General features: G+C 44.1%; 3 protein-coding genes and 1 long non-coding RNA gene across 4 annotated transcripts; 1 reads left to right on the top strand and 3 right to left on the bottom strand.

The window, feature by feature from the left end:
- Nucleotides 1-32,689: 32,689 nt before the first annotated feature.
- On the bottom strand, nt 32,690-56,118 carry LOC139533910 (guanine nucleotide-binding protein G(i) subunit alpha-1). The gene is made up of 9 exons (XM_071332392.1): nt 55,497-56,118; nt 45,920-45,962; nt 45,357-45,498; nt 44,976-45,133; nt 43,700-43,828; nt 39,086-39,215; nt 37,030-37,183; nt 34,492-34,712; nt 32,690-33,578 (listed from the first exon to the last, which is right to left on the bottom strand). Exons 1-8 carry the CDS (start codon nt 55,612-55,614, stop codon nt 34,522-34,524), a joined length of 1,065 nt encoding a protein of 354 aa, XP_071188493.1. The 5' UTR covers nt 55,615-56,118; the 3' UTR covers nt 32,690-33,578; nt 34,492-34,521.
- Nucleotides 56,119-57,801: 1,683 nt separating this feature from the next.
- Nucleotides 57,802-63,220, bottom strand: LOC139533909 (uncharacterized). The gene is made up of 2 exons (XR_011666881.1): nt 63,113-63,220; nt 57,802-62,660 (listed from the first exon to the last, which is right to left on the bottom strand). It is a non-coding gene; the product is annotated as an uncharacterized lncRNA (long non-coding RNA).
- On the top strand, nt 62,648-75,449 carry LOC139533908 (platelet glycoprotein 4-like). The gene is made up of 12 exons (XM_071332391.1): nt 62,648-62,817; nt 63,159-63,319; nt 63,673-63,820; nt 70,792-70,938; nt 71,144-71,235; nt 72,045-72,094; nt 72,336-72,405; nt 72,900-73,084; nt 73,415-73,533; nt 73,817-73,890; nt 73,985-74,039; nt 74,192-75,449. Exons 1-12 carry the CDS (start codon nt 62,695-62,697, stop codon nt 74,360-74,362), a joined length of 1,395 nt encoding a protein of 464 aa, XP_071188492.1. The 5' UTR covers nt 62,648-62,694; the 3' UTR covers nt 74,363-75,449.
- Nucleotides 75,450-76,120: 671 nt separating this feature from the next.
- Nucleotides 76,121-125,741, bottom strand: LOC139533907 (semaphorin-3C-like). Its single transcript, XM_071332389.1, has 18 exons — nt 125,510-125,741; nt 117,986-118,160; nt 97,195-97,355; nt 94,872-94,934; nt 92,208-92,327; nt 90,861-90,951; nt 89,404-89,523; nt 89,025-89,167; nt 88,811-88,925; nt 88,165-88,234; nt 86,033-86,177; nt 85,537-85,759; nt 83,870-83,958; nt 83,188-83,229; nt 82,800-82,957; nt 80,763-80,830; nt 79,809-79,939; nt 76,121-78,666 (listed from the first exon to the last, which is right to left on the bottom strand). The coding sequence occupies exons 2-18, from the start codon at nt 118,119-118,121 to the stop codon at nt 78,232-78,234; spliced, it is 2,310 nt and encodes a 769-aa protein (XP_071188490.1). The 5' UTR covers nt 118,122-118,160; nt 125,510-125,741; the 3' UTR covers nt 76,121-78,231.
- Nucleotides 125,742-144,179: the final 18,438 nt, after the last annotated feature.

Below are 144,179 nucleotides of genomic sequence, written 5' to 3'. Positions count from 1 at the left end.
CAAGGATGCCTACAAACCTGACTCAGTTACACCAGCTCTGTCAGGAGGAATGGGACAAAATTCACCCAACTCATTGTGGGAAGCTTGTGGAAGGTTACCCAAAACGTTTTACCAAAGTTAAACAATTTAAAGGCAATACTACCAAATACTAATTGAGTGTATGTAAACTTTTGACCCACTGGGAATGTGATGAAAGAAATAAAAGCTTAAATAAATCACTCTACTATTATTCTGACATTTCACATTCTTAAAATAAAGTGGTGATCCTAACTGACCTAAGACAGGGAATGTTTACTAGGATTAAATGTCAGGATTGTGAAAAACTGAGTTTAAATGTATTTGGCTAAGGTGTATGTAAACCTCCGACTTCAAATGCAAAGGTTTCAGACTTTCTGTTATGAAACTTGAAATTGAGCTCAGCTGCATCCTGTTTCCATTAATCATCCTTGAGATGTTTCTACAACTTGTTTTGGAGTCCACCTGTGGTAAATCCAATTGATTGGATATTAGTCCCACAGTTGACAGAGTAAAAACGAAGCCATGAGACAAGAGGATGATGAATGGAAACAGGATGCAGCTGAGCTCAATTTCGAGTCTCATAACAAGAGGTCTGAATACATATAATGTATTTCAGTTCATTTAAAAAAATTAATTAGCAAAAATGTCTAAAAACCTGTTATTGCTTTGTCATTATGCTGAATTGTGTGTAGATTGATGAGGGGGAAAATGATTTAATAAATTTTAGAATAAGGCTGTAACATAACAAAAGTCAAGGGGTCTGAATGCTTTCCGAATGCACTGTATACCACTCATAAGGAATTGTCCGTAGAGCTCCGAGACAGGATTGGGTTGAGGCACAGATCTGGGGAAGGGTACCAAAAGATGTCTGCAGCATTGAAGGTCCACAAGAACACAGTGGCCTCCATCATTCTTAAATGGAAGAAGTCTGGAACCACCAAGACTCTTCCTAGAGCTGATCAATTGGGGGAAAAGGGCCTTGGTCAGAGAGGTGACCAAGATCCCGATGTTCACTCTGACAGAGCTCCAGAGGTCCTCTGTGGAGATGGGAGAAACTTCCAGAAGGACAACAATCTCTTCAGCACTCCACCTATCAGGCCTTTATGGTAGTGGCCAGACAGAAGCCACTCCTCAGTAAATGGCACATGATAGCCTGCTTGGAGTTTGCCAAAGGCACCCAAAACTCTCAGATCATGAGAAACAAGATTCTCTGGTCTGATGAAACCAAAATTGAACTCTTTGGCCTGAATGCCAAGCGTCACGTCTGGAGGAAACCTGGCACCATACATACGGTGAAGCATGGTGGTGACAGCATCATGCTATGGTGATGTTTTTCAGCGGCAGGGACTGGGAGACTAGTCAGGATCGAGGGAAAGATGAATGGAGCAAAGTACAGAGAGATCTTTGATGAAAATCTGCTCCAGAGTGCTCAGGACCTCAGACTGAGTTGCCCAGCCAGAGCCCAGATTTGAACCCAATCGAACATCTCTGGAGAGACCTGAAAATAGCTGTGCAGCAACGCTCCTCATCCCACCTGACCGAGCTTGAGAGGATCTGCAGAGAAGAATGGGAGAAATTCCCCAAATACCGGTGTGCCAAGCTTGCAGCGTCATACCCAATAAGACTCAAGGCTGTAATTGCTGCCAAAGGTGCTTCATCAAAGTACTGAGTAAAGGGTCTGAATATTTATGTAAATGTGATATTTCCGGGGGGTTTTTATTTAAAAAAATTAATAACATTTCTAAAACCTGTTTTTTCTTTGTCATTATAGGTTATTGTGTGTAGATTGATGATGTTTTTTTTAAATCCATTTTAGAATAAGGCTGCAACATAACAATATGTGGAGAAAGTCAAGGGATCTGAATACTTTCCTAATGCACTGTATATATGCCAATAGTGGCATCACCTTTTGCCCTCAGAACAGCCTCAATTCGTCGGGTTATGGACTCAACAAGGTGTCGAAAACGTTCCACAGGGATGCTGGCGCATTTTGACTCCAATGCTTCCCACAGTTGTGTCTAATTGGCTGGACGTCCTTTGGGTGGTGGACCATTCGTGACACACGACACGTGAAAAAATACCTAAAGTTGTATTACAAAAGTAGTTTGACATTTTTTGGCAAAGTTTACAGGTAACCTTTGAGATATTTTGTCGTCACATTTGAGCAAGTTGGAACCAGTGTTTTTCTGGATCAAACGCGCCAAATAAATGGAGATGTTGGATATATATCGACGGAATTAATCGAACAAAAGGACTATTTGTGATGTTTATGGGACATATTGGAGTGCCAACAACAGCAGCTCGTCAAAGTTAAGGCATGAATTATATTTTTATTTCTGCGTTTTGTGTCGCGCCTGCTGGGTTGAAATGTTCTCTCTTTTGTTTACTATGGTGCTATGCTCAGATAATAGCATCGTATGCTTTCGCTGAAAAGCCTATTTGAATTCTGACATGTTGGCTGGATTCACAATCAGTGTAGCTTTAATTTAGTGTCTTTCATGTGTGATTTAATGAAAGTTTGATTTTATAGTTCTCATAGTAATTCATTTTAATTTGGCGCTCTGCATTTTCTCAGGCTTTTTGCCAAGTGATACAGTAGCGTCTTGCCTAAACTCTGATTTTTGGATATAAATATGAACTTTACCGAACAAAAAATACATGTATTGTGTAACATGAAGTCCTATGAGTGTCATCTGATGAAGATTATCAAAGGTTAGTGATGAATTTTATCTCTATTCCTTCTTTTTGTTACTGCTCTCTTTAGCTGGAAAAATGGCTCTCTTTAGCTGGAAAAATGGCTCTCTTTTTCTGTGACTTGGCTCATACCTTACATAATCGTTTGGTGTGCTTTCGTCGTAAAACCTTTTTGAAATCGGACATTTTGGCTGGATTTACAACAAGTGTAGCTTTAAAATGTTGTAAAATACTTGTATGCTTGAGGAATTTTAATTATGGGATTTCTGTTGTTTTGAATTTGGCACCCTGCAGTTTCACTGGCTGTTGACGAGGTGGGACGCTACCGTCCCACATACCCTAGAGAGGTTAACTTTGACTTTGTTGTCCTTAAGCCATTTTGGAAGAACCATTTGCGACCAAGCTTTAACTTCCTGACGGATGTCTTGAGATGTTGCTTCACTTATCCACATCATTTTCCTACCTGATGATGCCATCTATTATGTGAAGTGCACCAGTCCCTCTTGCAGCAAAGCACCCCCACAACATCATGCTGCCACACCCGTGCTTCACGGTTGGGATGGTGTTCTTCGGCTTGAAAGCCCACCCCTTTTTCCTCCAAACATAACGATGGTCATTATGGCCAAACAGTTCTGTTTTTGTTTCATCAAACCAGAAAAGTACAATCTTTGTCCCCATGTGCAGTTGCAAACCGTAGTCTGGCTTTTTTATGGCAGTTTTGGAGCAGTGGCTTCTTCCTTGCTGAGCGGCCTTTCAGTTTATGTCAATATAGGACTCGTTTTACTGTGGATATAGATACTTTGTACCTTTATCCTCAAGCATCTTCACAATGTCCTTTGCTGTTGTTCTGGGATTGTTTTGCACTTTTCCCACCAAAGTATGTTCATCTCTAGGAGACAGAACGCGTCTCCTTCCTGAGCGGTATGACGGCTGCGTGGTCCCATGGTGCGTACTATTTGGTCCCACTTGCGTACTATTGTTTGTACAGATGAACGTGGTACCTTCAGGCGTTTGGAAATTGCTCCCAAGGATGAACCAGACTTGTGGAGGTCTACAATTTTTTCTTTGAGGTCTTGGCTGATTTCTTTAGATTTTCCCATGATGTCAAGCAAAGAGGCACGGAGTTTGAAGGGTAGGCCTTGAAATACACCCACAGGTACACCTCCAATTGACTCAAATGATGTCAATTAGCCTATCAGAATCTTCTAAAGCTATGACATAATTTTCTGGAATTTTCCAAGCCGTTTAAAGGCTCAATCAACTTAGTGTATGTACATTTCTGTCCCACTGGAATTGTGATTAAGTGAAATAATCTGTCTGTAAACAATTTTGAAAAACTACTTGTGTCATGCACAAAGTAGATGTCCTAACCAACTTGCCAAAACTATAGTTTGTTAACAAGAAATTTGTGGAGTGGTTGAAAAATGAGTTTTAATGACTCCAATTTGATTTGATTAGTCTGGTCAGTCTATCATGGCATGAGCATGTTTTGTACACTCGGTGTACATATATATTGCTCATTCTGATATTTCTTAATTTCTTTCTTTATATTTTGGGGATTTTGTTTGTATTGCTAGTTATTACTGCACTTTTGGAGCTAGAAACACAAAACATTTCACTGCACATGTGATAACGTGCAAATCTGTGTACGCGACCAATATTTTTGATTTGATTTGTAATATTTCATCATGTGGTCTAGTAGGCAAACAGATCTGTAGACAGTTCCACCCCATCAGATCTGTAGACAGGTCCCGTGTGGCTCAGTTGGTAGAGCATGGCACTTGCAACGCCAGGGTTGTGGGTTCATTCCCCACGGGGGGACCAGGATGAATATGTATGAACTTTCCAATTTGTAAGTCGCTCTGGATAAGAGCGTCTGCTAAATGACTTAAATGTTATCATCCATTTTGCATCTTAAATAATAAACTAACTATTCAATTGCTGGAGACATGTTGAAAAGCAAACACACTGGATAATTGAAATAGCTTCCGACAAACCCTAAAATCTTTAATTAATTACACACTGTGATAACGTTAACAAAGAGGTAAACACTAATCAACACACACAGACTAATGAGGAGATGGACATGTAATTGGAGGCAAAAAGCAGCAGACCTGGGTTCAAATACTGTTTGAAATGCTCCAAATACTTTGAGCATTTGCTGAAGCCTGCGTGGAGCGCCAGATGGGCGTGGTTTACACTTATGAGACCATGTTTTCGTGGTTCCATTTCGCCAGGCAAGTTCAATCAACGAGAGCTTATGTTTTTGAAATTATTTCAAATACTATTTGAACCCAGCTCTGAACAGCAGAGGCTTCCAAGAGACCTCCCTCATTTGAGCTACGAAGAGAATTTAAGTATATGTAACAAAGCAGTGGCTTGAGGTAATAGGGAGAGCCCCCCACTGTTTGTTTGCCAGAATACAGGAGAGGCAGGCACTCTGTGGGGAAATGGTTTTCTCTTCAGTCAACAACAACAACTGCAGAGAAGGAATACCAATGAGAAATTCATAACTAGGAATGCTGCCAAAAAAAAGAGCTCTCAAATTGTTGTCTAAATGGGTTCTGAAGTCCTCTCTCTATGTGTTGTATAAAAGCAGCCAGGATTAAGTGTCGAGCTATGTGGTATTCATTTTCAATGAAGCATCCTCTGTTTTTTTTTTACCATATACGTCTGGATGTGAGGGTTGAGTACACATTAGTCTGGGATCAAAAGTGAAGATGAGGCTGCGAAGTTACTCTAAATGCTAGCTAGCTGTAGATGTGAACGACACTTCCTGTAAATCCAGATGATAGAGTCTGGCTTCTGCAGCAGGGTAGTACAAAACACAGGACATCCAATATCAAGATCAGTGTTCCAATGCATTAAACTGGCCATGCAAGTTCCCTGTCATCTTGTAATCCACAGATGAGTCATACTGCCAAGGGGCCTAGTTGAAAAGATGATGGTGTGTATGATGCAGGTGACCCCAGCTGCAGTGAGTCTTCCCACCCTGTGGAGGGCAGTGTCTACGCGACAGGCTGTTTTCACCACCATCAGTGTAACCTTACAATCATGAATCTGTCACAGCCCCTGAGTTCTGTTATTTTTCCTTATTTGTCACATAAGCATTATGTTGTGGTGTGTTGTCTGTCACAAAGCCAGACATGTTAGGAGAGTTTTTTAACGTGGAGAACAGCAACACTTTGCAGGTGTGTCCAGTCGAGCCAGCACTCAGACAGGCCGTAACTGGTATTTCAGAAGGATAAAGAGAGCGTGAGGGAGAGAGAGGGGGGGAGGAGAGGGAAAGCAGGGTATGGGGTCCTGAGCACTCAACTGGCTGCTTCTTAATTGAGTGGAGTTTCATGGCCCCCTCTCTAAGTACCATCTCTCTCTCACCTGAGTTCATGCCACACTTCTCACATTTTCTCTCCCTCTCTCACCTTTCTCTAGCTTGCTGTGTTCATCCCCACCATTTATCACATCTCTCTTCTTCTGTTTCTTCCTCCTATTCATTGTGTAGGGGTATTTATCAGAGAGAGGATAAGATAAGAACTGACCAGCATGAATGTTTTGGGTTGTTGTTGGTCCTGAGGTATGCTCTCAAAATACGGTTGATGTTTCAGTCCCTGATGAACTCGCTCACCATCATCTGAGTTTATCCCCCTGAACTATTGACAGGAAGAGAGAGGGAGAGAGAGAGACAGGGAGATTAAGAGCATGTCAAGGGGTTCAGAGCAGTGCACTCACCTCACCTGCCTCTCACTTGAGTGGCCTTTCATGGGCTCCTCTCCGAGTGCAACCTCTCGCCCACCTGCTTCCGTGCCGCAATCTCTCTCTCTATTTCACTCTCCTCAGAGCTTGTTGTGTTTATCCCTACCATTGATCACGTCTCTCCGCCTCCTCTGTTCCTCCATGAAGAGGGGTAGGAGCGGAGCAGAATGAGTGTTGTGGGTTGTTGTCCGCGCTTTCAGAATAGTACTGATGTTTCTATCTGTGATTAACTTTGTCTCTCTCACCTCAGCTGCTATGGATGTAGTTTATATCAATATCCCTAACCTCAGTGAAAGTGACAGCTCCAAATTGCTCAAAAAGAGCTACAGCTATCAGACTCTTTCTATCGGAAGTGGTTCTTTCAAACGGGCCCCTCGCGAGGCTGCTGCTGCTGCTGCTGCTGATGATCTAGCCCCGGCAGAAGGTCAGACTAACAATTTCAGCTCGATGGGTGGAAATGTCATGATATTACCCACACAGCCTGCAAAGGTCACATGGATCTGTGCCTCTAAAACACAGACGGGAAACACAGAGAGAGGAGAGGAGAGGTTGGTCTGTAGGCCGTCTGCCTGAGTGCCTGTTTCCACTTCAATCCACTTCTAAAGAGCTCTCTTAGAGCAAAGTGTGCCATCGCCATAACTTCTCCCTCCTCCGCCCTCATTCAGAGCCATTTCACTCTCATAAACAACAAGGGGCGAGAGTGATGGGCGAGACTAGCCTAGCGCCATGCATAAAAGATGAGCTATGAAACAATGTGTGTGGCTGTAACACAGAGAATGATAGAGGCCTCTAGTGGCCAGAAGGCTGTATCAATATGAGCAGTGCCATTGAGGGCTTCCACCATTTCAATGTAGTCAACTGGGTGGGACTTTCAACTTCATTAACTGATCCCTCCTGCTGACCCTGTTGGAGTCATGTCCAACCGGGTCATCAGGAGGGATCAGCCAATCGTGAAGAAGAACATTTACTACTTCTGTTGTGGAAAATATTGAGTCAAATATTTGCACAGATACCGGAACTTGTAGATTCAGTTTAGACTTTACTACACAGTAACAGAGCCGAGCCATTCCATGGAAAAAGCTAAATTCTCTAATCACAGAGTCCTGCCTTTATGGTATTCTGTCTTTGCATAACGTATAGAATCCCCTCTCTCTATACGAAAATAACTCCTCTTGACCTTTCTCCACCATTATCTTTCCGTCTCAGTTCTTGCTTGTTAACGTCCACATCTGACAGCTGTCTAGGTTATAATGGTAGCGGGCCCTGGTCATATATGTTCCATTCCCCATATAGCCACTCTGTCTCAGCACCTCAAAGTGAACAGTCCAAATACTGCCTGCTTCTATTGGAAATGTAGTCAAAGTCATGCGTTTTGTCCCACACTTCAAAATAGAGATTGCCTCAACTTTGTGTCTGAGAGAGAAGAGAGGACAGCATGGACTGGTGACTGGTGTCTCAGGAGTTTCTGAAGGAAATGGAAGGTAAAGTACAGACAAGGTGAGGAGAAACGAGGGAAAGTAAACTGCAGAATGTGGGACCAAAGGCACTCTCACACACAAGGATGACTGTGTGTGTGTGTGTGTGTGTGTGTGTGTGTGTGTGTGTGTGTGTGTGTGTGTGTGTGTGTGTGTGTGTGTGTGTGTGTGTGTGTGTGTGTGTGTGTGTGTGTGTGTGTGTGTGTGCGTGAATGATTATGCATTCCCCGCCCAGCCACAATCCCCATCTCTCAGGCCCACACAGGAGGAGGGAGAGAGAGAGGGAGGGAGGGATGACAGATCTCTCTCCCCTTGAGTGTCAGGGCCCTGGTCCCTGTGTGTGCAGATAACACACGCCGGGCTAATTAATTACCCACCGCCGCATACATCGTCCAGCACAAACATTCATAACAGTCACAGAGGCCTTCAGTACTGGGAGAGCCCCACACACACTGCAGTTGCCTCTCACAACAAAGTCACCCCACTCCTCCCCTCTGCAACTGGCGGCCTATGTCCCCAAAATGGAGAGGTGCTGAGGGTGACATTTCTCTGTTCAATCCTGTAATTTATCAATAGAACGAGCCAATATGAGCCATATTAATTTACTATCTATTTTTCACAAGGCTAGTGCTTCACCTGGGCGGAATTCTCTCTCCATCCAGACAAGAAAGCCCAGGAATGTACAGCTTCAACGTGTGAATACATTTTTGCGGCTACACTTGTTATTTACCAAGGCTGCTTGGTTGCTATGCTGTATCAGTTGAATCCTTCTGTGTGATTGTGTTGGCTCACCCTCTCCTCCTCTTCCCACTCGTCTAGCAGTGAATCTTCACCATTATATACCTACTGATGACTGAATTGAGATGAATCCTTACAGACCTGCTGTCGGAGGCTCTAGACTCAATTTTCCCTTTTCATTATCCAGAAAAATAAATAATCAGTTGCTTCCCATTTGTTATTTTTGGAATACTTCGTCCTGTAGATCTTCACAGAATGAGAGAGGCAGATAAGAGGGTGTGTGTGTGTTATCTTCTTGATGCAAAAACAGACATAATGACCTGAAATTGATGGTTTATCAAGTTCTACAGTATAGGGAGATCAAACAGTGTGGAAAACACACATGTAAATGGTTACAGAATGAAAAACACGCTACATTGCTGCCCTGTCCTTGGATATTCAACCTGTCCTCATCAGCTCCACTATATCCTAAAGAACACAGGGTCTCTTGCTAAGCATGGACTCTGACAGCCAGGGCCCTGTTTGGACTGTTCCAGGCCCTTAGCTGTGACATGGCTTTATTCAAGTGCAGGAGTGGGGATCTCTGGGCCAAAAAGCCCTGAGGCTCAGTAGTGGGGAAAAGACAGTGCCTTCAGTCAATGTCTGATTTAAGAGAGAGCCCTGTCAAGGTTGCTCCCTCTCAGGGATGTCTGTCTGCTTCTCTCCCCTGTGTAGCCTCACTCACAGAGGTAGATAGACAGGGTCCATGACATGCATCCATAACAACATGAGGTGCAGAGAGGCAGAGTTGTCTCAAAGGTGTGTGTGTATGTGTGTGTGTGTGTGTGTGTGTGTGCCCACTTGCTACTGGCTTTGCATAGTGATGTGTTATTCAAGTCCTTATTCCCCTCCTGATGCCTGTCTGCTTCGATCCTTGACTTTCCTCCAGTGAGAGAGAGAGAGAGAGAGAGAGAGAGAGAGAGAGAGAGAGAGAGAGAGAGAGAGAGAGAGAGAGAGAGAGAGAGAGAGAGAGAGAGAGAGAGAGAGAGAGAGAGAGAGAGAGAGAGAGAGAGAGAGAGAGAGAGAGAGAGAGAGAGAGAGAGAGAGAGAGAGAGAGAGAGAGAGAGAGAGAGAGAGAGAGAGAGAGAGAGAGAGAGAGAGAGAGAGAGAGAGAGAGAGAGAGAGAGAGAGAGAGAGAGAGAGAGAGAGAGAGAGAGAGAGAGAGAGAGGGCTGCCAGTCTGAGTCTCAGTGCACTAATCCATTGAGATTAGAAGTGACATAGGGGATCATTAACAGTACAGCCGTACACTGATCCCAGGACAGCAGTCACACGGCAGCTCCATTTTAATCCACACCAACAGGACGAAACGGTGCCAGAGTTTTCACTGGCATCCATTTTCTTTTCACCTTCCTTCCCTCTTAAATCTCTGCCTTTCCTCCAGAACTCTCATTACAGATCTGCATCTGCCTTGTCTGTGCCGCTGCCAACTAACGGATTCTCACTCCACTGAGTTCTGCACTGGCAGGCTCTAAGGACTCTCTCTCCCAGACCCACACACACTGCTGTCTCTGTCAGGGAGCTGTGAGGGGTACAGCTGAGGTGTATGTGGGGGTATGCTGGATAGGTCAATCTAGACCTGATTGGTTGAGAGATGGATCGTGCACTGGGATGATTCGATCTAAAGGGACCAATCTATCTAGGGAGAGATGAAGGAGAAAAGAGGGAGGTGGGACAGAGAGAAGAATTGAGTGTGTGGAAGAGAGTGAGCGAAAGAGGCAAAAAGAGAAGAGCAGAGAGAGAGGCTAGAGAGTAGAGAGAGAGGCGAGAGAGTAGAGGCGAGAGAGAAGCGAGAGAGGCGAGAGAGAAAGGAGGAGAGTAGAGTAGAGGCGAGAGAGAGAGAGACACCATTAGATCTTATTGCATACTTGGAGGTACAAAGGCTGTTTCACTGCTGCATACTATGCAAATTGCTTTCAGGGAGTAATCCATACTGTTAACACAAGCTGCTCATATTTAACACCATGTCATTACACCCCGAGGGAGATGATTAGAAAATGAAGCACTACACAGAAGTAACAGTCAACCACATACAGACACATAAAGTCCATACACACAACCACATCGATATCAACAAGCCTGCCCTTGTCCCTGCAAGTGTGTCAGGCATGGTGTGGGCTCTACTGCTCTTATCCTGTCTCTCTGTGTGTGTGTGCTCACTACTGAACACAACGCATGTTCCCCTCGCGCGCCACTGATCCATGAAACACATTGGCCACTAGCAGCCTGACTCCTGGCTAAATCAACAGATGCATCTCTCTCTCGCGCTCTCTTTGCAGGCAGAGCGTTTAACCTTTTCCTTCTCAGAGACGACCTATGAGAACAGAAAACTCAAACGAAAATCCATTCTCTCCTCCTCTGAAGGACCTCGGGTCTGTGGTGAAATCTCTCTGAATGGGTGGGTGGAGCACCGATTCATAAAGGAAGGCTGTACTGTAACATTCAAAATATAAAGCAAAGGTAGGCTATCAGTTGGGACATCTGGATCATATTCAACCAATGCCTGCTGTTTGTTTGTTTACCTGTATTTGAGCCATGAACACTTACCTATTGCTCAACAAGTAATCTCATCATGTATATTTGATGATGTGACGGAAGGTATCTATTACAAGCCCTCTCAGTAAGAGGCCAACCACACACTTGGTGTTGACTGATGCCCAAGCATCACCTTCCACATTCAGTCTCTCTCGGGCTGTCACACAGGAACTGTTAGAAGCAAAGCAAATCAGTGCAATTTTCCAGGGATTATGTTTTCAACTTCTGAAACGTCAATGGAAATTCAAATAGACTTGGCTGAGGGAGTGAAGGTGGCTGAAATAAGCAGGTAGGCTATGAAATGCATGCGCTATGCTGTGTGTGTAATCCTGAGAACAGAATATAATAGGGGAATATATGTTACACACATCTATGTAAACACTTTGACACACCCACGTGCACACGCAAAAAAAACACACACTTGTAAACACGGTATGACACTGAGCGTTCCCCGTACTCCCCGAGGCAGTGGATGAGTGTATCATCGATTCAGCAGCATCTCCACACCGACATTACCAAAACAGACTAGAACGTCTCCTATTGATCTGTGTCCCCTGTACAGCCCCAGCCATGTGATTGGCTTATCACCTTGTGATTAAAGATACATTTCATAGCCATAATAAGATATTATCACCGCCTAGAGCCAGCCACTGCTTAATCCATTTAATATGCTTTTCTAATTACTAAAATGCAGGCAGAGAACAGATTGCATCAGAATGCAATTTATTTTCAAAATGTGGCCAGCGCATTGAAACAGCTCACAGGCTGTCCCAAATAGCACCTTACAGTATATCCCTATGGGTCTTGGTCCAAAATAGTGCAGTATACAGGGAATAGGGTACCATTTGTCCTGCACCCTAAAACAATACATCATCCATCTCATTCTCAGCCCTGTGTTGCACCTGTGACAGGGTTTTCAATGAGTGTCTGACAGACCAAGGACAATTTCTCAGAAATGGGATGCTGTTGTGGACTGATTGATAAACAGTAAGACATGATCGCCTTTGTGGGAAACAAGTGGGTATTGTGGAGCTGTAATCAGATCGATAAGGAGGGCTGTGGGAGACATATACAACACTCCACATACGGATCAATGGCTGTTTACACCGACTGACCGCACGCACACACACACGCACACACGCACGCACACACACACACACACACGCACACACACACACACACACACACACACACACACACACACACACACACACACACACACACACACACACACACACACACACACACACACACACACACACACACACACACACACACACACACACTCGATGGGATCAACAGTACACAATAGTCACTTGTTGAAACTACAGGTAAGATGAGAACCAGTGATAAATAATTTATTTGAAAATATTGAGCGTTTTTTTCTCTCAATTTGCTTAACTGGTGCTGCTGATGCAAACTGGAGCAAAGCTTCTGTTGGTTGGGATTGGAGGCTACCACACAATCCATCAAATCAGAGTCTATAGTTGGCGCCCCCCCTTGGTGGCGCCCCCCCTTGGTTTGTGCTGTGGTGGAGACCTTTGTGGGCTATACTCGGCCTTGTCTCAGGATTGTAAGTTGGTGGTTGAGGATTTCCCTCTAGTGGTGCGGGGGCTGTGCTTTGGCAAAGTGGGTGGGGTTATATCCTTCCTATTTGGCCCTGTCCGGGGGTTTCTTCGGATGGGGCCACAGTGTCTCCTGACCGCTCCTGTCTCAGCCTCCAGTATTTATGCTGCAGTAGTTTGTGTCGGGGGGCTAGGGTCAGTTGGTTACCTGGAGTACTTCTCCTGTCTTATCCAGTGTCCTGTGTGAATTTAAGTATGCTCTCTCTAATTCTCTCGTTCTCTCTTTCTCTCTGAGAACCTGAGCCCTAGGACCATACGTCAGGACTACCGGGCATGATGACACCTTGCTGTCCCCAGTCCGCCTGGCCTTGCTGCTATTCCAGTTTCAACTGTTCTGCCTGTGGTTACGGAACCCCTACCTGTCCCAGACCTGCTGTTTTCAACTCTTAATGATCGGCTATGAAAAGCCAACTGAGATTTATTCCTGATTCTTATTTGACCATGCTTGTCATTTATGAACATTTTGAAAATCTTGGCTCTCTCTAATTTTCTCCTTCTCTCTTTCTTTCTCTCGGAGGACCTGAGCCCTAGGACCATACGTCGGGACTACCGGCCGTGGTGACTCCTTGCTGTCCCCAGTCCGCCTGGCCTTGCTGCTATTCCAGTTTCAACTGTTCTGCCTGCGGTTATGGAACCCCTACCTGTCCCAGACCTGCTGTTTTCAACTCTTAATGATCGGCTATGAAAAGCCAACTGAGATTTATTCCTGATTATTATTTGACCATGCTTGTCATTTATGGAAATTTTGAAAATCTTGGCTCTCTCTAATTTTCTCCTTCTCTCTTTCTTTCTCTCGGAGGACCTGGGCCCTAGGACCATGCGTCGGGACTGCCGCCCGTGGTGACTCCTTGCTGTCCCCAGTCCGCCTGGCCTTGCTGCTATTCCAGTTTCAGCTGTTCTGCCTGCGGTTATGGAACCGCCACCTGTCCCAGACCTGTTGTTTTTCAACTCTTGATGATCGGCTATGAAAAGCCAACTGAAAATTATTCATGATTATTATTTGACCATGCTTGTCACTTATGAACATTTTTGAACATCTTGGCATAGTTCTGTTATAATCTCCACCCGGCACAGCCAGAAGAGGACTGGCCAGCCCTCATAGCCTGGTTCCTCTCTAGGTTTCTTCCTAGGTTTTGGCCTTTCTAGGGAGTTTTTCCTAGCCACCGTGCTTCTACACCTGCATTACTAGCTGTTTGGGGTTTTAGGCTGGGTGTCTGTACAGCACTTCGAGATATTAGCTGATGTACGAAGGGCTATATAAAATAAAATTGATTGATTGATTGATTGATATAGTTGGCATAACAGTTTTGCCTTGCAGACATAAACAGATTTTTCTAAGGGTCTGACATAACCTGTCAAGTGTTCTTGTAAGCTTGATGTGTAAACTGGTTTACATGACAACCACTGAAATGTTGTTCCTTATTTAATGGACATCTGTTCAGTTTCTCAACCACTTTCCACCAGAATAAACAACCTTGTGAAGAATTCCACTTCAGACCTTTAGCTGGAACACATCTACGGTGATGAAATGAAATGACACTGCAGCAAATGGGTACATGCATTAGTGCACACTGTAGCGAACCATAGCAAACTGTTTCGAAACTAAAACGAGTTTCTATTGGCGAATTCAGGTAGGTCCCTCCCCGTTTGTTTCCATTTGGTTCCAAGCGAATACACTCCTGTTCCCACAGAGAGGCTGTGGTGTCCAGTGGAGCAGAGTTTCCCTCTCCCCGTGCACATTTTGGTTTTTGCCCTATCGCTACACAGCTGATTAAAGTAATCAAAGCTTGATAGTTGGTTATTTGAATCAGCTGTGTCAAATCAAAAACATGCTCCCAAGTGGGGGCACATCCTTGGTTGATGTGCCGTTTCCACGGGCAACCAGTGTCCTTATCACATGGAGAGAGGGTTGCTATGCCAGAAAGCCAGAGCGGGCTCAGATAGCCTTCCTCTGCATTATATTTTGAATGTAACTATAAATTGGGTACTCTGGATCATATTCAACCAAATGCTTCCTGTTTGTTGACATGTATGAGCCATGAACATTTGTCTATTGCTCAACAGGTACAGTAATCTCATCATGTGTGTGTGTATATATATATATATTTATTTTATTTATTTAACTAGGCAAGTCAGAACAAATACTTATTTACAATGATGGCCTAGAAACAATGGTCAGTAGCAGAACGACAGATTTTTACCTTGTCAGCTCGGGGATTTGATCTAGCAACCTTTCGGTTACTAGTCCAACGCTCGAACCACTATGTTACCTGCCGCCCCAAATGTATATTTGATGATGTGAAGGAGGGCATCTATTACATGCCCAAGCATCACCTTCCACATTCAGTCTCTCTCAGACTGGCACACAGGAAATGTTAGAAGCAAGGCAAATCAGAGCACATTTCAAGGGATATGTCTTCGATTTTTAAAATGGAAATTCAAATAGACTTGGCTGAGGGAGTGAAGAGCCCATACTGCCATCTAGTGGCTAAGATATAAGCAGATAGTCCATGAAATATAGAGTACAAACATTAAGAACACCTTACTAATGTTGAGTTGCACTCCCCTTATGCCCTCAGAACAACCTCAACTTGCCAGGGCCTGGACTCTACAAAAGGTGTTGAAAGCGTTGCACAGGGATGCTGGCCCATGGTGACTCCAATGCTTCCCACAGTTGTGTCAAGTTGGGTGGTGGACAATTGTTATTTTTATTTGTTTAAAATGTAACCCCTTTTTCTCCCCAATTTTATGATTTTGATCTTGTTTCATCGCTGCAACTCCCCAACGGGCTCGGGAGAGGCGAAGGTCGAGTCATGCATCCTCCAAAACATGACCCGCCAAACCGCGCTTCTTAACACTATCTATCTATTCTATCTAAAGGGACCAATCTATCTAGGGAGAGATGAAGGAGAAAAGAGGGAGGTGGGACAGAGAGAAGAATTGAGTGTGTAGAAGAGAGTGAGCGAAAGAGGCAATGTGTCGGAGGAAACAGTTCACCTGACGAACGGAAGTCAGCCTGCAAGCGCCCGCCACGCCACAAGGAGTCACTAGAGCACGATGAGCCAAGTAAAGCCCCCCCTCCGGCCAAACCCTTCCCTAACCCGGACAGCGCTGGGCTACTTGTGCGCCGCCCTATGGGATCGAACCCCAGGCTGTAGTGATGCCGCAATACTGTGATGCAGTGTCTTAGACCACTGCACTACTGGGGAGGCTTGGTGCACCATTCTTGATACACACGGGAAACAGTTGAGCGCAAAAATCCCAGGAGCTTAGCAGTTCTTTACACAAACCGGTGCGCCTGGCACCTACTACCATACCCTGTTCAAATGCACTTAAATATTTTATCTTGCCCATTCACCCTCTGAATGGCACACATACACCATCTATGTGTCAATGCTTAAACATCCTTCTTTAACCTGTCTCCTCCCCTTCATCTACTCTCATTGAAGTAGATTTAACAGGTGTCATCAATAAGGGATCATAGCTTTCACCTGGTCAGGCTATGTCATGGAAAGAGCAGGTGTTCCTAATGTTTGTACACTGTAGATATATTATGCTGTGGTTGTAATCCTGTGAACAGAATATAATAGGGGAATATATGTTGATTGATAAACAGTAAGACATGATTCCCTTTGTGGGAAACAAGTGGGTATTGTGGAGCTGTAATCAATAAGGAGGGTTGTGTGAGACAAATAGAACAGTCCACATGCTTCCCATCTGGAGCAAGCAAAGCTTCTGTTGGTTGGGATTGTAGGCTACCACACAATCAACCAAATCCAAGTCGATAGTTGGCGTACCATTTTGCTGTGCAGAGATACACAGATCTTTTTATTTTTTCTAAGGGTCTGACATGAAGCGTGACATGTAAACATGAAGTGTTAACTGGTGTACATGACAACCACTGAAACTGTTCCTTATCAAGTGAAAGGACATCTGTTCATTTTCTCAACCACTTTTCACCACAAACAATCCTGTGAAGAATTCCACTTCAGACCTTCAGCTGGAACACATATGAGGAATTTAAATGATACTGTGGCAAACGGGTGTATGCATTCATGCACACTGTAGCAAACCGTAGTAAAGCGTTGAAAAACAAGTTTCTATTGGTGAATGAAGGTAGGTTCCACCCTGTTTCGTCCCATTTACTTCCATTTGGTTCCCAGTAAATACACCCCTGTTCTCACAGAGAGGCTGTGGTGTCCAGTGTTTGTTGGCTCCCATGCACGTCCTTGGTTGATGTGCCGTTTCCACTGGCAACAGGGTCCTTATGACATGGAGAGGGCTGCTATGCCATAGAGCCAGAGCGGGCTCAGATAGGGGGCTTTAAATAGCCATCTGTAGATTACTACTCCGATCTGGCTGGCCAAGACAAGTGTTAACTGCCTGGGGCGATGTGAGCACCCTCCAAACAAATAGCCTTGCCCTGTCTGGCCTAAATAACTCCCTGAAATAACCCTGACTTACACACCTCTAGCCCTCTCATTCATGCACAGTTAGGGCCAGAATGGTACACACATTTCAGTAGCCTGATGGTCTGTTTAGCAGAACGCGCTGAATGTGTTTATTGCCTGTTGACATGGTTTGATTCTGATGATATCTTTTTTATTTTTTTTACACTTGCTTCAATAAGATAGTGACAAGATATTGTTGTGAAGGCGTAGATCATAGTTCTTCTGACTAACTGCAGTTCTATTTGCAACAGGCCACCATAGCTTGGGGGCTGGGGGCTTGTCTGACTGACTTTGGCTTGGTTTCAATTGACTTCTTAAAGCTATGTTTAAAACAAGCGTTTTAGTCGTTTCCATTAATTGCATGGAGTCCTTTCCACTCACCACACTGCAGCCCTAGAGACCAATTAATGGTTAGAAGACCCACAGGGTGGACCATTAGTAGATGCTTACCAAGCATTAGCATCTCCTTCTCAATTCCCCCTAAAAGGCTGTTATGTTGTTTGAAGGTTATTTTTGTGTTCAGGATGACAAAAGTTTATAATGAAATCCTATTTGGACGGTGAATTTAAACTTGGATCTGAACCATCATCTTCCTTTGATGTCGTTATCAATCTAATCTCACACAAGCCCTTTTCTTCAACCCTCACACTGAAAAACAGCCGACTCGTCAAGAAATTATGAAGACAGAAAGATGGCTTACTGTTAACACATGAACGGGTGCTCTGAATAGCAGGAAGCGTCTCTGCAAACAGAAAACAATTATTCCAAGGTGGTTACAGAAGGGTGAGAGGGATTTAATAAGAGTTTACAGTTCTGATGCGAGTTGGGATAGGAGGAGACGGCCGTGCAGTCTCAATCACCACGCTCATTAGTCAGAGCACATTATAGAACTATTGAAAAGACACGGGAGATATTAATAACCATTCAACACTACTTCACAGACCAGTTCGGTCTGAGATCCCATTGTTTACAAAATATATTCTGTTTTTCTTGAAATATACATCTGGTCCACTGAATGAATAGATTATAAAAATGCACTATAAAAATAACGACAAAAAATGTAAAAATACATATTTTGAAGGGAATGACAATTATTGGCACTTCCTTCTTGGGATTGGTTGACTGCTCCAGTGATATGATGCAGCTTTGTTATGGTTACATCAGCATTTATTGGCCAATCCTTTAGTGAGAGAAATCAATGCTGTCATGCTGATGACGATAGCATAGCCGTGCCTTTAATTACATACAGTGAGAGGTTACATCTCTCTACGCCAGGGGGTGCTATAGTAGTCTGACTCCAGGGGGTGCTATAGCCTATGAGTCAGGTGGTCTGCTGTCGAGTCCACAGCCATTGTTCAAGCCTGTCTAAAACTGTAAAACTATACTGTAGAACAAGTGTGAAAGTGCCAATCTATTTCAATCCATCTCAAACCCTGATTACAGGCTAAATACTTAGCAATCATTGCACCTCATTATCAGACTCAGAACAGTATGATTACTGTAGCTTTACCTTGGAAAGGACCCAAACCCACCATTAGCAGCAGCCTAAGTGCTAGACACCCTGAGCACTCAGTGAATGGTTTACAGTAACACTCCAATCCTCTCTCTCTTTCACTTTCTACAGACACAGCCTGGTCTCATAGCCTAGACGTACCATAGTAAATGTAAATCCGGGTCACGCAAATTAGTATGATATGTAACCATGCCTAACGTAACATAAGACAGAAGTTTACAACCCCCTAGAGTCGACTAACACACTGCTGCATCAATCTAAGTTACATAACAAAAACAATCCCCATCAAATCAGTCAGTTGAAGCTAGAGGTATCAGTTGTTTTGCATGTGTCTCAATCCACCTCATCTTCCAGTGTCGCATTTCTGTATCTGTGGGGAAAGGTGGCAGAGCTAGAGCTGTGTTTTTCAGACAATGAGACATCCTGAAAATTGGTCTTCAAATCAAATGTTATGTCTTACACGCCCTTAACCAACAATGCAGTTCAAAAAAGAGTTAATACAAATATTTACTAAATAAACTAAAGTAAAAATCAACATTGATTACATAACAATTACGAGGCAATATACACAATGGGTACCGAGTCAATGTGCGGGGTTACAGGTTAATCGAGGTCCTTTGTAAAGTGACTATGTAAATAGTCTGGGTGGCCATTTGATTAGTTTAGTTGTTCAGCAGTCTTATGGCTTGGGGGTAGAAGCTGTTAAGAAGCCTATTGGTCCTAGACTTGGCTCTCCGGTACTGCTTGCCGTGCGGAAGCAGAGAGAACAGTCTATGACTTGGGTGACTGGAGTCTTTGACAATTTGTTGGGCCTTTCTCTGACACCGCCTAGTATATAGGTCCTGGATGTCAGGAAGCTTGGCTCCAGTGATGTACTGGGCCGTAAACACTACCCTCTGTAGCGCCTTCCGGTCAGATGCCGAGCAGTTGCCATACCAGGCGGTAATGCAACCAGTCAGTCTTCTCAAGTACATGTCTGTAGCGTCTAAACGGTTTGACCTACAAAACTATTATGACCACTCTATGGAGGTTCTCGTGAGGTGCTCAACGACCTCCACAAGTGTCACAGAACTCGTCTGAATGTAACCGGTACCGGTTTAAAAAAATTAATGGAAGTATGAAGGTAGTTTTGTGCCTAACCAAAAAAAGGGGTTAAATACCGGTCAAAAGTTTTAGAACAGTAGTACATCTCACATTTGGACTCTAGACCAAAGGACAGACTTCCACTGGTCTAATGTCCATTGTTCGTGTCTCTTGGCCCAAGCAAGTGTGTTCTTATTGGTGTCCTTTAGTAGTGATTTCTTTGCAGCAATTCGACCATGAAGGCCTGATTCACACAGTCACCTCTGAACAGTTGATGCTGAGATGTGTCTGTTACTTGAACTCTGTGAAGCATTTATTTGGGCTGCAATTTCTGAGGCGGGTAACTCTAATGAACTTATCCTCTGCAGCAGAGGTCACTCTGGGTCTTCCATTCCTGTGGCGGTTCTCATGAGAGCCAGTTTCATCATAGCGCTTGATGGTTTTTGCGACTGCACTTGAATAAGCTTTCAAAGTTCACTGACCTTCATGTCTAAATAGTAATGATGGACTGTCGTTTCTCTTTGCTTATTTGAGCTGTTCTTGCTATAATATGGACTTGGTCTTTTATCAAATAGGGCTATCTTCTGTACACCCCCCCTACCCATGTCACAACACAACTGATTGGCTCCAACGCATTAAGGAGGAAAGAAATTCCACAAATGAACTTAAGGCACACCTGTTAATTGAAATGCATTCCAGGTGACTACCTCATGAAGCTGGTTGAGAGAATGCCAAGTGTGCAAAGCTGTCATCAAGGCAAAGGGTGGCTACTTTGAAGGAAACAAAATATATTTTGATTTGTTTAACACTTTTTTGGTTACTACGATTCCATATGTTATTTAATAGTTTTGATGTCTTCATTATTATTCTACAATGTATAAAATAGTAAAAATAAAGAAAAACCCTTGAATGAGTAGGTAATTTAGTATGAATGAGTAGGTAAAAAACTTTTGACCGGTAGTGTATATGTGAATATACACTGCTCAAAAAAATAAAGGGAACACTTAAACAACACAATGTAACTCCAAGTCAATCACACTTCTGTGAAATCAAACTGTCCACTTAGGAAGCAACACTGATTGACAATACATTTCACATGCTGTTGTGCAAATGGAATAGACAAAAGGTGGAAATTATAGGCAATTAGCAAGACACCCCCAATAAAGGAGTGATTCTGCAGGTGGTGACCACAGACCACTTCTCAGTTCCTATGCTTCCTGGCTGATGTTTTGGTCACTTTTGAATGCTGGCGGTGCTCTCACTCTAGTGGTAGCATGAGACGGAGTCTACAACCCACACAAGTGGCTCTGGTAGTGCTCCTCCTTGCACAAAGGCGGAGGTAGCGGTCCTGCTGCTGGGTTGTTGCCCTCCTACGGCCTCCTCCACGTCTCCTGATGTACTGGCCTGTCTCCTGGTAGCGCCTCCATGCTCTGGACACTACGCTGACAGACACAGCAAACCTTTTTGCCACAGCTCGCATTGATGTGCCATCCTGGATGAACTGCACTACCTGAGCCACTTGTGTGGGTTGTAGACTCCGTCTCATGCTACCACTAGAGTGAGAGCACCGCCAGCATTCAAAAGTGACCAAAACATCAGCCAGGAAGCATAGGAACTGAGAAGTGGTCTGTGGTCAACACCTGCAGAACCATTCCTTTATTGGGGGTGTCTTGCTAATTGCCTATAATTTCCACCTTTTATCTATTCCATTTGCACAACAGCATGTGAAATTTATTGTCAATCAGTGTTGCTTCCTAAGTGGACAGTTTGATTTCACAGAAGTGCGATTGACTTGGAGTTACATTGTGTTGTTTAAGTGTTCCCTTTATTTTTTTGAGCAGTGTATATATATATATATATATATATTTCCTGAGATTTAGGGACAGACACTTAACCTTGTTTCCTATGATACATTTTTGAAAACTCTCCTTTTTACAATTTATGAATGTTATTCAATGCATTTCTATGGGCTTTAGTAGTAAAGGCCAAAATCAATATTTTATCGAATAATAGTTAAATTAGCAAAATTATCCAGTATGACCATCTTAAAACAATTCCATATTTCAGCTTAGCACCCCCCCTCAACATCTTACACTAAAAATTGAAGGCAAAAACAAAAGGAGGGTAGTTGGTCGGGCGCATAATGTGAATGTCTAGCAAACCAAATGTTGTGTGTTCAAATCTCATCACGGACAACTTCAGTATTTTAGCTAATTAGTAACCCTTCCCTTAACCCTTTAGCCTAACTCCTATCCTTAACCCTAATCCCTAGACTAGCTAACGTTAGCCAGCTAGCTAACATTATCCACCTAGTTAACACTAACCACCTAGTTAACGTTAACCACCTAGTTAACGTTAACCACCTAGTTAACGTTAGCCACAACCAATTTTTTACAAATTAATGCATACTATACGAAATATCTTACTAAAAGCGGTGTCTCGGATTTACGTACAGAATAATATGAAATGCTCTGACACCAGGTTGACAGACAACTCTTCCAGTAAAAACACCAAAGAGGCCCGTAAACAATCATGCAATGCCATGAATAATGAAAGTAAATTGCTCCAGACATTAAAATAGACGTGGGAGCTGGACAGAGAGGTTGATAATTACTGGCTCTGTGTTATGTAATGGTAGCCTATTGATTTCTGCTTTGCCTTGGGAAGATTTTTCCTTTTTTTTTTATTATGCATCAGGTTCCAGTGGCTCTAAATGGCCAATTATCTTCTGAAATATAGATTGGCTTCTCTCTGGCTCCATGCATCCATTAGGCCCCATCTATTCATGATGCATAGAGGATGAATATTAATTAAGGATCTACGTGTTGGAACATATCTGGATGCATTAGCAATGCCATTATCCTCCTTTACTGTATTGGATGTTTTGAATAATTTACATTTGTACAGCACTTTTCATTATAGAGCAAAGTGCATTGTAAAAGAAACAGAAACAAAATGGAAACAACGAGACAGGGTAAACAACACAAAGACAGCTGACGCTACACGGGACAAGGACACCAAGGAGCACAGCTATCAACAGAAGGCCGTCCTAAAGAGAAAGGTCTTTAGGCCCGTTTTAAAAGGAGCCTTCAGGCAGTATTATTTATTAGGATCCCCAACTAGCAGCTGCCGAGGCAGTGGCTACTCTTCCTGGGATCCAAACAGGAATCAAAACAACAAATAAAATAAATAGCACTACATTTGTTACAACTGACCATTTAGCAGACGCTCCCATCCAGAGCGACACACAGCTAGTGCATTCATCTCAAGACAACCAGGCGAGACAGCAGCATATCACAGTCGTATCGCATTATCACTACACAATACAACATACACAGTGCCCCTTCATGTTTTTGAATCGGGTTTTATTGCAAGCTTGAGTTACCTGGGGTGGCAGAGAGTTCCATGTAGTCATGGCACTATTTAATACTGTGCGTTTCCCAGCTTCTGTTCTTGACCTGGGGACTGTAAAAAGACCTCTGGTTGCATCTCGTGTGGTACCGATGAGTGTCTGAACGGTGTGCAAACAGCTTGAACAGACAGTTCGGTACCTTCAACAACTTGCAAAGGCCAATAGTGATGCAGTCAGTGTCTCCTTAACTTTGAGCCAGGAGAGATTGACATGCATGTTGACATTTGCCCTCCGTGTACATCTAAGTGCAATACGTGCTGCTCTGTTCTGGACCAACACAAATCGCATATGTCCTTTGCTACACATCTGGACAGTAGTCTAGGTGCGACAAAACTAGGGCCTGTGGGACCTGTCTGGTTGATTGAGATGTCAAGAAAGCAGAGCAACGCCTTATCATGGACAGATCTCTTCCTATTTTAGCAACCATTGAGTCCATACATTTTGACCATGACAGCTTGCTATCTAGGGTTATGCCCAGCAGTTTAGTCTCCTCAACGGCCACATTATTCAATAATAGATGTAGATGAGGTTTAGGTTTGATTTGTCCGAAATAAGATGTTTTTAGTTTGAGCTATTTAGCACCAGCCTATTGTCATGACTGTCCTGTGAGGATCTGAATGGGTCAGATCAGCTCGACAATGGATGACAATAACCAGACCCTCTCTCACCCACAGAAGAGGGGAGGAGGGAACTACTGCCGGTTCCACAGCTCACACCCTGTCGTAAATTAAAGGCGAGGGGATCTAGGGTTTTCCCCGCCAACATTAACCAAAGGAATGTTTTTGTTAACAGAGTCTTCCCGCCGAAACTCTAACACATTCTAAAGCGAATATTGGAACAATATTTCTAACATAATTATCTATAGAAAACGGTCATATTGGTTTTTATTTTGTGATGTCATTAAAAAAGGTTATAAAGGAAACAACTAACATGGAAAATATGTCCCCTTTATCTGTCAAGTTTCCATCCTTAACGTTGTCTATGAAATATGAAAAATGAATGTATTTTTGTTAAGATGGGAATGTGATTTTAGGAGGTATAAGAGAATCTCTCTCCTATAAATTGTGCATAGTAAGAAGCCACGCTCCGAGTGAGGTCAGATTGATGGAACCGTCCCTTCGGCCAGAGTGCAAAAAAGGATTGGTAACAGAAATTAACATTAGACCAGAAAAGCATGGAGCTGAACTTTGAACCTCAACACGAGGTGAAGGAAATAAACTTACCTCCCAGAGTAGACCAAAACATCACCAGGCTGCAGCTGCACGTGTAAAGGGGTCCAAACGGACTATCAACACGAGGTGGAGAGAGGAGAAAACTCCCCTCTCGGACAATCACTGGTATACTGATTGACTGGTAGACTGATTAGCTGTCTTGAGTCGAATATCTATAAAAGAGAATCTAAGGTGGGACCATCCTACTACTCTTCAAATCCTACTTTACTACTCTTCTCAAGTCACCTTAGTACGCTACTCTCATCACCCTGAGGGAACCATCGACACGGCTAGCTAGCTATCTTCCCAGGAGCATCTTCCAGGGTGAACAACAGTAGAAGAGACGGGTCCGGACCCTTTCGGACAATCCGTGCCGCTGAAAGGCCAACCAATCACCCTTCCTAAGGAGGGCTAGTTCCGACAGAGATAAGGCATTCACATGTAAATACATTCATGATTTTTTACTCAAATGGGCGGGAGTTCATGTGCAAAGTATATGATTACTGTGAGAATAGTTCTAAAATGTATCAACGATAAGTGTCCCTTTTTCTCTCTCTCTCCTCTTCATTCTCTGTGTAACAAGCCGCCATATGTTGTCGGTCTGTTAACACATGAGAAACAGGTCCCTAAGTTAATAAATAAATAAACCAATGTGTAGTACTGAATCATGATTAAGGCTGGGCTTTTGCAGATGCATGAGGTTACGACTGTTCAGACTGATGATAAGAGGTAATGATTGTTTTATGGGTGTGATAGGAACAGACCTTTAGAGTTTAATTCGGGAGATGGTAACTCTTTAAACAACCGCTCTCGTGGTGCCCCAAATCCTAATGAGTTAATCGTTACATGATTCTTTTAAAATGGGGTAACAATTAAGCATAGTTGATTAAATAAATAACAGTCATCAGATTATTGAATGTAAAGTCACGACACTATTGCTAGTGACACATTTTAAATCTGACTGTAGCTCTCTGTTAAAGGTGTCAGTTATTTATTTTACTGTTGTAGCTGACGTGTATAATTTTGAGTCCTCATCGTACATAGACACACAGGCTTTATTCAAGGTCAGTGGAAGGTCATTAGTAAAAACAGAAAACAATAATGCACCCACCCCACAACTTTGTTTTTACACTGCTGCTATTCACTGATTATTATCTATGCATAGCCACTTTACAAATTACCTTGACTAACCTGTAGCCTCACACATTGACTCAGTCCCAGTATCCCCTGTATATAGCCTCGTCATTGTTATGTACATTTCTTGTGTTATTTTTGAATGATTTGATTTCTTTATTTAGTAAATATTTGAGTAACTCTTTTTTGAACTGCATATTTGGTTAAGGGCTTGTAAGTAAGCATTTCACGGTAACTTCTGTACACCTGTTGTATTTGTCGCATGTGACAAATACAAATTTGATTTGAGGTTTCCATAAAAGAAAACACTGTGTTCTATTAGATAGGCAACTCTCCATCCATGATAAGACAGAGGATGGAAATCCATAACACCTACGTTAATCCGGCAGTAGGATATGATCAATGATAGTTTTTTCAAATGTTTGCTAAACACCGGGAACAGGCTGATTGGTCCGCTGTTTGAACCATTAAAAAAAGGTTGCTTTGCTATTCTTGAGCAGCGGAATGACCTTCGGAATGACCTGTGCCCTCAGGCCCGAGTGCACACTCCGTCTTCTAGGCTTAAATTGAAGATGTGGCAAATAAACTCAGCAAAGAAAGAAACGTTCCTTTTTTCAGGACCCTGTCTTTCAAAGACAATTTGTAAAAATCCAAATAACTTCACAGATCTTCATTATAAAGGGTTTAAACACTGTTTCCCATGCTTGTTCAATGAACCATAAACAATTAATGAACATGCACCTGTGGAACAGTCGTTAAGACACTAACAACGTACAGACGGTAGGCAATTAAGGTCACAGTTATGAAAACTTAGGACACTAAAGAGGCTTTTCTACTGACTCTGAAAAACACCAATAGAAAGATGCCCAGGGTCCCTGCTCAGCTGCGTGAACATGCCTTAGGTATGCTGCAAGGAGGCATGAGGACTGCATGAGACGCCTAAGACAGCGCTACAGGGAGACAGGACGGACAGCTGATCGTCCTCGCAGTGGCAGACCACGTGTAACACCTGCACAGGATCGGTACATCCGAACATCACACCTGCGGGACAGGTACAGGATGGCAACAACAACTGCCCGAGTTACACCAGGAACGCACAATCCTTCCATCAGTGCTCAGACTGTCCGCATTAGGCTGAGAGAGGCTGGACTGAGGGCTTGTAGGCCTGTTGTAAGGCAGGTCCTCACCAGACATCGCCGGCAACAACGCCACCTACGGGCACAAACCCACCGTCGCTGGACCAGACAGGACTGGCAAAAGTGCTTTTCGCTGACGAGTCGCGGTTTTGTCTCACCAGGGGTGATGGTCGGATTCCCGTTTATCGTCGAAGGAATGATCGTTATGAGCGTTACACCGAGGCCTGTACTCTGGAGCGGGATCGACTTGGATGTGGAGGGTCCATCATGGTCTGGGGCGGTGTGTCACAGCATCATCGGACTGAGCTTGTTGTCATTGCAGGCAAGCACAACGCTGTGCGTTACAGGGAAGACATCCTCCTCCCTTATGTGGTACCCTTCCTGCAGGCTCATCCTGACATGACCCTCCATCATGACAATGCCACACTGCTCCTTCTGCGTGTGATTTCCTGCAAGACAGGATTGTCAGTGTTCTGCCATGGCCAGCGAAGAGCCCGGATCTCAATCTCATTGAGCACGTCTGGGACCTGTTGGATCAGAGGGTGACTGCCATTCCCCCCAGAACTGTCCGGGAACTTGCAGGTGCCTTGGTGGAAGAGTGGGGTAACATCTCACAGCAAGAACTATCAAATCTGGTGCAGTACGAGGAGGAGATGCACTGCAGTACTTAATGCAGCTGGTGGCCACACCAGATACTGACTGTTACTTTTGACCCCTCCCCCTTTGTTGAGGGATACATTATTCCATTTCTGTTAGTCACATGTCTGTGGAACTTGTTCAGTTTATGTCTCAGTTGTTGAATCTTATGTTCATACAAATACTTACACATGTTAAGTTTGCTGAAAATAAAAACAGTGAGGACGTTTCTTTTTTGGCTGAGTTTAGGAGTCAATGTATTCCGCTACCAACCTCAGTAATTTACCATCCATGTTGTCGGCACCAGATGGTTTGTCCTTATTGATAATATTATTGCTATCACCTCTTCCACACTAACTTTGCGCTATTTAAAACTACAGTGCTTGTCTTTCGTTATTTGGTCCGTTATGCATGAATATTTAGGCTCAGCATTTGTTTGCATGTAAATCCCACAATTTGCTAATCTTGTCAATAAAAAAGTTATTAAAAGTGGTTGCAATATTAAAGGGTTTTGTTATGAACAAGCCATCTGCCTCAATGAAGGATGGGGCTAGATTTAGTTTGTTTTTCTTGCCTAGAATTATATTTAAGGTACTCTAGAGCTTTTTACTATCATTGTTCCGTAGTATAGTTTCTTCTTGTTTTTGTTAGTTACGTGATTTCTCAATTTACAGTATGTTTGCCAATCTGCTGTGTTGACAGATTTATTTGCTATTCCCTTTGCTTCATCCCTCTCAGCCCTGGAGTTTTTCAATTCATCATCTATTCATTGGGATTTGGCAGTTCTAACAATCCGTTTCTTGATGGGTGCATGACTATCAATAACCGGAAGAAGCAATTTTCAGAAGCAAATGGTCAGAGAAGGCATTCCATATCATATTTACAGTGGGCTATTAGGCTACTTAGCTTGGCTGAAGTAGGTGCTCTGGTCTGAGTACAACCCATCACTGTCTGGAAGGAGAAACCTGACTCCAACTCCAAAGGGCTTCCAGTAGCAATCAGCCTGAGAGGTATAGTTACACCAGCCAGGTCGCACGCGTCCTTACAAAGTGGACAGTTTGGTTTCTATGAGCATAGTACACAAACAAATACATGACATCACCATTGCCCCATTTTTCCAAAGTAGGACAAAACAAGTACATGAGCCATAATCTTTCACATAATGAATGATTCATTCACAGGAAATCAGCAGAGGACCGCCCACGGACAGACAGAGAGCGGGAGCTTGAGAGTTCCTCAGCGGTGGCCCAGTGAGCAGCCATAGTGGTAGGCCAAACTACACCGCCTGGCTCCGGACTTCATCTTCAATAAGCCTTTGCGGCAGCCTGGTGGGCACTAACTCCTGTATGGAGGTAGGTAACCCTTGACCCTCCATGACCACCACCCTACCCCAGCCAGCCATGCAGCTCATGTGACTGGGCCGTTTTTTGATTTTACCTTTATTTAACCAGGTAGGCTAGTTGAGAACAAGTTCTCATTTACAACTGCGACCTGGCCAAGATAAAGCAAAGCGACACAAACAACACAGAGTTACACATGGAATAAACAAGTGTACAGTCAATAACACAATAGGGGGAAAAAATTGGTCTATATACAGTGTGTGCAAATGGCATGAGGTGGTAAGGCAATAAATAGGCCATAGTAGCTTAGTATGGTATGGGTTGTTGGCCAGCCCAGGCAGTGGGCACACAGGAATGTTAAGAGTCTGCAAAGGCTGTTTAATCCCAGGCATTTTACATCAAAGCACAGAGAGAGCTAACTCTCCCTGGACTATTGTTCAGGCTGCAGCAAGGAGTGGATGGGGTGTGAGAGCTGGAACTGTTCCAAACACATCTGGGTCCCTGGGCTCTCTGCACCGAGGCCTGTGGAGAAGATGGGTTCTTTATCACACACGCGCTTGTGTTATGGATTTGATGTGGGTGGTGGTGGCATAGTGTAGTACACACGCATTACTAGATTTAGGCACACACTGCAGTGGAGAAGTGATCAGTGAATCTGTTGGTGTTTCTGCATCAAACTAAATTAAGCATTATCACATAGCAGTCAAGGACAGGAGAGAATGAATGAGAACTGGAAAAAAGCGGAATAAAAAAGTTAGAAATGACAACATTGCTTAATGCTGTTGTGACGATTACGTGAAGCGCTTTTCTTGGCTCAATGCATGCACTCTACTTAAGGAGACATGCTGTCATTGATAATAAAAAAATATATAATTTTTTTTTTTTACTAAATCTTGGGTCGGCGTCATTCTTCAATTTGCCCCGTAGAATCACATGACCGCTTCGTCACAAAGGCCCAATGTTCAATATGCAGAAAATAGCTCAGTGACGAACGACGGCGTCTTACGTCCCATCATTTCCAAACACATAGAAACATCAGGAGCTATTTATAACACGTCTGTTCTCCACTGAGCTGAGGGAAATGCCTGTCTAAAGGAATATCTCTGCCTGTTGCCATGGAGCCCAGCGTCGATGACATCACGGGGAGAGGACGAAGATGAAAGCAACAAAGATCAGGTGACGTGTTGTGGGGTGGCTGGGGGAAAAAAGATAAGCAAGGAGCATAACCAAAGGCTGTATAGTAACACACAGATAAAGTAGTATGTTGATATCAAACATTTGTTTAACTATCATTGAGGGGACCAAACAATTGATTCCCATTAAAAATCATTTTTGTGGGGTGGAGAAATGCTTTCAGTTTTAAAGCGAATTCCCTGCAATTCTACACATCATGCCATGACTAATGCCATGTTAATGATATCCGAGTGAGAGTGACTAACAAAATCAAAAAAATGGGGGGCCCCGTGGAGGTCAGGGCCCCTGGGCACGTGCCCTGTGTGCCTGGTTGGTATTCGGCCATGATTACTACAAAAATAGACAGCTGGCTAGACTAACTTCCCAATCAACATTTATTTTCCTGACATGGCTAATTGATTGATTGATTGCCACGCTAAAACTATGCCACATCTGTGAAAAAACTAAAATCCTTCAGGGAAACACTGTCTCACACACACACACACACACACCACAATGCTACAGAAAGAGAGAACATCCATACACAATATCAACAGGTCCTCTGATTGATAATAACAGGAGAACTGGTAAGACCAGGGTTGGTCAGCTGTGGACAGTTTCCAGGCGTTGGAAAGTGACATTGATCAATTTATCCTTCTCATGTCACAGCTTCAGTGGTGTATCATATAGTATCTTAACTGGTTTTGAATTGCTAATAGCCACACTGATACTGTGCACTGACTATAGTCTCCAATCAGCTGTGCTCTATATGGACATGCAGAAGTGTGTGTTGGTGCTCCCCAGGGTTGTAATACAAACAATGTGTGTGTGTGTGTGGGGGGGGGTTGAGTCCTTCCATGAAGGTGAATGTGTCTACACCGGTAGACTGAAAGCAAAACATTGCAGATTGTGTGTGTGTACGTGCGAGTGAATACAGCATCCCATAGTGACTTGGAGGTGGCAGCCAGACAGACAAAATGTGGCTAGTTTAACTACGTGGCCGGTCCAACACAACCACCACCGGGACCAGATCCCACAGATAAGCCTGTCTTCTCCCTCTTGCGGCCAGCTGCTTCATACAGAGATACCAGACACAGTAAACAAAGAGTCAACGCTGTACAGTTCCAGGCAGCACAGGAATAATGTGTCCATTGTTCTGTCACACACACACCACAACCTCCCTCTGTTCTTCAGCGTTACCCATTCATTAACAGTGTCACTATTGTTTTACAGTGTTTCACACCGAAGCTGCTGCGGGGGTGCTATAAATATCTCCAGCCAACCGTGGCGCCCATGGGAGCCAAATCCCTGAGCCCAGCTTCACATAAATACATCTTCCTCCCTATGTCCGTCACACATCTGTCTCTCCCTCCTCTGTCATATTGTAATGACAGCTAAACTATGCAAATGTAGCGTTCCCGTACAGACACGCTGCCACAGGGATGTGCACACATCTATAGATGCAAATCAGCGTGTCTATCATGAGCACACATTATGCAAACTATGGTGCCCAACCCAGTCCTTAGAAAGTTCGTAGAGAATGGAGATCCCCGGGTGGAAGACAATCTGGCCAGGGATGTATGGATGAAGCAGTGAATGCTCCACAGCGTTGAAGGCTTGTGTGGCTGCTAACGGGCATCTGTGGCAGCCCAATGCCTCCTTGGGATCCCCTGAGGTGGCCCAGATCTGACTTGGGATATGGGAAGGCACAAGAGCGTGTCACAGAAGTGGACAGTAGTGGTCTCTGCCTATGTATAGTGCTAACTCATTTACATTGCAAACAGTGTTTCTGGGATAACATCTATGACCAATACAAATTTGTCAGCTAACCTTAACAAGCTCACACGATATGGAAACTGAGGTGTGTCTCACACACACACAATGTTGATTCAACCAGTGTGCCCCCAGTGGGAGGTTACTGAAGAGATCCCACCATAGAGGAGGTTATAAAGAACCTGTAAACTACATGAATGCATTTTGTTTCCCCCGAAAACCCAAACCAACGATAGCCCTGCAGGGTAATCTGGCAGATTAGAGAAACGAGATTTAAAAAACATCACTATGACTAAACATGTCACCATGGCCACTGACCAGACTCTGCCTCTCCTCAAGTCACCCACAACCCAATGACAACAGGCTGTCAATCATTCAACAAACAACAGCAGTGCCACACTCCAGACAGCTGTATATTCAAACAGACAGGGAAATGCCACCGGAGGAGAATAATCTAGAGACAAAGAGAATTGTCTCCAGTTTGCCAGTTTCCTTGATCACACACACTATGATCTGATGTGTTTTATATGTGTTTGTGCCAACCACTCAAGAAACACTTGAATTTCAAAAATGTTACACTACGTTAAAGTTAAAAAGTTAAGGAATAAAGACACTGGGAATTGGCATTGTGGAAAAATCACTCCCGTTATACCACTGTTTCACAGTGAAGTGTGTCACACCATGTGAAGTAAAACAAAAGTGAAACAGAAGGATTCATTTTGGGGTTTTCCCAGCTAACTGGATATGGCAGCCAGTGTGACATCAACATGGCATAAAGAAACAGTCTTGTAAGACATAACAATGATGACATAAGGATGACTACATGACATAAGGATGAATAGATGAGGGTGACTAGAGGAAATGCTCAAACTCACCTGCAGTAAGTTGACTCCCTCCCCCTTTTCACCAACTGTAACTCAGGAGAGCACTGAAGACGCCAGGTTCACTGAATGGTTTGTAAAGGGTTTTATTAGCAAAATAAGGGAATGAGTGTACAAAGGCTCCCCGTCTGTTGGAGAACACACAAACAGCTGTGGCTGGTTAGACCATAACCATGCGTTTGTTCCCCATCCATTTTTACTTTACAATTGTGATTCTGCAGTGATCGCAGAGACCAAGTCCCCGAAGCCACCTTAAATAAAGCTTAAAATATACAGTAAAATATGACTCCGATTCTGTATGACTCCTATTCTGTAATTCCACAGCATAACGTAAGCTCCTTGACCTAGCTAGGGTTCATATTGGATATGGTGTACTGTTAAAAACCACATCCCTTTGTCAGTATGGGACAGCCTGTGGGGAGGGCTGTGTTGGTCACCATCGAGACACACATACACACCTTTGGACCACGGGGAATTTCGCCACTAAATTGGTTGGGAATGTGCACAAAAGATTGTTAATATCCCTCAGGAAATGTTTCACCTTTTATGTTGGAACGATTTCAGCTGGCAAATGTTGTTTTTTTGCAATTTGGTCAGTGACTGCAGAGAAAAAGGACATGAGCTCAAATAAAATCCTTTTCCCCTAACAATTGGGGAGGGAGAAAATGAATATTTTCACCAAAAGGCAAGCTTCCTTTTCCAGAGAGGGCTTAAAAAAGGAACAAACTAAATAAAACAAGCTTGCTCTTCCAAAAAATAAAAGTGTGAAAATGATTTTACAACGACACAAACATCCAACACAAATGTTTTAACGCTAATTCAAAATGTTCCAAGACAAAAACATAAATAAATCCGTTAAAAGTGGCATATAGTACAGCAATGGTCCATAATTGATTCTCCCCACTCAGATTCTTGTGAACTTCTCCCCGAAAACGCACATTATGCTGGCTTTTCACCGCCTAGAGAGAGAAAGAGCGAGAAATAGAGAAAGAGTGAGAGAGAAATAGACACCATTAGATATTATTGTATGCTTGGGGGTACAAAAGGCCGTTCCATTCAAATATCCTTAAAATATTGTTTGACCATGCCATGATCATCTCCCAAACATCTTAATGGAGCAGAACATTTAATTAGGCTCCCGAATGAAGAGGGCCTTGATTTGAGCTGATTAGATTTAACAAGCGTTTGATCATGAAAGGGTTAAACTGCATCTGAGGCAGCCTGGAAGAAGCGCAACTTGGAACAAATCAAATACGTCAACTGATTTTAAAACGTTTGAAGTTGGATGCCAGTCGTCAGGAGGTAGAGATACACACGACAACAAGAGCTCCTGTGGATAACTTTCACCATCTGGGAAAGCTAGCATACTAGTTTAGCATACTGACTATGTGGATAATACCGTGCAGCCTTCCTGAAACCGGCCTTGGCTATAACTGCAGCATGCTTGTGTAACGGATCTCAGTGTGCTGCTAACAGTTTGGCTTCCTCCACTCTCCCTGTCCCCATACTGGGCTCGAACCAGTGATCCTCTGCTTCGCAAACAGACGTGACCTCCCACCTTGACAACGTACCAACCGTTTGAGCTATCGAACTGTTGGCTGCGACATTTGAAGCTCGCTGTGGAGTGAGCATACGTTATGTTTGTAAGTCCTCAACACTGGCACTGTGAGCACTCATGGCAGCCACCAGTCAGACATGTGCCCTCAACCATGTAGCCCCAACATCGATCCCCCAGCACTTTACACATACGAACACAAGTTCACAGGTCTGCAGTGCGTGGGCAGGGCTATGTTGCAAAAGGAGAAGTGATGAGAAGGGAGAGAGAGGGAAAGATTGATGGAGAAAGGGAACGGAAAAAAAAGGTGCGCTCACCAGAAATCTTCCATCGATCAAATCCAGGTCTTAGAAGAGTCCACAGTCCTTCAGGTTGTTCTTGATGATGACGTCAGTGACGGCGTCGAAAACAAACTGCACGTTCTTGGTGTCGGTGGCGCAGGTGAAGTGGGTGTAGATCTCCTTGGTGTCCTTCCTCTTGTTCAGGTCCTCAAACTGACACTGGATGTAGGCCGCAGCTTCCTCGTATGTGTTGGAGCCTAGCCGCAAGACAAGAAAACCCCCACATTTCTAATGACTTTCCTCATAAGGCGTAATCCCAGCCTCTACTTCAGGCATTATCACTATGTCATGAATTGATGTCAATAGGAGACGAAGTGAGAATTAAACTGAAGTGCAAGACAGTACATCAACTCAGCAAAAAAAGAAACATCCTTACTGCATTTATTTTTAGCAAATTTAACATGTGTATAATATCTGAACAAAGGGGGAGGGGTCAAAATCAAAAGTAACAGTCAGTATCTGGTGTGGCCACCAGCTGCATTAAGTACTGCAGTTAATCTCCTCCTCATGGACTGCACCAGATTTGGCAGTTCTGGGGGGAATGGCCCTAGCCCTCACCCTCCGATCCAACAGGACCCAGACGTGCTCAATGGATTGAGATCTGGGCTCTTCGCTGGCCATGGCAGAACACTGACATTCCTGTCTTGCAGGAAATAACCCACAAAACGAGCAGTATGGCTGGTGGCATTGTCATGCTGGAGGGTCATGTCAGGATGAGCCTGCAAGAAGGGTACCACATGAGGGAGGAGGATCTCTTCCCTGTAACGCACAGCGTTGAGATTGCCTGCAATGACAACAAGCTCAGTCCGATGATGCTGTGACACACCGCCCCAGACCATGATAGACCCTCCACCTCGATCCCGCTCCAGAGTACAGGCCACGGTGTAACGCTCATTCCTTTGACGATAAACGCAAATCCGACTATCACCCCTGGTGAGACAAAACCGCGACTCGTCAGAGAAGAGCACTTTTTGCCAGTCCTGTCTGGTCCAGCGTCGGTGTGTGCCCGTAGGCGGCGCTGTTGCCGGTGATGTCTGGTGAGGACCTGCCTTACAACAGACCTACAAGCCCTCAGTACAGCCTCTCTCAGCCTAATGCGGTCAGTCTGAGCACTGATGGAGGGATTGTGTGTTCCTGGTGTAACTCGAGCAGTTGTTGCCGCCATCCTGTACCTGTCCTGCAGGTGTGACGTTCGGATGTATCGATCCTGTGCAGGTGTTGCAGTGGTCTGCCACTGCGAGGACGATCAGCTTTCCATCCTGTCTCCCTGTAGCGCTGTCTTAGGCGTCTCACAGTACGAACATTGCAATTTATTGCCCTGGCCACATCTGCAGTCCTCATGCCTCCTTGCAGCATGCCTAAGGCACGTTCACGCAGATGAGCAGGGACCCTGGGCATCTTTATTTTGGTGTTTTTCAGAGTCAGTAGAAAGGCCTCTTTAGTGTCCTAAGTTTTTATAACTGTGACCTTAATTGCCTACCGTCTGTTAGTGTCTTAATGACCGTTCCACAGGTGCATGTTCATTAATTGTTTATGGTTCATTGAACAAGCATGGGGAAGTGTTTAAACCCTTTACAATGAAGATCTGTGAAGTTCTTAGGGATAGCCCCCTTTTTTTCAATATTCGCCTAAAATGACATACCCAAATCTAACTACCTGTAGCTCAGGCCCTGAAGCAAGGATATGCATATTCTTGGTACCATTTGAAAGGAAACACTGAAGTTTATGGAAATGTGAAAGGAATGTAGAAGAATATAACACAATAGATCTAGTAAAAGATAATACAAAATCTTTGAAATGCAAGAGACAGGCCATAATGTATTATCCCAGCCCACGTGCAATTTAGATTTTGGCCACTAGATGGCATCAGTGTATGTGCAGCATTTTAGACTGATCCAATGAGCCATTGTACTTCCGGTCAAAATGTTGTATCATGACTGCCCAAATGGTATCATGACTGTGCCTAATTGGTTTATTAATAACTTTTCATGTTCAAAACTGTGCACTCTCCTCAAACAATAGCATGGTATTCTTTCACCGTAATAGCTACTGTAAATTGGACAGTGCAGTTAGATTAACAAGAATGTAAGATTTCTGCCAATATCAGATATGTCTATGTCCTGGGAAATATTCTTCTTTGTTACAACCTCATGCTAACCTCATTAGCCTATGTTAGCTCAACCGTCCCATGGAAGGGACACCGATCCCGAAGAAGTTTTTAAAAAGGTAGAAGTGACTCATGTCTGTTGAACGTCTCCTGTTACAACACTGATACGGTGGAACATACCAGCTGCATATGTTCAGTAACTACAGTATATTACCAGCGCTATATGTTTATATGAGATCCTCTTTCCACTCATGTAGAAATTCAATTATATTTGTTCAGGTGTGCAACTGACAAAGAAATCATTGAAAATGTACAGACAACTCCAGCGATAAGTCACACACAATTCACAGTTATCCGCAATCATTCTATAAACAGTCTACCATGGCTGGTTGGCTGTGTTACTGTACCTGCGTATTCTGGGTAACAGATAGTTAGAGGACTCTTCTTGATCTTCTCCTCAAACAGGTCTTTCTTGTTAAGGAAGAGGATGATTGAGGTGTCTGTGAACCACTTGTTGTTGCAGATGGAGTCAAACAGCTTCATGCTCTCATGCATCCGGTTCTGGGGCGAGAAGAAGGGCAACATTGGACAAGGGTTTTTGTGGGGCTTCGAGCTACAGGCCTTCATCTGCACTAATGTGGAAAAACGGACAGGTGAAAGCAAAACACCTGCTAGGACGTCCACCATATTGATTTATCCTATGTTTTCAGATCAGTACAGATGAAGGAAAGGAGTTGAGGAGAGAAAGCCTCTTTAGACTATCGAGATATACTCAGAAACATGTTTGGACTCGTAGAGACAGTTTCACAGACCCAGAATGAAGCTTAGTCCAGCACTAAAATGCATGTTCAATGTAAATATTATATTGAGAAGGATTTTTTGTTCAGGATTTGGCTGGTTTCATACAGATATACAGTACCAGTCAAAAGTTTGGACACACTACTCATTCCAGAGTTAGCTTTATGGAATAATAGTGAAGACATCAAAACTATGAAATAACACATATGGAATCATATAGTAACCAAAACAATCTTCAACAAATCAAAATATATTTTATATTTTTCAAAGCAGCCACTTTTTTCCTTGACAGCTTTGCACACTTGGCATTCTCTCAACCAGCTTCATGAGGTAGTCACCTTGAATGCATTTCAATTAACAGGTGTGGCTTGTTAAAAGTTAGTTTGTGGAATTTCTTTCCTTCTTAATGCGTTTGAGCCAATCAGTTGTGTTGTGACAAAGTAGGGGTGGTATACAGAAGATAGCCCTATTTGATAAAAGACCAATTCCATATTATAGCAAGAACAACTCAAATAAGCAAAGAGAAATGATAGTCCACCATTCATTTAAGACATGAAGGTAAGTCAATCCGTGAAAGTTCAAGAATTTTGAAAGTTTCTTCAAGTGCAGTCGCAAAAACCATCAAATGCTATGATGAAACTGCTACAGGAATGGAAGACCCAGAGTTACCTCTGCTGCAGAGGATAAGTTCATTAGAGTTATCAGCCTCAGAAATTGCAGGCCAAATAAATGCTTCACAGAGTTCAAGTAACAGACACATCTCAACATCAACTGTTCAGAGGAGACTGCGTGAATTCAGGCCTTCATGGTCGAATTGCTGCAAAGAAACCACTACTAAAGGACACCAAATAGAATAGACTTGCTTGGGCCAAGAGACACGAGCAATGGACATAAGACCGGTGGAAATCTGTCCTTTGGTCTGATGAGTCCAAATTTGAGATGTTTGGTTCCAACCGCCGTGTCTTTGTGAGACGCAGAGTAGGTGAACGGATGACCTCCGCATGTGTGGTTTCCACCATGAAGCATGGAGGAGGTGATGCGATGGTGTGGGGGTGCTTTGCTGGTGACACCGTCAGTGATTTACTTAGAATTCAAGGCACACTTAACCAGCATGGCTACCAGAGCATTCTGCAGGGATACGCCATCCCATCTGGTTCGCGCTTAGTGGGACTATCATTTGTTTTTCAACAGGACAATAACACCTCCAGGCTGTGTAAGGGCTATTTGACTAAGAAGGGGAGTGATGGAGTGCTGCATCAGATCACCCAACCTCAACCCAATTGAGATGGTTTGGGATGAGTTGGACTGCAGAGTGAAGGAAGAGCAGCCAACAAGTGCTCAGCGTATGTGGGAACTCCTTCAAGACTGTTGGAAATGCATTCCAGGTGAAGCTGGTTGAGAGAATGCCAAGCGTGTACAAAGCTGTTATCAAGGCAAAGGGTGGCTACTTTGAAGAATCTAAAATATATTTTGATTTGTTTAACACTTTCTTGGTTACTACATGATTCCATGTGTTATTTCATAGTTTTGATGTCTTCACTAGTATTCTACAATGTAGAAAATAGTAAAAATAAAGAAACCCTTGAATGAGTAGGTGTTTCCAAACTTTTGACTGGTACTGTCCATGTACTCTTATGTAATGTCCATCGTTGGACAGGAACTCACCATCTCCTCATCTTCAGCCAGCACCAGATCATAGTCGCTGAGCGCCACACAGAAGATGATGGCAGTGACACCCTCGAAGCAGTGGATCCACTTCTTCCTCTCTGACCTCTGACCTCCAACATCAAACATCCTGAGGAGGAAGTGGCGGATAATGCACCAGACAATGTAAACGGAGTATGTTTCCAGGCATGTCGCACACAGGACAAACAACTTTATTGGCCATTGGCCACTAGAGAAAACAGAGCTGTGGCCTGGGGCTCTGGGTTTAAGTGTTAGATGGTTAAACAGGCCACCAGGTGGAAATGACAGAGAATACATGCATTTTTCTTTTTTTGGAGGCTTTTCTGTTTTGTGGAGAGATGGTATACAGTAGAAATGTTCAACACAGAATAAAATATTTAGAAAGTAGGGTATAATTTTTTATAGGGTATAAATGGTTACACTTTGTTAAATGTAATGTTTTTGTATTTTAAATAACATATTCTTGTTTATACCCGTACCAATTTGCACTTTGAGCTGTATAACCCATTAACGCAACACAAGGGAACAAGCCCTAATAATGTCCCCCGCTTTGTGAGCCAGTTTTCACCCATTGGCACAGACGGCTGTGGGGCTCTAATGTACTTAGATATGGTTTGCGTTGGAATGGCTCCACATAGTTCTCTCTGCTGAGTTGCACTGAGTGGCTTGGCTGAACAAACTGTTGAGAAAGAGCATTTTAAAGGGCTTGCTATTCGAATAGGACGTGGAGTGGGGGACAGATGTGATAAAACAACTAAATATGCAGTGTTGGGGAAGCTACTCTGAAAATATAATTCACCAAGCTACCGATTACTTCACACTGGAAGAAGTTAAGCTACACTAATGCTACCATTAAGGAAAATATAGTTTACTTAACTTAAGTTACTTTGAATGTGTAATTTAGCCAATTTAACACAAAACGGTTTCAAGTGACAATTAGGCAGGTATGATATTTTTTGTGCAAAAGAAGTAGTGTGTAGTTCCAGTAGTCAGCTACACCACTACATGGTAAAGAAATAGTGTGTAGTTCCAGTAGTCAGCTACACCACTACATGGTAAAGAAGTAGTTTGTAGTTCCAGTAGTCAGCTACACCACTACATGGTAAAGAAGTAGTGTGTAGTTCCAGTAGTCAGCTACACCACTACATGGTAAAGAAATAGTGTGTAGTTCCAGTAGTTAGCTACACCACTACATGGTAAAGAAGTAGTGTGTAGTTCCAGTAGTCAGCTACACCACTACATGGTAAAGAAGTAGTGTGTAGTTCCAGTAGTCAGCTACACCACTACATGGTAAAGAAGTAGTGTGTAGTTCCAGTAGTCAGCTACACCACTACATGGTAAAGAAGTAGTGTGTAGTTCCAGTAGTCAGCTACACCACTACATGGTAAAGAAGTAGTGTAGTTCCAGTAGTTAGCTACACCACTACATGGTAAAGAAGTAGTGTGTAGTTCCAGTAGTCAGCTACACCACTACATGGTAAAGAAATAGTGTGTAGTTCCAGTAGTTAGCTACACCACTACATGGTAAAGAAGTAGTGTGTAGTTCCAGTAGTTAGCTACACCACTACATGGTAAAGAAGTAGTGTGTAGTTCCAGTAGTTAGCTACACCACTACATGGTAAAGAAATAGTGTGTAGTTCCAGTAGTCAGCTACACCACTACATGGTAAAGAAGTAGTGTGTAGTTCCAGTAGTCAGCTACACCACTACATGGTAAAGAAATAGTGTGTAGTTCCAGTAGTCAGCTACACCACTACATGGTAAAGAAGTAGTGTGTAGTTCCAGTAGTCAGCTACATCACTACATGGTAAAGAAGTAGTGTAGTTCCAGTAGTTAGCTACACCACTACATGGTAAAGAAGTAGTGTGTAGTTCCAGTAGTCAGCTACACCACTACATGGTAAAGAAGTAGTGTGTAGTTCCAGTAGTCAGCTACACCACTACATGGTAAAGAAGTAGTGTGTAGTTCCAGTAGTCAGCTACATCACTACATGGTAAAGAAGTAGTGTGTAGTTCCAGTATTCAGCTACACCACTACATGGTAAAGAAGTAGTGTGTAGTTCCAGTAGTCAGCTACATCACTACATGGTAAAGAAGTAGTGTGTAGTTCCAGTAGTCAGCTACACCACTACATGGTAAAGAAGTAGTGTGTAGTTCCAGTAGTCAGCTACACCACTACATGGTAAAGAAGTAGTGTGTAGTTCCAGTAGTCAGCTACACCACTACATGGTAAAGAAGTAGTGTGTAGTTCCAGTAGTCAGCTACACCACTACATGGTAAAGAAGTAGTGTAGTTCCAGTAGTTAGCTACATCACTACATGGTAAAGAAGTAGTGTAGTTCCAGTAGTTAGCTACACCACTACATGGTAAAGTAGTGTGTAGTTCCAGTAGTTAGCTACACCACTACATGGTAAAGAAGTAGTGTGTAGTTCCAGTAGTTAGCTACACCGCTACATGGTAAAGAAGTAGTGTGCAGTTCCAGTAGTCAGCTACACCGCTACATGGTAAATAAGTAGTGTGTAGTTCCAGTAGTCAGCTACACCGCTACATGGTAAAGAAGTAGTGTGTAGTTCCAGTAGTTAGCTACACCACTACATGGTAAAGAACTAGTGTGTAGTTCCAGTAGTTAGCTACACCGCCACATGGTAAAGTAGTGTGTAGTTCCAGTAGTTAGCTACACCACTACATGGTAAAGAAGTAGTGTGTAGTTCCAGTAGTCAGCTACACCACTACATGGGAAAGAAGTAGTGTGTAGTTCCAGTAGTCAGCTACACCACTACATGGTAAAGAAGTAGTGTGTAGTTCCAGTAGTTAGCTACACCGCCACATGGTAAAGTAGTGTGTAGTTCCAGTAGTTAGCTACACCACTACATGGTAAAGAAGTAGTGTGTAGTTCCAGTAGTCAGCTACACCACTACATGGGAAAGAAGTAGTGTGTAGTTCCAGTAGTCAGCTACACCACTACATGGTAAAGAAGTAGTGTGTAGTTCCAGTAGTTAGCTACACCGCCACATGGTAAAGTAGTGTGTAGTTCCAGTAGTCAGCTACACCACTACATGGTAAAGAAGTAGTGTAGTTCCAGTAGTTAGCTACATCACTACATGGTAAAGAAGTAGTGTGTAGTTCCAGTAGTCAGCTACACCACTACATGGTAAAGAAGTAGTGTGTAGTTCCAGTAGTCAGCTACACCACTACATGGTAAAGAAGTAGTGTGTAGTTCCAGTAGTCAGCTACACCACTACATGGTAAAGTAGTGTGTAGTTCCAGTAGTCAGCTACACCACTACATGGTAAAGAAGTAGTGTGTAGTTCCAGTAGTCAGCTACACCACTACATGGTAAAGAAGTAGTGTGTAGTTCCAGTAGTCAGCTACACCACTACATGGTAAAGAAGTAGTGTGTAGTTCCAGTAGTCAGCTACACCACTACATGGTAAAGAAGTAGTGTGTAGTTCCAGTAGTCAGCTACACCACTACATGGTAAAGAAGTAGTGTAGTTCCAGTAGTCAGCTACACCACTACATGGTAAAGAAGTAGTGTGTAGTTCCAGTAGTCAGCTACACCACTACATGGTAAAGAAGTAGTGTGTAGTTCCAGTAGTCAGCTACACCACTACATGGTAAAGAAGTAGTGTGTAGTTCCAGTAGTCAGCTACACCACTACATGGTAAAGAAGTAGTGTGTAGTTCCAGTAGTCAGCTACACCACTACATGGTAAAGAAGTAGTGTGTAGTTCCAGTAGTCAGCTACACCACTACATGGTAAAGAAGTAGTGTGTAGTTCCAGTAGTCAGCTACACCACTACATGGTAAAGTAGTGTGTAGTTCCAGTAGTTAGCTACACCACTACATGGTAAAGTAGTGTGTAGTTCCAGTAGTTAGCTACACCACTACATGGTAAAGTAGTGTGTAGTTCCAGTAGTCAGCTACACCACTACATGGTAAAGAAGTAGTGTGTAGTTCCAGTAGTCAGCTACACCACTACATGGTAAAGAAGTAGTGTGTAGTTCCAGTAGTCAGCTACACCACTACATGGTAAAGAAGTAGTGTGTAGTTCCAGTAGTCAGCTACACCACTACATGGTAAAGTAGTGTGTAGTTCCAGTAGTCAGCTACACCACTACATGGTAAAGAAGTAGTGTGTAGTTCCAGTAGTTAGCTACACCGCTACATGGTAAAGTAGTGTGTAGTTCCAGTAGTTAGCCACACCACTACATGGTAAAACAGTTCACTACTGAAAACACTACCTAGATTTGAATTTAGTTGAACTACCACCAAGCTACTGTAAAATGCAGTTCAATTACTAGTTGAACTACATGTAGTTCACTAATCCCCAACACTGGAAATATGGGTATTGACCAGTGAGCCAATCGTTCCCCTTTCCTCTCTGGCATCAGCCAATGGAACACTAGAACAGATATGATTCACTGCTGATGTGGTATGGTCAGCTCTGTCATCCAGTCATAATGAAACCACTGGACTAAGGACACTGCTATGGGTTTGAGCGATTCAATACGCACAGAAGGGAAGTAGATTGAGTTATCCTATTTAAAGTAGGGAATATGACTACACTTAAAAAAGGGATTTGGAGGAAGTGCTCACTTAAAGTGGAGGTCCTTGAAGGTGAAATGTGTCTCCACAATGCCTGTGGTTTTGACTCTAGTCCTCAGGACATCCTGCTGGGTCGGGATATAGGTGGCTTGGGATATCCTGTCCAAATCGTTTAAGTAACTGGAGAAGGGAGGGGGAGAGAGAGAGAGAATGTTTAGATGGGAGTCAATGCATCCAATACACATACTTCAATGGAACAATAGGACAATAAGCTATTCAAATAATAAACAGATCTTGTTTGGCCATGAACCATATCTGCTTCTATATCTTGAACTGGGAAAAACAAGTGACATTTTTTCCACTCTTTTCCACACTATCAGTGCCCCCTTCTGTTGCCTCAGAATGGTCCCTCATCCAATATTTCCACAAATACCCCCTACCCCCTAGCTCAAACAGCCTACCCTGTATTACTCTTCCAAAAGATTACGGCAGCAGTAATTACACACGACTCAGCAGCACTGGTGTTTTAACCCAAACAAACAGCAGAGATCGGTGTCAGCAGCCTCGCTGTAGAGGCCAGTCGGCAGGCTACGTGACGCTGGTCTGTGTCTCTCTCTGTGTGTTTGTGTGTGGTAGCCCTGGCCAAAAGGATTCTGGGTATTGATTTGGAAATGGCCAGCAGCTGTTCCGTTCCAAAACAAGGTGGAGGGGTTTCTCATGGCACACCGCAGGGGCTGCCCCTCTGGTGACTTCACTGGCTTATGGAAAGGCTGTGGCACAATGCGTACGAAAAAAGAACAATCACTTCAAAAAAGAACAACTGAATCGAGGGAGTTGAGCTCCAACGCTGCCCACTGACTGAAAGGGATTTGGACATGTTTTCTAGCTCTGCTGTCTGTGGTGTTTTGCTACCAGGGTTTGGTAAACACAACAGCCCTGGCCAATCTGCTGTTAGACAGCTACATGAGCTAAATGCTAAGGTCAAGGACTCAGCAGACACGCTGAGGCCTGCGTGTTACAGTCCTGCTACAGGGGTGACACCCCCACACAAAACAAATATTGACAGTCTCACTCAAGGTTGAAACACCAAGCGGAATGGACTGTAGGCAGTAGAGACGTCTGCCAGAGAGTGGGCGGGCATCTGTAATAAATGGACTGCTCAAGGCCTTTGGTTATTGCAGAGGAATGAGAATGTATTTACTTCCAGCAGAAGAGAATTAGGGAGGAAGAGGAACTGCAGGAGCTGTGTGTGTGTGTGTGTGTGTATCAGACCAAGCTGAGCAGACTGTGTGAGCAGGACAAGGTGGTGTGTGTGTGTGTGACCCACTATGCTGCAGAGTCGTTGAGCTGGTACTCTCGTGAGCGGCTGAAGCAGGCCTGTACCCCTCCGTCCTTCCACAGGCGTTTGATGACCCCGGCCAGCTCCGCCGTCATGAAGCCTTCCTCTGCCGACCCCGCCAGCACAAACAGCTGTCTCGCATCATCCTGGGGAGAGAGCAGTCCGTCAGCACAACCATCACTATTACCATCAAACCGCCACCATCAGTTCCACTGTGAAAAGCATCCCTACCATCATAACCATCAATAGCATTAATAATAGTGCCGTGGCATCAGTGTTGGGCATGTGATTAGGTGTGTTTATAGTTTTAGTCAGAAGGCTTTGATAAATGCAATCCATCATCATCATCATCATGTCTAGCCCACTCACGGCTCTGGCGGCGTCTCCAAAGTCGATCTTGAGTCGTCCCATGGCTCGGATGACGGCGATGATTGACTGGATGGTGTTGCTGTAGACCACAGCCCTGTACTGTTTACACTCCTCCTCCGAGTAGCCTGCCTCGTGGATGATCCTGACACACGGGACGGAGGACACAACTACAGTCAACCATCATGAGGAACATGGAGCAACACGACACAGTCAGTCACGATGAGGAACATTGAGCAACAACAGTCAGTCACAAGGAGAAACACTTTCTGTTTTTGAGAACATGTTCATTTTTATTAACAGCAAAAAATAAGACAGAAAAATAGCAGACCAATAACCCCCAACACAATGGCAACCTTTCCATCATAAAATGACAGGGGGAAAAAGCGAACATTGATAACAACACTATCCAGGTAACAATGTTTACAGCATCTGAATTGAATGGGGCACAAGGACAATAACAATGACTCATTTCTGAGAACTGTCCCCACAGAAGGGCAAAAACAATGCTTTGTTTTGATTGTGTGGCAGATATGGCATCTGGAAGAATGGAAGGATATACTCACTTCATCTGCTTGACTATTGTGCTCTTCCCCGACTCACCAGCACCTGAGAGAGAGAGAACACATTTACCAAACCAGTCAAAGCCTATAATTTAACTAATTGCAATTATGCAATAAGAGCGATGTGTTCCGAATCTGCAGTGGAATTTGAAGCCAACACTGACCATAATTTATATTGCCTGGTATGGGATTACACTGACATACTGAGAAAGAAAAGTCAATTGTAAAGAGCTACTCATTACAGGCTATTATCCAACCCCTTTTGAAATGGACCATAGTGGAGAACCCTGAGGTGGTCAAACACACTGATCATTTCCCTTCCTGTGTTTCTGTATTGACGTCTCTGACCCAAAGCGTCGCTCTGCAGCCGTCCGGTCGATACAGACCCTCCCCACCTCTCCCTTTATCGGCACATTTCAACAGCAGCACTAACACAGCATTATGGAACTACCTACTGCAGCAGGAACCAATGACCCATCTCAGGCAGCGTCGCAAGACTCACTGAATGAGCAGCACCATAGCAAAACACAGTAACATTCAGAGAGTGCAGAGTGATGAGTGAGTGTGTGCGTTGGGATGGGAGTACAGTGAAGGGACAGAGGTGAATACATTATGGTCCTCAGTATTATTGCAAAGGCCAAATCACAGGCAGTACATTCCTCATCATCTACATTAACAGCAGTGAAGCATGCAGCCTGCAGTAGTTCCCAGCAACCACTAACACACTATCAACACAACGCTGCTATCAACCAGTTAATATCTGGTCATTGGGTCTTTGTACATTAAATTAGTTAGTTGTCAGCTCTGATATACCACCAGAAAGACAACGATCACCAGTTGTAACCAGTGTTTGCCTTAAAGGGCCTATGAGCGCATATTGTGTTACTTCAAGATGGTACAAGCCTTCTATATTGAATTACACATTACTGACTGATAGGCTGTGTAAACCACTCACACATGAGGACAAGAGCCGGGAGGGTGGACACTAAAGCTAGCAGCCAATGAGTGTGAGGCGGAGAGGTGATTGACATGGCAATACTCCTATGAGAGAGGCAGGGAACACAGAATAAGCGTTGCTTGGGCCTGGCTGCTGCTAGGGGCTCCGTGCCGCCGTCACACTGCCATGGCAACCGGATCCGTTACCAAAGACATCTCAGCGCTCGCCACACGATCACCTGAGGAGGATTAGGGGTGGTTGTGTAGTGATGGCTCATCTCCATAGCCGGGCATGTATTATTGATAGGCAAATGTCCCCAAACTGCACGCAATGTCCCCATAACACATAAGTAGAGGATGTGTCATGGAGATTGACTAAGCCAGGCCCCTCCTCGACAATGTCCACCGGTGGGTTTTTCCACTCAGGGACAGTCAGGCTACTGGGAAATATGGGTTGTCCCTGAAAACAAACATGTTGTTTTCACTTGTTTCGTGAGCTCAGCTCGGACACAATAAACACGGTCAGAAAAAGGGGAACTGTAGCCATGTCAGTCTAAATGCAACTACCAAAGTAGTATATAACATTATAATACAATGTTGTTGTTACTAGTGTGATTAAAGTTCTTTACTGTTTATTCAAAACTGTCCAGGCAATACTAACACCCATCTGAGTTGTCAGGAGGAAGCTAGTTCTGTAACACCCAATCTTCCCATCTCGCAAGACCCAGCTAGTATTGCATTACAGCAAGACAACGAGCACATGCACGCCACACACACACACACCACGTCAGGGCTTCTCGCTGTGGCAAGTGAAACGTAGGGGCCTGGAACTTTCCCTAACGCAGAAGAGAACCTGAAACCAACATGTAGAAGTGAATTCCTGTGGACAAGCCTTTCTCCAGAGCCTTAGAGCATGCTGATACAGAGTGCGTGTGTGAGAATGTTAAAACACACAGTGTGCACCCCAGGCAGGTACCTCCTACTGTTCAGCCTAATTGGAATGGCTTTCACCAGAGGACAAATTGTTTTAATTACATGTCACTGCTGTGGCCCTGGCCCCAGAGAGGAGGACTAACATGTCTCATTGCTCCGGAGCTAAACAGTCACATGTGCCACTAAGAACCCCAGAGGGACTACGAGACAGCAGACACACGTGCACTGTAACACACACGTGCACGCACACAGACACACAGCATTGGCAGCAGGTAAAGTCACCTCCCTCCTTCTGCTAAGGGCCTCAGTGCCTAGGCAGCGACACAACACAGCATTCTACTCCCTACCACACTGGCTGGCTGCCTCTCAATCTAGAATAAACATACCCTCTTTACAGGCCGTTGTGTGTTCACTGAACCCTCCCTCCAGATATGTTTTACTGTCTGACCGACACACACTTGATATCTCAATATGGAACACAAACCCTGCATAGGGTCAACAAAATGTACACTAGCAAGTCATAGGAATAATTATTGAATGATAATCGCCAAGGTACTGTTCCCTTATGACATTTATTTAAGTAAGGCAAACAAACACTCCAGTCTGGACTGACTGACCTTGCTCTGTCCTTCAACTCTAAAGTTACTGGGGTGGGGCCACACCCCTATTACATCACTAAAGTCTAATGGCCCTGATTTGAGCCACATGGGCCATTAAAGAAAGCAAAGGCTGAAAAGTGGACCTCATGGGCTGGGACAGACAGAGTCATGTTACCCACCCACAATTTGATACACCCATCAAAGAGCCAGACCAAAACCACAGCGAGGCAGCTGCTTTCTGGCGGTTGGGAAAATACTATTTTAAGAAAAATTGTTGAGGCCTGCAAACAAAAAATGGACGTTTACAGAACAGTACTTCTAAATGCCACCAACCATCCAACCCAGCTCTCCTAGAACTTCCCCCAAGGTGGTTTTCCACAGAGAGTAAAGAGGACATGCATGTCGACAATGAAGGAACGTTTCACAAAGGGCTGTGGTAGGATTGGCTACAATCAAGTCTTCATTCCAAATGACAGCTCTATTGCATTTTAATCTTAAGTGATGATTAAGTTTGAGCTTTTATATAATACCAGGGTGGGGAGAATCGCTTTTGGAGTTCCTCCCACTCTCTCAGAGCTCAGTCTCTCTGCCTGTCCCGGAGTTGAGGGCTTTCAGATCTAATGAGCCGAGGGGTTTTCTGTCTGGGTCACCAGAAGAACCAGGGCACGTCCTGCCTGGGGTTCAGTTGGGCTGGCCAGGGCATACAGTCCTCTGGGAGAGGGGGAAAGAGGGCCAGGGCTGAGAGGGAGTGAGGGCCAGGGCTGAGAGGGAGTGAGGGACAGGGCTGAGAGGGAGTGAGGGACAGGGCTGAGAGGGAGTGAGGGACAGGGCTGAGAGGGAGTGAGGGACAGGGCTGAGAGGGAGTGAGGGACAGGGCTGAGAGGGAGTGAGGCAGCGAGGGACAGGGCTGAGAAGGAGTGAGGCAGCGAGGGACAGGGCTGAGAAGGAGTGAGGGACAGGGAACAGGGCTGAACAGGCTTACAGCTGGGCCTGGCTCACTCTCCATGAACCACATTAGTGGTGCCACATTAGCTGGCCCCATCCCTCGTTACCATCGGGAGCTGTTGAGCCTGTGAGTGACTCACAAGGGAACCCAGGAAGTTACAGTAGCATTAACCCATCAGGGAGTCATGTAGCTAAATCAGCTGGATTCATCTGTCCACATCCAGATCAATGGATAATAGATTTAGGAAACAAACTCCATGCAGGCCGATACTTTACTGGAAGTGACCAGTAACAGCAGTAGATCTAACGGGACGGTGCTGGAGAAGCTACTGAATTCCTCATAATTCATAAGCACTTCAGTTTACAGTAGACCTACATAAATCACAAGATGTGATAAATGACATGGTGAAATAGCAGATACAGTGATAGCCTAGGAATTGCTTGTTTGTTTATTTGAGAGTTATTACTACAAATTTGGTAACAGGTAATTAATTACCATGTGTTGAACTATTTGAAGTACAAGAAAGACACATGATTTCCTATCAAACATCCGGGAAATACAAGTGGAAGCATTAGTACTGTAAAATAAAGTACTACCCATAACGCTTTACATAAAATGTTACATAGACCACCTAGAGAAACCTCTCGACACCAATGTGGTTGGGTGTAGTCGGCCTAATATAGACAAGACAAGATGTTGCTTGTACAGACTTGACAACATACACCCAAACATTCAAAGCACTCCTCATACAAATGATTGTTCCTCTGACAGCAGGATGCCGGTATACTCCGCTGACAGACTGCTCATTATCCTGTGTGTGTGTGTCAAGTTTTATTAGTCATATAGGATACACATGGTATACACTGGCCAATGAAATGCTTACATGCAGGTTCCTTCTGGAGAATGCAACAATTGTTTTGTGTTTGTGCGTGCGTGCGTCCTACCGTAAGCCACCCCCCATGAAGTCCACAGCACAGACATGGACAGCCCATCAACGCCACCCGATGTAAAACATGGATGTTTGACGGTTGGTGTCCTTGAAGTGCTTTAGTAGTTAATATTCACCACCGTTTCTGAGGTGCTGCCTGTGCCGATGTATGCCCCATCAGCATCACTGATATGGTTGTGACCTCTTGACCAGGATGTAATTAAACAAAGTATGTTTAGTGGGGCAGCTAGGAGGCAGATGAGAGGAATTGAGACTTTTGTGACAGAAGTATAGTAACAGAAAAGACTAAATATGTAAGCAAACAGAAACCAAAACACCTTCCTCCTCAATTTATAATGAGTGTTAGAGTTTAGACCTGATCTAGTACATTCCTTCCTGTTGCTCCTCTATTAGCATATCTCACGGTCATCTGACGAGGCTGGGTGTGTTACCTGGTTACCAACCTGAACGGCTGACACAGGAAGCAGGTCAGGGTGCCAACACGCAAACAGGTTTCAATGTCACGCACACAAGTACAGGGAAATTTCTTGCAAGCTCTAACACGCTGACCTTGCGTTGCAAAATAAATTGACAAATACATGTTAGTCAATCATTTCATCTAAACTGCTCACGTGCGTCAACGAACATCTGCAAGGCCAGGTGAAAAATAGAACTTGGTGAAAAATAGAACTTGGTTCGATTTTTGACGTGCTGCAGGTCCCACCTCTCCCATCTCCTCGTTGGTTTTTAGGAGCATATACCCACGTGGGTGATTGAAAGATGAACCGCGGTCCACACTCCAGTCAGTGGTGGTAATGCACCTTAAAGTTGGTTGCCAAACGACAAAGTCCGACGACCACCACCATATTACTATTAGGAATAAGGTGACAAGTCATCAGGATATATTATTATAAAAAAAAAAAAGAGTAGCAGCAGCGTAAATTATGATTGTATGCGAGTGTGTGTGTGCGTGTAGTCCATATAAATGTGTGTGCATGTTATGGGTGTTGGAGTGTTAGTGTGTATAGACAGGGGTCAATTCATTTAGTCTGTGTATCCATTCTGTTAGCTATTTAGCAGTTTTATGGCTTGGGGATAGAAGCTGATCAGGAGCCTGTTGGTGTCAGACTTGATGCACTGGTACCGCTTGCCATGAGGAAGCAGAGAGAACAGTCTATGGCTTGGGTGGCTGGAGTCTAATGGTTTTCCGGACCTTCCATTCACACCGCCTGATATAGAGATTCTGGATGGCAGGGAGCTCGGCCCCTGTGATGTACTGGGCTGTCTGCAACACCCTCTGTAGCACCATGCGATCGAGGGCGGTGCTATTGCCATACCAAGCAGTGACGCAGCTAGTCAAGATGCTATCAATGGTGCAGCTGTAGAACTTTGAGGATTTGAGGGCCCTTGCCAAACCTTTTCAACTTCCTGCCGTTGAGGGAGAGGTTGTTGTCCTTGCACCAGACTGCCAGGTCACCGACTTCCTACCTGTAGGCTGTTTCCTCATCACCGGTGATCAGGCCTACCACAGTCATGTCATCGGCAAACTTGGTGTTGGAGTCACGCAGTCGTGTGTGAGAACAGGGAGTACAGGGGGGGACTAAACACACACCCCTGTGGGGCCCATGTGTTGAGGGTGAGCGTGGCAGCCTGGGGTCAGTCCGTCAGGAACTCCAGGATCCAGTTACAGAGGGAGGTGTTTAGTCTCAGGGTCTTAAGCTTGGTGATGAGCTTTGAGGGGACGATGGTGTTGAACGCTGAGCTGTAGTCAATGAACAGCATTCTTACGTAGCTATTCCTCTTATCTAGGTGGGTGAGGGCAGTATGGAGTGCAATTGAGATTGCGTCATCTACAGATCTGTTTGAGTGGTATACAAATTGGAGTGGGTCTATGGTGTCTGGAATGATGGAGTTGATGTGTGCCATAACCAGCCTTTCAAAGCACTTCATGATTACAGAATGATGGAAGTCATCTTAAAATATGGAGATTACAGACTGGGACAATGAGAAGTTGAAAACTACTGTGACTATGCCTGCCATCTGATCTACGCATTCCCTGACAACGCACCCTGGAATACTGTCCTGACCCGTGGCCTTGCGACTGTTTACCTGATTAAAGACCTTACTCACGTCGGCCTCGGAGAGCGAGAACAACAACCGAAGCAGCAACAACGTAACATAGCACCTCTTTGTATAGGTATGTATGATATTGGGGGAGACCATTTATTTCTTATTGATACATTGAACAAAAATAGAAATGCTACAATTTCTAAGATTTTACCGAGTTACAGTTCATATGAGGAAATCAGTCCATTGAAACAAATTCATTAGGCCCTAATCTATGGATTTCACATGACTGGGAATATAGATATGCATCGGTTGGTCACAGATGAATAAAAAAAAGGTAGGGCGTGGATCAGAAAACCAGTCAGTATCTGGTGTGACCACTATTTGCCTCATGCAGCGCAACATCTCCTTTGCATAGAGTTGATCAGGCTGTTGATTGTGGCCTGTGGAATTTTGTCCCACTCCTCTTCGATGGCTGTGCGAAGTTGCTGGACATTGTCGGGAACTGGAACACGCGGTCGTCCGTACACGTCAGTCCATTGCATCCCAAACATGCTCAATGGGTGATATGTCTGGTGAGTATGCAGTCCATGGTAAAACTGGGACATTTTCAGCTTCCAGGAATTGTGTACAGATCCTTGTGACATGGGTCTGTGTATTATCATGCTGAAACATGAGGTGATGGTGGCAGATGGACACGACAACGGGCCTCAGGATCTCGTCACAGGTTCTCTGTGCATTCAAATTGACCTTGATAAAAGGTAATTGTGTTCGTTGACCGTAAGCTTAGGCCTGCCCATACCATAACCCCACCATGGGGCTCTCTGTTCACAACATTGCCATCAGCAAACCGCTCGCCCACACAACGCTATACACGCTGTCTGCCATCTGCTCGGAACAGTTGAAACTGGGATTCATCCATGAAGAGCACACTTCTCCAGCGTGCCAGTGGCCATCAAAGGTGAGCATTTGCCCACTGAAGTTGGTTACGACACGAAACTGCAGTCAGGTCAAGTGGTGAGGATGACGAGCATGCAGAGGAGCTTCCCTGAGGCGGTTTCTGACAGATTGTGCAGAAATCCTTCTGTTGTACAAACCCACAGTTTCATCAGCTGTCCAGGTGGCTGGTCTCAGACTACCCCGCAGGTGAAGAAGCCAGATGTTGAGGGCCTGGGCTGCCATGGTTACACATGGCCTGCGGTTGTGAGGCCGGTTGGATGTACTGCCAAATTATTTAAAACGATGTTGGAGGCAGCTTATGGCAGAGAAATTCTCTGGCAACAGCTCTGGTGTACATTCCTGCAGTCAAGCATGCCAATTGCACACATCCTCAAAAGTTGAGACATCTGTGACATTGTGTTGTGACAAATGTACATTTTAGAGTGTCCTTTTATTGTCCCCAGCACAAGGTGTACCTGTGTAGTGATCATGCTGTTTAATACACCTTATTGATATGCCACATCAGATGGCTGGATTATCTTGGCAAATGAGAAATGCTCACTAACAGGGATGTAAACAATTTGTGCGTATGGAAAAGAGAAAATCTTTTTGTGTGTATGGAAAATGTCACTTTACATCTTGTGTTTATATTTTTGTTAAGTAAATGATTTTGGGAGAGACCATTTTCAAAAGAGTTCAAAATATTGGACATCACAGGTCTGGGATTGACTTTACACAAACTTTAGAATTTCACTCAGAAGAATATTTGGAGACCTAAGTCGCAGCCTGCAGCATGACCATAGTACTTGACCCGACTTGCTTCGAATCGGTTTCATCACTCATAGCAATGCAGATGAATGTAGCCTAGGCTCTAAACAACAAGGATGAGGCTTATACCATATAACCATACACCACAAACCTCTAAGTGCCTTATTGCTAATATAAAACTGATTACCAACGTAATTAGAAAAGTACAAATAAAACTTATCATAGCCGTGGTATACCACGGGTGTCAGCAAATCAGCATTCAGTGCTCGAACCACCCAGTTTACAAATGGTAAATATCAGCATGTACAACTAGAAGAAAATAGCAGGAAATCAAAACAAAAAACACAGGGACAACGTCCTCCAAAAGCTTTCATAGCCATCCACCGACAGGCCTATAGTTTTACAGGTATTTCAGGACAGCCATTCTTGCTCATGGCATCAGTGAAGAATACCCATATTTATAGAGAAGACACATCCTGTCATTCCCCAATGGAGTGGACGATAGAGCAGTATTTCAAAAACAAATCACTTGTTTCTGTCCAGGGAATGGGCTCCTTTGTTTGTCAATGGAATACCCACGGTTTTAATGGCTGAGTTTAGCCTACTGCTCAATATGTTTTAACATATTGAGCAATAGGCTAAACTCAGAGATAAGTCCATCCACTATTGCACCAACCAATGAGAGAAGCGGTAAGAAAGAGCCTGAAGTTTAATTTAGACATATGTTTATCTAAGCAATGGCGGAATCATAAACAGCATACATCCATTCCTGAAGTAGCAAAAAAGGCGATGAGGTCTCAAACAAAAATGTTTTGAACATAGTAGTATAGTTATTGCAATTCGTTATTCCAACAGTTTCTGGGCCAATTACCAAATTGGAAACATCATATGCACTCAGCTGGACATAGCATTCAAACACAATGCTGCAGACAGGCGACAAGGTGTCAAATGCTGGAGGATTAAGCCAATGAATATGGCCCAGAGAAACCATTTGTGTTGCTGGACAAGCGTAACAAAGGGGGCTACTTTGTTGCAACTGCCTGTAAGGGTGATAACATACCGAAGGCTGGAACTGATGAGCCAGCGTGGACAACGACCTTTGTTCTGCTTATAGGCTAAATCGGAAAATGTTCTTAAACTTTTGTTTTATTGGGTAGTCCAATTTCGCCAATGTGCTTTGATTTCAAGGTCTATGTAAAAGTTGACAATGTTTTACATTTGATGACGACAGCTTGTGTGTTATGCGGAATTGTATGAAATCGTGCAAGAATTCTCAATTCAAATTGTTGCCATTTTGTATATGCAGACCAATTGTATAACGTTATCACTGTAAATAGTGCGTTTGACATTTAGTTACAATGTCGCAATCGCAGCTAATATTACAGTTAAGTTCACGGCTAACCATTGCTTCGTCCCACAATGTTTCACGTTGCGGGACGAAGCAAGGACAAGCACTTCCCTTACCGAGAAGCAGTAGCTTGACCTCTCTTGCGGCTTTCTCCCCGTCGTCCCGCAGATTCCTGTCGATCATTTTACTGCGCTCCACCGCCGCCTTATCGTCCGTGCTCAGGGTACACCCCATCCTCAAGCAAATCCTCCGGACCCGAGTGATGCAAAAATATCAAATATATACAGTACCAACATGCACGGGTTAAAAAGCGAGCCGCTGCTCCCCGAGACCCACACACGCCCTTGTGTGAAAGCTATCGGGTCGCTTGGATTAATACTTTTTTTTAAAGATAAAAAAAAAAGGACCACTATATTCCTATGCTTTCAGTCAGTGTAAGCTATTTCTCTCCTCGTGGCATAAATAGTTCTAAATGAAAACAGTTCCACGGCGAATTGCTCTCTCTGTCTCAGCGCGTCCGTCTTTCACTGCCACAGTGAGCTCTGCTCATTCAACTACAATTACCACCAGTTGGCTACACGAATACTTCCTGCTTCAGGTTTTTCTGTCAAAATACCAGACTGAACTTTGAGTCAATATATTCTGGTCTTTGGAAATGCCTAATACTGTAAGTGACATTTGATATCACATGAGAAAACAATGTACTGTACTTTACTGTTTCTTGTCTGTGTATAACATGTTATAGGGTACACTGGGGCCATCCCACTTCTGACACCAATATAGCTAAACCAAGGCAAACATGCTATTCACCCCCCAAGAGAGACCTCAAGAGATATATTATACGGTTCATGCAGACTATTAGGCAACTAGGGTGTTATGATATATTTTCATCATCAAACCATGAGGGTTGTTAAAGGATACGTGATTTCTTATTCCACGGCTTTATTCTGTGATTCTAGTAGCCTACGCCTAAAGTTAATATACAAGTTACAGTACACATATAATGAATTAAAACATTTTTAATTCCAGAATAAAACAATATCAAAAGGGTATGCAACACCTGAGTTGTAGTTGCATTTCTGCCACCTGGTGGTTTTATAGAGAAAAGACTGATCTCCATGGACAGACCCCTTCTCCACCTTCTGATAGAGATACCATATGAATAGTCTGCATCACAGGAGGCTGCTGAGGGGAGGATGACTCATAACAATGGCCGGAATGGAGTGAATGTAATTGTATCAAACATGTGTTTGATACCCTTCCATTTATTTATTTCCAGCCAGGCATGCAGGGAACATTTCCAGCATGCCTTTTACATAACCTTTTACTTTCAAATAGGGATGTTTAGGAGTACATGCAAATAATGGTGGTGACCCCTGCTATTCTAATGGTTTCCTATAAACAGATTTCCCTTTGTGACCGCAGATACAGGCCAGGTGCTGAGGAGAGTAGAAGAGGTAGATACAGAATTATAACGTGGTATGAGACCGCTCCATACAGCGTTACAGCTTGGCTAATGGAAAGCCCATTTTCAACTAATCTGTTCTGGGTGATACTTTTTCTCGAATGTCCGTGCCCAGTTGGAGGTGGTTCTCCACCTGTGGTCTGTCTGTCTGTCTTACAGAAAAGTCAGGAAGATGTGGAGATGGTGAGCCTGGTCAGAGAGACCATCGGACCAGTGGCTGCTTTCAGGAAGGTGCTGATTGTCAGAGGTCTCCCCAAGACCGGCTCTGGGAAGATCCCTGTGCCAACCTGGTCAACAAGAAGCCATTCACCTAATCTAAATTTAGGATGAATTCAACAAGCCCATTGAATCATATTAAAAAACGTGAGACATTCAGGCCCACTTTGAGGGATAGTTGCATAGAAATTAATAATGGTTGTTTCTGGACAACAAAGGTGGAATTATTCAGTAAGATTCCTGTACAGCTATCAATTTAGTTTTCTGGTGAGCCAGTTGTTGGATAATTTTAATTCATACCACCAAATTGGATAAAAGCTTGAGGATCATATCACATATCAAATGTAATTACATTTAAACTGATTTAATATATAAAAAGGCTACTGTGGAAGCGCCTGTCTCCACAGATCACTCCTACCATTGAGGACCCAGATGTGGGCAAGGACATTGAGGATGGTGAAAAAGGAGCTGAGACCTGCTGGACAGTGACTCTCTCTAGGCTGCTCCTGTACCCTCTAACCTCTCACCTGGGCAGCAGTCTAATTAGCTATACTGTCCTTCGCCTGAGTTGTGATGCTGTGAATGAACATTATAACCTACTGTCTACCGTAGGGGGCCATCTTCACAAACCAACACTCGACCCCCAAGCAGTAAGCTATTCAACGGAATATGCTTAAGCCCTCAGCAAGATCCAAAATAAAAGATATTGTGATTGTAATGAACACAAGGGGAGACAGAACTGGTTTCAAGCACAGGGCACAGCAGGTGTTTATTGCAAAGGACCACAGGAGGAGGCAGAAGGTCATACACAGGGGTCCAAAAGGGCAACAGTACAGGCAGGGAAAAGGCTAGTAACCTAGTCCAGGAGATCAGGCAAAAGGTAGATAACAGGAAATCCAATAGGCTAATGTACAGGCAGGGAATAGGCAAAAGGAATTGTTAGTGAGGAAGGCAAAAACTATCATACATGAGCGGCATAAATCACAGGGGGGAAAACCCCAGCGCTCAGAACAACATGTGTCACAATACAAACAATACCTCACAGTGATGGGGTGCAAAGAACTGAACTAAATAGTGTGTGATAATGACATACAGGTGAGTGAACAGGTGATTATAATTCAGGTGATTGGGATCTGGAGAGTGAGCTGCGTTCAGGGGATATAGGTGTTTGAGAGTGTGAGCTGGAAAGTGAGCTACGTTCAGGGGATCTACGTGTTTGAGGGTGTGAGTTGGAAGCAGATGTTACAGTGATATCAATTTTAAAAAATTAACTTGGCCATGAACGGGATCTTTTTCACTTACTAATACACTGGAGTCTTCAGTGTCCTCTCAGTTAAACTGCACAGGATCATGCTGGTGGAGAATACAAGTGAAGAGAACATAGTGATGAATACTCATTTGAAGCTCTGAACCCCTGAGTTCTTCGATAGCTCAACAGGTTAGTGCTGGAGATCAAGCCAACTCCAACATGGGTTTGAATGCTAGCTTTGCCCAAGATGTTTGTATTTAAGTGTTCTAGACATGTCTGGTTAAATATCACGGATGAGCCCTTGTCAGGTCTCAGGAGTGGCTCATGAGGTATATGCTGGGTTTTACACACCCAGCACTTCAAGGTCACTTTTCTTGCAATGTGGGTTTGAGCCCCACTCAGTCTGTCTCTCCTTCACGGTGAAGTGGGAGGAGGTGTTGCTGGATCCAGGATCTGGTAAGTGGGCTGGGGTTGCCCAGGATGGTGCACTGGTAGGGATACCCCATAGGGGAGGGGTAGATGGGGGCACTGGCTCCCCTGCGGATAGTGGGTAGGAAAGGAGGGGCTATTAGCGAAGGTGAAGACAAACAGGGGTATTAGAGAATCAGAAAGAACAGGACAAGGGCTAACGCAGGCATCTCCTTCATGTGAGGCATGGGTTCAAATCCTGCAATTATTATCTTCAAGCCTCTGATCATTTGCATGGTTAGATATGATGTCATGTCTCAATGGGTTAATGCACACTCATTCAATTCCTAAACAATCAGCTCATTGACAGACACTATGCGCCACAGAGGTACAGCTCACAGCACTCTTTAAAAAAAAAACTTTGACAGCTCTTCCAACCTATGTGAAATGAAAGCAAACGAGACTGATCTGAGAACCTTGCGCCTGTTAATAATCATGGCAGTAGTCTGAAATGGTAATGTTAGTCATACCCCAGTCTTGCAATGTCATTAAATATAACTGCATTCACTAGATTTAATTGCATACATCTTCTCATGTCATTTCTAATATATTGTAACTATTCCAAATTGTTTCACATGAAGAGAGGCATGTTTATGTGCCTGTTTGCGAAGCAAGGACCAAACATTGAAATAGGTTTAGAACTTTTATTGTGGAAATGGAATGGAGATGAGAATGAGAATTGGAGGGGAGGAAGCCAAGTTCTGTAGATGAAGGATCCAACAGGTGGACTGTAGTGTAATAACACATAATAACAAATAGCTGTGGTAGGCTGCTGTGGTGATGGTGTCATTCTGAAGTATCTCAATGTGAGAGACAGTCACTTCAACCAATATTTAACTGACAGTATTTGTTGTTGTTGACAATTAACATTTGCTTGATCAGCCTCTTTCAGATCGCAGTTTATTATGTAGAATGCACATGCTGCTTTGGCATATTGAACAAGGGATCACACGTAAGCTTTTTTCATTGGCCCAGGTTTGTGCACCTGTTGTAGTGATTCTTCAAGTGGAGTTTGATGCCCTCCTGTGGATTAAATATATTTAAATAAAAATGTGTAATTCAGCAGATGCTCAAATCCAGAGCGATTTACAGGAACAATTAGGGTTGAGTGCCTTACTCAAGGGCAAATCAACAGATTTTTATTTAGTCAGCTCGGGGATTCAAACCAGAAACTTTTTGCTAACTGGCCCAACGCTCTTAACCACTAGGCTACCTGGTGTCCGTAAAAGCGAAGAACAGGGTGTGGCAGGTCAGGGGGGCAGAGGAGGCTGGTGGGAGGTGCCATAGGAGGATGTACTCATTGTAATGGCTGGAATGGATTATGTTGAACTGTATCAAACATATGGAAACCACACGTTTGAATCCGTTCCATTAATTCCAATCCAGCCATTACAATGAGCCCATCCTCCTAAACTCAGCAAAAAAAGAAATGTCCCTTTTTCATTATCTCTCAAAGATAATACATAAAATTCCAAATAACTTCACAGATCTTCATTGTAAAGGGTTTAAACACTGTTTCCCAATTTAATGAACATGCACCTGTGGAACGGTCGTTAAGACACTAACAGCTTACAGACGGTAGGCAATTAAGGTCACAGTTATGAAAACTTAGGACACTAAAGAGGCCTTTCTACTGACTTTGAAAAACACAGAAAGAAAGATGCCCAGGATCCCTTCTCATCTTTGTGAACATGCCTTAGGCATGCTGCAAGGAGGCATGAGGACTGCAGATGTGGCCAGGGCAATAAATTGCAATGTCCGTGCTGTGAGACGCCTAAGACAGCGCTACAGGGAGACAGGACGGACAGCTGATCGTCCTCGCAATGTCAGACCACGTGTAACAACACCTGCACAGGATCGGTACATCCAAACATCACACCTGTGGGACAGGTACAGGAGGGCAACAACTGCCCGAGTTACACCAGGAACGCACAATACCTCCATCAGTGCTCAGACTGTCCGCAATAGGCTGAGAGAGGCTGGACTGAGGGCTTGTAGGCCTGTTGTAAGGCAAGTCCTCACCAGACATCACCGGCAACAACGTTGCCTATTGTCACAAACCCACCGTCGATGGACCAGACAGGACTGGCAAAAAGTGCTCTTCACTGACGAGTCGCGGTTTTGTCTCACCAGGGTTATGGTCGGATTTGCGGTTATCGTCGAAGGAATGAGCATTACACCGATGCCTGTACTCTGGAGCGGGATCGATTTGGAGGTGTAGGGTCTGTCATGGTCTGAGGCGGTGTGTCACAGCATCGTCGGACTGAGCTTGTTGTCATTGCAGGCAATCTCAATGCTGTGCGTTACAGGGAAGACATCCTCCTCCCTCATGTGGTACCCTTCCTGCAGGCTCATCCTGACATGACCCTCCAGCATGACAATGCCACCAGCCATACTGCTCATTCTGTGCATGATTTCCTGCAAGACAGGAATGTCAGTGTTCTGCCATGGCCAGCGAAGAGCCCGGATCTCAATCTCATTGAGCACGTCTGGGACCTGTTGGATCGGATGGTGAGTGCCATTCCCCCCAGAACTGTCCGGGAACTTGCAGGTGCCTTGGTGGAAGAGTGGGGTAACATCTCACAGCAAGAACTAGCAAATCTGGTGCAGTATTAGGAGGAGATGCACTGCAGTACTTAATGCAGCTGGTGGCCACATCAGATACTGACTGTTACTTTTGATTTTGACCCCTCCCCCTTTGTTCAGGGATACATTATTCAATTTCTGTTAGTCACATGTCTGTGGAACTTGTTCAGTTTATGTCTCAGTTGTTGAATCTTATGTTCATACAAATATTTACACATATTAAGTTTGCTGAAAATAAATGCAGTTGACAGTGAGAGGACGTTTCTTTTTTTTGCTGAGTTTATATGTCCTCCCACCAGCTTCCTCTGGGACAGGGATGTTAGTAAAGTAGAGATGTGGGACTGAGGGTCACCTGGAGGGAAGAGGAGGAACCTATTAACTCTAAGATAATAACACCTGAATAACGCATGTCAGTACGGTATTGCAATAATAAATACACCTGTTCAACAAAAGATGTAGGTCTGTATTTGTAACACCAGGGGGCATATTTGTGACACAGAATCTCCCACATACTGAATGACCTGACATTTGACCAAACCGAGGGAAAAGATAACGCCAATATCACTCAAATTTATGGCTGTCATAACCGTGGTTTGCCATAATCATATAATTAAGATTACGCATCTTCTTATTCTTCGTTATCAGCATGGGATTAATAAAGCTCTGCAAATTCCATTAAAAACATACAGTTGTGGATATATTATCTGAAAAGTACCCAATTTGTCTCCTCCGACACACCTCCAACAGTGACCATCTCATCTCTTCCTCTAAGCAGGGGGAGAGCATAAAGCAACCCACATCCCATCAGGAAATAATTTTAGAATATCCAGTTAACACAACATGATATACAGAGACCTGCTCTCTATTTACATTTACATTTAAGTCATTTAGCAGACGCTCTTATCCAGAGCGACTTACAAATTGGAAAGTTCATACATATTCATCCTGGTCCCCCCGTGGGGAATGAACCCACAACCCTGGCGTTGCAAGCGCCATGCTCTACCAACTGAGCCACACGGGACCACATTTAAAGGTACAGAAATCACAGTGCCTCTCAGAGCATCTCCTTCCTTCTTGACTCCTCCTCAGTTAAGCAGAGCTCTAATCAGCTGTCATATAGTGTAGTGATATCTTTTGGCCAGGAGTCATCATCACTCAACCTTTAACACCCAGCTGTCACATTATTATATACCTCTTATCAGTAGGTGGCCTAGTTTAGGACCAGCTACGTCTGCCTGTACTTGTCCTTCCGTCTCAGTCTCTCGGTCTCTCCACTGGCACGGCTGCTGCTGGAACCTACATACACCCACAGACAGAAACACACACCACCATGGATTGCTGTAACAAGCTGTGTGGGCTAAAGGTTGGAATTGGGGCTGGAATTGCGGTGGCCATATTAGGTATAATCCTTATCCCCGTGGGGAACAATATCATCCGTGAGACCGTTACAAAGGTGAGTGTCAGCTTGCTAGAGGTGTAAACATTGTGGAGGTGGTCAATCAAATGCATGAGAGGTGGGCAAGAGAAACATAGAAATAAGAGGATTTCTAAGAGGTCCATTTAGGAAAAAGTGGTTTTCTGCTAGCAAGAAAGGGACATGAGAGTAGATTCTAAACAGTAAGTGAAAGAAATATCTTCATTTGTTAAGTCTCTTGCATTAATAGGTCATATTTTCCAAATACATCTAAAAAGTTGACAGCCACTTTGGACATAACTTAAATAAATGAGTGAAAAGATTGCTGCTTTACCTAAAACCAGGGCACTGTACAGAAAGAGTCTGTCTGGTGAATGCAGGAATCGGTCATCGAGCCTGGGACCACAGCCTGGGACAACTGGGTGTCTGCAGACGCACCTGTGTACAGACAGTTCTGGCTCTTCGACGTGCAGAACCCACTGGACGTGGTGGAGAATGGGTCAAAGCCAAAATTGGTGGAGAAAGGGCCCTACACATACAAGTAGGTACCTACTCACTCAAATGTCTCTAAAAGATCCACAACATGATGTATATACGATGTGCATCATCTCTGTTAGGTGATTTCAACGCTGTATAGAGGGAGAAAACCTATGGTGTTGTTCATCTCCACTTTGTATTCTAAATATATTTGGATGATTTTGAATTATAAATTGCACTTTAATATCTACAATTCATATAGATGAAAAGAAAACACCTATATTTTACTAAATCTAATCTAGAATCGAATCTAATATGATATAATGTACGAGAGATTAAAAGTCACTGGGTGAGAAAGCAGGAGAACGAAAGGGAGGGTGGGTGCCACTCGTCCGTGTGTCTCTCTCTACCCATCAGGACGCGGTACCTGCCCAAAGAGAACATCACGGCCAACCCAGAGAGCCACACCATCTCCTTCCTGCTCCCTGCGGGGGCCATATTTGAGCCCTCCATGTCTGTGGGGTCTGAGGAGGACAGTGTCACCTCCCTCAACCTGGCTGTGGCTGTAAGTGGGTGACACCTCATTACCTTGTGATGGCTCTCTACCTGTCTGAGTGGATATTGTGTATTCCACCTCTGTCGGGGTTACTTTGTCTGGAGTAGAGAAACGGGACAATAAGGAGAGCTGGGGTTGAAGGGAACCAAGTGTCTGGAATGTATGAGCACTGTCACGTTCCTGACCTATTTCTGTTAGTTTTTGTGTGTTAGTTGGTCAGGACGTGAGGTTGGGTGGGCATTCTATGTTTTCTGTTTCTGTGTTGGTTTTGGGTTACCTGGTATGGCTCTTAATTAGAGGCAGGTGTTTGGCGTTCCTCTAATTAAGAGTCATATTTAGGTAGGCGTTGTCACAGTGTTCGTTGTGGGTGATTGTCTCCTGTGTCTGTGTTATGTCTTACACCATACGGGATTGTTTCGGTTGTTCGTTTCGTTTCGATGTAGTATGTTTCCTGTCCGTAAGTGTTACGTATTAGTTATGTAAGTTTATGTTCAGGTTTCGTATACGTCGTTTTGTTATTTTGTAAATTTGAAAGTGTTTGTGTTTTCGTGTTGCCATCGTCGTATTTATAATAAAGATGGCTTATTTCCCTGAAGCTGCATTTTGGTCTGAAGATCCTTCTCTCCTCACCTCGTCCGAGGATGAGGAGAGCGTCACCCGTTACAGAATCACCCACCAACACCTATCCAGAGCCAAGCAGCGGTGTAAACGGAGTAAGGGACAGCGAAAGAAGGAGGAATGGACTTGGGACGATGTATTGGACGGTAAAGGTTGCTACACATGGGAGGAGATCCTGGCTGGAAGGGATCGCCTCCCATGGGAACAGGTGGAGGCACTGAGGAGAGCAGAGGCTACTGGGTTGAAGAACCGGAGTTATGAGGGGACGCGTCTTGCACGGAAGCCCGAAAAGCCCGTGAGTAACTCCCAAAAATTTCTTGGGGGGGGGCTAAGGGGTTGTGGGCCAAGGGCAGGTAGGAAACCTGCGCCCACTTCCCAGGCTTACCGTGGAGAGCGGGAGTACGGGCAGGCGCCGTGTTACGCAGTAGAGCGCACGGTGTCTCCTGTACGAGTGCATAGCCCAGTGCGGGTTATTCCACCTCCCCGCACTGGTAGGGCTAGATTGAGTATTGAGCCAGGTGTCATGAGGCCGGCTCAACGCGTCTGGTCTCCAGTGCGTCTCCTCGGGCCGGCATACATGGCACCTGCCTTACGCATGGTTTCCCCGGTTCGCCTACATAGCCCGGTGCGGGTTATTCCACCTCCCCGCACTGGTCGGGCAACCGGGAGTATTCAACCAGGTAAGGTTGGGCAAGCTCAATGCTCAAGAGTGCCAGTACGCCTCCACGGTCCGGTATTTCCGGCACCACCTCCCCGCCCCAGCCTAGTACCTACAGTGTCTACACTACGCACTAGGCTACCAGTGCGTATCCTGAGCCCTGTTCCTCCTCCACGCACTCTCCCTGTAGTGCGTGTATCTAGCCCGGTGCCTCCAGTTCCGGCCCCACGCACTAAGCTACCAGTGCGTCTCCAGAGCCCTGTACACACTGTATATTCTCCCCCTACTAATCCTGATGTGCTTGTCCTCAGCCCGGCGTCACCAGTGCCGGTACCACGCATCAGGGGTAGAGTAGGCTTTGAGAATACAGTGTGCCCTGTCCCTGCTCCCCGCACTAGTAGGAAGGTGCTTATCATTAGCACGGTGCCTCCAGTTCCGGCACCACGCACCAGGTCTACAGTGCGCCGTATCCGGCCAGAGCCATCCGTCTCACCAGCGCCATCTGAGCCATCCGTCTCCCCAGCGCCATCTGAGCCATCCGTCTCCCCAGCGCCATCTGAGCCATCCGTCTCCCCAGCGCCATCTGAGCCATCCGTCTCCCCAGCGCCATCTGAGCCATCCGTCTCCCCAGCGCCATCTGAGCCATCCGTCTCCCCAGCGCCATCTGAGCCATCCGTCTGCCAGGAGCCTGCAAAGCCGCCCGTCTGCCATGAGCCTGCAAAGCCGCCCGTCTGCCATGAGCCTATAGAGCCATCCGCCAGACAGGAGCCGCTAGAGCCGTCAGCCAGACAGGAGCCGCTAGAGCCGCCCGCCAGACAGGATCTGCCAGAGCCGCCCGCCAGACAGGATCTGCCAGAGCCGCCAACCAGACAGGATCTGCCAGAGCCGCCAACCAGACAGGATCTGCCAGAGCCGCCAACCAGACAGGATCTGCCAGAGCCGCCAACCAGACAGGATCTGCCAGAGCCGCCAACCAGACAGGATCTGCCAGAGCCGCCAACCAGACAGGATCTGCCAGAGCCGCCAACCAGACAGGATCTGCCAGAGCCGCCAACCAGACAGGATCTGCCAGAGCCGCCAACCAGACAGGATCTGCCAGAGCCGCCAACCAGACAGGATCTGCCAGAGCCGCCAGCGAGCCATGAGCAGCCAGAGCCGCCAGAGAGCCATGAGCAGCCAGAGCCGTCAGAGAGCCATGAGCAGCCAGAGCCGTCAGAGAGCCATGAGCAGCCAGAGCCGTCAGCCTGCCATGAGCGTCGAGAGCCGTCAGCCTGCCATGAGCGTCGAGAGCCGTCAGCCTGCCATGAGCGGCGAGAGCCGTCAGTCTGCCATGAGCGTCGAGAGCCGTCAGCCTGCCATGAGCGTCGAGAGCCGTCAGCCTGCCATGAGCGTCGAGAGCCGTCAGCCTGCCATGAGCGTCGAGAGCCGTCAGCCTGCCATGAGCGTCGAGAGCCGTCAGCCTGCCATGAGCGTCGAGAGCCGTCAGCCAGCCATGAGCATCGAGAGTCGTCAGTCAGCCATGAGCTGCCCTTCAGCCTGAAAAGGCTAGATACCCAGAACTGCCCATCAGTCCAGAGCTGTCTCTCTGTCCGGAGCTGCCTTTCAGTCCGGAGTTGCCCCTCTATCCTGATCTCCCTCTCTATCTTTATCTACCTCTATAGTCTTATCTATCCCTCTGTCTTGGTTTATCTCTCTGTCCCGGTATTGTCATTATTAGATTTGTTATTAGGAGGATTTTGTGGGGGAAGTAAGAGGGTGGACATTCTTGAAGGGAGGGGGCTAGGATGGATTATGGTGGGGTGGGAACCGCGCCCGGAGCCTGAGCCACCACCGTGGTTAGATGCCCACCCAGACCCTCCCCTAGACTTTGTGCTGGTGCGTCCGGAGTTCGCACCTTGTGGGGGGGGTACTGTCACGTTCCTGACCTATTTCTGTTAGTTTTTGTGTGTTAGTTGGTCAGGACGTGAGGTTGGGTGGGCATTCTATGTTTTCTGTTTCTGTGTTGGTTTTGGGTTACCTGGTATGGCTCTTAATTAGAGGCAGGTGTTTGGCGTTCCTCTAATTAAGAGTCATATTTAGGTAGGCGTTGTCACAGTGTTCGTTGTGGGTGATTGTCTCCTGTGTCTGTGTTATGTCTTACACCATACGGGATTGTTTCGGTTGTTCGTTTCGTTTCGATGTAGTATGTTTCCTGTCCGTAAGTGTTACGTATTAGTTATGTAAGTTTATGTTCAGGTTTCGTATACGTCGTTTTGTTATTTTGTAAATTTGAAAGTGTTTGTGTTTTCGTGTTGCCATCGTCGTATTTATAATAAAGATGGCTTATTTCCCTGAAGCTGCATTTTGGTCTGAAGATCCTTCTCTCCTCACCTCGTCCGAGGATGAGGAGAGCGTCACCCGTTACAAGCACAGCATAAGTTATGGGGCCCTAGCTTTTACTGTTTTTACAAACCACAACTTATTTAGTTGTGAGTCTGGCTGTGGTGGTCTCAGTGTTATAGTGAATGTTTGGTTGAAGTGCACATGTACAGTGCCTTAGGAAAGTGTTCAGATCCCTTGACCTTTTCCACATTTTGTTACATTACAGCCTTATTCTACTATGGATTAAAAACTTCTTATGGCTGCAGGGGCAGTATTGAGTAGCTTGGATGAAAGGTGCACAGAGGTGCCCATATTAATCAGCCTGCTCCTCAGTCCCAGTTGCTAATATATTTATATATAAAACATTTATCATGTATTTTCTGGTTTCTGTTGACCCCAACATGGCGGCTAATTTGGCTATTGTTCTGAGCTCCGTCTCAGATTATTGCATGATTAGCTTTTTACGTAAAGTTTTTTTGAAATCTGACACAGCGGTTGCATTAACGAGAGGTATATCTATAATTCCATGTGTATAACTTGTATTATCATCTACATTTATGATGAGTATTTCTGTTGAAACGATGTGGCTATGCAAAATCACTTGATGTTTTTGGAACTAGTGAATGTAACTAGCCAATGTAAACTCAGATTTTTTGTTATAAATATGAACTTTATCAAACAAAACATGCATGTATTGTGTAACATGAAGTCCTATGAGTGTCATCTGATGAAGATAATCAAAGGTTAGTGATTCATTTTATCTCTATTTCTGCTTTTTCTGACTGCTATCTTTCGTTGGAAAAATGGCTGTGCTTATTGTGGTTTGATGGTGACCTAACATAATCGTTTGTAGTGCTTTCGCTGAAAAACATATTTGAAATCGGACACTATGGTGGGATTAACAACAAGAATACTTTTAAAATGATATAAGACACATGTATGTTTGAGGAATTTTAATTATGAGATTTCTGTTGTTTGAATTTGGCGCCCTGCACTTTATCTGGCTGCTGTCATATCGATCCCGGTAGCGGGATGCAGCCATATTAAATAGTTTTTCCCCCTCATCAATCTACACACAACACCCCATAATGACAAAGCAAAAACAGCCTTTTAGAAATTTAAATATCACATTTACAGAAGTATTCAGACCCTTTACTCAGTACTTTGTTGACGCTACAAGCTTGGCACACATATATTTGGGGAGTTTCTCCCATTCTTCTCTGCAGCTCAAGCTCTGTCAGGTTGGATGGGGAGCATCGCTGTACAGCTATTTTCAGGTCTCTCCAGAGATGTTCGATAAGGTTCAAGTCCGGGCTCTGGTTGGGCCACTCAAGACAATTCAGAGACTTGTACTGAAGCCACTCCTGTGTTTTCTTGCCAGGTTTCCTCCAGACGTGACACTTGGCATTCAGGCCAAACAGTTCAATCTTGGTTCCATCAGACCAGAGAATCTTGTTTCTCATGGTCTGAGACACTTTAGCTGCCTTTTGGCAAACTCCAAGTGGGCTGTCATGTGCCTTTTACTGAGGAGTGGCTTCCGTCTGGCCACTCAACCATAAAGGCTTGATTGGGGGAGTGTTGCGGAGATGATTGTTTTTCTAGAAAGTTCTCCCATCTCCACAGAGGAACTCTAGAGCTCTGTCAGAGTGACCATAAAAAATCCTTCGACCTCATGGCTTGGTTTTTCTCTGACATGCACTGTCAACTGTGGGACCTTATATAGACAGGTGTGTGCCTTTCTCAATCATGAATGTACCACAGGTGGACTCCAATCAAGTTGTAGAAACATCTTGGCCTCCCAAGTGTCGCAGTGGTCTAAGGCTGTGCCACTAGAGATCCTGGTTCGAGTCCAGGCTCTGTCGCAGTGGTCTAAGGCTGTGCCACTAGAGATCCTGGTTTGAGTCCAGGCTCTGTCGCAGTGGTCTAAGGCTGTGCCACTAGAGATCCTGGTTCGAGTCCAGGCTCTGTCGCAGTGGTCTAAGGCTGTGCCACTAGAGATCCTGGTTCGAGTCCAGGCTCTGTCGCAGTGGTCTAAGGCTGTGCCACTAGAGATCCTGGTTCGAGTCCAGGCTCTGTCGCAGTGGTCTAAGGCTGTGCCACTAGAGATCCTGGTTCGAGTCCAGGCTCTGTCGCAGTGGTCTAAGGCTGTGCCACTAGAGATCCTGGTTCGAGTCCAGGCTCTGTCGCAGTGGTCTAAGGCTGTGCCACTAGAGATCCTGGTTCGAGTCCAGGCTCTGTCGCAGTGGTCTAAGGCTGTGCCACTAGAGATCCTGGTTCGAGTCCAGGCTCTGTCGCAGTGGTCTAAGGCTGTGCCACTAGAGATCCTGGTTCGAGTCCAGGCTCTGTCGCAGTGGTCTAAGGCTGTGCCACTAGAGATCCTGGTTCGAGTCCAGGCTCTGTCGCAGTGGTCTAAGGCTGTGCCACTAGAGATCCTGGTTCGAGTCCAGGCTCTGTCGCAGCCGACAGGGACGCACAATTGTCCCAGCGTCGTCCGGGTTAGGGGAGGGTTTGGCCGGCAGGGATGTTCTTGTCCAATCACTAGCAACTCCTGTGGCGGCCTGGGCGCAATGCACGCTGACCAGGTCGCCAGGTGTACGGTGTTTCCTTCGACACATTGGTGCGGCTGGCTTCCGGGTTAAGCGGACATTGTGTCAAGAAGCAGTCCGGCTTGGCTGGGTTGTGTTTCGGAGGATGCACAGCCTTCCTGACCTTTGTCTCTCCCGAGTCCGTATGGGAGTTGCAGCGGTGGGACAAGACTAACTACCAATCGGATACCACGAAATTGGGGAGAAAAAGGGGGCTTTAAAAAAACAAAAAAAGTAAATAAAATAAAAATAAATAAAAAGGATGATCAGTGGAAACAGGATGCACTTGAGCTTCATTTCGAGTCTCATAGCAAAGGGTCTGAATACTTATGTAAATAAGGTATTTCTGTTTTTATATGTTATATATTTGCAAATTAAAACCTGTTTTTGCTTTGTCATTATGGGGTAATGTGTGTAGATTGCTGAGGAGTTTTTGTATTTAATCCATTTTAGAACAAGGCTGTAACCTAACAAAATGTCAAGTGGTCTGACTACTTCCTGAAGGCACTGTAGATAACAGATCGGGACATTTGTATTCTATATGTTCAAGGATCTATGAGGTTAGAGGCAATAATACAACCATTTGTAGGACACAGCCCTCTCTCGCATGTCACCACATCAGTCATAAAACATTTATGTTGTAATCCTCTATCTGTATGAGCCGGGGAATCTGTAATATGCATGTGTGCTGACATTATGTAATGTACTCGTTTTGAATAATGGAAATGCAACTTCCTTTTTCTTCTCCTTCCTTTCAGGGTGGGTACAAGTTGTTTCCCCCATGGGCACTGGAAGCTGCAATAAAGTTAAACAATGTCTCACTCTTCCAGCGACGGACAGTGAGGGAAATACTCTGGGGTTACAAAGACCCCATTCTGAAAGGGACACTGGGACTCTTTTTTCCTGTAAGCTCACAGCATATCATTTTCATACACCTTCCCTATATAGAATAATACAAATTCTTTATTTCGTTTTATATGTACATTATTCCAAAAAATACCAATCTACATTATTTATGTGACATTCACTGAGAATGTAGGAATAACTTAATGAAATGTAATGTTGTGTAGCTACCTAACTGTACTATGGTGTGATGTGCTGTTTCCTCAGTACAACGGCACCTATGACGGGCCATACAGTGTCTTCACAGGCAAGGATGACATCTCTAAAGTGTCTATCATTGACAGCTGGCAGGGGAAAAAGTGAGTATCTTGAGCCTCAACACACTAAAGTTGGAGAGTTGTTGTTGAGGGTTGAATCGAAATAGTGCAATGAGTACACACTAACCTTCCCCCCATATCATAACAGGGACCCATGATGTAATTCTCTTACCATTATTCCGTTACCGGATGTAAATCCACTTCACCTACTGTAATATCAATAAAAAAAATAAAAAATAAACTGTAATTCTGTTAGAAAAATGTGCATCTGCACAGTTCTAGTAAATGTGTTTTTGTGACATTTTTTGTGTAAATTGTTCAAAGTAGTCCTTGTGCATAGAGTTGCATGGTTTGTTATTAAACTTTGAAATCAATGCTTTTTGTTTGGCATACATTTTAAAGTGAAACATCTGAGTCTGTTACCGTTATCGTAGGGTCCATATTGTCAATTCAGTCTAATGGCGTCATGGATTTACAGCATCATCTGTAGAATTCTCCTGGCAAACCATGTAAAACCACAGGTCTTTGGTGAGTGTAGGCAGGCGCGGACTGGCCATCTGGTATTTTGGGCAAAAGCCAGATGGGCTGGTCCATTTGTAGCCCAGTAGGCCCAGTAGGCCTGTCTAACTATTTTTTTTTGTGCCCCAAATAATTATCTGGCTAATAATGGGAGCCTCAAAGAAAAAAAATAGGCCGGTGTGGGGGCCTCAAGGAAAAAAATATGCTGGTATGTTTGAAATGCCACGGCCAAATTATTGTCCCAGTCCGCCCTTGATCGTAGGCAGTTTTTGTCTGGGTCGTATTACCCAATAACTGATGGCTTTACTGATGAGCCCATTTCTCTCTAATAGAAAGGTGTCTTTCTGGAACAACACATACTGCGACATGATCAACGGCACAGGTACAGTCACTCAAATACCCAGGCAGCAGACAACTTGCATTGCATCACTGTCTTGTTGAATTACATTTTACTCTATCATCACACAACCGAAACATTTCAAATGCGTAAGAAATCAATTAAGAACACTGGAGAATCCTTACTAAGTCATCTTATACTGCCATGGTTAATACTGTATATTCAATTCTATGTTCTTTACCATTGTTCTGACTAACTTTACCCTTGTTCTGACTATTTTCATCAGATGGCTCGTCATTCTCTCCCTTCCTGGACAAGAAGAAGCCTCTGTACTTCTTCTCCCCTGACATCAGCAGGTGGAGTGATCATTTACCTATTGGGGTGGATAGTAATGTTCAGATCTAATGAAGACTGGTGTCACGGTATACGAAGACAAGTGGAGATGATAACTGATTATGTTTTGCAGTGGCCCTAGTTTGTAAAGCAACTTCTATCAGCTTTAATCCTGTTCACTGCCGTCATACAGCCAATAGAAATGTACTACTTGTTTATCACCCCCCTTGAAGTCTGGAAGGGACTCTTCACTATGTCCTTTGGCCTAATATTCACAGACACTGTAGTCAGATCTGCAGCCATATGCAATGAGCATCTCAGAGTATTGCTGATCTAGGTACCACCCTCCATGCAATCTTATTCATTCATCTAAAAGACTAAACTGATCCCAAATCAGCACTCTTTATTCCCATCCTCACTTTTGAAGATGCCTTTCTATTCATGACCACAAGAGGTCAGGACCCGGCAAAAACAAAGAGCCTTGTCTCCTAAAAGCACTGTTCTTCAATGTCTTCAGGTCTGTGTCAGCTGAGTATGAGAGGAGCCTGGACCTGAAGGGGATCGAGGTGTACCGGTTCAAACTGCCCCCGCTCACCCTAGCCTCCCCTGCAGTCAACCCAGACAACCAGTGCTTCTGCACGGACTCCGTGGTCACTAAGAACTGCACATTGGCCGGAGTCCTAGACATCAGCTCCTCTCGTGGTGAGGGACACGGGCAACAGTCACTAACTGGTTCCTACACTGCTGGACATCAACCGGATGCAAATAATAATATGGTCTAATGATCTATTAGCACTGTATGAATGGCACAGAAGTCTAATAAATTCATATTTTAGTCATGTTAGCAGACACTCTTATCCAGAGAGACTTACAGGAGCAATAAAGGGTTAATATCAACTAGCATTTACTGCAGTTCCGTTCCACTATAAGCAGGTCCCAGAGTTCTTCCTGGTCAGGGAATACTGTGGGTTCTAAAGGTACTGTATGCAGTACCAGGTGATCAACGTGTCCACCTTTGATATTCTCAACCAGGACAACCAGTCTACATCTCCCTGCCTCACTTCCTGCATGGTAGTCCATACCTGGTTGAAGATGTGGAGGGCCTTGGTCCTAGTGAGGAGCATCACGTCACGTTCCTGGATGTGGAACCGGTGAGAGCCCTGCATCCATTCACCTTTCACCTCTGATCTCTAGGATATGTCCAATGACCTTCCCAACTATGCAGTCTTCTGTGCATATGCTAACGCTCCCCAAAAAAGTCTCAGCACGCATGGTATTCATGGTATTCTTGTGCTGTTCTCTCAATAAGCGACATCCCCTTGCTCTCGCATCTATTTAGATTTTGACAGATCCTGATTGTCTGTTGCTGACGTGTACAGTACAGTAGGCCTAACTGCTGTGGGAATAAATGTGTTTGGTGTTTGTTTCCGTCAGACCACAGGGTTCAGTCTGAGGTTCGCTAAGAGACTGCAGGTGAACATGATGTACGGCCCCTCCAAGATCATCACGTAGGTTTAATGTCTTTAATATTTTCCCGTACTTTACTATTGCATATACAGACACTCATCCAAGGATATCTCTCTCTCATTACATATTCTCCAGGGTGTTAAAGAAAGTGAAAGATTACACCATACTCCCTATAGTTTGGCTAAACGAGGTAAGTCATTTGAGCTGTACTTACTGCTGCCAGGTCTTCCTTCTAAAACGTTTTAACTTGCGTTTGTTATTGCATATTTCCAAAGTATTTTCTAAGTATATAACCTCTCGTTTCTGTAATTGCTATACCTCAACGACTGCCTGTTTCTACAGACGGCATCCCTGGATGACGAGACAGCGGACAGGTTTAAGAAGGAGCTGTTATCTCGTGTTGACATGCTGGAGACGGTGCAGTTCACGCTGATAGGCTTAGGGTCAGCAGCCTTTGTGCTCTGCATAGTGGCCCATTGTTTGGTAAGCAGAAACAACAACAAGCTTGTGTGACAGGGACAATGCTGCTGTACAACAGAGGAACAGCGGGGGTACAAGGATGTCAGTGTGCTGTAACTTGTCACTTTTAATATCATGCACGTTCATCATTTGTGTTATTTACAATTTCAAAATTCTCGCTCTGATACATAGCGAGGATATATTGTAGACATTGTGTGAGTTAGAATGTACTTCTTTTTGTACAAATCATTATAAACTGTTCTTTCATGTTATTGTAATTTGATTTGCACACACCTCCCTGCTAGATTTTGGTCAGGGATCTTGAAGCTAGAATATACGGCGTTTGAAATTGCTATAACATTCATGACTCCAATAAAAATAAATCAATGCCGATTCAAATGTATTCAACTTAAGCTCGGCTCACACTGAAGTTGAGCCATGAATATCAATTGAGGCAGGAACGGGGAGGAAGTAAAGTCATTTTTTAATGATACCCTGCTTCTCAAGGGGTCTTAAATAGGATTATGACACGGCATGAGTCTAGCAAAACTGTCCCACATCCCCATGTTCTCTCATTACTGGAACAACTCGCTCTATTGTACATTTGAAGCAACAATTATTCAGTGTCTCTTTCACCTCATGTGGCCCGTAAATCAAAATGAGAGTGAAAACACCCCCATACCAATGATTATTCTGTGGTTTCTGCATGGCACTTAGGTTTGTTTGGTGAGAAAGCACTGTTTTTGGTTTTAGGGTGTTTAAAATGACAATTTCCCTGTTCCCGGGGCTCTTTGATACCTCTGTCTACTCTAGATTGTACAGTAACAGTGGAAAGTGTTTAATTGAGATTGAAGGAGACATCTTTACTTGCCTTAGTGCTCCTCAGCTCTCTAGCCTTCTCTGTACCAGCGCACTCTAAAGCAGCCATTTTCTTTCTACGCCATATTTTCTAAGATGTGTGGCTGTTTGAAAATGAATATTAAATACTGAATATGAATCTACAAATGGAAACTAACCAATATGCAATGCTAGTTCTAACAGCAGCTACTGATATCTTCATTTAAATATTCTGAAGGAAAGTAGGCCAGGCCTAAGTATAATTTCTCAAGTATTTAAACTTGTGGGCACCTAATAAATCACATTGTAAATCTATTCAGCTTCACTTGGAGTCATTACACTGTTTCCCAGAATTCTTTCCCGTTTCCCATATCCACCCCATTTGCATGGGCAGCTTCTTCCTACCCATAATTCCTCAGAATTAGCCGCATTCACGTGCTAGTCGGAACTAGGAAACTTACATTTGACTTGCTAACTGGTTGTAGTTAATATACACATGCCGCGTTCAACCAGTTAGCAAGATGGACATTTCAGATTTCCCACTAGCACATGAACACGGCAAATATCTAATAGCCAATAGAACAGTAATGTGATTGTTTTCATTCATCATACAATTTCAGTGGAGGCTGCTGAGGGGAAGATTGCTCATAATAATGGCTGGAATGGAGTAAATGGAATGGCATCAAACACATGGAAACCATGTGTATGCTATATTTGATACCATTCCACCTATTCCACTCCAGCCATTACCATAAGCCTGTCCTCCCCAATTAAGGTGCCAACAACCTGATATGAATTTCCTACGTTCAATAAATCGATGTAATTCCTAAGCGTGACTGTGAACGGTGAAAGTGTATCACATCTGAAGAGATAAGTGAAATATGGGGACTTACTGCTCATTGGAATGATCCTGCTGTTCCTCTCCTGTCAGATTCATCTATGACTACTTACAACCAAAATGTATGAAATTCAAAGTACTTTCTAAATGCATTTATTCAGGCTGTCATGACGTTAATAAATAGAAATACACCAGTTTTATGATAACATGGAAATGACATTGAACATCACTATGACGACACTTTGTTAAAAGTTTGAATTGATCAAAACTTAAACGAGTCGTCAGTCTAGAGATTTATGTTAAGGAAAAGCCAGACCTTTAAAAAATATTTTGTCAAAATGAAAATATATCTCTACGATTTGCAGATACGGTCGAGAATATTTGATGAGATGTGTTAAATTATATACACTAGGGTCACATTCAAAAGCGCAGATCCACAAAAACTGGACACAATGACATAAGTTATGATGAAAATATAGAATGAAAAACACTCTGTACACATACCAACCATGAATATATCTACACAGACTATACTTCTGAGACAAACAGGAAAGAGCTATTCACACTTTATAAAACAGAGAGTGCCAATCTGACCATCGCACAAACTGTGAATTAAATGCATTATTCAAAATGATTAGAATGATATTCAAGTTAAATGTTCATCATGATTATTTTTGATCGTGCATGTCTGTCTTGCTGTACGTGAAATTAAAACTCAGTAAGGAGATTAAATATATCTCATCAAATCATGGATCAAGAAAATGCAAACCCCAAAATCAGGAGTGTATGTACCTGAATACAAAAGCTAGGATGTGCGTGACTGCTATACTCCATCGGTATAAAACCAATCCTGCGATGTATTGCAAATAGCCACAAAGTTTAGATGGATTTTATATACATTAACATCCTTATGTGCTGATAACACAGTATCATACACTATCGAAGAGATACTTGTACAGTATGGCACAATGTCCCGTACCATTTAAGAACATACATGTTCCAAGTAACGTGAATAAATACAGGAAAGAAGACTGAATGTAAGGATGCTGTGACCTAACATTTTACATGACCTTTGTCCTATTAAACGTGATGTTTAGAAAATGACTGAGTAAGGATTGTGAACATGTAGGGTGGTCTTGCCAGTGTTCCTGTAATAAATTGAGCAGAACCCCTCCCAACGAAGGTTCTTTGCTCACACAGCGCTACATGTTCTAGTGTAACGGTACTGTCCATATGGTTGGCAGCTGAGCTGGAGGTGTACTTTGGCCTAGCCACTATGTTTTAATTTCCAAGGCTGGAATATTTTTTATTGGGACCACTTAGTATGGACAATATGCCCTTTGTATAGGCAGGGCTGCTATTTTATCTGGTGTTAGGAGGCATAGAGTTCCTCCATAGAGACAGAGCTACAACGTGAACATAGAAACGGGTCATACAATGAGAGATTTGTTTCTGATTTTGACGATAGCCCTGTCGTTTTGTCAAATGTAAAACTGTAATAGGTGGTAGTTGTAAACAGTGTTCATATGGATGAATATGAGTCAATGTACAGTTGCAGAGCAGAGTGTAAACAGCTAGGGTGCTCCCTATGAAACACTCCTCTTGGATATACAAATTAATATGCCAATGATTTCCCTACTCAATCACAATCTTCACCATCTGTAACTCCAGGTTTGTTATCCTTGGACCAGACATCCATCCATCCATACTAAGCCATTACATGCTGCCTGATGCATTTCCCCATGCTGTAAATGTCTACACTGCAATATACTACAATACTGCTATCAGACCATTGCCTACTGTATAGCGTGACTACAGTATATATGTGTGGCAAGTATTATCATAGAACTATGGGAGCAGCATTGAATGCAGTAAGTCATCCTGTGTATGTAGCCTACGACACCTGAACCCGATGCCTAAATCCACACATCTCCAAGTGTCCTGATCCAGGGTCAGGGCTTACACCTCTGTCTAATTGGCGAGTGTGATAGGATGTGAGGTGTGCATGTATATCACAGTCATCTGGTCACTGTACCTCATGCATATAAGACTACAGACAGCCCCAGGTAGGGTGAGTCCCACTCTCTCCTTGTAAACCTACAGTAGCTGGAGCTGGGGAAGTGTTCAGTTCAGGTCCATTGCCTCTGGGCAGGGTGGGAGCTCGGGGGTTGTGTGTGTGGCCAGGTGTGTGTGTTCATGTATACCCCCCCCCCCCTCCACAGCCCTATTAACCCCTTGTCTCCCCCAGTCAAACATCATCAGGCAGTTCCAGGTGGTTCCTGCGGTTGCGGCTCTTCCGGAGGTCTAGCAGGGGCTTGAGCTTGGCCATGTCTCCCCGGAGAGGAGGCCCTCCTTTCATCCCCTTCTGCTGCCTGGCCCCCTGCAGGCTCTGGAGCTGCTTTCTCTCCTTACAGTACTGCTGTATGGCCAGGCTCTCTGCAGGGCTGAAGGCTGAGAGCAGGGCCTTGGGGTGCAGGGTGCTGGCCCAGGCCCAGGGAGACTGCTGCTTGTCCATCAGCACTGACACCATGGCCTCACTCAGGACACGCAGGCGGAGCTTGGCCACGGTGCGCTTGAAGGTGTTCTCTGTGGCCAGGCAATAGTACAGGCCCTGGTCGGACAGCTGAACGGAGCGGATGAGCAGGCCGTGGTCAGTGGCAACCACACGGTCACCCAGCTTCACCTGGCAGGGGGAAAGAGAGGTGTCAGCAGAATGGTCTTAATTGTCCTATAGAATAACACATTATCCCACAGCATGATCTATAGTCAAGTAAATCGAGCAAAGACAAATCAACTTAAAGTGGCACTCCAGTCTCCTTTTCACCTCATTTAACACTGGATTTACTTAACGTAAGGCACATCTCAATAGGTGGTCTAGATATTTCATGACATAGCACAAGGAAGGGGGGAGGCTTTCCTCTTTTGTTCTCTATTGTTCCTCAAGCAATGGGGAGGCCCATGACATCACGACTTCCCATCAGCCATGAATGTCCTGCTCCTTGAAGTTTGCAGTTGTGTCTAAAAAACACAATTTAGCTGAAAACATACATTTTTTACCCTCTAGTGTGTCCTTTACTGTATGTATACTGCGGATATCGCTTTTCAACAGTAAAAGGTCAAACATCGCTGGAGGACGTCTTTAAACAGTTCACCTTGAGTACTCATTTTCATAGAATCTCTGATATAAATATTATGCATGAGCTATAAACAGCGAAATCTGTAAAAGATGTGAATCTTTATCAAAGAGCAGGTGCTCTCTTTGCACAGCCCCGTATCATTGCTCATGGCCTGATGGGCAGCAGGAAGTCTTAGAGGGTGTCAGTAATGTGAAATGTTTCCCCCGTTGAGAATAGACTCATTAGTTAGGTCCCATATCACATCTGATCTACAGTATATCACTACCTTGTTACACAGACAATAAATACTTTGCAACGTCATCCCCGAGGCGTGACGTGTTTGAAGTAATATCAGATCACTAACATGTCATCGCAATCAAAGGATTGTGTCGAATTCCTTGATCTAGTTCCAACTAGATCAAGGCATTCGACACAATCATTCGATTGTAATGACGTGTTTGATATTGTAATCGACCGTCAACAGCCTTTGTACTCAGTCCCGTGTGTTACTGACTGAGGAACAACGATACCTACTCAATCCTCCTTCACGTCATGGGATTACATTTTTGTCTAAAACGTCATTGATTTGCAAGAAACTGGAGTCGGAATTGAGCCAGCTCTGACGTTGAACACACAGAATGAATCATTCCATTTCTATGGTTCAACCCAGCTTCTCAATTGACTTTGACTCGGGAAGTTGTTGTCTGACCTCTTTCCTCCTGTCATTGTCTCTGTGGATGAGCCAGCGGACGGAGGCCTGAGGGGACTTAGGAAGACACTCTAGGAAGGTGGTGTTGTTCTTTACCCCATACTGGGTCATCTCCACCGCGTTCCTGTACGCTGAAACAAGGGTGTTTCACACACACGTCAACTCATTGACAGACATTAACCACACAACAGGATGATGTAGGTCCCAAGAGTCAGGATCAAAAGTTGACCTGAGGGTTAGTGACACCTGCAGTACAACCAAACCCTCCCAGTCACTAGTGGGCAAATCCTAACGTACCCTTAAGTCTAATTTTCAATTAGTCTCCTATTGACTTCAATGTACTAAAGAAATTTGACTCAAGTTAAGATTATCCCCCATGTATGCTTGTTTGTCAGATTGCATTCCCCCTGAGATGCACTTCATATCTGTATAGTAGAACAAGCTATGTTGACCTGGTCTTTAACTGACAGCATTGCCATCTGATGTTTATGTCCCAGCGAACTAGCTCATCCCCATGCTGGATGGATGACAGGGTATAGACTAATTAGCACCAATGACCATATGGTTTAGTCCCATGACATATGTTCATTTACACAGACTTATACTGGAATGTGGCACTATGAGGACCGTAGCGCCTCCCCTTGTTAGACCACTTGCCGACAGCTGATTGAGTGAATCATCTCTGTATAGTCTGTTTGCTTACGCACGCACGCACGCACGGACGCACGCACACACACACACACACACCTGAACTCAAATGACCCATAAACCAACCGAATCTGTGTTAGACTCTTTTAGAGTAAAATGAGTACAGCTGGGATAGACTAGCCACATAACAAATGAGTCGAGGAAATCAGATAAATGGATAAGCACACCAATGCCCGCTGTTGGCAAATTCAACAGAGCTGTGGGTTTCTCAGGCATTTGGTGCATGTTGGCTGGATGTTGTCATACCTTTCAGGTTGAATCCTCTGCACTGAGTCAGTGGGTTGCCATGGATGATGTCCTGTCTTCTGCTCCTTCTGTATAGAAACCATAACCATCCATAAATATTTCCAATGCCACAATACAGTACCATATATATATATATATATATACTATGTACTGTGAAGTGGCCTAACCGTTGAATCCTGTCAAATATATTGTATATCTAGTTTCATTGCCTACATAAACTAGTTGGAGAATAAATACCTTTCACAAAGCCCAGTAGCTTAGAAACATGGTTATACCAACCCTCCAGCCCATTATGAAAATCTCATAATATCAACAGTGAGGAAGGACCACTGAGCCAGACACAGCGGTGTGAGGAACATTTGACAGTGTTATTCCACCATATGGTTCAGTCGCATCCCATCCAACAGCTACAGGGAGAGAGCTTAAACAGCAGGCACATTTCCAGCAGGATTTCTGTGGAGTAAAGGGGCAGAGCCTCTGTTCGATAACCAAGCTATACTTGAACTGTGGTTGACTGAAATGGCAGCTGAGCAGCCGGTGAGGAGGGAAACCAGAGGGGGGACTGTTCAAAGTAGAACGGTATCACTCACTGTGCTACGGCTGTGTTATAGCTATGGTTGGATCAATTCAAGAACACATGGTGTATACACTGAGTATACCAAACACAGACAAGGAACAGGACAGGAACAGTGTCAGAACAGGGGGAACAGAACGACATGGCAACAATAATGCTGAAGCGGGGAACAACCTCTGGAACAGACAGATATAGGGGAGGGATAATGAATGCAGGTGATTGAGTCCAGTCGAGCCCAATGAACCGTTGATGCGTGTGACGAGGGAAACAGGTGTGTGTAATGATGGTGGCAGGAGTGTGTAGTGCTGGGCAGCCTGGCAACCTCGAGCGCCAGGGAGGGAGAGCGGGAGTAGGCGTGACAATTATTTATACACAGGAAACTGTTGAGCGTGGAAACCCCAGCAGCGTTGCAGTTCTTGACACAAACCGGTGCACCTGGCACCTACTACCATACCCCGTTCAAAGGCACTTAAATCTGTTGCCTTGTCCATTCACCCTCTGAATGGCACACATACACAATCCATGTCTCACTTGTCTCAAGGCTTAAAAATCCTTCTTGAACCTGTCTCCTCCCCTTCATCTACACTGATTGAAGTGGATTTAACAAGTGACATCAATAAGGGATCCTAGCCTTTACCCGGATTCACCTGGTCAGTTGGTCATGGAAAGAGCAGGTGTTCTTAATGTTTTCTATAGTGTATGTTATCATTCTGACCTGCAGATACATTGTATAACCAGCCTAATACATTGCCTTATACCAGTGTAATAAACTAGCTAAGTAATTACAGTAACAGGCTAGGACGTGCATGCAGGTCCCTCCTGCAGGCAGAGGAAGGTCGTTAGTGATTGGAGCCACCTGGGCTCAGGGTATAAACTGCTTCACTAATCACTTCTCTCTCTCTCTCTGCTCCTCCAGGTATGATCCTGTTTTGTTTGTTCCTTTGTAGTTTTGCATAGTTTTCACTCAGTCATATTCACACACACCGATTCACGCATCCATGCACTTTACATACACCCTACATTATGATACTTCCACACCTCATTCCTTTTTCTTAGTTTAAAGTTAAGTGTTTGGTTTATAATAAAGAACATTTTTAATTGGCCTATACCTGTTGTTCGTGTCTCCTCATTTTTGTCACAGGTTATGAGCCGGCTTGTGACAGTATGTATATCTTTGGGAAAACCAAACAAACAACTAAGAGCTGTATAATGACTTGTCTTTATTCCCAACTAAGTCCCCATGAATAACACCTAAGCTATGTGAAGTGTTGCCCTATACCGTAACCCTTAACAACCTGGGTCCTCAGCACCAATGTTTTACGGGTAAAAGCAGACTGCACCATAGAGTGGAATAACACTGTCAAATGTTAATTGTGCCGCTCGGTTTGCTTTAGAGTGGTCTTTTCTCACAGTTGGTGTTGTACTGTTGATGTTGACCCAAACCAGGGTCTGTAGTACCGTACCTCTTGCCAGTGGGGTAGAAGCGGGTGCAGCTCAGGCCGTCCCAGGCACAGTAGGGGTCTCTGGCCAGGCAGCAGTCGGCGCAGGCTGAGCCGTAGGCATGGCAACGGTGCAGAGACACTTGGGACACGCCGTGCTCTGAACTTACGTACAGCTGTTGCTGCAAGGCAAAACAGTTCAAATGTCAACCACACTGTTTGTTTTAATAAGTGGAAGAGTGACTTAACTAAGTTAAGCTCATGGACAATTATGGCTTATTAGCTGGCTTTCCGGCTGAGTCACAATTTTAATGCAGAAAATAAACTATTGCATTAGGCGATAGCAATGAGCTAATCAGAAGCATTTTGAAACAATATTGAGATACATTAAGCACTGCTTGTATATACTAACTTTTTTGGAAGATATTCTCAAGTTTGTCACTGGAGCTTGGTTCTGGGAAGAGAGAAACATGCCACAATGTCAATAATCTTATGTAACAAATGTTGTGACCCAATGTCATAAAAGTAATGGACCATAATAACTTTCTTATCTTATCATGTCATATTACATAAGACTGTAGGTGTGATTGAGCTAGTCCTTGTTGCACACCGGAAATCTTAGGAAATACATTTGGTCCTTTACATTCTGTGTAGGGATCTTTTTACCAACACTCAGGTTATCTAACATCCTATTGAATTCCACATCACCTTCCACCGCGCGGCACTAGTAGGAACACTATGTGAGATCTCTATGACATGTAAAACTACACTAGTGGGAGACCGGTGTCGTCCAGGTGCAGAGAGAGATTAAAGCTTGGCTGGGCCTTGATCACACGGATAACTTGCTTTGTTTATCAGGCTGAGATAAACCAGAGCGTGTGAGGGTTGGTATGGATGACTGGCATCGCCCTCTAATGTCAGTATGCTTCCCATCAGTCTTGTGTGGTGGTCTAGTGCCCGGGTCATCACTCTCCTGAATGCTCCTCCCTTAGTAGTACTGCGACCCTTTGTGAAAAAGCCAAAAGCTCCTATTCTGTCTGCATTTGAGAGAGAGACATTTGTCTGTCTGTGATTGAGAGAGAGAGAATTCAAACCTTAAACACTTCCAGCTCTTCTAGTATCAGATCCTGGTCCAGGGAGCGGTTTGTGGGGAGAGCGATGACCTTTTGCACTGTCCCTTTGTCTGAGGACACACACACACAGAGAGAGACATTTTAATTTGATTTATTAGGATCCCCATTAGCCAACACATAACGAAAAAGACATTACAGACAAAATAATTCACAATTGACATACTACATGTTATTGTTTTGAAATGTGTGTGTGTGCGCATCTATCAGTTCCATATACACGTCAGAGAATGGAGACAGTCGTTGGACAACCACTTCACAGGCACAAACCCCTACACACACACACACACACACACACACACACACACACACACACACACACACACACACACACACACACACACACACACACACACACACACACACACACACACACACACACACACACACACACACACACACACACACACACACACACACCAACCTCACCACAGACCCAACATTGACACATGTGGCTAGTAAAATTAGAATGGCTAGCAAAATAGAATGGCTAGCAAAATTAGAATGGCTAGCAAAATTAGAATGAAAAAGTAAATAAATACAGAGCTGGCTCTTCTCCTCACACATATTTGGGTTTGAATTTAACACGATTGCTGTGACCGGTATCCACAGTCAAGTCAGTTGTGGGTTTGTGAGCTTTAGAACCCACAGAGAGGAGAACGGACAAAGGCCACGGAAAGGGGCAGAACTATGTTTGTCCAGGAGTTAGCTAGGGAGAGAGAGGGAGGAGAGTTACAGCAAGATCTCCTGGAAATCACTGAAAAAAAACTCTGCACATCCCTGAAACAAAGCCCCCACTTCTCCGCCCTGCAGTCTGACATTACTGGCATGTCTTCAGGAATCTTGGAGGACTGGAAGGCTGATAAACATAAACAGCTGTGGGTGAGAGAAAGGAGAGAGGCTCCCTGGGTTGCAGGACGTACAGCCAGCTCCACACGCCCCTCTGTTGCTCAGACCTGTCCTCTTCCTCCTCTTCCTCCACCCAGTGGGCTGCATCGCCCTCCTGACCGTCTATTTGTCTCTCATGCAGCTCGTTATAGTGTAGTCTATTGTTCTATTCCCCGAAGAGCGAGACTGACTACTTATCTTGAGTTCATATCCCCTCTGTAATAGTTTGCTTATGAAACGCCTGCGTTATGGCATGAGAGAGCAGAGATGGATTAACGCAATATAGAATAAAATGGAATTAAGTGGGTTATGTATAATGAGGGCATTGTGGTGGCGCCACCCCCTGGTGACAGAGAGAACAGGTCGTTTAGGCTGTCATGCTGGGGCCTGGAGATCTATTAGCATCCGTAGCCAACATGGATGCTCCATCATGGACGATGTCACACTCTTTACTAAGCATCCCACTCATATAACCCACCGCATTAGTCAGAGCTCTTTAAAGTGTAACTCTGATGGTTATGGAACACAAGTGGCGAGACGAGGAATATGAGAATGTTAGTCTGAGGGCATCCTGAACAGGCATCCTGAACAGGCATCCTAAACAGCTACTTAGGTGCGGATGTAGGCGATGTACAGGCTTGACCCTGTGCTGCTCCCAGCCTGTGGTGTGTGTATGTTGTGTGGTGGGAATGGGTGCTAGTTGTCTCTAATAGATCAATAAGGATGTACCGTTGAGTACAAACCTGTGCCCAGGAAGAGGACCTGGTAGTGCCCGTCTGCGGCGGTCACCTGGTCCACAGCGATGGAGGTGTACTTGTAGTCAGCTTGCGTTCTGACCACCAGGGGCCTCCTGCCCACAGGGTAGATAGGGTTGAACATGACCGGGTGGTTCCTAACAAAAGTCACCACGTCGTCAGGGAACTCCTTGGTGCTCTGAATGTGAGGGGTGAAGGCTCCGCCTGGACACTGGAGGGAGGGAGAAAGAGGAGAGACGCTATAGAGGTGAATAAATCCCTACCACTCAACTCTGTGACAAAGGTACAGAAAGGGAAAGCCTACCCCTGACCCTGAACTCTGCTGTCCTCATCCTCATTGATTAATGTTTCTCTGACCTTGTTTCCTCAACCACACTGATAGACACAGTAGATACTGTGTAGGAGAACAACAAGGAACTGTACATTTGCATTGGAGAAATTGTCTTATTTTGAGTTCAATACAGATATTAGATCCTAAACTCACTGTTCCAGGCCGGGGGTAGGGGATCCGTCCCTGGTACGCCACCCACTGAAAGTTCGGCCCATCTCTGTGAGCGAACGGCCCGTTGAAGACTGTCAAGATGTCTGCCATGTTGTAGACACACACGGCCGAGCCCTTAAACACTGAGCTGTGGGAAACGACACACACACATTCCGGCGGTCAGTGTGATGTAGATAACTGACATCCCAGAATCCCCTAGATCCATCCAGTTAAACATCACAGTCCTTTAAACCCCGCTGTTCATAGGATATCCAAGCCATCAAATCCGGGTGAAGCTTACTGCCACCCCACTTCGTCCTACCCAACTTGCCCCATTCTTGCTCCATTCCCAGAAGGATATGATGTGGTTTGGACCAGAGCATAAAAACCACATGACCATCAGTAATACAGAGAGAGCCTTTGTTCAGCGAGGGAAACAGAGGAGAACGCCTGAAGGAGCAAAAGAAAGAAACACATTGTGCTGATAGGAATGACAACGTTGCATAGAGACTACAGACTGTGTTGGAGATTCATATATATATATATATATATATATATATATATATATATATATATATATATATATATATATATATATATATATATATATATATAAATAAGAGAGAGAGAGAGAGAGAGCAAGAGAGACAGAGAGAGCAAGCGAGAGAGAGAGCAAGCGAGAGAGAGCAAGCGAGAGACAGAGAGCAAGCGAGAGACAGAGAGCAAGCGAGAGACAGAGAGCGCGAGAGACAGAGAGCGCGAGAGACAGAGAGCACGAGAGACAGAGAGCACGAGAGACAGAGACAGAGAGCACGAGAGACAGAGACAGAGAGCACGAGAGACAGAGCGAAAGCAAGCGCGAGAGAGCGAGAGAGACAGAGAGCGCGAGAGACAGAGAGCGCGAGAGACAGAGAGCGAGAGAGATAGAGAGCGAGAGAGACAGAGAGCGAGAGAGACAGATAGTGAGAGAGCGAGAGAGAGCGAGAGCGAGAGATTGCTTGGAGACATGGAGACTACAAGCTGTTTGTGTTGGCTATAGAGAGAGGATGAGTCTCAAATGGCCGGGTTAAAAGATACAAGTGTTTCCTTAGGATTTATGGAAGGGTCATGGTACAAGGTTGAGTAACCCTGATCTAGATACTGCCCAATTAGCCTTGATGATTGAAGAAATCAGGGTTGTATTCATTAGTGCACACCATAGCAAAATGTTTTGCAATGTAAATAAAACATGTTTCTTATTGATAGTTCCCTTCCTGTTTCTGCGCATTTGCTTCCGTTTAGTTCCTAGTGAATACAAACCAGTGAGTACACATAACAGGCATCCATAGCCATCCTGCAAAAGCCCTGGATGATAAATAAAGTTATTGAACACATATAGTGTCTGAGTTACCATATACAGTAACAGTAGAACTCAGGAAACACCAGAGGTACTACATGGTGATACTCATACATAATGAACTTGCTGTCAACATTGCGAAAGGAAGCAGAGCTCACTAACTGCATTACTAGTACATTAGGAAAAGTGATCAATGAAATGCGAACAGTATGGTAAAGTTAAGTCAATGAGCCAAATACTGTAGTGGCAGAGGAGGCTGGTGGGAGGAGCTATAGGAGGATGGGCTCATTGTCATGGCTGGAATGGAACAGTAGCAAACACATCAAACATATGGTAACCACATGTATGACTCCGTTTCATTTATCCCATTACAATGAGCCCATCCTCCTATAGCTCCTCCAACCAGCCTCCTCTGGTACAACATGCAGGTCACTAGAGTGTGCTCCCAAGTCCCGCAGTGGTCTAAGACACTGCATCTCAGTGCAAGAGGCGTCACTGCAGTACCTGGTTTGAATCCAGGCTGCATCACATCCGGCCGTGATTGGGAGTCCCATTGGGCGGCGCACAATTGGCCCAGCGTCGTCCGGGTTTGGCCGGGGTAGGCCGTCGTTGTAAATAAGAATTTGTTCTTAACTGACCTGCCTAGTTAAATAAAGAAATTAAATGCTACAGTAAGGTGATACTGGGGGTCTCTATCCAGGAGCTCCTGTCATGTCTGCTTCATTCCTAATGATATCCGGTGCTGCCATGCCAGTCAGCATAGCCACTAAGGCTCGAGCAATATTACCATTGGCCTCACCTTGTGGACGTGAAGACGCCGAACACCAGGAGGCTCTTGGGGTGATCAGTTTCCAGCAAAAACACACTCTCTGGAAGGGAAAACACAACGTTGTGTTATGGAGTCAGCGTTCATCATGCACCTTATCGTTTAATACTCCTGGAACGGAAGAGTCTGAAGTGGAGATGAATTGATTGAATGTCCGTGTTGACAGACCTCCATAGACTCACAGAAGACTAAAATAATACTAAGGGATGAATTGGGTCACTCTGTTTGGATAGTCCGGAGTGTCATATTATCAACAAACGATCTGTTGAACAGCTACTGCTTGTTAGGTTTAGACTAAAGGTTAGGGTAAGGGTTAAGGTTGGGGATAGAGCTAGAAGATAGATTAAAATGTTACTAATAGTCTGTAGAGCATCTACAGGTGGACTAGCCAACTAAAGTGCAACCATGAATTATTTCAATACTGAGGAGCAGGTCAACAAACAGGTGTAAAGACCCTATTTATAATCCAAAACACCTGAGAATCTGAGATACATTGGTATTTGTAGAGACTGGCCAGGGAGATGTTTAGTTCTAGGTAAACAGGAGAAGTGGTTTGGGTTGGAACAGAATGTTCCAGGCCTTGGTGAACACAGTAGGTAGGTGTTGGCATATTCCTCACCGAGCTCGTCAAAGTGTGTCTCGGTGCCGTCCTCCTCCAGAACTGAACACACCATCCGGGCCTTCAGGAACGTGGTCCACTTGTTCACCAGGCTACGCTGGCCACCTATGTCATTCTGTAGACGTTGAAAGAGATGCATGTTAATGTCTCAAGCATGCACACATATGCAATGCACACACGCACGTACACACACACTTCCTGAACACACACTTACAGGACACACTCTAGCGACCATGGTGTGGATGTTCTTGGTATTCCCACTGTTGTCCGTCAGTCTCTCCCGGGAGAAGAAATAAAGTTTAGCATCGTTGGGATCCGATCCATCTGGGATTAACTGGGCATCTATGAAGATGGGTTCTATGGAAAATAAATAAACAGGTTAAAATGTCATAGTATAACGTTCTGTCCATTGCCTCCAGTGTCAAAGTAGTTGAAGTACATTTGATGTACTAAATGTGGACCTCCAACTCCAGATGTGTTAGTGCAGGGCTGGAACAAACGCCTGCCCAACCTCTAGCTCTTCAGGGTCACAGTTGGAGACTTCTGGTGTACATTACATGTGCTTCATATATGTTTCTGCTGTACGTGCTCACCACTCAGCCACTTGGAGTTGTGCTGGTCTGTCCTCACTGCGTTCCTCCTGGTGAGGCTCCTGAAGATGGCAGCGTCCGTCCCCATGAAGTCTATGTACATGCCTGAGAACAGCTCCTGGTCTGGAACACAGAGACACATACAGGGCTGTGTTCATTATGGCACAACATGGAAGAAAATGAAGTAAAACAGGGAGGTACTACCTGAACTTGTCCACTAAGATAAGCTTGTTGTAATTTTCCATCTCAAAAAGTTGCACTACGGTGTGCCCTAATGAACACAACCCTGGATCATAGCTGAACCATCTTACTCCCATCTGACCAAACAGAACACTCTCTCCACCCCCCACGAGCTCTAAAGACTTGACAAAACACCAACACAAAAAAATCACTGACTATTAATGGCCAAGGGAACAAAAATGTGCCTGTCTCAATTTCCATTGACAGCAATGGAAATTCTGGGTTCATATTCAATGGTGAAGGAATTTTTTCATTTAACTAGGCAAATTCTTATTTACAATGACAGCCTTTATTTACAGAGACAGTACATCACTGTGGACAGGGAATGGTGACAGTAAACAGTAATGGAGCCAACAGTGGATTTACAGCCATAGTGTTTGATCTCCCTGTACTCTGCTAATGAACCTGGCTGAGAGCCCGCACTCTCTCTCCCTTTCCTCTCTCCACACCCTCTGTGTATTTCATCATTCCATTACTCTGTCACTTCATCATTCCACCAGCCCCAGCCTAGCATGCAGCAGCATGTACTCTGGAGGTGTGGCTCAGGTCCAAGTGTGAGTGTTTGTATGTGGTTGGCTGCTCTGAGGGGAGCAGTGGTGTCAACATCCCCCAGACAGCACAGGCTCATATGAGGGGTTCAGTATGGAGATGGAGCCTTTTTATCTAGCCCAGACACAGGCCTGATTGTCCACTAGTCTGACTCAGAGGTCCTCTCCCTGCCACCACTACCCCCTCCTCTCTGCCACCACTACCCCCTCCTCTCTCCCACCACTACCCCCTCCTCTCTGCCACCACTACCCCCTCCTCTCTGCCACCACTACCCCCTCCTCTCTGCCACCACTACCCCCTCCTCTCTGCCACCACTACCCCCTCCTCTCTGCCAACCCTCTCCTTGTGATCGGACGTCCCGGGCTTGAGGGGCTGATGATGGGTAAGGCTGCTGACGCCACAGGGCTTGGGTGTCAGAAAGTCGAGCTGTGCGTGCGACTCTGTGCTTCTGGCTATTTCGTCAACAACTTGACACCCAGCAACCAATCAGAGGCCAAAGGACGACACAGACTGACAAGGGTGTGCGGCCCGACCTACGGCAGGGTCACCCGATAAGGGGGATGGGGAGTCAGGTTAACCATGGGGTGGGGAAGTATAGCGATTTGGGTTTTTGTATGATGCGTCCTGCAGAGACATAAATAGTGCCAATAGAGGGACAGAGGAAAACTTACTAAGCATGACGGAGACAGTGTTGACTCTAGGATTGAAGGAGCACCTTCCCTTCCCAGATTCCGCTCTGGAGTCAATGTGGAACACTTGCTCCTGCAGGAAAAGAAAATGTAAATAACAGATTTTATATGGGAATTTGGTGGAATTCAACCCTCTGCTCTTTTTAGCAATAAATATGAGATTATGAGCATTCCAAATGTTCTCAAGGTAATCAAGAGTAAGGTTTTTTCCCTCCGGTTTAAAGAGTTACAAAACCAGCGCTGGGCTTTACCTTTACTGGTCTGCACGGAACATTAAAAGAACATTCCATTAGGGAGGAATGTCCTCCGATGGGCTGAGATGCTGTGGTTCCATCTCAGACCTGGCCCTCTGCCACCCCTCACAGTGAAATGGATCATCTGAATTTACAATCTCGGCGGTCAGCGGAAAATCCCCCCGGTTTGGTCCAACCCACACTTCGACAGTTCTGACTGGGGGAATGAAGGGGAAGGGGGTGCCGTCAGCCCAGAGACGTTCTCCAGAAAAGCGCGGCTGCTCTGCAAGTGGTGCATGAAGATTTCCCGTGGCTCTGGCGGCAATCCGTGGCCATTCATCACAGGGTCTGTACCGCGACACACTCACACAAAGGTGACCTGTCTGTGACACTGAAATCCTCCTCACTAGGCTCCCATACAACAATGTGACACACGCTTAGGGGCCAAAGAGCCCAGCGAGTTATGCGTCAAAGTCCCACAATAGCAGCTTGTTACTGTTAGCAAACCCAGTCTGAGAAACGATACTGACACATCCAAGCATTGGCGGATGGGAAAAACAGAGCAATGCTGCTTTTTAAACAAAACCCTAAATGACAGAAGACACCATACCGAAGAAAGAGCCTGGTTTCGAACTCTGTGCCGATTAGCATTTGGCAGGCGCTGCAGACTGCTGTAACTGCCAGTGAGTTCAGTGAGCGATTTTCTCCTGGAGGGGTTTCCCAGTCTCGTTTTCAGGGCCAGGTGGCCAGAGACCGGGGCAGACAGCTCCTCCTCTTCTACTCCATCCCTCTCTTCTCTGTCTCAGAGAGACTGGCACACAAGGCTAAACTCAACTGTCATGGCTGCTTTCCTGAGGATGTCTTGGATTAAGACAGACTTCCTCTTGCCCCAGATGAAACATAAAAAATCCGGCAGTTTGGTTTCAGAAGCAGAGGCGCCCAGCCGTAAACCTACCAAACTCTAGTTTCAGCAATAACCACATCACATATCCACAGGAATTTCCATTTGTATGAGAATATAGTGGTAGAGACTGTACTGTAGGTGAACTATAGCAAAGCTGTCATGGCCTGATTATAAGTCAAGGAGCATACTAACCTCTGGTCTCCTGCCCCTGTTGATGAAGGCACAGACAGGACTGTAGGCACCACTCCCACAGATGAACAGATGGGTTCTGTTGAACGGCTGGACCACCCGGATGAAGTTACCACATCCATGCTGCAGAGAGATGGTGAGGAAATTGGTTAGTAAATGTATGAAATCACCAAAGTATCCATACATCAGCCAATCAATCTATCATGCAATATTGCATGTTCAACAGCAAAATACTTCCAGACTGCAATTGTTGAGAAGGTCATAAAGCTAACAGTGGCCAAGTTGTGATTGGTCAGAGCCTATGCTTCATAAAGAGCAATTACACAGTTCCAAATGGTTAGCTACCAATGTTATTCCAACTTTCCTCACTTGCTACTTATATACTGTCATTAAGTACAATCATAATAGCTATTTCCAGTTTGCTCCCTGGCACTGGTAGAGTGGGAAAAAGGGTGTCAACAGTGAAGTGATATTTCGTCAAAGCCCCGTCTCCAGAGCTGAGTATATACTATATAGTCCAGAGCTGAGTATATACTATATAGTCCAGAGCTGAGTATATACTATATAGTCCAGAGCTGAGTATATACTATATAGTCCAGAGCTGAGTATATACTATATAGTCCAGAGCTGAGTATATACTATATAGTCCAGAGCTGAGTATATACTATATAGTCCAGAGCTGAGTATATACTATATAGTCCAGAGCTGAGTATATACTATATAGTCCAGAGCTGAGTATATACTATATAGTCCAGAGCTGAGTATATACTATATAGTCCAGAGCTGAGTATATACTATATAGTCCAGAGCTGAGTATATACTATATAGTCCAGAGCTGAGTATATACTATATAGTCCAGAGCTGAGTATATACTATATAGTCCAGAGCTGAGTATATACTATATAGTCCAGAGCTGAGTATATACTATATAGTCCAGAGCTGAGTATATACTATATAGTCCAGAGCTGAGTATATACAGCCCTGTGATCTGATTACAGACCCAATCGAGATCTTTCCCTCTTCAGCACGAGGTGGGAGTGGCCGGAGCACTGGGCTTGGTGCGTAATAAAAACTCAGACCGCGGAGCGAGCCAGCGGAGGAGCACCCAGGGAGCCGTCAGGAACTTGGCCATCCCCACGGAAACGGAGCAGCTGCGCCCACTCACACTCCGCACACCAACTCCGCCGAGAAAAACAATGATACGTCCAACATTACACACCCTTCATTCCCTCTCGCTTTTTCACTTTCTTTCATTCCCTCTCCTCCTAGCAGATAAACACCCTTCAGACGACACCCTCCATCAACTCTACGCCCCCCACTGTCTGCTCATATCCAATAGCAGATTTACATATGAACTAATATCATGTCCCAGAGCTTGCTTGGGTTAACTATCCAGCCACAGCCCCCCTTCAGAGCCAGAGCAACTGTAGTAGGGGATTTAAAACCCGGCTGATGGCCTTTAAGGGAGGATCACACAGCGAGGGAACTTTTAAACATGGATTTAATCAATCTCAAGCTTTTATACATACAATAAAGGAATATTTCTCCCAAATGCCATCCTCCAGTGCTTAACAATGTGTGGTCGTAGTCTGGAGGCCCGGTGACCCCGGATTCTATCGTAAAGGAGGAATTGAATATATACACACATCGGGAGGGTAACCATAACAACCTGACAAGGGCTCTCGATTCAGGAAGACAAATAAAATGTCCGGGAGAAACTGCAGTATAAAAAACGTGTTTAAACAGAGAGAGAGAAAGAGAGAGAAAGAAAGAGCGAGTGAGAGGTAGAGAGAGAGACAGTAAGAGTAAAGCGAGAGAGAGGGGAGAGGCCGAGACTGCAAGATAGAGAGACCAGGCAGGGCTGCGAAAGAGAGGGATGGCAGAGTAGAGGCGGAGGAGAGAGGTAAGCCGACCACTGGGCTTCTCCACACAAAGACGCTCAGGCTGTCCACAGAGCTGGAGCCGTGACTCTAGGCAGCACTAATCACTCTCCACTTACTGGAAACAGCTTCTTCTCTACCCCTACAGTACAAGACTATGGTCCTACACTCTAGTACTGTACAAGACCGCAGCTCTCTGCCAAGGTGGCTGTTGTTACTAACTACGACTACTAGCTTCATAACAGTACACCACATGAATGCCTTTGAAGTCACAGTCCAAATAAAAACAGGCCAACAGTCCATTAAAAACAATGGAACAAAAACAGAATTTTTGTCCTAACATGCAAAACAGCCTAATTAGTTACAGAAAACTGAATCACCAGCTGCTGTTTTGAGGTTGTCGATGTTGTATATGCTAATACAACAGAGTTGCAGTAAGGGATCAGGACAGGTTATGAGATCTGTTGTCAGTCACAGTAGTTAGCATACTGCTTTGATGCTTGTTTATTTTCTCTGGGTGGATTTGAGCAGTCCTATGCCTCATTCGTCTATCAACTAACATAAGGAATGCCAGGAGGAGTCAATGACTCTCCTCAACTCCACATCTGCAGCCCCACGTGTTTGGAACCCAGGATGCTAACACATGCTAACACATGCTAATGGAGAAGGACCAGAGACATCATCAGTATAGTGTGTTCATTCATTTAGTTAGCGGTTAGCATCACACATGACTTTCAGTGGATTTAGTTAGCGGTTAGTGCTACATATTGAGTGTAAGTGTTCTTACCGTGGGGTCCTTGCCAGCCATTTGGCATTCCTCAATCTTGCTAACAGATGCAGGCCAAAACACCTGGTGAGAAACACAGAAAACAGCTTCATTAGGGACCATTGCACATCCTGGTCTTGGAAAGTTGGGAATTTTTTTAAACCCAGAAACCAGGGACAGCTTGTGGAGCGGAAGAAGGAAGAGAACATATTGAACAGAAATAAACAAACTCTGAAGCAAACTGACAAACTTCACTCACTGTAGTCACTTGATAATAGGGATGCCCTACACTGTAGTCACTTGCTAATAGGGAGGCTCTTCACTGTAGTGACTTCCTAATAGGGAGGCTCTACACTGTAGTGACTTCCTAATAGGGAGGCTCTTCACTGTAGTGACTTCCTAATAGGGATGCCCTACACTGTAGTGACTTCCTAATAGGGATGCTCTTCACTGTAGTGACCTCCTAATAGGGATGCCCTACACTGTAGTGACTTCCTAATAGGGATCCTCTTCACTGTAGTGACTTCCTAATAGGGATGCTCTACACTGTAGTGACTTCCTAATAGGGAGGCTCTACACTGTAGTGACTTCCTAATAGGGATGCTCTACACTGTAGTGACTTCCTAAAAGGGAGGCTCTACACTGTAGTGACTTCCTAATAGGGAGGCTCTACACTGTAGTGACTTCCTAATAGGGAGGCTCTACACTGTAGTGACTTCCTAATAGGGAGGCACTTCACTGTAGTGACTTCCTAATAGGGATGCTCTTCACTGTAGTGACTTCCTAATAGAGAGGCTCTACACTGTAGTGACTTCCTAATAGGGAGGCTCTTCACTGTAGTGACTTCCTAATAGGGATGCTCTTCACTGTAGTGACTTCCTAATAGGGATGCTCTTCACTGTAGTGACTTCCTAATAGGGAGGCTCTACACTGTAGTGACTTCCTAATAGGGAGGCTCTACACTGTAGTGACTTCCTAATAGGGATGCTCTTCACTGTAGTGACTTCCTAATAGGGATGCTCTTCACTGTAGTGACTTCCTAATAGGGATGCTCTTCACTGTAGTGACTTCCTAATAGGGAGGCTCTACACTGTAGTGACTTCCTAATAGGGAGGCTCTTCACTGTAGTGACTTCCTAATAGGGATGCTCTTCACTGTAGTGACTTCCTAATAGGGATGCTCTTCACTGTAGTGACTTCCTAATAGGGAGGCTCTACACTGTAGTGACTTCCTAATAGGGAGGCTCTACACTGTAGTGACTTCCTAATAGGGATGCTTTTCACTGTAGTGACTTCCTAATAGGGATGCTCTTCACTGTAGTGACTTCCTAATAGGGATGCTCTTCACTGTAGTGACTTCCTAATAGGGAGGCTCTACACTGTAGTAACTTCCTAATAGGGAGGCTCTTCACTGTAGTGACTTCCTAATAGGGATGCTCTTCACTGTAGTGACTTCCTAATAGGGAGGCTCTACACTGTAGTGACTTCCTAATAGGGATGCTCTTCACTGTAGTGACTTCCTAATAGGGATGCTCTTCACTGTAGTGACTTCCTAATAGGGATGCTCTTCACTGTAGTGACTTCCTAATAGGGAGGCTCTTCACTGTAGTGACTTCCTAATAGGGATGCTCTTCACTGTAGTGACTTCCTAATAGGGATGCTCTTCACTGTAGTGACTTCCCAATCATGATGATAACTTGTCTCCAGTAAACGCTTTATTTCCAATCCCGTGAGGAGCTTGAAGGGTCTAATGCTGGGAACGTATCAGGCAATTACTTTGCAAATGGATGTGCTACAGCTCTCTCTGGGGTAAACTAAATGCATTCCCATCTGTTCTGCTCTTCACGCCTGTCAGTTATAGACAGGATAGCTCCCTCACTGCACACAGAGATACAATTAGCATGGAACTTCTGTTACAGAATCACAGAGCTGCATCAGGCACCACTAATATATGTCATATTTTGCTCCATGAAATGGGTGTGATCTAGCATATAAAATGTACTATATTTTAACTTAATTACCACCATTACTGCTCTTGTATAATTAGCCTAATGTATTCAGCCATGATCTGCCACATGCAAGGAAAGCTAAATGAGATCAAGGTCATTTTGTCTCCTTTAGTGAGAGTTTGATAAATAGGATGGAAAGTAATAGAACTCATGTTGGTATCGGACAGAGAGTTATGAGTCATCACACCATCATACTATAAGGCAGATGAAGTCAGTATCCTGCTATATCCAGTCTCTACTTACAATACTTTCACAACAAACAATGATCAACTAAACATTTCCCTGATGCTGTAAAGAAAATCTTAGCAGTTTAACGGACTGTTCAGAGGACCTCACCTTGAGTGTCCCATGGGTGATGTTGTTGATGTCCATAGACAGGACATGGTCCTTACAGCCTACATACATCCTGTCCTGGTCCTCATCCATCAACAGGATCCTGTAGTCCATGGCCTTGTCTGACAGACTGTAGTACTCCACCGTCTGGGAGGCCTGCAGGTCTGTGGGATACAAACAGACAATGTTATGGTGGGAAATAATGAGGAATCTGTAGCGTTTACAGCAGGACTATACCAAGTCAGCTAACACTGACTAAACAAGTGCATAGAAGGTGATTGCATTTGTTTTGCAATGCATGCAGTAGATTCCACACAACACAACTTTCCAGACACTTTATGAACACTGGACAGTCATGGTGAGCAAAATAAATCTGTGGAAAAACCATTTACTTGGTTGTCTCTGACCGACCAGCTACTGTAAAAGCCCGTATTGTCCTAAGGCTAGAAGGAAGAAGTAAACGTCCTCTGTCTCTAAGCGTCCAGAGCTCTCCATCCAAACCATCAAAGGCCTTCACTGTCTATGCCAAGCTCATGCATATTCATCACTATTGACATGGGGCAGGAGTGGAGGAGTTGAGAGCAAGTTGATCCTTCTTCCTTTGTCTTCTCTCTAATCAACAAACAGGCTGGCTGTGCTCTCCTTCAGGCCTCCAGGCTAAAATCACTTTTCATTACTCTATTCAATAGTATTGCTTTTGAGGTCGAGGCCCTTTAATCCTGAATGAAAGCTGTTTTCCAGTGCCTCACCTCCGCCTCTCTTTCTGATCATGGATGTGTGTTTACCTTTATTCCATACAGCAACAGCACTAGAGTTGTTTACATGAATAAGTACCATTTCCCACACCTCTTCACTCTATTGATCTTGACATCCTCACATCCTTATTTTTTTTTACTTTTACCCCCTTTTTCGTGGTATCCAATTGATAGTTACAGTCTTGTCCCATCGCTGCAACTCCCGTACGGACTCGGGAGAGGCGAAGGTCGAGAGCTATGCGTCCTCCGAAACCCAAGTCAACCAAGACGCACTGCTTCTTTGACACAAAGCCTGCTTAACCCAGAAGCCAGTCACACCAATGTGTCAGAGGAAACACCGTACACGTGTATGCGCCCAGCCCGCCACAGGAGTCGCAAGAGCGCGATGGGACAAGGGCATCCCTGCCGGCCAAACCCTCCCCTAACCCGGACGACGCTGGGCCAATTGTGCTCCGCCCCATGGGTCTCCCAGGCGCGTCCGGCTGCGACAGAGCCTGGACGCAAACTAGGATCTCTAGCGGCACAACTAGCAACTGCGATGCAGTGCCTTAGACCACTGCGCCCCTCGGGAGGCCCAAGCCTCCTCATATCCTACGCCCCAATCATATGTAGAGAAATCAACTTAGGCGATATTGTTAAAAAAGCACAAAGCAGTCGGTTGGTGTATCATGTATAACTTTAGGCATGAGCATTATCTCACAGCGCCTAATGAACAACACACACACACAATACTTTGTTTCCACCAGACTCAAATCTAATACGAAGGCCCTTGTCAAACTCCAACAAGTACAATGTGCATTTAACAAAGAGAACCTCTGGAAAAAGGAGAAGATCACGTGTCCAAAGCTTTAGAGCTGAGGAGATAGCGTCGCATTGGGCTCAGGGAGATATTAGGTTAGCTCAAGCCTTTGGCTCATCAGGCTACAGATGTTCAACAGCAGCTCTGCCAGCGATCAGGGAAGCCAGGCGTGCCACCAGGGGTGAAGGAGTAACTGTAAGAACTAATTAAAACCATGCTTCACTCCAAACCACTCTTACCTACATCCCTCCAGAATAAGTAGGCAGGGGAGAGATGTAAAGACCTTCTTGGAAAGGGTTTTATTTGATCTTTTTCTTATGCTTGAGGGAAAGGAGTGTTCAGTTTACAAGCCTGCAGGCTCCTGCTTCTGTTTTTCCTGGAGCAAAAGGTGCTGACTCTCACTTAATGATTCCTGTTTACAGAAGGGTTTATTGTAGCTCTGCTCAATGTGGATCTGGAAACCCCCCTAAAGTCAATGCTCTTGGTACAGTCTGATTCTATCCATATTGTCCCTCTGGAACATTCCACAAGGGGAACAAAGTGTTCAGAGTTGTGTGGGGTGAGGCGGCCCGGGTGAAATAACTTATTATCATTAACTCCGTATTGTTTTCTCAGTGGAGGAATTGGAGACTTTCATGTTTCCTACCATGGGTGGAAGCCCTAACTAAGTCCAGTGTTTTGGGGGGAAACAGCGCGGCAGGCGTGCGTCACATGACCCCGCCACCCAGCTGATCCTCTGTGAGGCGAGCATAGCCTCTGGTGCATACCAGGGATCCAGTGTCTGTCTGCTCATCATGACCCCAGCAGGGAACACAGGAGTCATGCCTGGGTACGCATTACAGCCTTCTCAAAATGTCACAATAACCGTTGGTGTACCGCACCTGCACTCTCTGAAGAAAACATGAAGACTCACTTCAAGTGCTTCTCCACCATTTTCTGCCTGAGATACATGGGATTTGCACAATTTAACATGCGTCTAATTTATAATGAGATCGGCTTACAAAGAGAGATGGTGGCAGGCAAGTCTGTGGATGTTTATTCTACTACCCATTAACCTTTGACCTGATGGGATCGGAAGTCATCCTTGTGGGACGAGTTAAGCTTTTGACGCCATAACATTAATACGTGGCTGGGGAAATGTAATCAAAGCAAACCTTAAACAATATAATGGCTGTCATAGATCAGTAATAATGAGTCCCAGAAGTATCGCTTAAAGCATTTGAGGACAGTGGCTGGTACATGTACAGTACGGTCTGTTACCATATAAATCATTGGGTTGACAATCAAACCCACGCTCTTACGATGAGTTCGGGACTGTTTATTGAAAACCAACATATCAAATGGGAGCTCCCATATGCTCTCATCACAATGAATTATAAATCCATTAGGTTGTAGTAATATTTATTAGTCATGGGCTTAGCCTGCATTCCACTATGATGACATCACCAGCAGAGATCCTGAGTATGTCATAAGTGTTTGTGGATATAATTGGCTAAATTGTCCTTGTCTGTCCAGTCTGCTATCGATGGTGCTGTTTATGTAGACTGGATTCACTCAGATGTGGCTTGAGGAAAAAACTGGCTCTAACTGTTAAACATAATGAGTAAGAATGTTGGTCAATGTTATTGGCTCGGTTGAAGTATTCAGGGGATCGTAAAATGGGAGGACACCACCCTTGACAGTAAGACGTTGGGGAGGTCTGGTATGTAGGTTGAGCTGCTGTGGTGATGACTGAGGATGAAATGGCGTATCCCTTGTTGTTTAGGCATCATGGACAGGATACAAAAACATTACAGAACACGCCCGCAGTAGGAGAACGCAGAGCAGTGGTGAGGACTCAGTAGAGGATTGTGGGCAGTCTATTATTTATGTGGGCAGGCGGGCCGCACCTTCCCCCGTGTGCCTCCTGCTAGGACTACGGAGTTCACTTGGACTGTGAGCGTTCACCCATGGGGGCTCCGCTGTGCAGGAATAGCGTTCTGACCAGGAGCGGTCATCCATGTAGTGGACTGAAGGTTGCAGAGCAGCCGACCGCTGCAGGTGACCGCACAGTAATACCTCTAGTCCCTTTGAAGAGTGGTTCATTTGTGAGAGCTTGGTCAAGCGGAAGCGGCACAAAAACCTTTTGTAGGGGCCAAGAGACCACAACGGTCATTCAATATTTAAGACTGGTGGTGGGTTGCGGGCTTCGCATGGTCGTACACTGCCGCAGAGAAACTGCAGATGTTATCTAGTCTGAGTGAAGTAGTCTCCATATTTCGCATGCAAGACTAAAACCCAGATATAAATCCATACTAGCGGTCGCCCAAGACATCAGGTCAGAGATCCTCGATGGTGATAATGTAACTAATGAGCCTAATGAATACACATTCACCTTGACATTACAGCAGGATCTCAGATGATCTATATTTCATCAGCTTATTAAACACTTTCGATTCACATTTGCATTGATCCCTTGTCCAGTGAACCATGCACGGAGGGCAAATCTGTTTAAGACAGCAGACTTTTAATTCAGTCTTAAATGTACCCACCAGGAACATCTGATGACATGACCAGACTACAAGCCGTGATCATCATTCCCTATAAACAAGTATTCTGTAAACTAAAGGAGGATAGCAGAGAAAGGCAACAACCGTCCTGCATGCCACATAGTACTGTCCATAAGGAACAAAACAGTTGTGATGTCAGTCTGTAGAATCTAAGTGAAGGATTTGGGCAGCAGCAGGGACTTGTCCTTCCGCCCATGATGGTATTACTGTAATTAAAATCATGGAAGAGATTGCAGTGTTCATTTCATAATTTTTATAAATGTAGATGGGATAGGCCTTGTCTTGTTTCATGGTGCTGTGATTACATTGAGGGGGGAGTTAAGGGGAGGGAGACGGGAATGGTGCCACCACAGAGAATAAGAAGTTTCCCTCCGGCGAAGTGAAAACCCATAACACGGAATGACAGACTAACTCTCCCATTTGTTAGGCTGATCAAAGTAGTGGGCCTCCACCATGATCCCCTCCAGTAAACAAGCCAGTGGTGTTTTAGGTTTGGCTCGCCATACAAGGAACAGTTTATCACATTGCAGAATTGTAAAAAGACAGATTCAGCGCCGCTGGAAAGTACGCCGTCTGGCTTTTGCAAGAGCGATGAATATGTGGGTCCCCCCCAAGATCGGGTTTTAGGATATGGAGCCAGCAGTCTGTGTTGGTCGGCCCACTGAGCCACCCTGACAGGCTCATTCTACTCTCCCTTTGTGGGGGGGCACCAGCTGGGGACTGACACTCAGGCTGTACTGAGCCACCTGTAGTCCAGCTGTGTGCAGGCAGGGTCAGGTGCACAAAGAGGCAGGAGAGGTATCAAAGGATCAGGATTACGGCATTGTGTGAACGGACAACTTCCTAATATGGATGCCGTACACTGGTCCCGTGTGGCTCAGTTGGTAGAGCATGGCGCTTGCAACGCCAGGGTTGTGGGTTCATTCCCCACGGGGGGACCAGGATGAATATGTATGAACTTTCCAATTTGTAAGTCGCTCTGGATAAGAGCGTCTGCTAAATGACTTAAAATGTAAATGTAAAATGTACACGGTATAGGATGGTTCAAGCCAAGGCTCATCTGGGGCTGAAGTTTAAGAGAACCAAGTCTACTCAACCAAGATTTAATCCGCTCTACTCATAGGAGTACTTAAAAGCTAGACTAGGTTAAATGGTTAACTACGCCTGTGGAGTGTGAGTTCTTGCTGTATGTTGGCTACCTCAGTGTCTGAGAGCCAAAGGCCCAGAGGTCTTCAGACCCCATTAACACCAGAGCTGGGCAGGCGGCCAATCACAAACCTCCCTTTGTGTCTCAGATTCAATGCAGGCCTTTTCAAAATGGGCCGCACCCTCAAAGGCCATCATGAATTCATTAACCACATGCAAATGGGGCATTGTCTATTTTCAACGACTAGGACCTGTGTTCCACTGTTTTCAGGGGCAGGATTTGGCGGATCCCAATCACTCGCCTTGATAAATATTGAAGCATGGGCTTAGTACACTTCCGCCCCCTGATTCATGTACCCACTGAAGATGGAGTGGGTTTCTTTATAAACGTCTGACTTTAGACCTCTTGTCGGTGCTCTTTGTGAGGACAATGCCACATCTCCTTGGGTGCAGTTCTGCATGGCTACACTCCTCTAATACAATGTTGGTACATTCACACATACTGCGCCACTCACAACCTTTATCCTGGCAACTCAAAGCTTCGGTCTGGCTCTGGAGACACTGACCGGCACGAGGACATTTCTTCCATCACCATGGGGATATAGGCCTAGCCTATAGTACCTCTACAGTATACAGTGTTATGGCAGGTGGTATATAGGCAGGTAAAGCAGAGGGGGCGGGTTGGGTATCGTGCCAGAGCATGGTCTCCTCCTTGTCCCCCCCGTAGAGAGGGACCACCCAGAGTGGCCAGTGCAGGGCGACAGAGTCGTCTGGCTGTCCGTCTGTCTGACATTCACCACATTCTCGGCCAGGCAAGAGGAGCAGGAGCACACAAACTCACCGCTCAAGCATCAACACACTCCTCTCCATAGACATACAGGGACTGCTTGTGAGGAAGAGGGACAACCGCTCGGCTGACTAACTCTCATCCCATCCAATGTCATCATCCTCTTCCCACCATTTTCTGTAAGTTACTGCATTATCTAGCAGTCTCCAGACATAATGTCAGGGGACTCTCATGGTCATATGTAGGATGACTATTCTCCTATTAGCCTTTAGTATGACCTCCCCATCATTGATTTCTCACTCCATTTTCACTACATAGGACACAAGGGTAGAACACGAGGGCATAGAGTAATCTTTCTCCTTGGCAGTGAGAGTGTGGTTCTCTAAGACTCTGCAGGGTGAGGTTACTCAGCACCAGCGTCAGAGCAGTCTTCGTTACACGGATGACCTGCGCTGCAGCAGCATTGGGTAATATCCCTTCCAGGAGTCTGAAACCGGAGACGCAAACCAGCCTGTCCATCACGCTAGCTAGCGTTAGCCTTAATTAGCACCTGGCCTCTTCACCTGACACAGCATCCCACCAACCCCCCCTTAGGGCCTCTCATGACCTTTCACCTAACCAGTCCTCAAATTACTCCTTCACCCTGCCTGCAGATACTAAATCAATGTATTTTTACTGTGCAGACTACAGGCCCTATGAGACCAGAGGGAGGGCCAATATTGGACTATAAAATGTGCCTTCTTGTATTATACTTAAGCTAAAATGTTTATTCTATTCTACTGAGCCATTTACTTTACGTTCGTATTCTTATCTTCCATTATTTATTATTGCATTGTTGAGAAGGAAACTGCAAGTAAGCATTTGGTTGGACGGTGTATATCATGTGTATCCCGTACATACGACTAATAAAACTTGAAACTGTCACGTGTAGGGGAGGTTTAATAGACAGTACTGGGCCATGAGATTCTCAGATTTATTAGTGGAGGTGTAAGAGAAGCAAAGGCTGAGAAAAGTTTAGGCGAATGGGGCAGAGATGACATGTTGAGATTTTGTTTTGTTGGATTAAAAAGTCTATATTTCCTGGCTGACATCATGCAGATCAAACGTTCATCTCAGTGCTGTTGAATTATGGTGAGGGTCAGTGGTGTAAAGTACTTAAGTAAAAATACTTTCAAGTACTACTTACTGTAAGTCGTTTTAGGTATCTGTACTTTACTATTTGTGACAACTTTTACTTCACTACATTCCTAAAGACAATAATGTACTTTTTACTCCATACATTTCCCCTGACACCCGAAAGTACTCGTTACATTGTGAATGCTTATCAAGAGAACATCCCTGGTCATCCCTACTACTGCTGATCGGGCGGATTCACCAAACACAAACGCTTTGTTTTTAAATGATGTCTGAGTGGTGGAGTATGCCCCTGGCTATCCGTAAATTTAAAAAAAGTGCGGTGTGGATTACTTAATATAAGGAATTTGAAATGATTTATACTTTTGATACTTAAGTACATTTGATCAATTACATTTACTTTTGATACTTAAGTATATTTAATACTAAATACTTTTACTCAAGTAGTATTTAATTGGGTGACTATCACTTGAGTCATTTTCTAATAACATATCTTTACTTTAACTCAAGTATGACAGTTGGGTACTTTTTACACCACTGGTGAGGGTACAGAGAGAAATAACTGGTCACAGACCTGCAGTTTCTTTGAACCTTCACTCAAAACCGATATGTTATGACCAAGATGTCAGAAAAGGGTCTTGACCTCGAAAAGGCTAAAATAACTCACATTTTGTCATTGATCCCAACAATAAAATACAAACATTTTCACTGGTATAATAAAAAGTTATTCCAAAAGAGTCACTCTGAGCCTTGTTCCATTGTTAGTGAATACAGTGCATTCGGAATGTAATCAGAACACTTGCATTTTTCCACATCTTGTTACATTACAGCCTTATTCTAAAATTGATTAAATTGTTTTCCCCCTCCCCCTCATCAATCTACACACAATAGCCCATAATGTCAAAGCAAAAACTGTTTTTAGAAATGTTTGAAAATGAAAAAAAAATGTAATATCACATTTACAGTAGTATTCATACCCTTTACTCAGTACTTTGTTGAAGCACCTTTGGTAGGGATTGCAGCCTTGAGTCTTCTTGGGTATGAGGCTACAAGCTTGACACACCTGTATTTGGGGAGTTTCTCCCATTCTTCTCTGCAGATCCTCTCAAGTTCTGTCAGGTTGGATGGGGAGCGTTTTTTTTTTTTTTGTTTTTTTCTTGGGGGGTGGATCAGCTTAATATTGCGGAAAGAATGTTGTTTCCAATGTAATTGTCTGCATCATTTCCAATCCCCCATATTTTTTTGGGTAAATATATATATCCATTCACGTATGCATACATATACACATATATACATACACATACCTACATAGACATACATACTTTTTTTTAAAGAGTATACCTTTATTATTATTCCCTGCAAACCCTACCACCGATCCCCCAATTGGAGTAAACTGATAAACATTTCTGTTTTTACCTTCAATTTATACATCTTATACACATTTACAGACACAGTCTACTTTATAATAGTTCTCTCTTGTTTGTTCTTAGTCCTTCCTCTATTTCTGTTGTCCATCCAGTTTGATTTCCACTTGTAACTGTGCTATTTCACAATAGCTCCGCACCTATACACATTTCACAGATCCCGTATGCCCTACATTGTTTATCTTGTTATTAGTCCCACCCTTCAGCTCCACTCAACCTTTCCCATCTATCTTCCAACATCATCCATTTCGGATTTTTATTTGCCATATATTTTTCAGCTGTGCTGTGATGCTTCACAAAAGATTTGAATCTTCCTATTCTCATAGCTTCCACGGATTGTAAATTAAAAATAAACATTTTTGCTAAAATAATTATTATATTATTGATTGATTGACTATGGCTTTTCAAATCCCCCAGTATTGCTATCTGTAGCGTTAGTTCTACGCAAATGTTGCAATTCTTCAACCATTCCTGGACCTGTGACCAAAAACGAGCTACATGCGGACAATACCAAAATAAATGGTCTAATGACTCTGCCTCCTCACAGCAGAATCTACAGAGCTGAGAAGATTGTATCCCCCATATATATAACATTCTATTAGTTGCAAGAATTTTGTACAATAATTTAAATTGAAAAATTCGAAGTTTTGAATCCGGCGTTGTTTTGCGTATCAATTCATAAACCATGTGCCATGGAATGGGTACATCGAAAATCTCTTCCCAACTATTTTGCAATTTATATGGCACAGCTGTAAGTTTTTTGGTCCTTAAATGAAATTGGTATATGTTTTTATTTATCACACTTTTCTTTAACCATTTATGTTCTTTAATATAAGGCCGACATACAAGTTCCTTACTTTTATCCCCTTCCACCTGCCTCTTCCATTTTTGTGGTAATGCTGCAATTAATTGGTTGTAATTTTGGGTAGAGCAGACATTTCCATATGTCTGTGTTAGCTGCATGTGTGACATTACTCCACCAGTCCTATTTATGATATCATTCACAAAAATTATACCTTTTTTAAACATTTCTTCGATAAATACAGTTTTTTTATCAATTACTATATTTGAATTTAACCACAAGATTTGTTGTACTATTTGTTCCGTCCTTTCAGGTGGATTAAACTGAAATTGCAACCAACTTTCTAAGGCTTGTTTAAAAAATAATGATATTTTGGAGATTATTTCCTTTTCAAGCAACCGAAAGTGAGCAGGTGTAATCTGAATAAAGGGAAAAAGGCCCTTCTTGAACATAGGATGAGACATTCGTACCAATCTACTAGAGAACCAGTTTGGATTTAAGTATAACTTTTGTATGACTGATGCCTTTAGTGAGAGGTCTAATGCTTTAATATTTAATAATTTCTGCCCTCCGAATTCATATTCGTTATATAAATAGGCCCTTTTAATTTTATCTGGCTTGCCGTTCCAAATAAAATTGAATATTTTTTGTTCATATAATTTAAAAAGCAGGTCACTAGGTGTAGGCAAAACCATAAGCAAATAGGTAAACCGTGATATGATTAAAGAGTTAATCAGGGTGATTTTCCCACAAATAGACAGGTATTTTCCTTTCCATGGTAGCAAGATCTTATCTATTTTTGCTAACTTTCTATAAAAATTTATTGGAGTGAGATCATTTCTTTCTTTTGGGATTTGTATACCGAGTATGTCCACATCACCGTCAGACCATTTAATTGGTAAACTACATGGCAATGTAAAATGTGTATTTTTTAGTGATCCAATACGTAATATGGTACATTTATCATAATTTGGTTTTAATCCAGAGAGGATAGCAAATGTATCTAGATCCTCTAAGAGGCCGTGGAGAGATTCTAGTTGTGGTTTTAAAAGAAAACATGAATCATCAGCGTACAATGACACCTTAGTTTTTAGGCCCTGGATTTCTAATCCCTTAATATTAATGTTTGATCTAATTTTAACAGCTAACATTTCGATGGCAATAATAAATAGATATGCCGATAGTGGACAACCTTGTTTTACTCCTCTAGATAGTTTAAAACTTTCTGAGATGTAGCCATTATTTACTATTTTACACCTAGGGTTACTATACATAATTTTTACCCATTTTATAAGAGATTCCCCAAAATTGAAATATTCTAGGCATTTATATATAAACTCCAGTCGTACTTTATCAAAAGCCTTTTCAAAATCAGCTATGAAAACCAGGCCTGGTGTCCCCGATATTTCATAGTGTTCTATTGTTTCCAGTACTTGCCTTATATTATCTCCAATGTATCGTCCATGTAAAAAACCTGTCTGATTAGGATGAATAATATCTGACAAGACTTTTTTTATTCTATGCGCCAAGCATTTTGCTAGGATTTTTGCATCACAACACTGAAGTGTAAGAGGTCTCCAATTTTTTAAATGGACTGGATCTTTATATATACCACTTGGGTCCTGTTTCAGTAATAATGATATCACACCTTCTTGTTGCGTGTCTGATAATCTATCATTTATATAGGAGTGGTTAAAACAAGCTAATAGTGGTCCTTTGAGTATATAAAAAAAATGTTTGTATACTTCCACTGGTATGCCATCCAGTCCTGGAGTTTTCCCATCCTTAAAGGCCCCAATTGCATCAAGTAGTTCCTCCTCTGTAATTAGGCCTTCACATGAGTCTTTCTGTACAGATGTTAATTTTACATTATTATTAGGGAAAAAATCCATACAATTAGTTTCAGTTAGTGGAGATGGAGGAGCCTGAAACGAAAATATATTCTTAAAGTACTTTACTTCCTCTTTCAAAATATCATTTGGTGAATCATGCGTGACTCCATCATTTGTAACAAGTTTTAATACGTTTTTTTTGGTAGCATTTCTATATTGAAGATTGAAAAAGAATTTGGTGCATTTTTCCCCATATTCCATCCAGTTAGCTTTATTTTTGTAATATATTACACTGGATCTTTCTTGAATAAGTTCCTCCATTTCTTTTTGTTTTTCCTCTAACTTATTCTGTGCCTCTATGGTACCGTTTTTATTGTTATCTAACTGTTAGTCCTTCAATTTCCTTTGTTAATATGGACTCTTTTGATCGAAATTGCTTTTGTTTTATAGATGAGTACTGAATTGCATGGCCTCTAAAGGCACACTTAAAAGTGTCCCATACAATATGGGGATCTGCTGTACCTATGTTATGTCTAAAAAAGTCAGTTATAAATTCTTCTGTCCTAGTTCTAAACAATTTATCATCTAGTAGGCTTTGATTAAATTTCCAATATCCTCGCCCACGTGGAAATTCTGTAAGAGTAATATATATGCCAATTATGTGATGGTCCGACCGCATTCTGTCCCCTATCAAACACTTTTTAACTTTTGGTGCCAGAGAGAATGATATAAGAAAGTAGTCAAGGCGACTAGCTTGATTAAGCCTCCGCCATGTATATCTCACTAGGTCAGGGTATTTAAGTCTCCATATATCCACTAATTCCAATATATCCATGACATTCCTGATTTCCTTAAGTGCCTGAGGGTGATAGTTTGTAGTGTGATTTCCTTTCCGGTCCATAGAGGTATTTAAGACCGTATTAAAATCTCCCACTATAATAATAGAGTCTAGTGTTGCTTGTAGAGTTGATACATTCTTATATATATTGTCAAAGAAGCTTGGATCATCATTATTCGGACCGTATAGGTTAATAAGCCATATATGTTTATTGTCCAATAACATATTTAAAATAATCCATCTACCTTGAGGATCTGTTTGGACAAGTTGCACATTTGGATCAAAGTTATTATTAATTAAAACCATCACCCCTTTTGAATTTCTTTGCCCATGGGAGAAATATATTTCGCCCCCCCAGTTCTTTTTCCACAAAACTTCATCTAAAACTGTTGAATGGGTTTCCTGTAAACAGTAGATATTATAATCCTTCTCTTTTAGCCAGGTAAATACTGATCGTCTTTTCTTATTATCTACTAAGCCATTACAATTGTAACTGGCTATACTTATTTCACCACTTACCATAATGAGACACACCTTTCAATTATTTTTATCAAAATATATGTTTGTAAACGTCCTATTAAAAAGTAACATAATGATTGAGTGTCTATATAGTTGTACCATGACATTTGCATCTCCACTAAGCAAACCTCCAATTGGTCCCCACTATTCCACCCGCCAAAAGCCCCCATCTCGAGTTGGGTTGTCATCCCAATGCCCGGCAGACCACCCCCGACCCCCCGCATCGCACAGCCCCGGACCGACTGGGATCCATCCTTCGAAAAGTGCACACAGCACCATCCACCGAACCGAAGCAGATCCATTGCCAAATGCATTTCCATCGCCCTCACCTCGATTTTTATTCCATATTGCTGTGAATCATCCTCTATAGTCCCTAACATCTTTTACTTCTTCCTTCGCAACAGTTGTGGGATACACACATACACCCACACACATTCAGCCCTTACCCCCACACAACCATAAGCTCACCCTCTCAACAATTGCACCATCCCAGAGCCCAACTCAAGATGGGTCATGATTTACAAATGTACTTGCAGTTGCAGCTGCATGAGAAGGCCTGCAAGACCGCGCAAAAAATGAGCATAAATGTAGAGATTTATTTACCATTGTCACATCCTAGATGATGGAGGTCAAATGTACACCTTCTTCCTGAAACACCCACAATACGGTCATCCATTTTGACCATGTTCCCAAGCCTCTCCATGCAGTCCGATTGGTTTCGTGCCACCAGGGCCACAATAATATACCCCCTCTCTGAATGTCCGAGTGTGACCCCCTCCCCATGGGTTACTGCAGCTAGTGTTGCCAGCACTGCCACTGCCTGGGTGGGGGCACCCCACCGGAATCCCCACCGGCTAGGTACAAGGTCATCAAGGTTCTCATTAGCAGCTTTGAGAATTTCCTTGTTTATTATGCTCTCCCTTTAGGGGGCTTTGGCTTTGCAGGACCAACCCTGCCAAGCAGGCTCAGAATGGATGGGGAGCGTTGCTGCACAGCTATTGTCAAGTCTCTCCAGAGATGTACGATCGGGTTCAAGTCCGGGCTCTGGCTGGGCAACTCAAGGACATTCAGAGACTTGTCCCAAAGCCACTCCTGCATTGTCTTGGCTATGTGCTTAGGGTTGTTGCCCTGTTGGAAGGTGAACCGTCGCCCCAGTCTGACGTCAGTGCTCTGGAGCAGGTTTTCATCAAGGATCTCTGTACTTTGCTCTGTTCATCTTTCCCCTCGATCCTGACTAGTCTCCCAGTCCCTGCAGCTGAAAAACACATCCCCAAAAACATGCCTTTTGGCAAACTCCAAGCGGGCTGTCATGTGCCTTTTACTGAGGAGTGGCTTCCGTCTGGTCACACTACCATAAAGACCTGATTGGTGGAGTGCTGCAGAGATGGGAGAACCTTCCAGAAGGACAACCATCTCCACAGAGGAACTCTGGAGCTCTGTCAAAGTGACCATCGGGTTCTTGGTCACCTCCCTGACCAAGGCCCTTCTCCCCCGATTGCTCAGTTTGGCTGGGCGGTCAGCTCTAGGAAGAGTTTTGGTGTTTCCAAACTTCTTCCATTTAAGAATGATGGAGGACACTGTGTTCTTGGGGACCTTCAATGCTGCAGACATTTTTTGGTACCCTTTCCCAGATCTGTGCCTCAACACAATCCTGTCTCGGAGTTTTACAGACAATTCCTTCGACCTCATGGCTTGGTATTTGCTCTGACATGCACTGTCAACTGTGGGACCTTATATAGACAGGTGTGTGCCTTTCCAAACCATGTCCAATCAATTGAATTTACCACAGGTGGACTCCATTCAAGTTGTAGAAACATCAAGGATGATCAATGGAAACAGGATGCACCTTAGCTCAATTTTGAGTCTCATAGCAAACGGTCTGAATACTTATGTAAATAAGGTATCCGTTTTTTAGTTTTAAGGCATTTGCAAAAATTACTAGAAAACAGTTTTCGCTTTGTCATTATGGGATATTGTGTGTAGATCCATGAGATGTTTCTATATTTTTTTATCCATGTTACAAAAAGGCTGTAACGTAACAAAATGTAGAAGGGAAGGGGTCTGAATACTTTCCGAAAGCACTGTATGTAATTGTGTTAATTTAGCCTTTTCCATTTTATTATGTAAAGAACCATGGCCTTTTCTATGGAAACTCACTTAAGCTCAAAGCCAGTATGGGAACAGTTCTGTATGCAAGATAAAATATTTAATGATACATCTGTAAAAAAGCCAGAAAAAGAACGTTGAGAGTACATTTCACTGAATCAATAGCCTAAATTCCCAAAGACCAACCGTCCATTTGACCTTGTGCATCTTCCAGAAAGATACCGTCTCTTCCATATTGATGGCCATTGATTACCTTTCAACATGGTGCACGGGATGAACACTAAAACATTCATCTAGCGTTAGCCTTAAAGACAGGAATGTCAAAACACAGAGACAGAGAAAGGAGGAGAAAGGAGAGAAAAGGTATGACTGACAGAAGGCTTGTCAAACCTTGTCCGCAAACACAGCAGCCGTAGGCTTTGCTGCAGCCTGTACCCGCTAACCTTAACTGGAGAATTTCCAGGTTCTAACTCAATCAATTAGCTCGGCTAGCAACAGGACACATGCCTGGAGACACAAACAACAACCACACAAAAAACGACCCCAGTCAGCCTGGTTATTTGTATGTCTAAACATCTCTCTGTCGACAGTAATGACAGGTCACTGGTTTGTATAGCCTTGAACTCCCTGGAGCATACCATCACGGATTTGTGATTTCACTTCAAAGGCAAATTATGTTGGAAATTACAAGTTTAGATGCACTCTGGGAAAAATAATGTAAAGCAGATATGGGATGCTCTGTGAAATTATAAGCATTTTACTTTAATTCCATGCCCCTGAGCACTAATGCAGACACACTGGTCCACTTTTGCCCTGCGTCAGCCCTGCCTATAACATTTGACGACCTTTGACTTCCTATTGACCCTGCTGACAACCATGCAGGCAGCGGTCTGTTTGACCTATCCAGGCCCCGTAATTGCAGAGGGGTCAGGGATAGAAGACAAAAGTGCAAACCCATAGAGAACACATTATCATGAGATCTGGGGCAAGTTAGGCGATTTATGATCAGGTTTTGAGGTTTAGGTTCAGCAAGGATAAAACCTTGAACATCAAACCACTGGCTCGGACCTTCCCAGTAGATTTAAAGTTTGAGACATTATCTTACAGGAGGTGAATGTTACATTGGCAAGGCTCTGCTGTTTATCTTCCAAATGAGTCCTTCACGTAGGAATTCGGAAAATGTTTTACCTTGGCTATGTTTCAGTTCCACTGAATGCACCTCTTGATTTTCCTCAGTAAAACGCTGAGGAGTCTTAGAGTTAAATCTGAAAGGGGTCAAACATTTCAGGATACCTGAAGTATTCCAAATATTCACTTAACAGCTCAGAGCCTCAATTTGTTTAATAAAGAGGGACGGGAAAAAAAACGGTCAGTTTCCATGGTGATTCAGGGAAAAGTAGAAAGTAATCAAATGTGAAGAATTTGCATGCGCACACACCATCCCACAATTAGATAAACATACTTCACAGTTGGACGACCTCCTGATAGTCATCCTTTAGGACTAATGAGGGCTAGGAGGATATTCTAATGACGCATGATAAAAGAAGGAACTAATCTGAGGAAGCTGGGGAACCAGAGCATCCGTTCTATGGTGAAAGGCTGTGAGACAGACGGCTGTGTGTGTGTGACGTCTGGTTCCGCTCAGGGTTTGGGAACAGGATCCCAGAGAGAGGGAACACTCATTACAAGAACACCATCTTAATCAATCTCCCACACGTCTCAAACTACAGCTACGCGACCAAGGCTCTCTACCAAGGACTAGACAGAAGGATTCAAATAGACACCTGCTAAAACACACAGAGATATACACTGACTTTTTTTTTTTTACATCCAAATACTATATATATTTTTTGTATATTTTCGTAAGCCTCATTTACACAGTGACACCCTGACCGCCAGCAGTGTTTTACCAGGACAGATGACATTAATGACATCTTAAACAAAGACCAGCACCCACCCTGAGCCACACGTACCCTGTCAGCAGCGACAGTGACCATGACTCTCAACACCCACTGCGTTAGTGTAGAATCCTCTTCACAATCACCCAGAGAGAAACAAACCCCAAATCATCCTACCAGACCGTATACAGACAGCCTTAGATGTGATAAGTACCATACAGCCATAGCCCTGGGCAGGCAACTCGTTAATACGGCCTCCTAACAATTAGATCAGGGCTAAAACATTGCTGTATTGGCTTGTAAACTCACTGGCAGAAATGTTTCACCTGGGTCAAACAACAGAAAGTATCAACATGGCATGAGCCAGGGCCTTTCTGACCAAGAAACTGATGATCTAACATGTTCTTCTATGCTCAGCAATTTGGCCAAATAAACTGAGATGAAATCCAGATACTGTATGTTCAAAAGTATATTTTGCGGTGTAAAAAGCCAAGACAGAAAAGTTAGTTCTGTTTCTGATTAAAAGCATATCACCTATGTCACTGAATCAGGTTGAGAAAGGACAATGCTATATGACCACTGGACCAGACCCAGATTCATTTTCCACTTTAGTTGAAATTGAAACATTTCTCCATATAATCTATGGCAGGGATTTAAATAAACACAGATTATCGACATCGCAGTGCACTTGACTTGTAGATCACGACAGAGATGGTGGTAGTAGTAGCCATCAAATCACGACGCCAAGGGCTCCAAGTCACAAAGCTTTCTCTGAGCAGGTGAAGTGTAAATCTGACTGGACTAGGTAATCCTAACCCGGGATTCAGACAAATATTTTATGACATTTTCTCTGCTTTTGTTTGAATCCTGGCCTTGGATTAGACCTAGTCCAGTCTAATCTACACCTCACCTGCTCAGAGAAAGCTATAAGACACTGTTAGTGGTTTATTATTCAGTCCTTAGTCCTGGGCTTTGTACCATTCTCACATTTTAATGATTCATGGGAAAATATGGCCCTTATCTTATTTTATCCGTGGCTGACAAAACACAGACTTCGGAGTGGTCCGCTATTCATTATTTTAACTTTCACTGAGACAGATGGAGTTTGTGTTTTGGAATATGTCAAATGAAAGGGGTCGCTAGACTAAATATTGGGGAAAATAAGTGATTGAAAACAAAAGTTAAAACAAATCTCTTATCATGCTACTAAATCCATAATGCTTTTTTGCTAAGAATTGAAGCCCCTCATTTATTTTCCAGCTTTACTGAAACGTATTTGACTGTTTATTATATAAGGCTGCGTTCTGGGGCCTGCGTTTCTCACTGTTTATTATTGTGTTTTGGTTGCCGTCCCGTTGCGTTGCGTTTGCTTCTCCAAGACAAGATTAAGCAGTGTGAGGGAGCAGGAATGTCAGTGACGGCAACTTCTCCTGGAGACGCGAGCTGACTCACTCAGCCACGTGAACCTGCCTTACCCTCGGCTAGAGTTTCAGGAGAGAGGGAAGAAAAGATGGGTAGCTAGAGGGAGGGAGAGAGAGTGAGATACTGTGTACTGACACAAGTCTCCTCCCAGAGTTTATTTTCTCTTTTTTGGTTTAGTCAGTTTAGGCTGTAATAATAAATAGTCTTTACTCTAGAGAACTACAGTATATCTCGCCTCCAGTGCAGAACCTTTGACACACACCCTTACACTTGCTGCTGACTGGACCTCCCACATGTTACCCTCTCTGGGCCCTGTACCTCTCCTCTCCCCACCCTGGTACCCTAAATACTTCCCTCAGTGAGGACGTCCACACTGGAGTTTATTTGAGAGAAGAGTCCTCTCCCTCGGTCAGAGGAGTCTCCAACTCCCTACATCTGGATCTCTCCCAGGCAGAAGCTCCACTGAATGCAGGGTGAAATACGGAGCCTGTCCACCCCAACGGAAAAGGATTTCCAGCTCCACCAACATAGATCAGTTCAGCTCAACTCCCCTGTGCTTAACATCCCGGACAGCATAGCTCTAAAATCACAGCATGGAAGCTAACCAGCACCTGAAATCTTGGCTCACAATCAAATCTCCAATCCTTTCTTTACCTTGAAATGTCCTTCCAGTCACTGCCAAATCCCCTCCGCTTCTGTTTTCACACTAATTCAATCCGATGAGTCCCAAGGGAACGAAGCACAGCGAAGCACCTACATAGATCATCCTAAGTGACATACACACACCTGACTTTTCAAATAATTTGTTTTTAATAAAACAAGCTACTACCGGTCCACCACAACCAGAGCTACCCAACCAAGAACCACTTTAGAACCTATTTGACTGATAATAGTTCCCTTTGACGTTTCACTCGGATACAATAGAACCGAACTAAAGCAGGAAATGGGGACAAATCAAATCCACACATGGAAAAGGGATTAACCAATCACATGATCAGCAGCAGGGATAGATTCATTTCCAGCATGTTGACCGTGAATCCTGGAGGTCAGACATTTTAACAGGGCAGGAGTGAATAGGCCTACCGTGGCTGTATGTAAAAGCCACAGAGGTATTTGAGTGGTTTGGTCTGTTTGCAGTGAGCGAGCAGGCTTTTTCCAAGCCACCCCTAATGCTCCACACATCCCCTAGACAAGTGTATACAGCCTGGGTCCTGTCTGTGAGCAGCTCTGCTGAGTGGGGCATTTCACTGCCTGTCTCTGTCTGACAGCTGGGCTACAGCACTCAAGACAATCACAGAGAAACAGAGAGAGAAGAAGAGAGGGAGAGGAGAGAGAAAGTCAGTAAATGAAAGGAGAAAGGAGAGACAGTAGGAGAGAAGGGGCGGAGAGAGGATGAGAGCCAGTGAGAGGAAGAGAAAGGTGCCTGGAGTCAAGGAAAAAGATGACCACAGAATATCACAGCCTTTCCAGAGACAATGAGTCACAGTCACAACACCTCTTCACACTGTCTGAGCACTCAGACGCCGCACAGACACATGTGCAACAAAGACATAGCACAGCCACAGTCTTTCCTGCATTGGACAAAATAAATCAGCCAGGAGGTACTGAAAGATAATCAAACATACCCAGCAGTTGCTGTACAACATCAACACCAGTGTACAGCTACACAACTTATGAGGGGTAGCTGGTTCCTGAAAGCTAGAGAAACAAGAAACAACCCCTCCAGCCTCCTCCCCCGCAAACTCCTTCCTAGTTCAGAGGGTTAATAAGTCATCCAATCATGTGTCAAGGAAATTAAATAAAACAGAATCAAACCAAGAGGCTGTAACAACAATCACAGGGAAAGGAAACAGTGCCTCCATCCACTGTGTGCGTTTAAAGTTTAACCAGGACCAGGCTGAGCCAGGGCAGTCAGTCATGACACAGTACAGTACAATCTCACAGATGTACGGCTCTGGCTCGCCTGACATGACATGGAACAGAACTGAAAATGGAACCACGATCTCAGGGTCTCACAGGCCCAAACCAAGAACATGACAAGCAGCATGGGTACTATAAAGTTTAGAGCCCCCCTCCCACTATCTGGCAGAGAACACTGATTAAATGTCAATCAAACACAAACATCTAAGGGAATGTCTGAGATGACCTCATCTCTGTCACGTTCGTTGACGGAAGAATCAGACGAAGGTGCAGCGTGGTAAGCGTACATCATTTTTATTTGATGAACACAAAAAATAAATAAAAATACAACCGAACGTGAAGCTACATGCAGTGCAGAACGCAACTACACACCAACAAGATCCCCAAACTAAAGGTGGAAAAAAAGCTGCCTAAGTATCATCCCCAATCAGAGATAGACAGCTGCCTCTGATTGGGAACCATACTCGGCCAACAAAGAAATAGAAAAACTAGAATGCCCACCCAAATCACACCCTGACCTAACCAAATAGAGCAGGGCGTGACAATATCAGACATTGCAGAGAAGGTAATTATATAGTATTTTCTTGTTAGTTCAAAATGACGAAGATGATTGTACATCCTCTGGATGACCATATGTCATTAACACCATAAACACCATAAACACCATAAACACCATTAACACCATAAACTAATAGCTTCATTGTGTTCTGTAAGTTCATCACAGCTGTGGTGAAACACAGCAGACCAGGATGAGACTAAGCCTGAGATAATGCTTTACGGGATTTCTGGAGAAGGTTAGATGTAGGACATGTCTGTCCGATGCTTAGCGATTCACTGTTGGAGTAAACAGGATATTTCTTTACCTTCGAAGGAGAGGAAGACTCTTGGCAGTGGCTGGAGGAAGCTGGAGACACAAGTGAGGAGGAGAGAGAGAGCCAGGAGGGTGGGTCCGACTCCTATCCAGGGCGGGGTCTTCACGACCCCCTCCGGCCACCTCATGACAGCAGGGCCTCAGGAACCACAACTAGTCCAAATGACCTGAGGGAGGAGGAGAGCGGTACATCACTGGTCAGACTACAGTACCACAGATGCAGCAAGGATGTTCAAATCCAGTCCACGAGGGCTACACCACCGCTGATTTTCTTCTCTTCCCGGTAGTTAATAGATCCCAGTAATTGATTGATTCACTCATCTGGTTTCCCAGGTCTGAAACAATTCCTGATTAGAAAGGTAGGATTAAAACTAGCAGTGCTGCAGCCCTCCATTATCTATTCCTGTCCTATGGTGGCTACTTCCTGTCCTATGGCGTCTACTTCCTGTTCTAATAATAACAATAAATAGTAAGGATCCGTGTTAAAGGAGAGATATCAGAGTGTCACATGACAGTTAAATCCATCAGTTACCACGTCCTTTAACATGGCTCCCTGTTATGGATGAGATACATCTACACAAAAGAGCTGGGGGAGAATCTCCTCTCTGCCTTCACTCTGCTTCCATTATTGGACAAGAGGAGTTCCATTATTGATAAAGACAGGTATTACCAGGGGACTTTCTTCTGTAGAGAGATTGTCTTACTGCTAACCAAAGACTGAGCTTCTCACTGCCTCTGAAAAACTGAGCAGGCTTTTCTGCCCATGACCACGCCACTCAATATATTGTGCGCAAAGTATCCATTTTGGTTTAATAGAAAGTAAAAATGGGGGAAACAATAAAATTCACCCACACAAAGGCATATTCTCATGGCTTATAGATGAGGGTGGGATATCTATGAAACTTTCAATTTGGGATGCAGCTGATGGAAAGGTTGAGGTACTGGGATCAGATGAACCACCCAGCTGAAATGTAACCTGCATGACGGGCTTGGGTCGTCGTTTGAGGGGCCGCGTGTGAAGAGTTAGAACGCATATGGAAAAGTGCAGAAGGGCTAAGATCTCTTTGGCAGCATGGCTTCCTAAACCGGCCTTAGTCCTCCCTATCCCAGCCCAGCCTAGCTGGGGTGAGTTCCCGGAGAGAGAAGCCCTTGCGCTGGACTGGAGATGTCAGCCTCACAGCTGCTTAAACCATCACTGGAGAACGGAGCCTCTACTGCTGCTGAGTGCCAGGAGTCATTACTGTGAGATAAGACACACGCCTACCATGACACGCCACCTCAGAAGGATTAGAGACACATACAACTGGAACTTCTCTCCTGCTTTAAATCTACCACGGTCATACTGTATAACCTGTCAGGTGATATCATGGAGCTCCCTACAAATATGACTGGCACCTAGCTAGTACAACTGACCTGCCTAACCTCCTAAGGCATGTCTGGCAGCCTGGTAGTGCTCCATGTACACAATCAAGCTCCACATTGATATACATAACAGCCTTATAAGGAGCAATGGTCCACGTTCTAGTGTACAAAGCCATGTGGTTAGCCATAAACATTCATTTGTCTGGCGAGACTGTAGTCAGTCCAGAAACACTGCTGCTTGTCGAAGCCTTGCCAGGAATCCTGGCAATGACAATTAAATTGGTCTCCATAAAGGAGGTGGACTTGAATAAATACAGCAGTACATTACCGAAGGGGTATAATGATAATTGGGTTTATTGTGTGTTGCTTGGCCCTTTGCCTAATGAATTTCCCGTCTCTCTTTTCAAAAACTACTAATCGATGAATGTATGACAACATTTTAAGACCAATTTGTTTTTCTTCGATGCCGAACAGGAGATCTGAACGTCTGGCTCTGCCATAATGTCTGTACTGATTGAGAGCAATTCCCAAGGCTATCATTTGTAATGGAAAATTAACATTTGACACAATTGAGCATGTTTACAGTGCATTGGGAAAGTATTCAGACCCCTTGACTTTTTCCAAATTTTTGTTTGGTTAGACTTATTCTAAAATGGATTAAATTAATATTTTTCCTCAATCTACACACAATATCACAATGGCAAAGCGAATACAGGTTCAGATTTTTTTTAATGAAAAATACTTTATTTACATAAGTATTCAGACCCTTTGCTATGAGACTCGAAATTGAACTCAGGTGCATCCTGTTTCCATTGATCATCCTTGAGATGTTTTTACAAAATGATTGGAGCCCACCTGTGATAAATTCAATTGATTGGAGATGATTTGGAAAGGCACACCACTGTCTATATAAAGTCCCACAGTTGACAGTGCTTGTCAGAGCAAAAACCAAGCCATGAGGTCGAAGGAATTGTCCGTAGAGCTCCGAGACAGGATTGTGTCAAGGCAAAGATCTGGGAAGGGTACCAAAAAATTTCTGCAGCATTGAAGGTCCTCAAGAACACTCCATCATTCTTAAATGGAAGAAGTTTGGAACCACCAAGACTCTTCCTAGAGCTGGCCGCCTGGCCAAACTGAGCAATCGGGGGAGAAGGGCCTTGGTCAGGGAGGTGACCAAGAACCTAATGGTCACTCTGACAGAGCTCCAGAGTTCCTCTGTGGAGATGGGAGAAATTTCCAGAAGGACAACCATCTCTGCAGCACTCCACCAATCAGGCTGTAACGCTCTGGGTGTCGGGGGTGTGAAGTCAGGCGCAGGAAACAACAGATAGTTCAATATGGTGCTTTTAATGAGCACACGGGAAACAATGTCCCCACGAAAACACTGAGTGTAATAAAACAAATGTCCCATACACGGGGAACAAAAACCCAGTCCAAATAACTCTAATGAACGCAACAAACAAATACGTTCGTCTACTCCCGAATCCCAATGAACAACTGAATCAATCCCGCACAAAGAAACGTACGGGCTGGCTGACTAATAAAGCCCAACTAATGATAATCACCTCCACACAGGTGTAACAAATAAACACATAAGGAGGGGGAGGAAAAAGAGTCAGTGGCAGCTAGTAGGCCGGCGACGACGACCGCCGAGCGCCACCCGTACGGGAAGGGGAGTCACCTTCGGTCGGAGTCGTGACACAGGCCTTTATGGTAGAGTGGCCAGACGGAAGCCAGTCCTTAGTAAAGGACACATGACAGCCCGCTTGGAGTTTGCCAAAGGGCAATTAAATACCCTCAGACCATGAGAAACAAGATTCGCTGGTCTGATGAACACAAGCGAGTCACACACTCAACCATTGCTACCACTGCTACTCTAACTTCCGTAATGCATACAAGGCCCTCCCCTGCCCTCCATTTGGCAAATCTGACCATGACTCCATCTTGTTGCTGCCTTCCTATAAACTTAAAATAAAACAGGAAGTGCCCGTTCTTAGGTCTATCCAACGCTGGTCTGACCAATCGGTTTCCACGCTTCAAGATTGCTTTGATCCCATGGACTGGGATATGTTCCGGATAGCCTCAGAGAATAACATTGACATAAACTCGCTCACCGAGTCAGCGTATAAGGAAGTGTATGGGAGATGTTGTACCCACTATGACTATTAAAGTCCCTAACCAGAAACCTTGGATTGATGGCAGCATTCGTGCTAAACTGAAAGCACGTTCCACCACATTTAATCATGGCAAGGCGACTGGGAATATGGCCGAATACAAACGGTGTAGTTATTCCCTCCGTAAGGCAATCAAACAAGCAAAGTGTCAGTATAGAGACAAAGTGGAGTCGCAATTCAACGGCTCAAACACGAGACCTATGTGGCAGGGTCTACAGACAATCACGGATCACAAACAGAAAACCAGCCCCTTGCTTCCAGACAAACTAAACACCTTCTTTGCCCTCTTTGAGGATAATACAGTGCCTGTCACCGACACAGCCCACTACCAAAGACTGTGGGCTCTCCTTCTCCGTGGCCGACGTGACTAAAACATTTAAACGTGATAATCATCGCAAGGCTTCCAGCCCAGACGGCATCCCTAGCCACGTCCTCAGAGCATGCGCAGACCAGCCGGCTGGTGTGTTTACGGACATATTCAATCAATACCTAACCCAGTCTGCTGTCCCTACATGCTTCTAGATGGCCACCATTGTTCCTGTTTCTAAGAAAGCAAAGGTAGCTGAACTAAATGCCTACTGCCCCGTAGCATTAACTTCTGTCATCATGAAGTGCTTTGAGAGACTAGTCAAGGATCATATCACCTCCACCCTACCTGACACCCTAGACCCACTCCAATTTGCTTACCGCTCCAATAGGTCCACAGACGATGCAATCACCATCACACTGCCCTATCCCATCTGGACAAGAGGAATACCTATGTAAGAATGCTGTTCATGGACTAAAGCTTAGCATTCAACACCATAGTACCCTCCAAACTCATCATTAACCTTGAGACCTTGGGTCTCAACCCCACCCGTGTAATTGGGTCCTGGACTTCCTGACAGGCCACCCCCAGGTGGTGAAGGTAGGAAACAACATCTCCACTCTGCTGATCCTCAACACTGGGGTCCCACAAGGGTGCAGTCTCAGCCTCCTCCTGTACTCCCTGTTCACCCATGACTGCTTGGCCATGCACGTCTCCAACTCAATCATCAAGTTTGCAGACGACACAACAGTAGTGGGCTTGATTACCAACAATGACGAGACAGCCTACAGGGAGGAGGTGAGTGCCCTCGGAGTGTGGTGTCAGGAAAATAACCTCTCACTCAATGTCAGCAAAACAAAAGAGATTATCGTGGACTTCAGGAAACAGCAAAGGGAGCACCCCCTTATCCACATCGACCGAACAGCATTGGAGAAGTTGGAAAGTTTTAAGTTCCTCAGTGTGCATATCACCGACAAACTGAAATGGTCCACCCACACAGACAGCGTGGTGAAGAAGGCGCAACAGCACCTCTTCTATCTCAGGAGGCTGAAGAAAATGTGGCTTGTCATCGAAAACCCTCACTAACTTTTACAGGTGTACAATTGAGAGCATCCTGTCGGGCTGTATCACCGCCTGGTACGACAACTGCACCGCCCACAACCTCGGGGTCTCCAGAGGGTGGTGCGGTCCGCACAATGCATCACCGGGGTCAAATTACCTGCCTTCCAGAACACCTACAACACCCGATGTCAAAGGAAGGCAAAAAGATCAAGGACAATAACCACCCGAGCCACTGCCTGTTCACCCCGCTTCCATCCAGAAGGCGAGGTCAGTACAGGTGCATCAAAGCTGGGATCGAGATATTGAAAAACAGCTTCTATCTCAAGGCTATCAGATTGTTAAACAGCCATCACTAGCACAGAGAGGCGGCTGCCTACTTACAGACTTGATATCATTGGCCACTTTAATAAATAGAACACTAGTCACTTTAAGAATGTTTACATATCTCGCATTACTCATCTCATATGTTTATACTGTATCCTACACTATCTTTTGTGTCTTAGCCGCTCTGTCACTACTCATCCATATATTTTTATATTCTTATCCCATTCCTTTACTAGATTGTGTGTATTAGGTTTTGTTGTGGAATTGTTAGATATTAGGTTGTTGTGGAATTGTTGATATTACCTGTTAGATACTGCTGCACTGTCGGATCTAGAAGCATAAGCATTTCGCTACACACACAATGACATCTGCTAACCATGTGTATGTGACCAATAAAATTTGATTTGAAACCAAGATTGTACTCTTTGGCCTGAAGGCCAAGCGTCCCGTATGGAGGAAACCTGGCACCATCCCTACGGTGAAGCATGGTGGTGGCAGCATCATGCTGTGGGGATGTTTTTCAGTAGCAGGAACTGGGAGACTAGTCAGGATCGAGGTAAAGATGAATGGAACAAAGACAAGTCTTTAAATGTCCTTTAGTGGCCCAGCCAGAGCCCGGACTTGAACCCGATCAAACATCTCTGGAGAGACCTGAAAATAGCTGTACAGCGACGCTCCCCATCCAACCTAACAGAGCTTGAAAGGATCTGCAGAGAAGAATGGGAGAAACTCCCCAAATACACGCTACAAGCGTGTAGCGTCATACATAAGACTCAAGGCTGTAATTGCTGCCAAAGGTGCTTCATAATAGTACTGAGTAAAGGGTATGAATACTTATGCAAATGTTATATTTCATTTTTTTTTTATACATTTGCAAGCAGCAGTATTTCTGGACAGAGTACAGTCTCGCCAGACAAATTAATGTATATGTTTATGGCTCTCCATATGGCTTTGTACACTAGATTATTGTCATTATGGGGTATTGTGTGTAGATTGATGAGGGGAATTGTTTTGTATCCATTTTAGAATAAGGCTGTAACGTAACAAAATGTGGAAAAAGTCAAGAGGTCTGAATATTTTCCAAATGCACTGTACATGGAACGTAATGAGGAAAAAGCAGTCCCATCTGGATTACAACTTGATAAATGGATTGTTTTGGTCTAGATTCGCTCTTCTTCCTGGTTCTATTTGTACAAAGATTCCTACTTTAGATAGAGATAACCACACTGTAATTACAACACATAAATTACACGAGAGAGAGTCTCTCTCTCTCTAGTCATGACAGAGATGCTATTTAGACCTAGAGCATATAAGTAAAAGATGGTAAACAGATAATAATAATAATATTCTGAGAGTAAAGAGTTGAACTCTGTGTGAATTGTCTGTATCGGTGTCTTCCCTCCGCCTACAGGATCTAACAGAGGGGCTCCGAGTGTTCACACCACACCCTGTCACTCACAAGTTAACGACTCGGGTACATGGACATGCCAAGCACACGTTTGACCAGGAAGAGCTAAGAAAAACAAATGTTTTTGTAATAAAAATGGAGGTTTCAGGGCTCAAAAGTAACCTGTTGGATAGAATTAAATAATACTTTTTAACTATATCTTTGGTTTATAGTCAATCGTCTTAGACTCACAACCTATTTTCTTAGACTCACAACCTACAACCTATTTTTACTCATATAGTTAATGTCAGACAACGTGACAATCTCAGTCCCAGAGCAAAGGCACACTCGTGATCACCCTGATTTATTTGTAATAGTACGTCCTATAACAATTATACTTATTTCTACTCAATGTAAATGTTAATATAACATTTATCCCACCATAAACACAGTATGTGTGCAAACATCAGTGATGAAGAACAACCAAAAACACATTCAATGATCAGCATGTCTTTTCAGACACCTCACAGCATGTCATTTCAGACATATCTTCACAATACTCAACACAGAAAACCCCTTATCCATCATTATAGAAAGGAGAAAATAAGCCACCAAACCGTAAACAGGCATCTAAATTAACAAGACAAAAAATGCGGTTACATTTGGATCAAGTCTTTTGGAGCTTTTCTTAATACTTGTCTAAATGTGTTCCCTCTCAGCCGTTCTTATTCCCTTTCAGTCTGTCTACCAGTGGGACCCTGCACCTGTTAGCCCGAGTCCATGCAGCTCTCTCCCACTACCGCCTCTCTTTCACGGCCCTGGTGAGTGATCTCTCTGTCACAAAGATTGACTGTCCACACACCCCTGTCCCAGCCTAGGACAGCCCAGCCTAGGACCCACCTTATAAGGCTCCTCTCCTGCTCTGTGTCGATCCCAAAGCCCTGGTTCCCTGATTGTTCCTGTGTTGACCCAGTCCTTATCCTCGTCAAGCACTTAAGTACCACTGAGACGGTTCCCTGGTGACTCTCCCAGAAAGAAGGCAGAGAAGAGAGTGCTGCTGCTGTTACATCCAACCGCCTGCAGGACAGACTTGATGAGTGAAAGAGATGAGAGAAGGAAGGGTAGAGAGAGGAGGAGAGAGAGAAAGGGCTGGTTTCCTATTACATACTCTACTGAAGTCCCCCCCTCCTCGCTTCTCTTTCTCTCCCCCTCCGTCAGCTAACGAGACAGCGAACTGATCACCCAATCCCTCCCAGTACTAACATTCATCTGGTGGAGGACTCCTACCTCACACAGGCAGACAGACGACTCCTACCTCACACAGGCAGACAGACGACTCTTACCTCACACAGGCAGAGACGACTCTTACCTCACACAGGCAGACAGACGACTCTTACCTCACACAGGCAGACAGATGACTCCTACCTCACACAGGCAGACAGACGACTCTTACCTCACACAGGCAGACAGACGACTCTTACCTCACACAGGCAGACAGACGACTCTTACCTCACACAGGCAGACAGACGACTCTTACCTCACACAAGCAGACAGACGACTCTTACCTCACACAGGCAGACAGACGACTCCTAACTCACACAGGCAGACAGACGACTCCTAACTCACACAAGCAGACAGACGACTCTTACCTCACACAGGCAGACAGACGACTCCTAACTCACACAGGCAGACAGACGACTCTTACCTCACACAGGCAGACAGAGGTAACCAGGGAGGCAGCAGAGAGAATATGAGAGAGACTGAGCCAGTAACAATCATTTATGTCCAACAGAGCCCTGAACAGTTTACCTAGGGACACTCACTGTCCACTCCCAACACATTCAGTCACATTGCCCTTCAGCAGTAGATTAAAATCAACACAGACCCTTCCTCCTTCACTATCTACACACCAACCCAATATTAAATATTATTCCTGTTGAATGTTTCCAAATAATAAAATCACATCTAACAGTGGCTGGAGACAGTTTCAAAAACATCAAATATTTCATAGTAGTGTCGTAAAATGTTACAGCCCAGATATTGAGTTAGTCGGGGGACATGTTTTATTCATGCTGAGATATTAAAATAGGTTGTAAGACATTATTTGAATTCTGGTGATAATTTGATATCCTATGGAAGTTACTATGGCATTCATACAAATATTCCTAAACAATTCATTTCCTCCACTTGTGTGATTTATTGTAGCCTGGCTCTCCATTCTAATATATATATATATATTACACTTTATTATTCCATTGCATTTACTAAGGTATTGCCAGAAGCCTAAATTATAACTTACAGGGCAGGTTAGTGCATCCCTGAGAGATCTACTTTAGTAGGGTTGCCTCTGGGGGCGTATGGCTCATGGTCTGAGTGGTATGTCCTCTCTAAGATCAGAAGCATGCAACCATACCATGCAGAGACCATATCACTTTCAAAGTGACTTAAAAACACACCCAAACACACTTCATGTTTGAAGGGGTCATTGGAGTCCTGGGTCATGTTCAAACGTTTTGCAACATAATATGAAAATTAACATTTCTCATTAGACAAGTCCAGGTAGTCTCTCCTTGTTTCAGTGCATTTTATTCCATTTGGTGCCTAATGAACACAACCCTGTTGTGCTGAGTCAGCTTTGGGGTTTACAATTAAGGGGGTTCTGAAAAGAGGGAGCATTTACTTGTATTTTCCACTAGTGAGTTGAGTAGGAACCTCAGGATGAGATATGTAATGGCATCTCCTCATTTGTACCCCTCTTAAGCCCAGTGAACAGTGCCAAAACAAAAGCACATTGTTCAAAGGCCTGACACATACTTAAATAAATGAGATGTGTTACCACACATAGAAGCAACATGCCAATGCGTGCTGTATTTCCAGAGTGTGCTCCAGAGAGCTGTGTGGTATTGTACATTCTACCCAGGTTGCGTTTCCATGAACGGGCACATTTGTGTTGCTCTTGGAATGACTTGAGTTCCTGCCAGTTTATGTGTAAAGGCAAGCAAGCAGGATTTACACTAACAACTTTGAGGTTGAGTTTTCACAGAGTTTGAGAGCTGGGTGCAAACCGCCCCATTGAAAATACATATCTGTCAATGTGTTATGGTTCAATACATTTTCAATATACAATAAGCTCGAACAATGCTTTCCAAATGTGTTTTCTGAAACTAACTCAGAGGAAATCGGTTAAAAATACATTGCAACACAATATTAAGACAAATTTAATTTAGTGTGTGTATTTACTACTACTACGTGTGGGTGTGCTCCTACAGCTGGTAGCGGAGACACAGGGAAATAATTACCCCTCTCTCTGACAGATGGGCTGATTTATGCCTCTCCAATTAAACTGTCAGGATACGGAGCAGCAGAGCGGGAGAGACCATTTCATTGGGCCGGAAAGCCTCTTCTCTTCACCCAGAGAGAATAGAGGCAGACGGGTCTCCTCTTTAACCAGCCCCTCTACAGAGGAGAGGAGAAAGGAGCAGTAAATGACTAATGGCTGTGATGAAGCTGAGAGCACGTCAGCCTCAGACATAAGGGATGGGCTACAACTATCTTCATGACATTACATATAGAACTGAGATACATTATTAGAGGACGAGAGGAGGGAAACTTTCTGAATAACAGCCCTCTCTGACACTGTAAACAATATTGGTAGCTGCAACTCTCTCACACTAAGAATAGGATGCATTCTCTGTGGTGTCATGTAAAACATGTCTGCTCTGTGTTGAAATTCTAAAGGCCAGAGATGATAAAACATTGGTATGCTTCATTTGGAGTTTTCCAAAAACGTCTTGTTGGGAGGATAAATAAATCTTTCAGTTTATAGAACTCATCACGCAATCTGGACTGTCCACCTGTACTTATGACTGTGTCTTTGTTTCACAAGCGGCCACGCACACACACACACACACACGCATGTGTTTTTTGTTGCCACACCGAAGTTAAATACATTGAGCGATGGCTAGGGTTACGGGTGGTTCCACTCTAAGCCAAAATATTCCGTCACACACATCTGCTTTCATGGTATGTGATTCTATACCGGAGCGTTCATAATGTAATACAACAGAAACTCTGAGACTACATGGACAATCTATCAGGCTGAGCATGGAATATTCCTCCCTTCAAGTTTGGTCTTATTCTTAACACAAATCAAGATTTCTCCACTCATTTTTCTTTGGACATTTGCCTTCAGCTTCGCATCATTTCACAGATGCGAAAGTGACTAAGAGAGCTGTATTCAGTGGCCTGTGCGGGAGTTGAACCCACAACCTTGGTGTTGCCAGCATCATGCTGGCAACACTGAGCCAATGAAACCTCCAATTGGTTCCTACTGTGCAAGTACTGCCTGGTGAAACAGTACAGGTGGAAAGTCATTATCATAGCTACAGGCTCTAACGAATTAGCAACAATTAACAACTAATTGGAGATGATAAAAGATGTGAGGCAGAGAGCTGACCGTGTCCTGCTCCCCCACTGTGTATCCACCACAGGTATTGAACCCCCATCAGCTGGAGTACAAGCACTCCATAGTGCTCTGGTCAAAAGTAGTGCACTATACACTGAGTGTTCAAAACATTAGGAACACCTGGTGAAAGCTATGATCCCTTATTGATGTCGCTTGTTAAAAACTTCTTTGGGATAGGGGGGCGCTGTTTTCACTTTGGGAAAAAATCGTGCCCAATTTAAACGGCCTCGTACTCTATTCTAGATCGTACAATATGCATATTATTATTACTATTGGATAGAAAACACTCTCAAGTTTCTAAAACCGTTTGAATTATATATCTGTGAGTAAAACAGAACTCATTTTGCAGCAAACTTCCTGTCAGGAAGTGAAAAATCTGAAATCGAGGCTCTGTTCCAGGGCCTTCCTATTCATTTGCTTGAAATCTATGTATATACATGCACTTCATATGCCTTCCACTAGATGTCAAGAGGCAGTGAGAGGTGGAATGGGGTGTCTAGCTTGATCTGAGGTCGAACAAGAGCTCTTGGAATGACGTGACCCCAAATTTCCTTTGTTCAGCAAGGCGCGGGAAGGAACCCTGGATTGCCTTCTGAAAAGCTTTCGGTATAGACGGCTAATATCTCCGGCTTTGATTTTATTTGATACATGTGATAATATCATCGTAAAGTATGTTTTTTCAATATAGTTTTATCAGATTATTGAACGTTTATCGGGAGATTTGGCGTTTTCCGTTCTCTGCGTTTGGTGAAGATGGACAACTTCGCGCCACTTGGCTAGCTTTGGTTGCTAATTCGACAGGAGAAGAGGACATTCTAACACTAAACAACGATTATTCTGGACAAAGGACTCCTTGTACAACATTCTGATGGAAGCTCAGCAAAAGTAGGAACCATTTATGATGTTATTTCTTATTTCTGTGGAAAATGTTTAGTACTATTTTCCGCCCTCATTGCAGGCGCTGTCTCGCTATAACGTAAGCTGTATGTCGTACTAAAGTTATTTTTTAGAATTCTAACACGGCGATTGCATTAAGAACTAGTGTATCTTTCATTTGCTGTACAACATGTATTTTTTAGTAAAGTTTATGATGAGTTCTTTGATTAGATTAGGTGAGTGTCAGAAATATATCCGGATAATTTTGTGCGGTTTGGCTACGTATTCACATTGTATAACCACGATTTGTACCGCTAAATATGCAAATTTTCGAACAAAACATATATGTATTGTGTAACACAATGTTATAGGACTGTCATCTGATGAAGTTTATCAAGGTTAGTGAATAAATTTATATCTTTTGCTGTTTTTTTGCGATCGCTACCTTTGCGGTGAATGAATGCGGTTGTGTGGTTGGCTATTGTAGTAAGCTAATATAATGCTATATTGTGTTTTCGCTGTAAAACACTTAAAAAATCTGAAATATTGGCTGGATTCACAAGATGTTTGTCTTTCATTTGCTGTACACCATGTATTTTTCACAAATGTTTTATGATGAGTATTTAGGTATTTCACGTTGCTCTCTGTAGTTATTCTAGCTGCTTTGGTGATATTTGTGATTGTAGCTGCAATGTAAAACTATGATTTATACCTGAAATATGCACATTTTTCGAACAAAACATAGATTTATTGTATAACATGTTATAAGACTGTCATCTGATGAAGTTGTTTCTTGGTTAGTGACTAATTCTATCTCTATTTGGGGGTTTTGTGCAAGCTACCTGTGCTGTGAAAGAAATGTCTGTGCTTTTTTGTATTTGGTGGTGAGCTAACATAAATATGTGGTGTTTTCGCTGTAAAACATTTAAAAAATCGGACATGTTGGCTGGATTCACAAGATGTTTATCTTTCATCTGCTGTATTGGACTTGTTAATGTGTGAAAGTTAAATATTTCAAAAAAATATTTTTTGAATTTTGCGCGCTGCCTTTTCAGTGGAATGTGGGGGGGGTTCCGCTAGTAAATGCACTTCAATCAGTGTAGATGAAGGGGAGGAGATAGGTTAAAGAAGGATTTTTAAGTCTGGAGATGTTGACACATGGATGGTGAATGTCTGCCATTCAGAGAGTGAATGGACAAGACAAAAGACAGCCAAGCCAACTTGACCCAACTGTGGGAAGCATTGGAGTCAACATGTACCAGCATCCCTGTGGAACGCTTTACACCTTGTAGAGTCCATTCCCCGACAACTTGAGGCTGTTCTGAGGGCAAAAGGGGATGCAACTCAATATTAGGAAGGTGTTCTTAATGTTTTGTACACTCTGTGTATAGGGAATAGCATGCCATTTCGGACAGCCTATGTATCGCTGACAAATACTACCCAAATTGCACACGACATCCTAATCAGCGAACTGAAGCTTATTGCAAACCCTCTCCTCAATTACCATGGGAATGACGGGCGTGATAACGAGGCAGGAGCGTGAGTGGTGGACGCCTGAACGAGCTAATGAGGGATTGATTTGCGTGTTACGAGAGGTATAATAAGGACATATTGTTTTCTCTGTTGGTGCAGCTGCTCTGGTTTTGCATATCCCTCCCTCCATCTGTCCACACAGCACATAGCTGAGGCCGCCGCTGCCACTTAGCCATGAAAGACTGCAATAACAACAGCAGAAAACGTGAATAGTGGGATCAGTAACAACCTGCCAGGCAGCGAGAGGGGGGAATCTGATCTGAAAAGCACCGTGTGTTAGATTAATAGACTGGCCGTTGCCACCCTGGACAGAGAGAGAGGAGGAATTCAGCCAGAGTCACGGTCGGTGTTGAAACAGCTTGAGGTAGATCTCCTCAGACACTCGTCTTTTAAAGCGCTCCCCTCGGACCGTGTTTAAGAATTCCATTACTGTAGTACAGTTGCAGTTCTGGTAGAATCAGCGCAGCCGAGACTACTTCTTCAGTCTAATGTGGAATGACTTGGCATTTGAGAGGGAAACAGAGGGAGACTTTCTATAAACGAGGGCATTTCCATATCTAAAGGACATCCTGTGATCTCACAGTGGAGGCTGGACGGAAGGTCCAGAAATAACAGCCTATAGAGAAAGGAGAGGAGGAACTCAATTAACTAAGTGACTCATAATACCCAGACAGACTCATAAGAGCGAGTCTGTGTCAAAATGAACGATTACTTCTCAACTAGCTTCTGGCTGACGTCTGTTTGACCCCAGACTACATGAATTCCACAAACTAAATTCAACCCAGAACACTGTTCATAATATCGCCATACCTGATCCTATTATGAATCGCATACCTTCGAGGTCGCCCAATGAAGACTAAGGCAGACAGGGTGCAAGGAAAGACAGACATCAGGTGTCTAATAATAGCGCTGCTTCTCACCATTAGTTCTGCCAACACAGTCTCATGTATACCAGCTCCCAGAAAGTCCCACAGGAAGGGCCAGAGTTAGATTATGGGATCAATCAACGGTTATACTCTCTCCTCCTTCCTTCCCTAAGGTGCACTGTACAAGTCAACTTTAATCTCAACTGCTCCATTTGTTGTCTGTGACCTAGACTGGCTCTGTGTGAGGCCTTCCTGTTGTTTATGACATGTATACACCACACCTGGGTTCAAACACTACTTGAAATTATTTGTAAATACTTCCACTAGGCTTGAATTAGCTTTCCTGGCCAATAGAGTAGTCGCAACAGTGCAAACCCTGACCATCTGTCACTCCAGGCAGGCTAGAGCAAGCACTTAAAGAATTTGAAAGATTTCAAATAGTATCTGGACCCAGGTCTGGTATACAGCACAGTGAACTGTATGGAGAACCCCACCCCTCACCCCCTGCCACTGAACAATATTGTCTGTCACAGTGCTAGACACCTCAGCAAGGGGTACAGTATAATAATATCATATGTGCCATCGCAGGTTCTCTATCTCTAGCTCAATAGGAAAAGCGTATTGGAGTTGAGTTATAAGATTTATACCACTTCCTGTATTTTTGTCTAGCCATTGTCTGTGATAAAGGGTACAGTTACAGGTACAGTTACTAGCAGAGATAATTCTGACCTTCCTATCCAGGGATCTATGGCATATAATTTAGATTTATGGATTTTGGAGGGTGACAATGGGTCTAGTACAGATGTATGTTACCTTATGTCATGATGTGAACAGTTATCAGGAAAAGGTCAAATTTAAAGGACCAATGGCCCTTGCACACTATAATAATTGCCTCCTCCAATGATTCATAATAGCGAATGGACTAGTCTATTTATTTCTGTCCATATTTCAGCTGCTCAAAGTGCTCCATTCACATTGAGAAGCCACAGACATCTGTGTAGCATTACTCAGCGGATGTTACCAGCTACTAAATAAGTTATTCAAATGATGAGAGAGCGGAAAGACTGACCGATAGGCAGATACCACAGTAAGTTTCACCTCATGACCAGAGCTATAGTACAGTGCTTCTCATTCTCTTCCATTATCATAGCTTCCTCTATGCTTGTCAAGTACATGGTTATGGGTCATTACCCTCCCATAAAGCACCATTCAATTCCATTACAATGACTTCTGCCTTCTACTGGATTTGATTACATTTCATCCCTCATTTTACATCACTGATATTGTGTTCATTTATTTCTCCTCATCTCCCATCAGCCAACAAGCACTACTGATGAAGAGTTCTAGTGCTGATGGAGAGTTCTACTGCCTTTGTGGCGGAAAATTGAAACAATATCAAAGCAAGTGGCCAAAGAGGTAAAATACAACAGTATGAACAGAACAGCACAGCCAGCTAGGCTACTACTCCTGGAATAGGAACACCTGAAAACACTCTCCTTCAATCCTGAGTGTATCAGTTCCCAGGATCTAACATGGAGCGCTCCTGTCTGGAACTCATGTGACCCTGCCGACAGTTTCTACTGGGACAGAAAACAAGTGAACACCCAGGATGTAGTTTGACCTTCCTTTAGACAGGTGGAGGACTTATTAACTCTTCCTCCTCAGAGAGGTTGTAGATGGATACTAGTTTAAAAACACACAACCGAAGCCTCGGAAAGAATGCAGCCGTATTCGTGCCGACCCACCTGGTAAGTTGGAAGCTGACAATCTGGTATTAAAAGCAGCTGTCCATCTTGTAAAGGGGATTGTTGCTTTAACCTCCAACTAAATTCTCCTATCAGCAATATGCTAATGATTTGGTTGGTGGGTCAAAAGCTTTTGATAATACCTCTGAACACCCCTAAAGACGGATGCTGATGAGTTACTAGAGAACCAATCAGAGCCTAGAGAACCTTACGAAAACAACATTCCACACAGACCGATCCATCATAATCTACTTGGCTGTAGCTGACAGTTTAACATGAGGGTGAAGGCAGAAGGTTCGGGTGTTAGGGTGTTTTTAGTTCTGCATCTAGACTCCCGTAATTTGACTGTCATCTTGGATCATGTGGATCATCACCAGGATCTTCAGCTGTTCATTGGGATCTTCTGCCGGAATGTATCAGTTTGTGTCAATGTAGAACAATTCTCAACGGGACATTCCTTCTTCAATCGGCTCACGGCGGTGGCGAATCGGTCAGTAGTCGTTCTGCTCAAAGCAGCGGATGCCAGTCAGTATTCTAGGGCCATTCTTCCCTGAGCAGATCATGTCAACTGGGAATGGTCATGTTTCTCCATCACAATCCAAGTGTCAATCAGAGGAATGACCTTTTTTGACCACTGAGGAAATAGTGAACCAGGCATTCTCTCTACATCTGCTTCCACTGTTCATCTCTACTCATTCAACACAGAATAGCTGTCAGTGGTCTGTCTGGCAGCCCAAAGTCTAAGCCCAGTTTGTGTATGTAGAAGTCCAAGCCTTTCGCTACGTAAATGGTAACAATAAGGTATAATGTACACAAAGTCTCAGAGCAAGGGAAAGTCAGTGCCATCCATCTTGGAACATTTTTAACGCCTCACATTCCCCAAAAACAATAGCTTCAACACGGATGGAGACCTGAATGGCCCACAGATGAACAACCTCAACGTTATTTGAAATGTCTATCTAGATAGCAAATTAATCAAAATATATAAATAAATGTTGAGTTTAGCCTGACTTTCAACTCAACCAACGCGGTTTGAGTTTCATAGAAAGTTCAAAGTTCAAGAAAAAACGCTGCATTAGATAAGGTAAACCTCTTAGGATAGGCAACATAAATCAACAAGGGTCAGGCTATCCCAGAGCTTACAACTCCAACAGCCATCCATTTCCAACCACCAACAGACTGCTATAGATGCACAGAAGCCAGTCACCAGGAATAATGCTTTTAACCTCTAACATCCAGCCAAACATGACAAAATGTAACCCACTCCCTAATCAAAACAAATGAAATTGCATTGTGACCATGCTTTCCCTTCACCAAGGACAGTGTTTTATCTAGAAATCACATGATCAATGAAGCTATACATTTTCATTTAACCTGGTGACTTCATTTTCCATGAGTAACTGCAGGCAGGGGGCCCTGTGTATTGTGGTCCCTCCCTCCACATGCTGTATAAATTAGGTAGAAACAAAGACAAATGTATCTGATTAGAGTGGACTGGCAGGCTAGCACAGAGAAGGGAGGGGATATTGGCCACTGTGTCTCGCAGCACTTATGAATTGGCCTTGTGCAAACATCCTGCTGTTTTATATGCTTCCTGGGGTCAGGGGTCAACAGGCGTGCATGACCAATCACAGCCCTAAATCAGGAACTGAATGCATTCTGTCATCAGCACAGTGGAATTCAATTAGGTTTAATTCATTTTAAAGGCCTGCTATCAGCCTCATTGTTACTTTTGTTGATGAATGTTTTTTTTAACAGGCGAAGGCTCTGCTAGGATTGCACGCCTCCCCATGTCAAAAGGAACTGCAGCGAGTGCATTAATGGAAAGAGGAGAAGTGACACTTGATTTCCGCTTACCAGTTGCATTCCAGAAGCTCTTTTGGTCTATGCCAGCAGACCATTATTTATGTTGGGTCCACAATTCAATCAGGAGGTCCCCTCAGACCAGACCAATCAGCAGCAAAGAGCGCCTCAGACATGTTAATCAATAACTGCATTATTGGTGGGTGGATAGGTTTCTCTGCAGAAGTATTACTTCTGATTGGTGTCTGCATTTTGAACAGGAAGTGAGTTCTCTTGTCTATCCATTGTTACGTCTTTTCAGATTAGGTTTAACATATTCCAGTCTTAACTTTTTGAATTAGAAAGGCATTGCCTTTGTCTCCTCTCATAGTGAAAGAAAAACGGCCCTATAGCTATTTTATTCTGGGCATTTTAAAAATAGCTTAGTAACCAGAAACCCTCCACTGAAAGCCGCTGAACAAGCAGATACAGCTAAATGAAGAGATAAGTGACCATTTAAACTTACCCATTCCTTTCATTCCAGGCTTTTAAAAATGTAATCCGTAAAGTATGATAATAACAAGTAGTAGGAGTACATAGGTATTTACTGCATATAACAATGTCCTACAATTTCTGGTATTAAATAAGAAAATACCATCAATCAAATACACATTCATTTAATGATACAGTATGTGGATATACTGTAAATCGCAAGACTACTTGCAACTTTTCACAATTTCCAAAAGCGTTCTTACCAGTACATGTTGACGATCTTAGACTTTCCGTAGAGCCCGCTGATTGCAATATCTTCCTGACCATATCCTGGAATCACTTACAGATTGCTTGTTTGGTTCTTCATGTTGGAAGTTCAGATATGAGCTCATTCTCTGAGGGAGGGTTGCTGCAGTGTTAAGGCCAGCTCTGCATCATAAGATATACTGTATGCTCATTACACCAAACCATCAGGCAGTCAGCAGGCTGGATTCGAAACACATGTGGACAACATGAGGCAAGGCTGGGAGCAAGGTGACGATAAGACATACATATTGGGTAAATAGAAAACAAACAAGAACACCCTCACACTCACAGACCGTTCTCCCACCACAAGCTACGGGTGTGAGGTCGAAACTTTGGCACAAAACAGTGACACTATGTGACACTATGAAAGCGCAGTGTGCTGGGAGCTTTTTTGCTTTGAATCAAGCCATCCTTACCCCCTAGTTTTCCCATTCACTTTCACTCAATTGAAGAGGCATATTTTGAGTATGCTGCTTGAAGCTGCTCCATCTTTTACTACCACGTCCAACAATTGAATTGCACCCAGGTCTCTGACCTAACAGTACCAATCAGTTATATTACTCTAACAGTGTGACCGCCCTATTGAGTCCCTCATGTTTTAAATGGGATGACTTCAGGCCAGATCAATATGGCCCAATCCACAGGGGATGAGCCAATGGGATGCCCACCCCTGTGCTCTAATCCCAGAGGTGTGTGTGTGTGTACATGGCTGTATTAATACCAGCTATTTAATTGGCCCAGCCTCAGAGCGCTGAGGGAGCTGTATCCAAGCCCCTCTCCCTCTGTAGATGAATAGTACTTTGCTAATTACGTGAATGGATGACCTGGGGACCCGGGCGGGACAGGCTTAGGTAATTCTACCTAGGCTCTGATTGATTCTGTCAACATTAACCTGTGGTTCATATTCCTCCAGCACGCTATGGGCCCTCTTCCTCATTACAGCCCCAGAGAGGACCAAGGTTCATCTGCCATGTGTCCGGCGCTGCGCCAGCGGTCACTTCTTCCATTGCTGCATCTGCAAATGTATGAGAGGTTCCCTGCATGGCGTGTGTTAAGTCATGGACACTAGAACCTGTTATTACTGTTTTAATGAGTCAGCGTTTTGTAAGGAGTAACAGTGAGATTTGATTCTCGGTATTTCTAAATAAATGGCTCCATATCAGTATCGACAGCGTTAATGGACTCATGGACTTGTTTATGGAGCCGTTACTGGGTCAGGACTCTACGCTTCAAGCCATATACTGGTCCAGATTAATTAACACATTTACTGTTCTGCATAATCAGCATACCGAAGTGTCCTTGAGAGTCACCGCAAAGTTGTAAAGTAATTACTTGAATGTCATGAAGAGAAAGCCTCTTATCTAATCATGATGTGTTTAGGGTTCCATGCTGATTCCATGACTGAACTCCATGTCTGGTCTATGAGACTGAACACACTGCAGGAGAACCAAAGTCAACGTTCAGGACAAAGAGCAGATGTTTGCTAGATAACCTCTCTCTGGGCAATCTTGGCACCCTAACCAGACAAGGATTTCCTGGGTAAACTACAAGTCGGCTGTATTGGGAGGGAATCACGAAGGCCGGGCTGAAGTTGAGCTTTGTGCATATGGACATACACTATGTCTCCCACATATATATCAGTGGGATCAGGAACAGTAAAAGCAAAGGCCTAGAGCTATATGCGTACCTTAGTTGATTACGCATCAATCATAGGCCTATTTAACAGATAGGAGAAAACATGATCAAAAGTGTAAAGTCTGTCAGTGATGCCAAGATATATAGTGGCTTCGGAAAGTATTCAGACCCCTTGACCTTTTCCACATTTGTGAAGTTACAGCCTTATTCTAAAAATGATTAAATTGTGTTTTTTTCAAATCAATCTACACACAACACCCCATAATGACAAAGCAAAAACAGGTTTTTAGAACATTTTGTGAGGTTATAATAAAGAATAATAAAAACAAAATCACAGCTATTTTCAGGTCTCTCCAGAGATGTTGGATCGGGTTCAAAGTACGGGCTCTGGCTGGGCCACTCAAGGACATTCAGAGCCTTGTTCTGAAGCCACTCCTGTGTTGTCTTGGCTGTGTGCTTAGGGTCGTTGTTCTGTTGGAAGGTGAACCGGAGCGCTCTGGACCAGGCTTTCATCAAGGATCTCTCTGTACTTTGCTCCGTTCATCTTTCTCCGATACTGACTAGTCTCCCAGTCCCTGCCGCTGAAAAACATCCCCACAGCATGATGCTGACATCACCATGTTTCACCGTAGGGATGGTGCCAGGTTTCTTCCAGACGTGACACTTGGCATTCAGGCCAAAGAGTTCAATATTAGTTTCATCAGACCAGACAATCTTGTTTCTCATGGTCTGAGTGTCTTCAGGTGACTTTTGGCAAACTCCAAGTGGGCTGTCATGAGCGTTTTACTGAGGAGTGGCTTCCGTCTGGCCACTCTATCATAAAGGCCTGATTGGTGGAGTGCTGCAGAGATGGTTGTCCTTCTGGAAGTTTCTCCCAACTCCACAGAGGAACTCTAAAGCTCTGCCAGAGTGACCATCAGGTTCTTGGTCACCTCCCTGACCAAGGCCCTTCTCCCCCGATTGCTCAGTTTGGCCAGGTGGCCAGCTCTAGGAAGAGTCTTGGTGGTTCAAAACTGCTTCAATTTAAGAATGATAGAGGGCACTGTGTTCTTGACAGCCTTCAATGCTACGGAAATCTGAGCCTCAACACAATCCTGTCTCGGAGCTCTAGCGACAATTCCTTGGACCTCATGGCTTGGTTTTTGCTGTGACATGCACTGTCAACTGTGGGACCTTTTATTGACAGGTGTGCGCCTTTCCAAATCATGTCCAATCAATTGCATTTACCCCAGGTGGACTCCAATCAAGTTGTAGAAACATCTCAAGGATGATCAATGGAAGCAGTATGCACCTGAGCTTAATTTCGAGTCTCATAGCAACGGGTCTGAATACTTGTGTAAATAAGGTATTTCTGTTTTTATTATGGGGGTGTTGTGTGTAGATTGCTGAAGATTTTTATTTATCCATTTTAGAATAAGGCTGTAACGTAACAAAATTTGGAAAAAGTCAAGGGGTCTGAATACTTTCCGAAGTCACTGTATCTCTCTCTCTCTTTCTGATTCAGAGGGGTTGGGTTAAGTGCAGAAAACACATTTCAGTTGAAGGCATCCAGTTGTACAACTGACTAGGTATCCCCCTTTCTCTTTACCTGTATCCTCTCTCTCTCTCTACATGAATCCTCATGTGGACACATTGATCACCACATCATCTCCCTCCTACTGTGTGTGATGTATTCTCCAGGACACGAATGCTTCAACTCCTCAACCCAGAGCATCTGCAGAGTCCTTATGTGACTCAGTCAACACATCTGTTCCCCTGAAAAACACCATTAACAAGAAAGGAGGGGAAAGAGGGATTCACCAAGCCAACAGCTTTTTACTTTCTACTATGTGATCCAAGTGAACATACTTTCCCCGTTGTGGAATAAAGCCTGGGGCGTGTTAGGTCAAACAATGTTTGTCAGATGGATACCACTTAAAACTCCCATAAGGCACCACTCCCATTAGGCACCACCACCCACCGGTGACGACTAAGGGATGATCTAGGGAGGCTATGTTACATGTGTCTCTTACTGATGAGGTCATCAAGTGGAGACTGTCATACCGCTAAGGTCCATCATACTGTAGGTGGACATTCCCCTGAAATACAAATCAGATGGCGTGTTGAAATGGAAGGATAAGCAGTTTGACTAAACGGCTCACAGGGTCAGGTTGGCTCCCCGAGGGCCACACGCGTCTTCACAGCTAGTTTCACACTGAACACACTCACACACACACATAATGGCCCTGCTGCCTCTGGTGACTGGCAGCTCAGGGGTGGGTTGGAGCACGTCTGAGGGGAACACACACACAGACGAATGCGCGAACGCACGCACGCAAGCACACAGGTACTGTATGTGCACACTGATGCACCTAATTTCACGGTTTACTCTGTGAGAAATAAACGCTTGAATTCCCCGTACGTCGAGGACTAACACTGGGTTCCCTGTATGTGTTGACACAACAGTACGATGCACATTAAAACCATACGAAGATGGCTACAGAGAAAATAGAGCCTGCTGACCACAGATACTATAGTCACTTAAAGGGGCAATCTGCAGTTGCTACATCCATTTTTGAACTTATACATTAATGATTAATTAATGTATTGATTACTCCAATGTCCGTAAACAAAGTAATATAAACAAACACTATATAGCCTCAAAACAAAGTTAAAACTGTAATTTTGATATCATGGATGGTCAGTCCTTGCATCCATAGCTCTGTCTATGAATTTGAGAGTGGTTACATTTCTCCAGCCCAAACCCACAGCTAAATGTATTACTGAAACAAGGGCGGGGATTATGCTTTATTATTGTTTCATCTTCGGATTACCCTTTTAATGATTCATTCTTAAATAAACAGAGAAAATGCTAGGATGGAAATCTGCGCAGTGTTTATTCTCAAGGTGTTTTCCACCAGTCAGCACACCTCATGGAGCCAGTTGTTTACTCATTACTCACAGTTATCTCCTTACGTTTTCCAAGAAAATCAGACTAGAGCTTCTCCTTGGACGACAACCAATAGAAAAATCAGTTGTGTGATAAGCGCCTCCATAAAGATGCCAAGCAACAAGGGGAGAGAAACCCTAGCCTGTGATGAACTGGCTGAATGGCAGATACATTTGCACAATGTCCAAAGTGAGAGAGTCTATTAAAAACAGATTGCTGTAACCACATAGCTAATACACTGAGTCTATTGTGGGGACTGGGCAGTAAGGGGCAGTGTGGGCGCGTGATAAGGCTGTTGCTCCTTGGGCATTAACTGTTGGGTGTGTTCAGTAGAGATAAAAAATGTTGGTGTAGAGAGAAACGTGGAGGTAATCTACCAAACTTGTCTAGAAGGCCAGCATCCCTGATTCGCCTCTTCACTGTTGACATTGAGACTGGTGTTTTGCGGGTACTATTTAATGAAGGTGCCAGTTGAGGACTTTTGAGGTGTCTGTTTCTCAAACTAGACACTCTAATGTACTTGTCCTCTTGCTCAGTTGTGCACCGGGGCCTCCCACTCCTCTTTCTATTCTGGTTAGAGCCAGTTTGTGCTGTTCTATGAAGGGAGTAGTACACAGTGTTGTACGAGATCTTCAGTTTCTTGGCAATTTCTCGCATGGAATAGCCTTCATTTCTCAGAACAAGAATAGGCTGACGAGTTTCAGAAGAAAGTGCTTTGTTTCTGGCCATTTTGAGCCTGTAATCGAACCCACAAATGCTGATGCTCCAGATACTCAACTAGTCTAAAGAAGGCCCGTTTTATTGCTTCTTTAAATCAGAACAACAGTTTTCAGCTGTGCTAACATAATTGCAAAAGCGTTTTTCTTATGATCAATTAGACTTTTAAAATTATGAACTTGGCTTAGCTAACACAACGTGCCATTGGAACACAGGAATGATGGTTTCTGATAATGGGCCTCTGTATGCCTATGTAGATATTCCATTCAAAATCAGCCATAAATAGTCATTTGCAACATTAACAATGTCTACACTGTATTTCTGATCAATTTGATGTTATTTTAATGGACAAAAAAATTGTTTTTCTTACATAAACAAGGACATTTCTAAGTGACCCCAAACTTTTGAATGGTAGTGTAAATGGGGAAGAAATATTATTAAAACACACACACACACACACACACACACACACACACACACACACACACACACACACACACACACACACACACACACACACACACACACACACACACACACACACACACACACACACACACACACACACACACACACACACACACACACACACACACACACACACACAGACGCTGGATGAGCATTTCCCCTTGGGAAGCCAGCACCTGTGGTAGGATTACACCAGGACAAATTGAGTTAAAGACCCTTGCAGTGGGTTGTGTTGAAACAGAGCTTACCAGAACTATCATGAGAACCCAGCACCTCTACATAACAATACCAGAACTCTCATGAGACCCCAGCACCTCTACACAACACTACCAGAACTATCATGAGAACCCAACACCTCTACACAACACTACCATAACTCTCATGAGAACCCAGCACCTCTACACAACACTACCAGAACTCTCATGAGACCCCAGCACCTCTACACAACACTACCAGAACTATCATGAGAACCCAGCACCTCTACACAACACTACCAGAACTATCATGAGACCCCAGCACCTCTACACAACACTACCAGAACTCTCATGAGACCCCAGCACCTCTACACAACAATACCAGAACTCTCATGAGACCCCAGCACCTCTACAAAACAATACCAGAACTATCATGAGACCCCAGCACCTCTCCACAACAATACCAGAACTATCATGAGAACCCAGCACCTCTACACAACACTACCAGAACTATCATGAGAACCCAGCACCTCTACATAACAATACTAGAACTCTCATGAGACCCCAGCACCTCTACACAACACTACCAGAACTATCATGAGACCCCAGCACCCCACGGAACAATATCAGAACTATCATGAGAACCCAGCACCTCTACATAACAATACCAGAACTATCATGAGAACCCAGCACCTCTACATAACAATACCAGAACTCTCATGAGACCCCAGCACCTCTACACAACACTACCAGAACTATCATGAGAACCCAACACCTCTACACAACACTACCAGAACTCTCATGAGAACCCAGCACCTCTACACAACACTACCAGAACTCTCATGAGACCCCAGCACCTCTACACAACACTACCAGAACTATCATGAGAACCCAGCACCTCTACACAACACTACCAGAACTATCATGAGACCCCAGCACCTCTACACAACACTACCAGAACTCTCATGAGACCCCAGCACCTCTACACAACAATACCAGAACTCTCATGAGACCCCAGCACCTCTACAAAACAATACCAGAACTATCATGAGACCCCAGCACCTCTCCACAACAATACCAGAACTATCATGAGAACCCAGCACCTCTACATAACAATACTAGAACTCTCATGAGACCCCAGCACCTCTACACAACACTACCAGAACTATCATGAGAACCCAGCACCTCTACATAACAATACTAGAACTCTCATGAGACCCCAGCACCTCTACACAACACTACCAGAACTATCATGAGACCCCAGCACCTCTACACAACACTACCAGAACTATCATGAGACCCCAGCACCCCACGGAACAATATCAGAACTATCATGAGAACCCAGCACCTCTACATAACAATACCAGAACTATCATGAGAACCCAGCACCTCTACATAACAATACCAGAACTCTCATGAGAACCCAGCACCTCTACACAACACTACCAGAACTATCATGAGACCCCAGTACCCCACAGAACAATATCAGAACTATCATGAGAACCCAGCACCTCTACACAACAATACCAGAACTCTCATGAGAACCCAGCACCTCTACATAA

Source organism: Salvelinus alpinus, chromosome 11 (assembly GCF_045679555.1).
Source record: "Salvelinus alpinus chromosome 11, SLU_Salpinus.1, whole genome shotgun sequence".
NCBI classification, from domain to species: domain Eukaryota; kingdom Metazoa; phylum Chordata; class Actinopteri; order Salmoniformes; family Salmonidae; genus Salvelinus; species Salvelinus alpinus.
This window is presented reverse-complemented; position numbering and strand designations above follow the sequence as displayed.

Coding starts and splice junctions, on each gene's coding strand:
- LOC139533910 (XM_071332392.1), bottom strand. CDS start 55,614: ATGGGGTGTACCCTGAGCACGGACGATAAGGCGGCGGTGGAGCGCAGT. Junction 45,134..45,356: donor TTGGAGACGCCGCCAGAGCC/GTGAGTGGGCTA, acceptor CTCTCTCCCCAG/GATGATGCGAGACAGCTGTT. Junction 39,216..43,699: donor TTCAAGGACCTCCACTTTAA/GTGAGCACTTCC, acceptor CTTCCTCCTCAG/GATGTTTGATGTTGGAGGTC.
- LOC139533907 (XM_071332389.1), bottom strand. CDS start 118,121: ATGAGGTGGCCGGAGGGGGTCGTGAAGACCCCGCCCTGGATAGGAGTC. Junction 92,328..94,871: donor TGGCTGGCAAGGACCCCACG/GTAAGAACACTT, acceptor ATCTCTCTGCAG/CATGGATGTGGTAACTTCAT. Junction 83,230..83,869: donor AAGAGCTGGAAGTGTTTAAG/GTTTGAATTCTC, acceptor CTCTCTTCCCAG/AACCAAGCTCCAGTGACAAA.
- LOC139533908 (XM_071332391.1), top strand. CDS start 62,695: ATGGATTGCTGTAACAAGCTGTGTGGGCTAAAGGTTGGAATTGGGGCT. Junction 71,236..72,044: donor GACAGCTGGCAGGGGAAAAA/GTGAGTATCTTG, acceptor TCTCTCTAATAG/AAAGGTGTCTTTCTGGAACA. Junction 74,040..74,191: donor CTATAGTTTGGCTAAACGAG/GTAAGTCATTTG, acceptor CTGTTTCTACAG/ACGGCATCCCTGGATGACGA.